The following is a 144,179-nucleotide window of genomic DNA, read 5'->3' on the forward strand; positions in this document are numbered from 1 at the left end:
TCCATACATCGAAATACAAAATAAGATATTATTTATTAGTAGACAAATACCAGAATATAGAAGGCCAAACCAAACCTCTAGGAAATAACTTTAAAATAAATTATTTATTCAAAAAACGTTTGGATTTTGGATCTATAAATTACAATAACAATCTCATCACATTTGTCAGTGAAATGAGTCAAAAAACATAGGTTACCGTCAATTTATATGTTTTCAATTTCAAATACTCGACGCCCATTGGTCGTGACGAAATCGTCTTCCTCGACAAAATACGGCACGTTTTTTTTGGGCCAGTCGAATATCCTTATTCTATATATCCTTGGCTGTGACAAAGCCTCTACACTCCATAGATCTATGATATTTTTTCTCTGGATCTATTCTCGATCTGTCACTCTATGAACTGTCAGTGTCAGGTTTAGGTGTCAGCTGTGTCATTTGTACGTCACTTTGGTCAAAAATGTCCGATTTTTTCATATTTCATGTTTTTACATACTAATGAATGCTGATTAATTTAAAATTTCGGGCGACTTGAAGCGAGTGTATGTCTTAAATTTAGTGTAAAACCTTATTTGACTACTTACAACTGTAAATTTTTGGTAAGTACATATTTTATTTATCAATTATTGCTGATTGCTGTGGTAGATGTTTTTCATATTTTTTATTAACACAATTTTTGTTTATGGTGTCTTTTTCTTCTGATAGTTTTTAATCACTGATATGTCTTACTCGTATAGTATATTTCTGTAAGTGCGTACTAAATAATATGTTAAAACAGAAGTATTTTCTTATGTGGTTTCTAAATATGTTTAGCAGCCTACTTTTATGCTTACAGGTAGGTGTTGCTTGCAATGTAATGAAGAGAATACTGTTAAGGAAATATCCTATGATATCTTGTCAAAGTGCATACATATACCTAGTTGTTTGTGGAAAACTGTAGATTTTGAAATAAGTTCACATAGAAGTTTATTTTGTAGTTTTTGAATGGGACAAATGCCAGACCACTTAGTTTTCCAATTAAATCATTGACCAGGCATTTTTAATAACTTAGGTTTAGCATACTACATTATAATACAGTTACTCATTCTTCTATAAATGATATCAGGTACATTATAATATAAATGAAGGACAAGGGTGAAAAGAGACGATGTCACAAAACTGACTTTTATGGAGAAAACTGATTTAATGTTGCCAAATATCATGTTAATGATACAAAAAGTTATTACTGTATGTTTTATTATTTGGACATCTTTTGTTATATTCAGTTACAATTTAGCATGTGTTTGGGACTTGGTATTCTCAACAGATTAAGTTGATTGCTTAAAAGTTCCTATAAAATGGACATCGTTGTTTTTTCCCCTTACCCTTCGAATAATATAAAATATCTTGAGATTTACTCAAGATATGCCCTATGCTCTACGGCGATGCCTACAATCTGTGCCTATCACTATCTATGTTAAATCCTGCAAACATACCTACAATATCTACTAATGGATTATATATAAAATGCTAATGTTTATCTGTGTCGTCTCTACTGAAGTAACGACTTGCTCTAGAAAGTTGCTTTTTTTTACTAAAAGATAGCTTAATTGGCTCTTCTAAAAACTGTCGTCGCCGGATTTTTTGTTTTTCATTTAATTAAAAAAATAAAAAGTATTTTTTTCTGATGTCGTGGCGGATGCGCCAGGCTTCAACTAGTTAACAGCGTTTTCAGATGGAGCGGACCGTCCGCGACGGTCCGTCCGCGACTTCGAGCAAGTACCATGAGTTTATATGAACGATTTCACATGGGTCGCGTATGCTCCGTCTGGATGAGCTATATTGAAAAAACATCCGCGCGGACGCTCCGCGCGTACGGTCCGCTCCATCTGAAAGCGCTGTAACTTATTTTGATTCCAAAAAAATATTACTTGCTTTATGTCCACGGAATATTGCAATTCCCTGTATATTTTGTAGGTCTGGTTTGGAAAAATAAATTCTCAAAAAAAAATTATCAAAAACTATGCAATCTGGCGTTTTTTTACAAGAGACAAAAAATGTAGTAAATACTTGAAGAACCATTTTACGAAAAAGAAATCGGTCGGGGATTGAGCTGGAAAATATTTATACTAAAATTTATGTAAGTGTGGGGGTAGTTTTCACCCTTCCCGTACTTTTTCTTAATTTTTGTGAAAGTTAAAAAATGTTAAAGCAACAACATTTAAAAATATATACAAAACTCCAAGGCCTTCAAGTGTGGTGTTTTCATAATAAATTTTGAATTGATGAAATAAATGACGAATTGATCAAAAATGTAACAGGTATGATTTTTCAATTCACAACATATATATGTAACTAAACAAACATAGTATATCTTCTACATATATAAAATGCTAATGTGTATTTGTGTCGTCTCTACTGAAGTAGCGACTTGCTCTAGAGAATTGCTTTTTTTACTAAAAGATAGCTACATAATTGGCTCTTCTAAAAACTGGCGCCGCCGGATTTTTTGTTTTTCATTAATTAAAAAAAATAAAAAGTATTTTTTTCCTGATGTTGTGGCGGATGCGCCAGGCTTCAACTAGTAAATATATAAAAATCTATCTACAGTATGTAGATTCCAATTCTCTTTACAAGAGGAAAAGCTTTTTTATTAGTGATATTTTGAGGAAAATGCAGTCTTTATAAAAATTTTGCTTGTTCTAAAATGGCTAATCCCGTTTATACTTTTCCAAATTTCCGTACCTTTTTAGAGAAAAAAAAAGTGAATATACGGTTGAATTTTTTGCTAAAAATTACTAAAGGCGTTTAAAATTAAAAAGTCCTAAAAATTAAAAGTCGTTTCTATAGTAATAGCATTTCAATTTCATTCTTTGATAAATGGATATTATTAATTTTGATTAACGTAATTTTTTTGCTATTGTTAGAGTATCACATTATCGAATAACTATTATCATCCTTTCCGTAACATTGATTTAAATAAATTTTGTGCTTCTTTAACATTTTAAAACAGCAAAAAAAAAGACGTTAATTAAAATTCTATCAATAACAATCTATCAAAGAATGAGAACGAAATTATATTACCATAGAAACGCGTTCTGATTTTTAGAAAAAAATCAAATATTATACAGGGTGTTTCAAAAAACATGTGCCATATCTCTGAGGGAGATTCCTCACGTAAAAATAAGATTTATTTTTCATATCAATATAGATCCGATTCTGATTCATATCAACATAGGTCCGATTCTTTGTTTCGTAGCTACAGGGTGTTAAAATCTTAATAATTTTTCGATTTACTATAATTTTCTTGCAAGTACTTTTAGTGATTCGAATTAAATTTTGAAGGTAAAAGTTACTATAAATGCGATATTATATATTTTAAAGCTAAAAAAGGGTCTACATATTCACCAGGGACGTGATGACGTGATGGTACATTTTTTTTAAATACCCTGTATATGTTATTTTCATGTTTTTTTTAATTTTCTCTAAAACGGTATGGAAATTAAAAAACTGGGATTGACCATTTTTGAAGAAACAAAAATTTTTACGAGGAATGCATTTTTCTCAAAACGTCAATAATTAAGAAGTTTTTCCTCTTGTAAAGATAGGGTTTCCATAAAGGCTTTTGGAAATTCCGGACAAATAAACTTTGAAATCCGGATGTTGCAAAAAAGAAACTATAAATTTATTTATGAACTTTTATAGGCACCCGATAATAGCCCCGAAATCAACAAAATATAAACCAAAAAAACATTCGCTTTCCAGGAGTGCACCAATAGCGAAAAATTTGAGCGCCAAGTATAGAAATGGGTCTTTCGAACATGCGTCGGTTAAATTAATAGAGCTATATTATCATCGTAGATAGTAAAATATTCAACAAAGTAACTGCGACACAGTGGCGGCTCGTGACCCGTGTGACTGGGTAGGCGACAAAATTTTAGATGCGTCTAATTAACCCCCCCCCCCCCTAATTTACATAATACCCTAGCCCAGTTTGTAAATATGTATATGTTATCTTTGGGTTAAAAATATAGCTCAAAAATATTTAGGACACAACTAAAGCAAAAATAACAGCATTCAACGTAGACATAATGTACAAGTATAGTTTTTATTGTTTTTATTAATCTATTTTATCTATTATTTTTTTTATCTATTACTATGGAGTACATCATAGAATTTTATTTATTTACGCAAACTTAAAAATTGGTAGTATTGAGAGAAAGAATAACTATGTTTTATATATTAAATTGATGAGTCGGTCTCTTAATAAAGAAAAGTTATTTATTAAGATCAGTAAAATCATCAGATTGTTGAAGAGCTGTGAAAAGATCTTTTTAGATGGAAAGTAAGGCAAGTGGCGATAAACGTTTATTTTTCATGAAATCTCTACTATAAATTTAATGCATTTCAAACATGAAAAATGTCTCTCAACCCAAGTACTTGTAAATGGTGTAGTAACAAACAAAACAAACAATTTGAAAGCCTCTGGAAATATATTTCCAGGATTATTTTTCTAAATTATTTTATGCTCGAAATTATCATATCTATTGTTGCGGACCCGTGTGGACTCGACCTAACCTAACTATATGTCCCGCCCTCAGATGACCTTAACATCGCATTAAAGAATAGACACCGTAATGATTCATTCGTTCGAGAAGAATCGAGTCCCACTGGAATGGACTAGTACATACAAGAACATTCGAAAACCTTCTCTACGCACCTAACGATCTATGGACTATTCTAGAGTTCTTTACCTGTCGGTATAAAAGCCGGCGGCTGTGGCCTACAGGGGGCAGTTATAAATATACCAGTGCAGTTGACGCGCTAAAATTCAAAATAAATTCTTAGTTATAAATCGTTTGTAAATAGTTCTATAAGTCTTTTATCGTTATTGTTTTTGTTAATTAGTGTTAAATAAATAGTGTTTAAATAAATTGTGACTTTCTATCCACACGGAACCGACGAAAAACATAACACTATTATTAATACCTGCAATTTATTCATTAATTTATGCTGGTCAATAACATTTTTTCTTTGTTAAATCACTATTAAATGCGTTGGAAAAGTATCAATATAACAAGTTTGTTAAATCAGATGTTAAATGCGTTGGAAATTTTTATAGGATTCTTTAAATTTTGGATCCGCAAGAGATAAATAAAAATAATTGAGATATACGAGTACCTATCTGCAAACCTTATTTCTAAATGTATAACAATGTTATCTAATATTTCATAAAATAAAATTAGCAAAGATATTTAGACTTAGCCGCTTTTATTAACATATCGAATTGAAATAGCAAAGAGACTTTTCTGTAATATCTGTTGTATCGTCTTCTTGCACCGAATAAAATAACGCGCTTTTTTATTTCGGATTCGTTTATTTCTGTGGTGTGTTCTGAAATACAACCGGTTATATCATTTTTAATATTCTCGGACAAGCCCGAAAAAATGCTTCCAATTTGCTTAAAAGTTTTTTGAATTTTCATATAAAAGTTTTAAATGCTACATATAATGAATCATAAAATATCCCCTTAACGAAATATGATATATCTCCTTATGAAATATCCGGAATATCCCCTTAACATCTAAGCCTACCGAGCCTTCACGACTTCATGCGAAGGCGATCGGAGATTTCGCCTAAGTTCCGCCTTAATATGATACAAATCCGACTTACGTCGCGTCGCTACCGCACGATGAGTTAGACAGAGACAGAAGACTGCTGTACGTCGTGCATTGGCTCTGATAGTAGGCGATGTAGAAATCGCCGAACAAAGGCACTCCAACGGTCAAAATTATTTTGTTTTCTAACGCAGCGGCACAGTCAGCGGTCAGCGTACGACAGCGGTAGTGAATATGTTAATATACAAGACCACAAATATTAAAATAATATTGATTATTAAAACACACTTCCGTGTATTAACAGTATTTTTATGTATTGATTATAGAGAGTAAATAATGTAATGTAATAAATCGCTTAAATTCTGCCAAAATCTTAGGGTAGGCGCCGCCTACCTTGCCTAGCCTGACGAGCCGCCACTGCTGCGACATTAATTCAACTGTAATTGTAAAATATTTTACTAAGTTAAATTGTTTTTGCGGTCAGGTTTCCCGGACGCATTTCCAAATCCTGGCCGGACCGCCTCGGACACTTTAAAAATCTAGACGTATGGAAACTCTATGTAAAGAGAATCTGGGGACATACTGTATAAATAATTAAATAAAAAAAGTCCTGCAAAAAATCACTGTATTTTCAATATGATTGAAATAAAATACCTACACTATTATCGAAAATAAATCGGCTTCAGCGATGGCTATGAAATGAAGATCGCTGTCATTTTATATATAAAATTATATAGGGATTATATTTTTTAATAAAATTATATAAGGATTCTTGCCACTTAACTGCTGATATAGAAATTTTATTCTACGCTGTATTTGTCATAATGTGGATCAACCTGCTCTCACTACCGGTTTCGGAGCCCTACTCCATCATCAGGTGAGCTTGGGCAGATCCATAAAATGACAACCACAGCGCAGAGATAGTTAATTCCGACTTGTCGGAAAGTGTCGGTTAGATATTAAGTCCCGAATATTGTATATATTTTTTAACTCTATGATATATGAATCTTTAAAGCTTATGTCTGGGCAAAACAAATATGGAGTTTATGAATGATTTGTTTTCTCTATGTTGTTTTTTAACTCTAAGCCAACTTGACGCCGTACTTTTCCGATCATACAGTACTATATACTTCGTTAATATAATCATGTTCTAAGAAGGTAAATGGCAGTTAGAACTCCCCGCTTGCCGAGCGTGTTGGCGAGTATTATCTCAGCCGCCCACTATGGATACAGACGCTGTTTGCAGCCGCTCACTTTGAGTCAGACGCTGCATGCTATGGACTTCCTTAGCTTCACCTTCATCACTTCGAGACCTTACCGGCATGGGTGGCCCTACCAGTAGCTATGCTACCGCCGGCATTGCTCCCTGGATATTGAAGGTTACTGAGCCCTCCCACCACGACAAGGTGAAAGTCCTGGGAAGCATTGGAAATATCTTTGGGTAGCATTTGGAAATATGAGCGATATTTTCAAGGATAAAAAGGTGCCCATGAACCTAAAGAAAAAGGCTTACGACAGCTGCATTCTACCTGTGCTTACGTATGGCTTAGAGACTATGGCAATTACTCGAAAAACAGCAGAACAACTACGAGTAGCACAAAGAGCCATGGAAAGAATCATGTTGGGAGTCACCATTAGGGGAAAAATACGGAATACCCACATACGTCAAAAAACAAAATTAATAGATGTCGTTAAAAGAGTGGCAAGTCTGAAGTGGCAATGGATAGGACATGTGGCAAGACAGGATCCAGACCGATGGCCCCAAAAAATAATCCTATGGAGACCTAGGGGAACAACAAGAAGTGTGGGCCGACCAAAAAAGAGATGGGTCGATGACGTCAGGGCAGTGGCGGGAAGACAATGGATAAGATTGGCTAGAGATCGCGAAGCATTGAAAAACCTAGAAGAGGCCTATATCCAACACTGGATGGAACCAGGCTGAGAAAGAAGAAGAAGAATATAATCATTATCATAATTTTCAGCTTATTCAACCATTTCCAATTATGGTGTAGCCTCCCTCACATATTTATATACTCTCTTTGCAGTTGGGTCCATGGTTCATTGATGGCTATACGGGCCCAAGTTATCCCTGCTAATTTCCTAATATCATAATCCCACCTCAGGTGGGATCTCTTCCTCTAGGTCTCTTAATTCCTCGTGGGTACTCTGTTGTCTGTTTTTTGCCAGGTTACCTGCCCATTACCATTTGAGGGATTTGACTCTGTGGATGACATCTATTACCTGGGTCTTTTGTCGTATCCACTCTATTCTTTTACGGTCTCTCCTGGTTATTCCCAGCATATTTCGTTCTATTGAGCGTTGTACTATCTGCAGTTTTCTTATGATGTCCGTTTTAAGTGTCCAGGTTTCGCATGCATAGGTTCTGACTGGTAGTACACATTGGTCGAATGTTTTCTTCTTTAGTTAGAGTTAATTCTCCTGTTGATTTCTGGTAGTAGAGATCCCGAACTGTGTATTAGTTGTCCCAAATATACTATTTCCAGTGTCGTGTTATTTATTAGAATGTCTTTTCTTTCCACTAGTTCGTTGTACACTATCTACTTTAGTTTTTGCTAAATTTATTTTGAGGCCCACTTTATTGCTGGCTGTATTTAGTTCATTCATTTGTGCTTGTAGTTCTTCAGAACTATTGGCAATTAGGACTACGTTATCAGTGAATCTGGACGGTCAAGAGATTCTCCATCTATTTTTAATCCTTTGTTAGTTCAGTCCAGTTGACGGAAGATTTCTTCTAGTGTTGCTGTAAACAGCTTTGGGGATATCGCGTCTTCCTGTCGTACGCCAGTTGGGAACTATTGAGTTGTTTTATATTGTTAATATACAACTTTTTTTAATAAATAAATTGAAACATTGCATTTTTCTGTTTATATCTGGATGGTATTCGTATAATATATTGGACATCTTCGTTTTGTACAGTAGGTTTTTTTTTATTTGTATTATTTGTTTGAGGACATAACATATTTCATTTAAATGAAACATTATCTTTGTCCACTTTCTTTTTTTTATCCACTTTCAAACAAGAAATCGCATTGAGTGAATATTTTTATTAATTTTCATGTTTCATTTAATAATAGTAATAGACCTAATTAATGTACTTTTTGATACTGCTAAGTAGGTGTCTATTTTAAAATATTCGAAGCATTTTATTTTGGCTTCGAATGCAGAAGGTTTAAGAAGGCGCGCTTTGCTTGTAGGGTAGCTAAAAATAAACGGGAATATCTATGGGAATTCCTGAAGTTTGCGCTCTCTAAAAGCCGTCTCATTCGAAATTCAACTGTGGTAAATCGCAACACGCGTTTTTTAGAGTTTGTTAATTTCGTTTTGATATCGAGTGTGATTAAAGTTGTGTCGAAAATGGGGAAAAAGAAGCGACTTAATAAACTAATCTCAAAGTGGATAAAAAGGTAGTAATAATTGATGCATATATTCTGCCTTATTGTGAGCAAGGGAGTAAGAAAGTATAAGCTTGTTAGGGAAAAGCCATACTTTGTAAATGTTTATAAGCAGTAATATATAATATGTAATTAGTAATGAAAAAAGGGAATCACACAGTATTTATAGCAACAAAATATGTCTCAGTCGTATTTATAGTTTATTTTTGGCGTAGAGTCTGATCTTTTGTATTACATATTTATAAGATTTTGTTAAAGTTCTGAAATAAGGGACATCACTTTAAAATTGAATGAATTCCTACTTGTTCATGTTTAATGAGAATTTTTTAATACCTGGGCGATTTTGAACGGACACTATTTATTAAATTACTACTTACAAAATTTCGAAATAATAATAAATAAAAACTATTTATCGGGCAAATTAAAGAACTGTTTCTATGATAGGTAGGAGTAGCCATTAAAGATGGTTTTTATTGTTTTTGATTTTGACTATGAAATTTTCGTTATATCAGTGTTTTATATTTGTCAACTAACAACATAAAAAAACAAAAATCATAGAATTTCATATTGTAAATGATAAAACAAGTTTTATCATAACTGCTTTACTCAGACTGAAAATAGATCTTAATAAAAATGTTTCATGGTGAAAATATTGTTTCAAAAGAAATTAGAAATTGGGTTAAGAATGTTTTTCGCTTACCGGTAGGCGGTGCATTACTTACTATGCCAACTTTAGACATTTTCGCTTAAAACAAAATTGTATTTTAAATTTCAATCTAGAGTGCCATGGCTGTGTTAAAAACACAAATTTTTAATCAAGGATCCTGGGAAAAATAAATTTGATCGTCTAATGTTTTTAGTGTCTTCTCTTGGCCGGTTAAAAGATTCCCAAATCGTATTTTTAATCATATCTCAATTTTCTTAAATGGAACGAGGGTGGCTCATTAGCATATTTGGAAAAGCATTTAACAACTACGAATAATTTGGTACCACATACCTACTTGGTATTTCGAGTCAAATTGTTGTCGTTATGAATTGCGTGTTGTAATTTCAAATAAACCATATTCCAAAAATGTCAAAAGTTGACATATGATATGCCATTCTCTTCAGAGTGTCATTTTCTATCGAATAATGTAACAAAATACCGAGGGTGCCATTTGAAAATCAGAAGTTATAGTCATTTCCGGTGAAACAGGAAGTGACCGAAAAGAATTGAATACGTCAATCAATCCAAATTTATGTCATATACTAACGTACCAAATCTCGATTTTTTATCCGCCACTTTTGAGACGCACCCGGTATAAGTAATAGTAGCAATACCACCGTACATAAAACTCAGAGTTTTATGTACGGTGGCAATACTTACTACGCTTTTATCCCTGTAGAAAAAAAAACTTTCGTTCCCCCAATATTCATCCGTATGGCTTAAAAATAACCTCTAATGCAAAGTGTGGACGTGGCTAGTGAGCAAAAGGTACATTTAAAGTCTCCGCTTAATTTAGAATTAAACCTAAACCACACTCTGATTAAACGGTTTGTTTAGTCTCGGATCTTGGATCTCTTATGCTATTGCTCTTTTAACAAACCTTTTTTCTTTATAATCTTTTTAAATAAATTATCAAAACCTAACATATATGATTTATTTTATATATTTTAATGTTTATAAATACCGTTCATCGTCTATTTATGTACAACTGTCATGACAAAATACCGTATGATCAAAAAAAAAAAAAACGGAAACGGCGTAAGCGATGGCTATGAAATGAAGATTGCTGTCATGTGTAAAATTATATGGGGAATCTCATCGATGTTCATTTCAACCCAAATGGAGGCCGCTTTTTTTGGACCACACCGTACAATATTACACCAAACCAAACCAAAAACGGCGTCAGCGATTACTATGAAATAAAGATCGCTATCATTTTATATGTAAAATTATATGGAGAATGTCATCGATCGTCATTTACAAGCCAACTGGACGCCATTTTTTTTTTCGATCATACAGTCACAGAATATCTAGCTACGCAACAGAAGCCTCGTTACATGTATAAAATTGTAGTTAGCAAAAGGAGACAGGCTTTTAAAGCCTGTCTCCAAATCAGATATTTTGATGTGGTAGTTTCGCTACTACATAATAGAGGGCAATAAATTTAAAAGAAAACAGTTTTCTACAAACAAAATTTAAAATAATTTTTGTGCAGTGTTGCCATTATTGTAATTCATATCGTAATACTTCCTGATAAAGCCTACCTTCAAATTTGCTACATCATTTAAACATATTAAAATAGATCAGAGCTGATTTTTTCAGTTTGCCATGTTAGTTGGAATTAAATCTTATGAGCTAAATTACAATCACTTCCTGACGTTTGATTGTATAATTGAATCCTGAATTTTCATGGTAATTCGGCGACAATATAATAAAGTATTGTTCTACTATTATGATACCACTTCCTGACGTTCGATTGTGTTCATACCAAGTTCATATCGTATAATTGGGAAAAACAGCGTTAGCGATGGCTATGAAAATAATATCGCTGTCATTTTATATGTAAATTTATATGGGAAATGTCATCGATCGTCCTTTTCCATCCAACTGGACGCCGTTTTTTTCGGTATCATACGGTATTTGATATATACTATTTTTCATGACATTACAATATTATGGTACCATGAAGCATATAAAGTGATACCATAATATAGTACCATATTACGATACATGACGTTCGATTGGGCTTAAACTTGGGATACTACGTATTTTCGGTGACATTGTAATATGATGGTACTATGATGCATATAAAGTGGTACCTTAATATAGTACCATATTACGATACCATTTCCTGGCTTTCGATTGGGCTCAAACTTGGTATACTACGTATCTAACTAATATATTATTAATTGTACCTGTGTCACTTTTTAAAATCTACCTAGGTCTATATAAATAACGTGGCAAACGGAAGAAATTTGTTATTATAGTATTTTTTTAGTCAGTTAACATTTTTTGTACTGCATTTTAATAAATTATTAACCATTACTAACGTTCCAGCATTAATAAATATCACTATTAATCGGCCTGTATATTATTAATTTTAAAGGTAATTAAAGGTATTTTCTTAGTTAACATTATAAGGTAGTGTATATTAAAAATGTATATGTTTTGTAATAATATACTTAAAACTATTTTAATAGCCAAAGGAATAATTAATATAAGTGTACCTGATAAGAAAAGAAGAATAGAAAGAAACACATACTGCATTATACACAATAAAAGAATGGGATGCCAATTCAAGTCTTTTTGAATCTGGCAACTGTGCATATTTAGCCGAGCTACAAGGCCGTCGACGAGCCGTCGATCCAAAACCGAAAGTTCAAAATTTCTAATTATATTCTGATTATGATATTGTCGCGCCATCTATTATTCTATTTGTGCAATTTTAGCTCTTTCATTTCGAGTATTTTTCTGTTGCGTAGCTAGATATTCTGTGATACAGTACAAGTTTAGTTACTGATATTAACATAGACTTAGAATAAAATATAGACTGAGCATCTCATTCATAAATAGCTGGAAGATGCGGACAGACAACGTCTTGTTATTGTTGTGTTATTGTTTTTGGCTCTAACGAGTGCGACACGAGCGATAGATAGGCTGTCTCCGTCGTAACGGTCGTTTCCTGACGGCTCTGCCGCCCAACGCAACACTGTCTTTTTGTTTCTTCAGTGCACCTGCACTCTCCGTATCATAGGCGGGTATTTTTTTTAATTTTAATGAAGCTATAATTCAATTAAAAATATATCGTATTTAAACTTTTTTATATTATTAAGATTTAGGATAAAGAAAATAGTTTAATATAAAGCAAAGTTTAGGACTTAGAAAAAAAATACGTCTTAGAGTCTAAAAACGATAAAAATAATAAAGTACGTGTTATAGAAGAAATTTTAATAATCGAAATTATTTAATTTTTGAAATTGATGATAAATTATTAATTTAATAAAATATTAATTTTAGTCAAACATTTACAACTCTAATATTAATCAAAACAGGATCTATTCTATAGATATAATAGAACAGAAAGAGAAAAAACTTTATAATTGTTTAATTTTTTTTTCCGGTAAAAGTGATGTCTTATTATGTAAATTAGAAAAAACAGGAATCTGTTCCATTAAAGCAAGCTTTTAGGAAGTGAATAAAATGAAAACTACATTTATTTAACTCGTTACTGTCTTTATTATAGAGTAAGTATAATAATGGTAATGGTGACTATACTTTATTCAATGGAAATATGCACCAAATTCAAACAAATATAAAAGGCATGAGTATAAACAGTATTACTACAGTAATATTGAACATTGGTTCAAAAATATTACATTAATATAATACAATATTACTGTAGGTATTACTGTCAACGTGCAAGCTTGTTTGAAGCTTGATGTATTTGTATGCGCTTGGTACATCTTGGCGTTGGAAAATGTATAGAAAATTATTAAGAAAAACTAGTACGTAATGGGGGATATCTTGATATACAGAGTGGTCGGAATTGTATTCAGGAAACTTTGGCAGCATAATCTGCAAATAAAATCAGTAAAAAAAATAGTATAAATTTATGTCCTAAAATGCTTCGTTTCAGAGATACAGAGTGTAGAAATTTCATTTTTATTTCGCTTTTTTCCAAATAATTTATGAAGAATGTATTGATTAATTCGTTTCCAAATATCTTGAGAACTATACTTGTGGCGAGTGTCAACAAGAGACCTTATTAAGTAAAAAACGTTGGAAATGTAAATTTTTCTCAGTAGTTTTATATAGATACAGACAAAAAGTATTACTCTTCAAATAACTTAAAAAATATGTAGGTGGCGCCCCCTATTAGTAAAAGTCAAATTGACATCTAAATCTAATTTTTCATGTCAAAAAACTCCCAAACGCCAATTTTCGTCCAAATATTGACGTCACTTCAGAAATTATTTGGAAAAAAATCGAAATAAAAATGAAACTTCTACACCCTGTATCTCCGAAACGAAGCATTTTAAAAACTTACAAGTTCATTTTTTTAGAAAGCCAATGCAACATTTCTGAGTTTCAAATAAAGATAAAAAACAGTAAAACATATAATAATAATATGTAAATTATTTTCTTGGATACATACATATATGGCAAATAATAACAGATTGTTTTATTAAAGATTTACGTTTTGGTTAATTCTAAAACTATCTTCAGATTATATGTGATATTACTTAAGTGATATTACATTATAAAAGAAAAAATGAAAATTATACCTTATAATCGAAAAAAAACGGCGTCAGCGATGGCTATGAAATGAAGATCGCTGTCATTTTATATGTAAAATTATATGGAGTATGTATCGATGGTTTTTTCCAAGCCAACTGGACGCCGTTTTTTTCGATCATACGGTATTACAAATTAATAATAGATTAACAGTCGAGAAAAAAAAAGAAAAAACTCTAGGTAAGTACTGGATAAATTTTAAAATGGCATATTTATTTTATCTTTGTTTAATATAAAAAAAACGAAATATCTACCTGGTTTACATAACCCTGTATAATTTGTGAAATAATAATGGACAAAAATGCAAGCGGTAAGAAAAATATTTACAAAAAATATGTACTTGTTTACATTTCTGGACCATTGTTCGTCATTTTTGTTATCATAATGGTGACCCTATCATAAAAACGTAGTTATTTCTATACCTGATGTGAAACTATAGGGAAAAAGTAATGTTTGTAAAATATTTTAGTCTTGAAAAAAAATAAGGAATGTTTGGTATTTTAAAATGTTTGGTAGCTTGTAATTTTTTCGACTTTCTCGATTGTTTATAGTTTATAATAAGCCTTAAAAATTGTTGTTTCATAATGGAATATCATTCTGGAATTCCTGTATGTTATTTTAGATTCTAAGGATGGTTTTAGAATAAAAAGAAACACATTTTTCATAAAAAAAAGCATTAAATTAACCAATGCCCAAGAAAATAATGTGTCTACTTCTTATGTACTTAATAATGTATCTACTCGTTATATTAATAACGAGGTTAGTAAGAACCTTTACGTAAATGATAAATATAAAAAATACAGATTTTCCAGGGTTTATAATTTACTAAATTATTATCTAAATAAGCGCCTTTCTACAACGCCACTGACGCCAAAATAGTAAATTTGACTTACCTGTGGAATGTTGTTCCAGGACTTAAATAGTCCAATTTCTTACAAATTTGGCACTGACGAACCATGTTTTATAGTTTTTAAATAAAAAGTAATCAAAATAAACACTAAACCGACACTACACACTAAGAAAATCGAATCCAAAAAAATACAAAATCAAAACATCCAATAAAAACAATAAAATAGCCATGGAGAAACTGTGACAACAAGGTTTTTACGACACGTGCTTTACTCTACTATGGCTCTACTACGAGAGAATAAAGAATGAACAGGCGACCCGGCGATTGATGGGTGTTGCCAAATTGTAAAGAATTTGTCATTTTTAAATAGTCTCCGACTTATAATTTAGTAGTATAGGGACTATTTAATACATCTTTCTACTATTAAACACTACTTTATTAAAATACAGTTTTAATATCTCAATATATGTGTATAACAACAAAAAAAATATTAATAATATTTTAGACGTGACAACATAGGCTGGAGGCGAAAGACTCAGACGGCCGAGGTCAGCTGCACCCAGGAGTAAACATGTTTACAAAAATTAATATTGGACCGCGCTTAAATGTAAATAGTGTAGTCTATATTTTATTCTAAGTCTATGGATATTAATAAGTAAACAAAAAATAACTTCTTTAAAATAGAATTTTTGAATTAAAATTAATATAGAGACTTGTTTTATTTTGTCAATTTGATTGTTATTATAAAGTTATTTTCTTTACTGATAGTGATATACTTTATTTTTCTTACAGTGATTTGCCAGAGGATCGTTCTTCAGTCCTTTTACTCAGCGTCAGAAAGGTACCATCATCTCCAAAAGTTTCAAAAAGGCCCTTTTCACTTCCACTAGCGTTAGGGGTAGTTTCAAGCTGTTCTAAGTCATCTCAGGTATTGTTACTATCTAAAGACATTGAGTTCGAGTAACAAAAAAATGCTTACCACGACCTATACCATCAATATGGTATAGGTCGTGGTATGGTCAATTGTATGGTATATGATTATCAATAGAATTATATACCATACAATTGAGAAAAAACGGCATCAGATATGGCTTGGATATGAAGATCACTGTCATTTTGTATGTAAAATTATATCGGGATGACATCGATCATCATTTAACTAGACGTCTTTTTTTCGAAAATACGAAATTATTCTTGATCCATCTATTCAAAAATGGGTATACATATAATTTAATTGTGAAACTCTCTAAGTTACAATAATTATCCTTGCGGCTGCATTGAATGATCTCCATATTTTTGATATCTATACCGAGTGCGTCCCGAAAGTGGCTCACCCCTATAACTTTTTTATTTTTTTTTTCAGAAAAAAAACGAGATTTGGTATATTAGTATATGATATAAGTTAGGATTGATTGACGTCAATATGTCAATCAGTCCTAATCCTTTGACATATCATATGTCATTCATTGACTGTATTCAGAGTGTTTTGACTGTAATTCATTGTATTCAGAGTGTCATTTTCTATAGAATAAAGTAAAACAATATCGAGGCTGCCATATAAAAATTATAAGTTGTAACAGGAAATGACCGAAAACAGTTGAATACGTCGATCAATCCTAATTTATTTTATATACTAACATACCGAATCTCGTTTTTTTTTATCTAAAAAAGTTATAATATATAATAAATAAGTTATAGGGGTGAGCCACTTTTGATAGTTTAAATACACATTGAACATTTTTTTAAGAAGTCTTGGCTGGGAAGCAAGACATTTCTAGTGACAAGACACTTTGTCACGAGAAATCGGTTACAATCAAATCACTATGTGCTAGGTAGTACTAGAGTTATTTTAAATATTTGGCAAGGCTTACTTTTATTTTTAAATGATATGTTGATGAATCAATGTAGGTCAATAAACCTGTCTGGCGATTAGGAAACCATCGACACCTTATTCCATATTCTTTTTAGCGCTCTTTACTTACTCCCACATCAACATATTTGCAAGCCTAGTGTAATGAAATTTGATGTTTTCACTTACAGAGGCGGGTTTAGAATTTACTTTTAATTAAAGTAAACTCTGGGATTGAATGAAATGCCGTGACAGTTGGTGTAGAAATCTTAATAGATGGTTATTTTCTTTTATCTATATCTATGGTGTAGAAGTGATATTAGGGTTCGCGCATACTTGTGTTTACTAGTTGACTTTTTACAGCATCGTTATACCGTATGATAGAAAAAAAAGCGGCGTCCAGTTGGCTTTGAAATGACTATCGATGACATTTCCCATATAAATTGACAGCGATCTTCATTTCTTTTTTTTTTTTCGATCATACGGCACTTCAAAGCAATATTATATGTTAAAACTATTTTACATTCTTAGTTTCTAAAAAATTTGTTTCTTTTAGATACTATTTATACCGGCTTATGAATCGTAATTTAAAATTAGATGCAGTTTTTGTTAAATTATTTAAAATCGACTTGTACAAAATTGTTCAAATTGCACCACCCGGTATGTTAAATATAAATGTAAATAAAGTATACAACATGCATTACGACAAATTCGTGTGGAATCATAATAAAAAATAATGAGGTAGTTAAAAATACTATTTTTATATACAGAGTAACTTCAGTAGTAGGGTTTCCGCATATTGAGCAACATTATAGGAACTTCAAAAGAACTTCAGAAGTAAGAATAATAAGAGATAACATTACTATTTATTTAGAAGAGTTTGATTTCGACCGCTAGAAGGTATCAATGAATTTTCGCATGTAACAAAAAATAATTTTTTAATTATATTTTATTAACGAGTAAAAAAAAATCGGTACCGAAAGTACCGAAAGATTTTTTTATTTCGAGTCCCGGTTCTTTGACGTCTCAAAAGAACCGAGAATTCCCGGTATTTTTGGTACCGAGATTTCCCGGTTCTGAACCCTATTCAGTAGTCCGGGCAGATAGCGTTCCGACATATCTATCGAGGCATCCGGATTACTGAAGCCACTTATATTTATTACTTTAGAAAATGTAAACAACTTAAAAAATTGTCAAAAACTCGAATTTGATGAGTTTCTTTTTCCCGAATCAAGATAATCTAATATTTTAAACTTTTCGGCGATTGTAGGAGTCTTATTTGCTGTTTTTCCCCAGTACTGGCCCTGGACTAAGATAGGATGCCGATGATCCTTGTTTTATTCTATAAATGGTTTTATGCAAGGTGTTTAAATCTGGATAGAAATTATGTGAGGACTAAATAAAACGTCAAATAGTTTGAATCCTACCGGTTAGTAATGCCACTATATCTTTTTAATTCATTTCGGCTCATATCTCTTAAGGTAATACAAATACCGGGTGCGTCTCAAAAGTGGCTTACCCCTATAACTGTTTTATTTTTTCAGGTAAAAAATCGAGATTTAGTATGTTAGTATATGACGTAAATTGGAATTGATTGATCCGTTTTACCGGATATGACTACAACTTTTGATTTTTAAATGGCACCCTCGGTATTTTGTTACTTTATTCGACAGAAAATGACACTCTGAATAGAATGACATATCATATGTCAACTTTTGACATTTTCGAATATGGTTTATTTTAAATTGCAACATACGATTCAACATGGCAATTTGATTCGAAATACCAAGTGTGTGGTACCAAATTATTCGTAAAAAAATGCCTTTTCCAAATATGCTAACGAGCCACCCTCGTCCCATTTAAAAAAATTAAGATATGATTAAAAATACGATTTGGGCATCTTCTAACCGGCCAGGACAAGACACTAAAAACTTTAGACGATCAAATCTATTTTTTCAAGGCTTCTTGATTAAAAATTAATGTTTTTAACACAGCCAGGGCACCTTAGATTGAAATTTAAAATGCAATTTTGTTTTAAGCGAAAATGGCAAAAGTTGACATATTATATGTCATTATATTCAGAGTGTCATTTTCTATCAAATAAAGTAAAAAAATACCGAGGGCGCATTTAAAAATCAAAAGTTATAGTCGTTTCCGGTGAAACAGAAAGTGGCCAAGAATTGAATACGTCAATCAATCCTAATTTATGTCATATACTAACATACCAAACCTCGTTTTTTTATCTGAAAAAATTAAAAAGTTTTAGGGGTAGCCACTTTTGAGACGCAACCCGTATAGTTATACAGGGTGAGTCTTAAATAAGTGCAAATATTTTCAGGGCTGGTAGATCTCGAAAAAAAATATATATTTTCTCTTTACCATTTTTCAGATAAGTCCAAAATAACCGAGTTATTTAAGTTAATAAATATATAAAAATATAGAAATAATAAATAATTAAAAATTATTTTTTTGAAAACATTTTGAGAGGCACCGGATTTTTTCTGTATTTGCATCCCTTTTATTGCCGTAACCATAGAGTAAAGCCGTAACTATTGGTAATATCAGAGATTAAGAAATTATGCCGTGGGAAAATTTGCGGTGAACAGGCAGTTCTAAAAATTTTTCGAAAAATATACAGGGAAATTTAAAAGAAAATGCACGATTTTCAACATCTTTTTTTAGCGAAAAAAAACTCATAGACGTGTTCCTGGGGTCGAAATATACCACACCTGAAAATATTTGCACTTATTTAATTTGACTTACCCTGTATATGTTTTAATTGAAAGTCTTTAGAAGCGCCTTTTGTGTAGTAATTAATAGAAATGTCATCCGGTCAACGATTTAAACGAAGTACCATTTAACTCAATTATGGAACTGCTTTTTCGCGTACCTCAATTTAAGAGCGATTATAAATTTAACCGCTATGAAGAAGTGAAAGAATTTTTCATCACAAATTATCCGCGAAGACGCAGTACTGCGGAAATGCAGATGAAATTCGAACAACGAATGTGGTTTAGTTTATTTTATTTAAAGGCAAGTGAGGCATTTGGTTTAAAGCAGTTCATTGTCGTCTGTGTGGTTTATTCGTGTCTCCATTTACGACTCTGCGACTCTAAAATAATGATTTTCTTTCGTCAAATGTAAGAACATTGAATGTAAGAAACATTCATGTTTCGTTAAAGTCAAGACGTTACACGATGTGTCGAATAGTTTCCAGTGATAGATATTTCAGATTCTGCGACATCTATTAGCGATTTATTGACAAAATACATGTGTCCAACGATCGAAAAGCGTCGGCATTCTTCATTCATTACCTGGCTACATACATACAGAAACTGTTTCAATCATAAAATTTTAGAATAATCTAAATACCCTGTTATATCATGTCTTCTGTTATAATAAATTTCATGTAAAACAGACCGCTTTTGCGTCTACACACGTTTTACTATTTTGTGCTGCAACTCGAAGTTTTCTAGTAATCGAAAAAACTTTTGCGTCTTTTGTTACCCAACCTACTTCTTCATTTTCAATGCCATCTTCATTAAGTAGTTGGAAACAAGTGTTTTAAAAGAGTTTTAAACATAATCCATACTTTGCCGTTAAAACCGTGTTTAAAACAATAAAACCTGTTTTAAACCATAAATAACACGTTTCGTTTTTAAAAATAAATAGAACATGTTTTTTTTCAACCCTCTTTTGAAGTATTTGAAATATTTTTTTTAATTTGCGTATTGAAACCCTATCTTTGTCCTCCGTAGTATTAATTGATATTTACATACTGTAACTGTATATACTGTACCAGGATACCATACTGTATATCCTATCAAATATACTATATATAATAAAAATATACTGTATAGGATACCATACTGTATATCCTATCAAAAACATAGAATGTAAAAAATGCCAAGTCTCGCACAATTCCTTCGCTATAAAAAGTTGTGAGATCTCATGTAAATCCAAGCCAGTTTATTTTATTTAGTCTCTCTTTAAGCACCTATTCAACAATTTAGTTATAAATTGGTAGCATCAATATTATAGTCATCTTTATTTCTATAATAATTATAATGACTTGGCAATTGCACGATATGATATTCTATAGTAATTAAAAAACTGTATTCTTAAGTGTACATTTTAGATTTATTTAGTAATCGAAATAGTAGATTATTCTTTTTTATAATTATGGTGCCGTGCATGCAATTGCCAAGTCATTATAATTATTATAGAAATAAAGATGACTAATATTGATGCTACCAATTTATAACTAAATTGTTGAATAGGTGCTTAAAGAGAGACTAAATAAATAAACTGACTTGGATTTACATGAGATCTCACAACTTTTTATAGCGGAGGAATTGTATTGCGAGACTTGGCATTTTTTACATTCTATGTTTTTGATCTTGATGAGCGATCTTATTTCTTTTTGTAGTCATTCAAAATAATATTAAAGAAGTTTGACTATAATTCATAAACATTGAATTATCGTATAATTAATTAAGTCAGATAATATCAATTGAATTAATTCTATTTTTCTAACGACTTGTGTTTCCGACTTTCGTTATAACTCAAATATCAACTTTAAAAATGTTCAATTCATGATTTTACTAATGCTTATTCAAAATTATGTTTTTGTCAATTTTACACATATTTTATTTTTTATCTCGAAAACTATAAGAGATATGAGAGTAGTTTCCAAAAATATAATAATATACTTCCATTTAAAATAACAAATATGCTACCACTTTTCAAATGATCTGGCAACACTGTAACGCTGATAATATTTTAGATAGATGGAGCAGGTGTTTTTGTATAAAAATCAAAATTTTTAAAACAATCCTATTACCGGTCCCCCTATTACCATCACCGGAAAGTCGGTTACCACTAGCGACTAGACAACTTTTGAGCCATAAGGATATTTCGAGATTTTTAATTTTTTCCTTCCATTATAAGCTAAGCTACCTAAAATTCAAAATTTTGTGACACATCTAGAAGTTTGTGACATATCTAGAAGTACTTTAGAATTTTGATGACTGCGAGTGAGTCACTGGCGAAATTAAAGAAGTTTGACTAGAAAAAATTCATAATCCTTGAATTATTGTTTAAGATATGTATTTAATATTTTACAATTAGAATATTAACGAAAATAAAATAAAAAAATATGCCCCGAGGCATCCTCGAACTCGGGCCACCCGGTGTACCAGCACTTTCGCGCCACGCTATCAACCCATGTTCGATATTTGTTCAAGCCTAGCATTTAACATATTAAACTAAAAAAAATAAATAGAGACTTCGTTACAAGTTAAAGTCTGACTAGAAAAAAATCATTATCCTTGAATTATTGTTGGTACATTGATATATAAATAAAATCAAAAGAGACCGCTCCGATTAATTCTAGTTTTCTACCTTTTTCTCGACTGGAAAGCCGGTACCGGTAGCGGCTAGACAGCTAACTTTTAATCCATAAGGATATTTCGAGATTTTTAATTTTTTCATTTGGTTATAAGCTTAAAGCTACCTAAAATTCTAAATTTGGAGTTTAAAACATCGAGAAGTACCTTAGATTTTGATGATCTGTCACTGAGTCAATGTCGAAATTAAAGAAATTTGACAAGCGATAATTCATAAACTATGAGGGATAATTACTAGATATTTTGGTAACCTAGCCAGCTATAGTATGTCTTCAAGTTTAGTGAAAATTAATATTCTTGCTTTATCCACAACGAAGTTACAGGGTGGTCAAAAGTGCCGCTAATACCTTCGAGAAAAGGATGGTACTGCTGTACTCGACTTGGCGCGGCCCCCAGATACATACCGTATAATCGAAAAAAACGGCGTCAGCGATAGTTATGAAATGAAAAAAAAATGAGGAGTGTCATCGTAGAATTATATGGGGAATGTCATCGATGTTCATTTCCAAGCCAACTGGACGGCGTTTTTTTAGAACATACGGTAGATATCTAATTGAACAGCATTTAAGCTACTGTTCTGTTTTTTTTCTGTCCTAATTGGTGAATTATATTTGATGTTAGGATATCGTTATTTTGTATGTTAATTTGAACATTATATTTCTCAATCCGGTAATGAAAATCTTCATCAATTAAACTTTTAGCGATATTATAAAATACATACAAAATATGCTAATATTGATGGTATTTTTTCTTATTTATTTCTAAGTTTCTACTGAATGTTAGGAAACCTTGCTTTTCTCCGAAACATCGTTCAATTATTACTCGTCCTTGGCTAAAAACGTTAAAATAATTTTGCTGCTTTTCGTTTGCAGGATTTCTCCAGGAATTCATTATCCAAGGAGATATACAGGGTGGTCAGAACTGTATTCCGGAAACTTCGGCAGCATATTCTGCAAATAAAAATAAGTAAAATAGTTCATATAAATGTATGTCCTAAAGTGCCTAGTTTCTATACAGGGTGTAGAAGTTAAAACATGTCTCTTGGTAAAAATCGCTACGAGCAACTGTTCTTAATTTACTTAGAATGGAAATCTATACTAATATATAAAATCCTTAAGTGACTGACATACTGATTAATCACGATCCTGCTGAAACCACTCAACGTAAGAAGCTCAATTTTGGCATACAGGTTAATTCTAGGATGTAGAGGTTCGATAAGAAGGGATTTTTCAAAATTCCAGTTCCAAGAGGGTGAAACCACCCCTCAAATATTACAATATTTTTTATTTAAAAAACGGTCAAGTTTCCGAAAAAACGCTTAAACACGTATAGTTTATTTTGTTTTTTTTACATATTTTATGATTTTTTAAAAATGTTCACAGGGTGTTTCGAAAAATCTGGTCATTGATTAATCACGATCCTGCTTAAAGCTCTTGACGTAAAAAGCTGATTTTTGGAAAACAGATTGACTTTAGGGTGTAGAAGTTCGATAAGAAGGGATTTTTTGAAACTCGAATTCTAAGGGGGTGAAACTATCCCTCAAATATTACAATATTTTTTATTTAAAAACCGGTGAGTTTTTCGGAAAAACTCTTAAACACGTATATTTTATTTTGTTGTTTTACATATTTTAAGATTTTTTACAAATTTATACAGGGTGTTTCATAAAATATGACCACTGAGTAATCACGATTCTGCTTAAACTGCTTGACGTTTAAAGCTGATTTTTGGCAAACGGATTGACTCTGGGGTGTAAGGTTCTCTAATTGACTCAGGTTCGATAAGGAGGGGTTTCTCGAATATCAAATTCCAAGAGGGTGAAAACGCCCCTCAAATATTACAATATTTGTTATTTAAAAAACGGTTAGTCTTTCGGGAAAACGCTTGGATAAGCATAATTTATTTGTTTTTTTTACATATTTTGAAATTTTTTAAAAAATCATACAGGGTGTTCCAAAAAGTTGGGTAATTTCTTAACCACGATTCTGCTTAAACTGATTGACGTAAAAAGCTTATTTTTGGCAAACGGATATTTCGAAAGTCAAATTCCAACGAGAAGAAACTACTCCTCAAATATTACCAAGTTATATAATAATATCGCCATATTGTTTTTCTCATGCTGACATAAATGTGAGAAAATTTTATCCAGTTTGTATGATAATGGAAATTCTTGCTTTGCTTTATCATCACCATTACAAATGATTAATTCGACGCGCACGAAGTCGCTGGTACACGCTAGTAGTCAATACATGTCATCATTGACAAAAAAAATAAACATGTTGAGTAGTAGATAGTTATTTGACTGAAATGATAAATTTGGGAACTTTTTATTTTTTTAAATTAATCCTAAATTTTTCTTCGAAAAAATGATGAACTTTTGACACAAAAACATTTCAAATTTGTGATTTCAGTCTAATAACTATTTAGTCAACATGTTTAATTTGTGTCAGTGATGTCAGGTATTTAATTATTAAGATTCCAAATATCTCGAGAACCATTACCCGTAGTGATTTTTACCAAGACACCTAAAAAAGGTGTCCTCGTAAAAAACGTCGTGAATGTATATTTTTTTACTCTGTAGTTTTATACAGGTACCGACGAAAAGTTATTACTCTTGAAGCCAGTTAAAAAATATGTAGGTGGCGCCCCCTACAATTAGGAGTCATATTGACATCAAAATCAAATTTCTCAGGTCAAAAAACTTCCAGACACAAATTTTCATCCAAATATTGACTTTACTTCAGAAATTATTTGAAAAAAATCGAAATAAAAATTAAATTTCTACGCTTACACCCTGTATCTCCGAAAGTAGGCATTGTAAGACACATCTATGCGATGCGAACTTTTTTACTTATTTTTTTCTGCAGAATATTCTGTTGAAGTTTCCGGAATACAGTTCGGACCACTCTGTAGAATAGCCATCCTAATAAAACACATTCTTCTGTGGTATTTTTAAGAAGATTCTTTATATTACAATTTTTGAAAGTTCTTCGATCGTGCACAGTGCTTTACCGTTAACAGTCTACACTTGTAAAAATTTCTTTTGCAATGCTAGTTGCCTGTACGTTAATGCTCTAATATTCTTTTCTGTTTATATGTTCATCATCAAATTCACCAAATTTTGGAATTCTGATATACGTACTATGTCGTAGTCCATGTCTTATGGCGCAAAAAGCAGTTAGAAACCGGTATTTCTCTGACCAAAACCGTTTGGTTTCCCGAAAATCCTCGACACTTCTAGTGAATCTAATCCAAATATTGACCTTCTTCAAAACTGCATACATTACAGAAGTAGATTCTTGCAGACACCGGTTCAGCAACAGATTTGAAAAGCTGAGATCAGACAATTGTCGCAGAATATATCTTGTTATGGATGATCTTTTGCCGTCCTGCATAAAAATGTAGTAAAATTTATTCATATTTTAACAGATCATTTTTGTGTTTGGTAGCATCGTAATAGGTATTGATTTTCTAAATTAAGTGCATTTTCATACTTAGCTCTAGTTTTATTATATCTTTCATTTCAGATCAGTCGGAATCCTTCCTGTGCATCCAACGGCCGTCGGCCCTCGATCACCCGTCGGGACTCCAGACGAGTCCTGGTCGCCAAAGGGGAGCGACCCCCCAGATTCAAACCGGAAGACTGCCCGGAAAAGCGGTTCGGGCGCCACCAAGCCGGAGAACAGACGCATTCCAGTAGCATCGATAACGGTAAGAGTTGCATGGGGATTATTTGTTTTATAGTAATATATTTAGGTTTACTATTGCACATTGCCAAATTAAATAAATATAATATATTAAGCTGTTAGAATAATTGAGTCGTTCTCAATAAATAAATTCAGAAAATCAAAGATATTTGTTTTTCGGAATTATGGTTAGGCACGTCGATTAGTATTTTAAATTTTAAACGTGTAGCACTTTTTTGATGCAAGGAACTTTAATGCAGCGTATACTATATTTGGGGTGTGATGCTATCGACAATATTTTTTATTTTATGGCAATCGTATTTTTAATCCGATTTTTGCTTGTACTTTTTTACTTTTTTTTGCTACCTTTAACTTTTTTAAAATCGAAAATGAATTTATTTTTTTTCTTATATCCTTCGTCACTTTTAATTGAAAATTTTGAATATGGTCAAAAAAATCGTAACAGCTGTAAAAATACAGTTCATACTAAATAAACTTTTAGTCGCGCTTGGCCGGCACAGCGTTGGTCACTTTTATATATTTTCTTTTAATCAAAATATTTTAGGAAACAAAAATAAATTAATTATAAATATATAAACAGTTATTCTTTACATCTACAAAACTCACCTTCTTAACAGCACTTAAGGGACATAAAGGGCCTTTACTACCGCTTTCCCAAAATATTCTAATAAAGTTGCGATAAGTTTTTGACGGCTATTAATCTATCTTGTACACTTAGCACTAAAAAAAAGAACAATGTTCGACTGTAAGGTCTGCTAGTAAACATTTTTAAGCTTAAATTAACACAACACTATTTGTTTAAACCAAAAACTCGTAATATAAAACTAAAGTGTCAAAACGAATGACAATATCAGGAAATAAATAAATAAATGTGGCAACTTGACATTTTTACAGCAGAGCTGCCACCTGAATCCTCAGCGGGAAATTTAAATTCCACTTGGTCAACACGGCGCCGAATATGTCCATAGTTGGTAACAATTAATTTAAAATCGCGCTCTTGATGACGTAATTAAAAGTTTGATATGCACCGTAGAACCCTTTATTAATTGTTTTATTTGCGTTTTTGTTAGTAACCATTTAATACGAGATATTCTCAATATGCTAAAAATGACATTTGCAGAGCACAAAACAGTTAACAGATCATATCATCATACCTAGCCATGATAGTCGGTATCAAAATATATACTGATTTTACTGGTTGCCATGGCAATAATAGGGCCATTAGCCCCCCATACATTAACATATAAGTTGGACCGATTAGGCTCGCCAGATACCAAAACTCTCGTCATTTTTGAGCTCGAATTTGGCTACCCGACTTTATAGTCCGATTAGATTTGCCTGATTAAATCGTGTTGTTAATGGGACAAAATTTGACGTTTTATAACAGATTTGATTTGGCTCGCGATCTTTTGGAAGTCCTGAAAGATTTAACCAGTTGTCTTAGATTTACTCGGCATATTTGTACTCAGTGAATAGTAAAAATGAATAACAATCATAGCTTGCGCCATGGCGTATGTATTTATCGCCAATAAACAAAAAGTAAAAAAAACGAAGCAAGCGGGTGAAAAAATGGATTTTTCGTAGAGATGAACTAGGTCATATGCTAAGTACAAAGTTCGAAGACTTGATACGCGTCGCAAAACAGAGCCAAATCCAAATATAATTTGACGGGTTTAAACCTGTGATTTCATCTGTGCACGGCCCGATTCGGCTCGGTTCGCCACATACACACAAAGTTTCATCCGCGTATTTGGCTCGTGCCATATCAAGTTGGTTAAGTTATCCGCTGGTGTATGGGGGGTTATTGGGATGTTAGTACGGCAAAAATATTTGGTGTTTTTTTCCTATTGTTAATCCACTTTTTGCTTGAAAACAGATGAGAACTGAATGTACATAAAAATAATAATTCAACCGTTTTCGGAAAACAAGAATAAATCATTCCTCTATTGATTTACGGAAGAGATATATTTTTAAACCAAATATTTAAATCCTTAATAGAAACACATTAATAATTATATCTTGTCAATTTTACGATATCATCGTGTTCAACAAGCGATTACTGAAAAATGAACACAACTTAAAATAGTTTACCCTACTTTATTGTAATAATAATTTAAGGTCATTATATAAATATGGGCGTTCAACGTTTTCTAATTGAAAATTTTACTGATTTGAATTAATAGCTGCGTATATCAATCAACAGACTGGATTTATTTCGACTTTCTGCTACATTAAACATTTCTGCCATAACAATTTATTAACTTTATTATAACTTTAGATCAATATAAGTTTAATCTTATTGGCAATTAAATATACACAGTTAATAACACAGTTTCTAAATATGGCATTCATTTTCTTTAGGATAATTCTTTTTTAAGCAGAGAAAGAAGTTTTAATTTAATAGGTTGCCTAATTTTATATTGAAACTCAATATAAACCAAAAATACAATAAAAGGAGAACTGTGATAGAACTATAAAATAAATATTATAAATATATTCTGAATGTATTCTATTTGTATTCTGTCTAAATTGTACTGTTCAATTTGCGAAGTTTGAAAATTTCGTCATCATTTTCGGCGCCATATTGGTTTTCACGTATTTCTTGCCTTGGTCCATGAGTTGTTTATACCTCTGGTTGTAAACTAACAATAACAAATTATTTATTGTAGCCTACCCGCAGTGTATACAATGAATAAATACGTCCTCTATTAATATGTTCATGGATCTTATTAGCAGGAATTCCAGGGGACAATCGAATATTGTGACTTGTTTTGCTGCTTTTTGTTCTTTATCTTTCACGATTCCTCGGGAACTTATTCTTTGCACAGTCGAGCATGAAATTCCTAAAGCCTCCGGTGCTCTCTATAAAACACGTTAATATTTTCGATTCAGTTACAAAATATTAACTCGGTAGTTGTCCAATTACACCGTAAACAGCCTACACAGGTAAAAGGGTTTTTTCCACCATCTTTTTCGAGTTTCAGATACTCGATAACTTTTAATATGAGCCGTTGTTCTTTTTCACTAAAACGGGACGGCATTTTAAACACAAATCAAATCACAAATAACTAAATAAACACAGAAAATGCCACAAACATTTACGGGAAACTATCGGAGTCGTTAACATTTAACGACAACGTTGACAGTCGGCGATATTCTTTTGTTCGATTTCGGCGGGTAATACAATAAATATGATGTTTGCCTTTTTCTATTCAAGCACATTAAACAAGGAAGTACGATTCTTTATACGTAATGAAGGTGATCCGTATGTAAAACGAAAAAAATAATCGTATGATGTAAGAAATATAAACTTACGTTTTTGACACAAAATTTCCATTTCATGTGGTAAACATGGATAAGAGAGAGAATGACAATATGTGACGAAATACTCAAACTTTGCAAATTGAACAGTATTTTCAATTTCATATCATTTGGCGTGTGACAAACTATTCACTGTTTATTTTAGTTATTACGAAAACTGATTTCGTTGAATATATTTCTAAAAATAAAATGAATTTCTATTTTTATATGTTCTATTTCTATTTTATTATTATTAATGGCTTTACATGCACTAAGAGATAAATATTATGATAGCAAAATAATAAAATACATTATTTACCAGTTACCAGCGTTGAATAGTATACATACAGTATGTCCCCGGATTGTCTTTACAAGAGGAAAAACTTTTTTATTATTCACATTTTGAGAAAAATGCATTCTTTATAAAAAAAAATTGCTTGTTCTAAAGTAGTTAATCCCGTTTATACTTTTCCAAATTTCCATGCCGTTTAAAATATAGTAGAATGTTTTTCTAAAAAAGTCCTAAAAATTAAAACGCGTTTCTATGGTAATATAATTTCATTTTCATTCTTTGATAGATTGTTATTGATAGAATTTTAATTAAAGTCATATGTTTTGCTGTTTTAAGATATAACAGCTATACTTCTATGCTACTGAAAGTGTGATAATAATTATTGGAAAATATACTTTAACACCAAAAAATATGACGTTAATCAATGTTAATAATTACCATCTATCAAACAATGAAATCAAAACTATATTACCATAGAAACACCTTTTGAAAAATTCAACTATATTTTCATGTTTTCTTTATAGTACGAGAGCTAGCAACGTCGCGGAAAAAAACAAGTATTTTATGACGTCTGGATTTTTGATATATCTTTTACTATACTCTCTAGAACAGCATGCGGCCCGTCTGGCTGTCGGTAAACGTTGGGTTTCCTACTGCGCATTGAAAGAAGATCCTATATTTTTATTAGTCCTTTAAATTCTAGTATTGAATATAAATCGAACATGTCTCCATAGCGCAGTGCGTAGAGTTTCCGGCCACGAACCGAGGATTCAGAGTTCGAATCCGGGTCAGGACAAAGACTTTTATTTTATTTTCGTTTATATTCTTATAGTAAAGAATTAAATATTTGTTTTTTTTTTGGAATCGCCAGAATTATTTAATACTTTACTATCAGAATATAAACGAAAATAAAATAAAAAAGTCTTTGCCCTGACAGGGATTCGAACTCTGAATCATCGGTTTGTAGTCGGAAACTCTACGCACTGCGCTATGGAGACATGTTCGATTTATATTCAATATTAGAATTTATAGGACTAAATTTAAAAAAAATATAGGATCTTCTTCCGATGCGCAGTAGTGAACGCAACGGGTATCGGCAACCAGACGGACCGCATGCTATTCCAGAGAGCATAGTAAAAGATATATCAAAGAGCCAGACGTCTTAAGATACTTTCTCGAAAACGATGCTAGCTCTTAGACTATTAGTTTTCTTTAAAACGGTATGGAAATTTGCGATAGTATAAACAGGATTAACCATTTGTGAACAAGGAAAATCTTTTATAAAGAATATATTTTTCTCAAAATGTCAATAATAAATAAGTTTTTCCTCTTGTTAAGGTAATTCGGGGACATACTCAACATACTGTATATGAACACAATAAATACTGATATATTATTATCTCTATTTTATTAATGTTTCTTAAGATGCCATTACACGGCGTGTGGAGCGCCGATCCACGCTCCAGGCGCGTGGAGCGCCGCGCCAAGGCGCGCCAAAACGCGCCTCACAGTGCGGCGGATGGTAATTCTAGCGGGACAAAACCTCAGGAGCGATGTTTGGGACTTAAAATCTAACGTAGCAAATGGTTTAATATATGTATAGCACCCATATGAGTAAAATTTATTTATTTATTAACAACTTAATTTATTAATAAATAAATAAATACAAGATAATAAAACTATTATATTATTCGTACGGGACACACAAAAACCGTACTGTAAACTTTTGCTAAATAAATAAAATTATGATATCAGGTAAATACTTAAAAAAATATATTTTAGCAGTTATTTTTTAATTACTTTGTGATCTTGTGAAACCCTGTATATTTTATTTTAAGAAATTCTCTTTTATTTAAAAATAAATAAAATAGTTATTTTAATTTTAATTTTAACACTCTGTAATTGTAAATTCATATATAGTAAGTATCTAAGACAATATTTAAAACTTTTATTAAAACTAGTAATAATCATTTAGTTTTTATTAGAAATTATGAGAAATTAAAACAGGCTTTTGCATATAGTCATGTTTTATTTAACTAGAACATCATTTGAATGTTTTTTTTGAACTGACTATCGGTGTCATTCATTGATTTTTTAACCTCAGTGTCTTTCGATGGAGTTTCAGTTAAGGTTTCAGCGATTACAACAGCATCCCTACTCCCACTAGCCCTAAAGCAGTACTTGCAAAACCTAATTCTTCTTTTCAATGCTCTTCAATTAACCCTTTAATGAGTCTTTGTTTCGTTATTATACTAGCCAATTGAAATAAAACTTTTGGGCGTCCACATGTTAAGCTTGAACTCTAAAAAAACAAGGTAAAATGATCGTCGATGGGTCTTAACACCCTTCTTTTCTTCGTTACTAAGAGAGTTGGGATCTAAAAATTGCATTACGATATCCCACAAAACGGTCAAGAGATGATGGTGGTTTTAAAACGCCTTTTTACATACCTTTGGCCATCTCCAACATAATTTGGTTTTGGAATAGAATGTATGTACTTGTAAATATTTTGTTTTCGTATGACCTCTACCTGGCTGAGCAGAAAACGATCAAATTTGGTTGATAAAAATGTATACGACCAAAAAATAATTCATGCATTTTTATATCAGTCGGAATGAACACTATTTATTCTTATTAGTACACATTTTTTGGCTTATTTTTACAAACAAAACAGTTTTGTCCCGCTAGACTTATCATCCACCGCACTGTGCGCCGGTGGGACGACCGGCCGGCAGGCAGATACAAAAAATGCATTATATAACTTTTTGACATAGATTATCTGTTTAAATTGGGTTTAAATTAATACCATCGAATAATTTATTCCCCAACTTTATTTTCAGTGCAATTTATTAAGATAACAGAGTGGAAAGCAAAATCATCTGGTTAAATTAAATTAAATAAGATAATAATACTTTTTTAAACCAGGTTTATTTATGTATCAAAAGTTAAATAATGATTTTTTTACCTTAATTATGAAAATAGTTAGAGTATGTCGTATTTTCAGAAAGCCATAACAAGGCAAATAAAATAAAAATAAGAATAATACAATGAGAGTTACAAGCGAAACTAGTTAACGTCACTGGATTCTATATAAAAACTCAACGAGACTAAGTTTTCACCTTTTCGATAAGTTAACCAATATACGATGGGATCGAAAAATGCAACACTTTAAAATTCTTCCTGTACTTTAGGAACTAAAAAGACTAGGACAACTCTTGTAGCATCTTTGGTTTCATAAAAAGTAGCATAGTGATGTGAAAACCGCATCTTTAGAAGTGCAATAAACATTATTAAAAAATACAGTAATTCGCCGCCCGACGCGACGATCCCCGCGCCGACCCATTCACACGGCGTGTGGAGCGGCAGTTCACGGTTCAGGCGCGTCCTGGCGCGGGATTCCACACTTCGTGTAACTGCTCGTATACCAGGCCCGTGGCCCGAAAATCGGCGCGTCGACCCAATCACACGGAGCGTGGAGCGGCAGTCGACGGTCTAGGCGCGGCACTCCACGCGCCGTGTACTGCGCTTTTAGATAGAGCGGACCGTCCGTCGTGTTTTTTTCAAGACAGCTGTCGGACGAAATCAGTCGGACGGAGCATACGTGACCCATGTGAAATTGTTCATATAAACTCATGGTACTTGCTCGAAATCGCGGACGGTCCGCTCCATCTGGAAGCGCTGTTAAAATGTATTCCATAGGAATATTTAAGAATTTGCTGATAAATATACTGTAGTCCGGGTACAGGGTGTCCCATTTTTGTGTGTTTTATGGGGTTTCTCGTTTATGAGTAGAGATACAAAGATGCGATTTTCACACCACTGTGGTACTTTTTTTTTATGAAACTAAAGATGCTACATATAGATTTGTCCTAGTCTCCTTGGTTTCTGAAAAACAGGGCGAATTTGAAAAAGCTGCATTTTCCGACTCCCTTCTATTTTAGTTATCTTATAACGTTAAAAGTGAAAACTGAGTCCCATAGAGCATTTTACGTAGAAACCAGTGGCGTAACTAGTGATGGGCAAAACTGTTATTTTTAGATAACAGTTGAAACTGTTATAGTTATTTATAAAAAACAGCTTAAAATAACAGCTTAAAAATAACAGGTTTCTTTATTTTATTGCTAAATATCTGAAAGAGTATGAAGCGGTCGCCGCCAGGCGTATTAACGCAGTTGCAAGTTGCTACAATGACATGCTCGGTGGTAGTATTTCCAGGGTGTCTAAAAATTTCTAAATATCGATTGTTATCTAAAATACCTCTCTAAAAACGGTCGTTGTTTACAAATAAGCGCTGTTTACAAATTGCGATATAAAAAAGCCAAAATTCCGCCACTCGTCTATACGTATACATTCCGATCTACCTACGCCTTGCCCCTCGATCGGCGTAGATCCTGAATTGCGTAGCAGTGTACAGGGTGCATCTCACTCGACGGGCAAGAAGCTCTTAGTTATAATTTTACCATTTGTGGTCAAAAAATAGCAATATAAGAAAATGTGTAGTATATTCTTCATAAGTAAACCAACTATACACTAGAGTTCGAATTAATTTTACACTTAAACTAGCGTGTACCCGCGACTTCGTTCGCGTCGAATTAATAATTTGTAATGGTGATGATAAAGCAAAGCAAGAATTTCTATTGACATACAAACTGGATAAAATTTTCTCACATTTGCCAAAAATAAGCTTTAAACGTCGAGCAGTTTAAGCAGAATCGTGGTTAATCAATTACTCAACTTTTTGGAACACCCTGTATTATTTTTTAAAAAATTTCAAAATATGTAAAAAAACAAAATAAATTATGCGTGTCCAAGCGTTTTCCCGAAAGACTAACCGTTTTTTAAATAACAAATATTGTAATATTTGAGGGGCGTTTTCACCCTCTTGGAATTTAAGATTCGAGAAACCCCTCCTTATCGAACCTCAACCCCACAGTCAATCCGTTTGCCAAAAATCAGCTTTAAACGTCAAGCAGTTTAAGCAGAATCGTGATTACTCAATGGTCACATTTTATGAAACACCCTGTATATATTTTTAAAAAATCTTAAAATATGTAAAACAACGAAATAAAATATACGTGTTTAAGAGTTTTTCCGGAAAACTCACCGGTTTTTAAATAAAAAATATTCTAATATTTGAGGGTGGTTTCACCCCCTTTGAATTCGAGTTTCGAAAAATCCCTTCTTATCGAACCTCTACACCCTAAAGTCAATCCGTTTTCCAAAAATCAGCTTTTTACGTCAAGGGCTTTAAGCAGGATCGTGATTAATCAATGACCAGATTTTTCAAAACACCCTGTATACATTTTTAAAAAATCTTAAAATATTATTCTGAAAATTTTTCAGAATAAATAAATACCTAAATATTGAAACTTAATAACGTACTGAAACATACAGCGCCATAATATCTCGACCTCCGCCCGTTATGCTCGTAACAGGTTGAAAAACAATATATCTAAAACAACTGATGCGTTATTCTCCAACCTGTTTCGAACTTCCATCGACAATCGACCGATGCAGCAGCCTTCCTTTCCCACTCCTGTTATCTCGACCGCCAGGCGTTATGCCCGCAACTGTTTCAAAAAACCTGCTTCTTTTATATCCTATTATTTTTAAGCTGTTATAAGCGCAATACGACCGTCGACGGGATCGACCGAAGCAGCTACGTTCGCCGTAGCGCATTCCCCACTCCGTTGTCCGTTGTCTCGCCGCCTGTATCGATGGTTGACGAAATAACAGGTTTTCCATCATACTAGTTGTTTTTGGAATTGCTTCGAGCAGCATAGAATTTCGGGGCGGTGCAGAGCGCCGACTTCGTTTTTCGTTTCACGAGCGGCCGATCTCTACGTGTCGTTATTTTATATCTGTTATTTTTTAGAAGTAGTAACGGTTGCGTTATGTTATTTCTAAATAATTGTTATAAAATAACAGATAGTTAAATAACAACCCATCACTAGGCGTAACTAGGAGCTGGGGCTGTCACATTCAAGTAGCACGGTGATGTGAAAAACCCGCATATTTATAACTCTACTCATAAAAGAGAAAAAAACACACGAAAATGGGACACCTTGTACTGTAAATTAATTAATGGCATATGTAAAAATAACCCGGTGCAAGACTAATATGTATAGATAACTAGGAGTGATCCATAGTAAATTAATCAACTACACTTTTACTACGGTAATTGTCTTTTGGGGTGCTTTAATGATCGTTGCTTTATTAAAAATTAAATAATAGTATAGTTCCCGATGTAGAAATATCGTCACATTTTAATATTTGCAGTTAATATAAAAATGTCAATAACCTTGTTTTTTTAATTTTAAAAATGATGAGTTTCAGGAACGGTATAGCTAATAAAAGATACCAAAACACTTTAAATTTTGGATGCACTTGTTATATTTTGTTAGATGTTTGATTAATTTTAAATTATACCGGGTGCATCTCAAAACTGGCTCACCCCTATATCTTATATTATATATTATTTTTTAAGATAAAAAACGAGATTCGGTATGTTACTTACTATATGACATAAATTAGGATTGATTGACGTATTCAGTTGTTTTCGGTCACTTCCTGTTTCACCGGAAATGACTACAATTTTTGATTTTTAAATGGTACCCCTGGTATTTTTTTACTTTATTCGATAGAAAATGACACTCTGAATAGAATGACGTATCACATGTCAACTTTCGACATTTTCGCATATAGTTTATTTGAAATTGTAACATGCGGTCCATAACAACATATTGACTCGAAATACCAAGTGTGTGGTATCAAATGATTGGTAAAAAATACCTTTTCTAAATATGCTAATGAGCTGCCCTCGTTCCATTTGAAAAAATTGAGAAATGATTAAAAATACGATTCGGGCATCTTTTAACCTGCCAGGACAAGACACGAAAAACATTAGACGATCATTTCTATTTTTGCAAGGCTCCTTGATTAAAATTAGTGTTTTTAACACAGCCATGGCACTCTAGATTGAAATTTAAAGTACGATGTTTTTTAAAGCGAATATTATATGTCAAAAGTTGACATATGATATGTCATTCTATTCAGAGTGTCATTTCCTGTTGAATAAAGTAGAAAATATACCGAGGGTGCTATTTAAAAAGCAAAAGTTGTAGTCCTTTTCGGTGAAACAGGAAGTAATAGGAGTGTTAGTAATAAGTTATAGGGGTGAGCCACTTTTGAGACGCATCCGGTATACGTCTATGCAATGGTTCCTTTTAAAATGTGTTGAGCAACGTAGGATTTACATTGCTCTATCATATTTTAATTGAGCCACTTGCTCTTCGAATTTGGATAACATTGATCTTCTTGGTTGTCTGTCATATTTCTGATCAAAATTTCTACGTTATTTTTTAAAATTCTCGATCTTGCCAATAGAGGTGTTTTATCTTCAGAGTTACTTGAAGTTGCTGCAATTTGGAACTAATGCTGTACACAAATTTAAAATTGGCACTCTTAATAAAATATTTAACAGTGTGATCAAAAAGTTATTTGAATAAGTGAAGACAACAACTCTTATATATTACATTAGAATTTTAATTTGAAAAAGTGAAGAGAAACAATTCCTATAATATATTACATTATAATTTTATAACAAATCAATGTCAAAGAAGTGCGAAAAAAGCCTATAAGGATAAGGTCATAAATTTTTTTGATCAAATAGTACTTAACGATAGTCTGATTCAAGAACGGTGACGATTGCGTCATGCATCATACTAAATATTCTATTGAATTAACAAATGCAGGTGTAGTCTTTGATGCAGGTATGACGGTGATAAATTCATTCGATAATCCTCTCCGTTTTGATATACGCGTCGTTCGTAAATGCTGCAATTTTATTTGCAAACTAGAAAAATTCTTTTGTCTTTGTTTGGTCCAGAGACTGCGCTGTCTCCGATCTTAAAGCCCCGTCTACACATAACGTTTTGTCTTTCAACTAAAAAGGAAAATCGTCTAAAAAATCGTAACTATTCTGTAGACTGTCTTCCGTTTTAAACCCGTCTAAACAGCGGCGGATACAGAGGGGGGCCCATGGGGCACCGGCTCCCTCTAAAAACTATAAATTGTTTTAAATATTAGGCTTTTGAGTTAAAAATGGCTCCTAAAAAGCAAATTCTATATTACTTTTTTGTTTTGGGCCCCCCTAAAATAAATTCCTGTATACGCCCTTGCGTCTAAACATAACGTTTTACTGTTGTTTGAATGAATTGGAAAGATACACAACCTAATGAGCGACTTCGTGACAAGGTTGATTTGATTTCACCTTACGTCACAAGTGCTGTACGGTTGAGACTAGTGATGTGTCGGTATTTGAGTAACGCGATTTTGGAGCGGTATTTTTTTTTTTAACGTCGTGTCGCGCTCCACAACGAATCAGGAACCTGTTACTGAAGAACGACGATCATAATGACGACAAAATTATAAATTATTTATAATCGCACTTGAAGTTAGCTCGAACCGTAATAACCGCATAGCGACGTGTCACAACCAGCCGTCGCGATTTCATCGGTCGCCAACAGTAGTATCTGGGACTGGTATGTTCGTAGCGCCGCGCGATCTCGATCGGGACGTTTTCGCTCCAGCCAGCCGTCGGTCGCGCTCCTAGAATTGTAGTTCCCTGTCGTGAACAGAAGTAACTGCTGTAACTGGGCATCGACCCTCGACCTCGGCGGTGACCTACTTCGCTCCAGCCGTCGCTTCGCGCTCCTAGAGTTTTAGTTCCCTGTAGCGAACAGGAGTAACTGCTGTAACTGATTATCAACGCTCGACCTCGGCGGCCACGTATTTCGTTCCAGCAGTCGCTGGAGCGCCTCTAGGGTTTCGGTTTTGCCTGTCGCGATTTGGTCGGTTACTATTGGCGTTAGTGCTCCCGTCGCCGTCGCTTCGTTACTTTCGAAATAGCGATTTTTGGTATGTAGGGTAAAGTAAGGTATGTTGGTGGTATAGGTAAATTGGTGATAGTTCTTTAATAATTTTTCAGCAACTCGCCTATTCAGTGGGAGGCCTTAAAACATGTCGGTTAAATCTATCTAATATCCCCTACATGCTGCATAGTCTGTGGCGAACTTCGGTTCATTTGTTTACGTTTAGGAAAACGTTTGCTTCGTGCCTGTAAATAAAGTCATTCGATTTGATAATTTTTGTGATATAAATTGATTTTATTTGTAGTTGGCGAATTATTGAAAGGTAAGAGTTTGTTCCTGTGTTATCCCATAGGGAATATGCTATTTTTAATGTGGTACAATAATAATGAACTTAAAATATTGTTTTTGCTCTTGTTAGGGCTTAAGTTATTCGGCCATTTACTTAGCAATTTTGCATGCAAAACGTGAATGTTAGGACACAGACTTTTAAATAAAATTATGATTGCACTTTTTAGAACACTTTTTAAGGATGTTAGTGTTTTAGTCAGTTACTAAAAATGATGACGTTGTTCTTTCTGATCCCCTTTTGGAGAAATCCAGCGTCGACAATTTGTTTTTACTGCCTTCTGCAAGTTTAGCCAGCAAAGCAACACGACGGACTAAAACCAGAGACTCCAGTGCAACTTGGCCGGAATTACCAACACAGCTACAAGCAGGACCTTCGGGAATAGTAAACTCTAGAGCGTCTAACATAAAATGTTCTTCGAAAGGAAAGTCCACAAAAAAGAACAGGAAAGAACAGGATGATGATGATTGGCACTGTGGTGTCTGCGGAATCAGCTATCGAGAAGATGTGAACGCTAAAAATGGTGCCTTATGAGTTCAGTGCTCTTTTTGCTGTGTTCCGTATCACACAAATTGTCAAACGAGACCTGACGATGAAGACACCTTTATGTGCGACGGTTGTGATGAGCAGTCTTCAAACGACTCAGAATAAAAAATATTATTATTTCTACTAGGTAAAATACTTGTTTTGTAATAAACTTAAAATTTTTCAGCCATTTTATTTTCAACTGCTCGTAATCTCATATATCACCAAAATACCTTTCCACTATCACCAAATTAACTTACCTATAACCAAATTACCTAACCAATTTGTATTTTTTTCAAATGCATTTTTTCTGTCAAAATTGACATCATCTTATCGTTTTGTATATATAAACGATTGTTTGAAACATAAACCTTCCGGATAGGTAAGTTCGGATGAATTCAAATTGTCCATGTTCAAACAAAAATATCACCAACTTACCTTACTTTACCCTACTGGCATGGTATAAAATAGTGTGGTTTGAAAGATGAAACGCAAAAGCAAATAAAATAAAATAAAAATATTTTATTTGCTTTTATACATTTATATAAGTTTTATTGTTTATATCTATTTTTAAGGTTAGGTTAGACCAATAAACAATTTTTTTGACAGTAGTTTGGACTTTGTTCTTGATTTTAAGATTAAATATATTATATTGCAATACATATAAATATGAGCCGTTCATTTTAATTAAAATTAAAAATTGACAAAGAAAAAAAATAACAAGGAATGTCATTGTTTTTCTAAAAATGAGATAGATTGACTATACACCATTATAAACTCGATATTTGGAAAATGAGTGGCGGATAAAAGTTACATTAATCTACAAATATAGATAAGTTAGATATATTTTTAGCGAGGACCGCAACACTTTGGAAGTCGGAAACTCGGTTACAAAATCGCGGTATTTTTCTGGAACGGTCGCTATTATAACGCGACTCACGTGGAACCGGTATTCCATCACTAGAGACACCAGTCGCTTTGCGGTCAACGCATAAAACACTTATTTTCTTTAATTCGGCCAACGAAGTCGAAGTCGGTGTGGATCTGAAAGCGACAGTGTTGCCATATTAAAATGTGTAATATCTTTAATATATTTGACGAAAATATCTTTGGATGAAAAATCTGCGTTTATGTATTGAAAATGTATTCGTGTTAAACATAGAATAAACAAAAATAAAAATTCCTTTATATGTATTGAACATGTTGTATGATTGAATAAGGTTTAGTTGGCTTGGAAATGACGATTATTGATATTTACCATAATATTTTACATATGAAATAATAGCGATCTGCATTTCCAAGCCAACTCGGATGCCACTCTTTGTTTAATCATATAATATTATATTAAATTGTTTAATGATAGAAACGTACTGTTCCCAAAATCCGTAAATCGATGGATTAATCAGTAGTTCTATAGTATTTATCTACGGCAACTACTCACTCTGTCGACTGAAAGCAGAACTGCGGTACAGTATTCTTTATCCGCTGCGTAAACGACGCGTAAATCTGCGCACAGCGGCGCAGAGCTAAACTAAATTTGGGAATTTTCGGCCAGGCTGACGGTAACGCCAGCTACGTCTGGACATGTTTTATGTGTAGACGGGACTTAAAAGAATATACAACTTTGCGCTTTATGATCCGGACGATAAAATACTGGATGGCTGTCATGGGAATTTCATACACTAATTTCTCATATAAAATTATCATTTCATATATGTGTATATTTCATTATTTCATTTGCATCTTTAGGGAAGTTGGTATGCAAAACTCAAAGTTCCGAGAAGAATAGTGCATGCATTAATGGTGTGAAGAGACTTTTTTCCAATAAAAACTCTCGTGAAGAACTTAAACAGAACTCTTCTGAATCGTCACCAAGCGTTGGACGTTTCAAAAATATTTTCTTTAAATCCACTGAAAGACGTCAAAATGATTTTGACCCGAAACAAAAAAACACGAAATTAATCAAGAATAACGCAACCGAAGATCATTCAGAATCTTTTACGTATAAAAAATTTAGTTCGGCATTAGACAGTTCACAATCAACTATTCCAACTATATCGCTTCCACCTTTATCAACATGCTCGTCATTTCGCTCTCTGTCCAACCTTGGTGACGATAACAGTTCTTCTATGGTCAACATGGAAACGTCGATTGATTCTATAGGAACCTGTTCTTTGGATATGGAAGCATCGACGGAATTACAGTCAGGTACAGTTGCTTTGTGTAAAGTTGTGTGCATGTTGTGATTAGTATATATATTTTTATTTTTGGATGAAATACTGCATGTTTTATATTGCAAGGCCACAAAAAATTATGAATTTTAACGGTTGTTCCAATAATATAGGACTTCGGCTGTAAATCGGGAACTGTGAATGATAGAGGTTAAGGAAGAACATATTTACAAGCAAATAAGCTACGTGCAGCCTACTACGTAAATCGGGCCTCACACGATCACTGTTATTGACAGTACTGGATATTTGTCAGTATCCCAAAATACTTTCTGGATTGTTAAAGTATATTAGTATACTGAAAGTTTTTGTAAATATGTACTGTCTTAAAACGGCCAATTGAAGGGGTGGCTGCAATAACCAGGCAGCTCCATTTTAAGAAATTTGTGGAAAATCGCAAAAGAGCTGCTCGGTCCTCGCTGCAAACCCAGACCAAGGCAGCTAAAACTAACGTCGTCATTTATGTACAGTTATATTCAGAGAACTGATTGTTGCAGGAAACGATCGGCCAACTTTTTTAAAGCGTTTGATCGCTAAAACAAAATCGAAATACCAATTTTCTCTTAAATTTTATGAATTGAGATATGTTAAAATTATAAGCGCTGTATTTTTTAATCAATTATTGAGAAGAGTATGCTACGTACCATTTTTGTCTGATGTCAAAAATAACGTGGTGAGGGAAGGTTAAGTATTTTTACATTTAAAAAAAATGATGACATCTCTGTTTTGGGTGAACCGACTTTTATTAACTTCGTGTCGAAAAAAAGAACTCCTTTTGCTCTACTGGTACAGTTATAAACTCTACTATAATTATTTTATCAGTGGTTACTAGGTTATTGTTTCGAGATACTCCAAATGATACTGATTTTCTCAAGAAATCTCTCAAATGTCAAATGGTATTGTATGACTTTTATATCTCATTTTATTTTGTAGTTAAAGGGCATTGAAAATTAAATAAAAATTCCAGGTTCATATTTATCAATAATTGTCTAAAACGTCGGATTGACATATTAACCTCGCTATTTTGGAAAGTTGGTATTACGTGGAGGTAAAACAGAAGAAACACAATGGCAAAGTGTTAAAACTTAGTCCTAAAACTTTAGAAAAACCTAAAAACACGGGTTTTCTAAATTTTCTTTTTTTCTTTTTCGAAATTTTTTTTTCAAAAGAATTCAAATTATAAGAAAAAAATCGCGAAAAAAACTCAAACTCGAAATACTATTTCTCCTAATAATATTTGCACTTATTTAAGATTCACTATTGTAATTTTTGACGTAGACTTCCAATAGTTTATGTATAGATCAAGTATAGATCTATAATTTATTCGATTTTGTTTACCTTTGCATGCAATGATTATATATTCTTGCTCTTGCCTGATTTCTGTCTGATATTCTTGCTCTTGCCTGATTTATTAACAAACATAATTTTGTATACTTTGATCATACACATGCACATACAGTATATGCACAATAAACTGTACTTATGTCTCTAATAGCATAGGAACAGTGGTTTACAAAAACTTAAGACACTTAAAACACTTTTTAGCTGATATTCTTTAATATTGTATGGTTTTTAATCATTAAAATTTGATTTTCTTTGTTTTTTATCGAAACATTTTTCCTGTATTTATTTTTTTTTGTTTTGGTCCAAGTTTTATAGGTGTATTTCGGTCAAGAAAATACACAATAAACAGTGACTAAGGTCAAAATACAAATGTCGTTTTAAGAAATTAAAAAAAAATATATACATATCTCCCAATATTCATAAATAAGTGATGTTAATCACAAAATTTATTACTAGAGGCAAGCAAAATTAATATTAAATATTACATTATTTTAGAAAATCTTGAATTATATTATTTTTGTGTGAAGTCATTCCTAAAAATGAATGAATTTGTATTAAGTTATGTTTAATAAACTTGAATTTGAGAAATAATATATTATCCTTCCAAATTGCAAGTATGGTATAAATGGTTTTATGTATATTGTTAAAGTCTGTCCAACGAGAAAATAATTGTCTGTTATTTTAACTCATAGAAAAATTGAATGTTCTGCCATTTTTTAGATGTTGTCTGTCGATATCTTCTCTGAGTCTTTTGGGAGTTTATCTACATGTTAAGGTGTTGGAGTTTTTGTTTCATTTACATTTTTAAGTTTCATCTTACGTTTTTTTTTTGTAAAAAAAAACCTGCGAATTGTTGACTGAATTGAACTACGAAGACGTTGAAAATTATGTGCGATGTAAAGTATAAATATTATGATTTGTGGAAATCACAAAGAAACTTAAAACAACCTTTCATGAAGTCAGTATTTAGGAGTAGTTAGTACATATTTGGGTAAAGTGGGTATTTTGGTCCGTTTTCGCAGGTACTTTGTGTCTGGATCATATAGCTAATATATTATATAGCATTTCACATTATATACGGAACAGATTCTATTTATTCTCTTATAGATATATACGATCGAAAAAAACGGTGTCAAAGACAGCTGGGGAAGACAATCGATGATAATTTTGGCGAAGTCAAGCCTTAGACGTTACCTTACTTGTATCATACTCTTCTTAATTTTTTAATGATGCTTACTGTCATTTGGTCTTAAGGTATATTGAGTATAAATTACTTTTAAATGGTGTAGTTTAAAATTCGATAAACTATTTTTTTAGAAATTAATTTGTGTGTCTGGAATCTTTCTGCCCTTTTTTATTTTTCTATAATTAGTTTTAAATTTTTGACAAGCTTTATGTCAATTTTTAGTAACTGACGCCTAGAGATTGACCTCGCTAAGATTATCATCGATTGCCGTTATTAAAGTTTGATGCTCTCTAACGAACAAACGAATCACTATTGTATAAAGGTAAATTGTGTCCAATGAACTTATTTTGATTCCAAATACGTAGTATATTGTTCTATGTCCACGGAATATTGGAACACCCTGTATAATACATTTTGATCTATTTCTTTATCATACCAATTATATTAATCTCTCACTCAACATTCTCCTTGAGAAAATTACAAAGCAGCTATAAACAATTTCATTCATGAAGTTTTATGAAAAGACAATGTTATACTTTTCTGTTGATACAACAACACACTTGTAGGCTATTACAAATTACGATTTATTTCCGCTGTTCAATAGACACGACTCCACGTTTCTCGGACATTCGTCGATCTCGTTTGATAAAAGAAACAATAGAAAGTATTAAAATTGCGGGTTGCTTTCATTTTACCACCAGCCTAAGCCAGCACAGTTTTATTTTCCGAAAGATAAACAGTTCGAAAGTCTCCGGTTGTCGCTAAAAACGATAAAAGCAGTACCAAGTACCATATTCAGTACGCCGCGCCGGGCCGGTGGTCTTTTAACGATAAACAGTGTGTATATGAGTGATTCTGTTCCAACTGTAACTTTTTTGATCATGTTTTTCGAGTCGATGCCCATTTCTAACACATACAGGGTTTTATAGTAATTTAGAAGTGCGAAGCAAATCGGAAAGTGACTGCTTTTTGAAAAATAAAGAGAATGTTTCATAGTTTCATGTCAGGTTTTGCGGTTTAGTGTTTCTCTTGTGAATAAACAAACGGCTTGTTTACATATTGCCTTTGCTTGTATATCGGGTGTTTCTCAAAAGTGGCTCATCCCTATGCCTTTTTTTATTTTGTTCGGATAATGAAACGAGATTTTATTTTGGTTACTTTATGACATAAATTAGGATTGATTGACGTATTCAGTTGTTTTCGGTCAATTCCTGTTTCATCGGAAATTACTACAACTTTTGATTTTTAAATAACACCATCATCGGTATTTTTTTACTTCATTTGAAAGAAAATGGCTGAATAGAATGACATATCATACGTTAACTTTTGACATCTTCGCTTTAAAAAAAATGGTACTTTAAATTTGAATCTAGAGCGCAATGGCTGTGTTAAAACTAGACATTTTTAATCAAGGAACCTTGGAAACATAAATTTGATCGTCTAATGTTTTTCGAGTCTTCTCCTGGCAGGTTAAAAGATGCCCAAATCGTATTTTTAATCATATCCCAATTTTCAATTTCAAATTTCAAATGGAACGAGGGCAGGTCATTAGCATATTTGGAAAAGGTATTTTTTTACCAATAATCTGATACCACACACTTGGTATTTCGAGTCAATATGTTGTTATGGACCGCATGTTACAATTTCAAATAAACCATATTCTGTTCAGAGTGTCATTTTTTATCGAATAAAGTTAAAAGATGCTCAAATCGTGTTTTTAATCATATCTCAATTTTTTCAAACGGAACAAGGGTGGCTCATTAGCATATTTGGAAAAAGCATTTTTTACGAATTATTTGCTACTTAGTATTAGTATTTCGAGTTAAATTATTGTCGTTATGAATTGGCATGTTGCAATTTTAAATAAACCATATTCGAAAATGTCAAAAGTTGACATATGATATGCCATTTTATTTAGAGTGTCATTTTCTATCGAATAAAGTAGAAATATACCGAGGATGCCATTTAGAAATCAAAAGTTGTAGTAATTTCCGGTGAAACAGAAAGTGGCCAAAACAATTGGTACGCTTTGTATACGTAACAAATTGTATACGTCAATCAATCCTAATTTATGTCACATACTAACATACCATATCTGTTTTTTTTATCTGAAAAAAAGATTGTGTGTGATTTATGCGCACATATTTGAAGTGAAACTTTCTTACTTTCGTCTGTCGGTCTATTCGTCTGCCTGTCTGAGAACTCCATTCGGGTACCTGTATCCACGTGCCGAGTTTCTTTCCAATCGACCTATAATTAAGAAAAATCCTGATGATTTCGTCCATTTCGAGGCACCGGTTCAAAACGTTCAGGAGTTCAAAACGTCATCCTGTAGCCCGCTCCTAATTATGCCGAAATCGACCCACATTTTTCTTCAATATCAAATAGTTAGTCCCACCCTGATGAAGATGTAAACAAAATGTCGTATCAAACTTTGCAGGGTGTGCACTGCACCGTCGCATAGCCTACCCACCAAATTTGGTTGCGATCGAACGACATCAACTTTTGACTTTCTTCCGTCAAAACTATCACAGTGACACGTGTCGTACACTGTCAAGTTGGCCTTGGTCCAATCTATCGACAATTTCTTCGAGCCCCATCTACATTCCGAGTTTCAGCTCCCTAGCTCACCTAGGGCCCGAGTTACGACGCTTCGTCTTAAGGTGCGTATTCATTATCCGCACGAACGAACGAACGAACGAACGAATGTACGCTAGTGGTATGGACGGGGACCGCACGAGAAGACCGGAGGCATTTGTTGGCGAACGCCTTTGATGTACCGACTCGAAACGGATGGTCGAGCGAACGAACGAACGAACGGCCGCATGCGTTCGGTTCCCGTCTAAATATACCGCACTTTCATTCGTTCGTTCGTTCGTTCGTTCGTTCGTTCGTTCGGATAATGAATACGCATCTTTAACCTCCGATCGTTACCACTTTTCCTGACGCGTCTCGTGTGTCACGGACTTGATTTTTTACTCCCATCGCGCGTAAAGAAGTTTCACTTCAAGTTCTCAAGTTCACAAGTTCACTTCAAAAATAAAAAGATGTAGGAGTAATTCACTTTTGAGACGCACCTGGTATGTACTGGGAAATCCCTGAACTTCCAAATTCGGCGAAAAAGGACGGGTCATAACTTTTCCAGTGTTATCACGTTGTCGCTTACTTAAATGTCTACATAGTAGGGTGTATTATAAATAATATTGATAAAATACTATTTTTATAAAAAGTTTATGCCTTATGCTGTTTAGATTCAAAAATAAAGAATTACTTAAAAAAATGTTTAAAGGGGAACGTTTTCAATTATGCTTATACATGTTCTTATAATACACCGTTCTCGCACAATAATCCACTACAGATAACATATAAAAGGTGACTGAACCACTGCCATTTTTTGGATTTATTATTATCACTGAATTAAGAGGACAGACTACAACTGTCACTTTCATGAAACCTCTTGTTGGACAGACTTTATATGGTTAGTCTCTGTCTTTTATACATGTCTATGGTTAGCAACTAAAATATAGTTTGCTATACCTTTCTGAAAACTGAATTTTAAAATGAACCAAATTGTTTCATAATTTTTTTTGCCTAATTTTTGTAAACATTACTGAGCTGACTTTCTTTCAATATGGTATTCTAGTTATTTCGCTAATCTCGAGGTAAATGAAGCACGAGTCCTGCAAACCAGGGTGCAGGTGCAAAGATTTAAATCAACATTTAAATCGTGATTTAGCTCAAACGATTTTTTAATTTTAATTGTGTGATTTAAAAAAAATCAACTAGTTTAAGAACTTATCGAAAAATAATGGTAAAAGTCCTAAAAATGTTTCCTATAAAGCTGTAAAATTATTCCTATAACAGATATATCCTATTATAGTGATGGGGAAAAACTATTCATTTCAATAGTCGAGTACTCGAGTTTCAAGCGATTTCAATAATCGAGCCATCGCTCGAGCAAAATTTCGCTCCTATTTAAAAATACGGATTTTCGCCTGTCGCTTGTTGTACGCCAAGCAGTAAGTTGCGTGCACAGAGCACATATTCTTTCGGTGATAAATGGCAAGTAGATGGGCAAGCGACGAGTAATTCGCTTGATTTATGATTTAGTTTATAAACGTTCTCCAACCTAGTGTGAGTACATAATATCAAAGTAAAACCTTTGAAGAGGGGTAAGGGGACAAATAACTCACAATCTTTAAGATGTTTACTTAAATTTAATTCCTTCAAAAAAAGCAGGGGGCGACATGTTTCGGGACTTTCTCAAAAGGAAAAACCTTTCATTGTAATTCTAAATAAAAGACCTATACCATAATAACCATACAATCTTATTTTAATTTTAAATTTTTTTGATTATCACAGAAACATTATACGACGAACGACGATACTCGTAGTACGATACCGCAGTAAGTACTTTGCACGTTGAACATTAGATGGTACTAATTTCATTCTCGACTCAAGACAGCCATATAAATGTAATAATTTGATTTAGGATTTATCAGTTAATTAGTTTAAATTATTTATTATGGCAAAAAATAACCGATTTGTAGACAAGTCCTAGAGACTAGAGAGGGGCATAACACTGATTATTAAGTGATATATTGCAAGATTTAAATGTAAATATATAATAGATAGATAAATCACAAACAGTGAGAGCAAAGAGACATATCATAAAAAATCACGGTTAGAATGGAATCACCCGTATAATATAAAAAAAAATAGTCAATATTTCACTTTTTTACGTTGCTTATTTGCTTGTAGTTCAAGGCTTCAGCTATATGATACTCGATTTTATTGTATTGAAATGATTGCGGTCAAACACCTACTTCGCCGCGACTAGTAAAAGTGCTTAAATTTCGACAATTTATTCGGCGTGCACGTTTACTTGTGGTGCAAAAGGATAGCTAATTTTTCATTGTCAATCTGGAATGAGGACAAAAATACTAAAGTAACGTGAAAAAATAGTTGGCAATAGTGGGACTCGGTTATTGTTGCTTTTACAGACTAAAAATACGACTGCGTTCTTTTACTTTTTGTTTTTTTCTCCTCCTGCGTTTGCCGAAGATAGTGACTCAAAAGTGTTCGTTTGCTAAAGAAGCATTATTTAACAGTACTTTTCGAGCCCTATATAAGCCAGGTATTTATTGATATTAATTTTATTAAAATATATCTAAGAATAAGTGTATTTATGGGTTTTTGTAATATGTATTTTAAAATATATACGTATGTACTAATTTTACCTGTAAATACATTTTATATGTCAAGGTGTATTAGTAACAAGAAATTTGATTATTACGTGCACTTTACGAACTAATTTTGTGTATTATATTAACAGGTGTGTAAATGATTGGTGTCAACAAATATGAATTTCAGATATTATTGTTAATTGAACAATCTACCGAAATCAAGAATATATGCTATTATAACATGTGATTTTATAGTATTAAAGAAAATTTTTATTCTTTACGGTCTAGATATTATAACAATTTTATGTTTGTAGTCTATTATACATAGATCTTTATGCACATTAATCGTCTAATAAAAAGTAGGTGACGATATTTTCAACACCAGCTGATTTTCAGTATTTGTGGCTACAAAATCAAACGTATTAAACGTTTTATTGCATTAGAAACTATAAGAGCAGATACAGATTTTTGTCTTATTTTTGTGTCATTTACTAATTAATTTTAATTAAATTGTACTATTTAGGTTACATAAAAATTGTTTTATTTATTGTTTTTAAATGTAAATTGTTTTCATTGATGTATTCTAGTGAATTTAATAACTTACTATAGGTAAGGATCATTATTATGGAAATATAAAGAAAAAATTATTAGAATATTGCAGGGTAAAAAAATCTGTAAGTAAATAGCATTTACAAACCGTGATATCCTGGCTTTTAAATATTGATTAAACATTTAGTATAGTATAGATTTTGCGTAAAGCAGATTTTTGCATCATTATTGTCATTCAAGCACAGAGTAATGACATCTGTTTTAAAAACGGAATGTATAGAATGATTCAATTTTCGATTAGTTTTAGAATTTTGTTACAACTACAGTTTTTTAGCATAATAGCGATCAGATCATGCTAAACAGGTTCGAAATAAGAGTTTTTCAAAATTTTAACTAAACCAAAAATATGAAACTTATTTTACAATATCGCAACAGTTTTTTGCATTCGGTGATTATTTTTTATTGACTAAAAAGAATCGAAGAGGGCGATAAACGTGCTAGGAAACGCCACTGAACTTAACTGCATACAAATTATTTATATTAACATTCCACTAGCTTTCTACCTTATTTCCACATAAAATGTATGCATATATAATGCAAAATTATCAATTGTTGCATTTTTGTGAAGCCTACGTATATACAAAATGCGCTAAACAGCTTCGCGCAGTTTCAAGTGATAATCTAGCTTAAGGGTTGACTCGACAGAAATTATTATCGGTTGTAACTTCAAAAGCTACTGTGGCGCAGTTTTTTTATCATAGGTACGTTAATTTGTACTATCTTATTGTGTAGATGTCGTATGATCAAAAAAAATGAACAAGCGAGAACATTGATTTTTACAGTCAAGCATTTAAATAATTAAAAAAATATCATTATTGTTAAAGAATTATCTATCGTCACATATCTTCATCATAAGGCTATTTATTGAAGTATATCAATAAATTTAATGTTATAGTAAATATATTTATTAAGTTCCTACTTTAATTGAGTTTAAAGTATTGGTATTATTTATTCATCACGTTACATTATTAAACATTTGGAAAGAAAAAGTAAAATATTGAACTAAAACTATAAAAAATGTGTTAGATATTACCATCTACATTTTGAAACGTAGAATGATCTAATGTTTCTAGACACGCATTAGCTATAAAATTTAATTAAATGAATGTTCTTTATGACAGTACATTTTTTAGTTATTATTACATTAAAAAAATAATAAACTAAAAGGATAAATATCTTGACAATGTTTATAATACTTCTAGCAAGTGTTTTACACTTTACAATAATTAATAAAAGTTAACTCTTAAGAAATTTGTATTTTTTAAAACTTTTTTATCAGGTTACCTTGTTTGTATCTATCTTTCCGGATATCATTATGTTGAGCTTATAGGTACAGTGCTACATATATTTTTGTATTAGTTCGCATCATATAGGATTTTTTTATTAATTTATTTAGGTTAAATTTGACTTTAGCATTAGTTTTTAAAAATGATAATAAATTCTTACCTATTGCCCTTGGGTATTTTCATTATATTATAATGACATTATTATATGACAATTATTACAAATGACTAAAAATGGATTTATTGGCCGAATTTTGAAAAACTTTATATCAAAAAGTTGCGTTTTTAATTTTACATTTTACGAGTATTTTTTCTTTTTTTAACCAACTTCAGACATTTTTCAGTCAATTTGTTTTCACTTTCGACTATTTTGAAACAAAAGTTGCAAACTAGTTTTCATCGTTATTATTATATAAAAACGAATCTGATCTGCCCCGAGTTTATGAACGACCCTGTATACTTAAATTTATTACTCGCTAATAGATATTTGAACCCTATAACTTTTGTATTTAACTTTTTGCGGTACCTCCTATATTTTACCTACTAATCGACCGTTTCCATTTGGTTTCCATACATAAAAGCGACCCTGTATAGTAAAAATATGTTAATTGTTGTTGTCATAGTTATCAATCGGTTATAGGCATAGGTTATAGGGTAGATATCGCAAATTTGTACCGACGAGTTTACCGTGCCCTTGTTAACCCCGCGGTAGATATATTCGTCGGTACAAATTTGCTATATGCCCATTATGCCCTATTGACAGCTAAAAATTTTGCCATTTTACTCTGTCATACCACGTAATATTTGACATTTTTACTCTGTCGTACGACACGACGGCGCAGTACCATGAGTGGCCCGCTTAAGCTAGTAGTACTGTGTTAGAAGTGTCAATAAATCAATCTGCATTGTTTTTTTTTAATTTGTCATGTATTCTTTGATACTTCTACTACCTCGATATCGCAGTTATGTACTTTATAACATCTACTTCTCTTTTTTGTTGCTTGAAGTTTGAAAAAAATAGTACATAAAAGATAAAATACCTACTTATATATACTTAAAATTGTAACTAGGTAGGGTTTTCATAAAAATATTATAAAAAATAGTTACGCCTCTTTTTACTATTTAACTAGGGAAACTAGACGGGACTTAGTATTTTACTCGTGATCTAAACCGCGATCCTCAGCTTTAATGGCCTCTTGACTTATACAGTGTCCGGCGATAGTGCGTCGGGCATCTGTAGCTCCTAGAATAACAAACTTAAGAATTTTGTTTAAGTGCAAATCTATGTGTGTATGTTCTAGGATGTATTCCAGGAAAATATTTTAACTTCTATAGGGTGGCTCAAAAAAGTGAGTGGATCGGGATGATTTTTTTTAAATGGAAAACCCTGTATATTATTGCATTTTTGGCTTCTTTTCAGATCACTTTACATAATCCTAAGATATTAATAAATAAATAAAAAATATATTTTTTTCAGCCTTTCTTAAAATAATTATTAAAAATACAAGAAATGTCCTGAAATCAGAACTATATTAAGATATTTACATTAGATGGTCTGTACTTACTGTGCTATAAATATGGTAATTGTATATCATACAGGATGTTCAAAATTTTCGCTAAACTTTCTAAAATATAAAATAATTTTTCTTGGTTTTTTAAATGGTATTTAAAAAAAAATCATCCCTATCCACTCACACTTTTTTGAGCCACCCTATAGAAGTTAAAATATTTTCCTGAAATGCATCCTTGTACATAGTTTAGGTTTACACTGAAACAAAATTCTCAAGTTTTTTATTCTAGAAGCTAAAGATGCCCGACGCACTATTGCCGGACCCTGTATATCTATATTGACTTAAAATATATTTATGTAAACATTTAAAATATTAAATACATAATGTGTAAATATTATTTTTTAACTATATTTTATATAATTATTATAATAACATTACTAAAATGTTATCAACATTGTAAGAATTGATAACTTTATTAATTTTCAGTGTCTTGTTTAACAACCAATGTTAAATGATCACGCATTTTAATACTTAAATTATCAACATTAACATTTGTGACCGCGCTTGTGTTAAAGGTTGGTATTTTAGGATATGAGACATTCATTTTGCATGAACGGGTCGATTCCGTCTAGTTTTATTGTAGGTAGTTTTAAATATCGGCAGTACTGTGTTTGGCTATTTTTTGTTTCTTCAATTTTACTTTTGTGCAACCTTTATTTGTTTTGACAGTATATTGATGTTTTAACTGGTAATTGTATTATATAAATATTATTATTAATAATAGTTAAAAATGGCTTTATTATTTTAAATGTATTTGTCAAGTTATTTCATTGAATATTGTGTAGCAATATTATTTTACTCCCAATCAAACTTTGGTTGATTTTTAGTCAATTTTTATTTATCCAAGAAGTACATGCATGTTATTCGTTTTTTTAAATATTATTTGTTGTTAATTCTTGACTTGAAATGAAAATTAGTTTATTAGAAATTAGGTAATACAAATAAGTATAGCATTGTTTGCAAATGGTATAAAATATAGGTATATATTTTTAATAAGTAGAAAATAATGCTACACAGATTGTAATTCATTATTATGTGAAGTTTTAAATTGGTATAATAAATGCAAAGGTTTTATAGTTAATGGCACTTTTTGTAGGCATTGTGTGAAGATTTTTTTTGAAATTTCCATAAATATTTGTACCCAGCGCCATACGAAATCTGATCTACAATTATAAATAGAAAAATTTCTCTTTCAAACTTTTCGATTAGCATATTAGTAGGCGTGGTAGTTTAGTCGAGTCAAGGTTGAATAACCTACAGCGAGATTACCTTAAATAAATGTCACATTATTTTATTTTCATATTATTGCGTTATTTCAGATTGGTCCGAGGTATCTTCCACCGGAACGTTGCGCAGTGCAAGTGTCTTGACGCCGGCTGACCTACAACAGCATCATCTGCCATCGTACTTGAGTTTGGCCTGCACCGTTAATGGTTACTCTACTACCACAAACTACGACCCCGTCCGGTTGGCTAGATCCAGAGATGCTTCGCCTCATCGCCTCGATACTGGAAGTCATTTGACACCCCCTCAGCCAACGTACAGTGTCACCAATAATCTTCTGTCACCGCTAAACCTAGTGCCTCTTCCTACACCGAAGACAAACATGACAGAGAACGCCCTCCAAACCCATCACACCCAAAAATTTTACAATTCCACACAGACCATGACGTTTATGAGTAGCAAAGAGTCTCATTTCTCATCTAATATTTTTACAAAAGACACAACAGACGGGTGCATAGGTAACTCTCATCACACGATCCAAAGACAGTGTATGACTTACGAAAGCAAAAAGGTAAGTGGATTATCGGAACAAAACAAATGCAACATCGAGAGTACCACCATAAGCAAAGAGTACACTAATGGAAAAGAAACTAAATCTTTTATACAACAGAGAGTGGAAAGACTGTACGGACCTGGAGCTTTGGCACAAGGTTTCTTTGTATCTAAAAGGAAGAAGAATCCCCTGTCCGAATCTGAAGATACTACGGATAAAGAAGATAGGGACGCGCATAATAAAACGTTGCCTGACAAATTTTTAGATGACGATGTGGAGCCATCGATGAAGCAGAGTTTGAGCAGTCCATCTTTACCGGTGTTGCGTCATTTAAGACCCGAATTTCGAGCTCAGTTGCCTATCGCTAACTCGAAAAAGACCAAAGATGTTTCGATACAAAAAAGTGTTACAGTTCCTAAATTAACGGATGAAGTGAAAGTGAATGGCCATCATAAACCAAGTGAGGAATTTTTAAGTGAACCATCTGTGAGTCTGCAAAATGGAAAAATCCTTGAAGTGCCTATTAATGATGAATGTTCATCTAGTGAGTATTTTTCTATTTTTTATTTACTAATTTGTCACGTTTATGCTATCGAATTATTACTGGTTGCAGTTTGCGACAAAATACAAGTACCTGTGGACTGTTAAAATTATAGATTCCTATTAAAAAAAAATTAGAAGAATTATTTTCCATTTTTTGCTCTTGTTTTTTGACCCATGCTCTACAAATGCAGAAATTTAATGCAAAACGTGGTCGCATAGTTTTTTATTCAAGTTTTTATTCGTAATGTGCTGTTAAATGAATTATACCGGGTGCGTCTCGAAAGTGGCCCACCCCTATAACTTTATTAATTTTTCAGATAAAACTACATTTGCTATGTTAGTTAAATGACATTTTGTTTGTTAATATACGAAGTAAATTAGGATTGATTGACGTATTCAATTATTTTCGGTCACTTCCAGTTTCATCGGAAATGACTACAACTTTGGATTTTTAAATGGCACCTTCACCTTCGGTATATTTCTACTTTATTCGATAGAAAATTATACTCTGACTAGAATGACATATATGTATATGTCAACTTTTGACATTTTTGCTTTAAAAAAATCGTATTTTAAATTTCACTCGAGTGCCATGGCTGCGTTAAAACACTAATTTTTAATCAAGGAGCCTTGAAAAAGTAGATTTGATTTTTCGTGTGATGTCCTGGTTAGTTAAAAGATGTCCAAATCGTATTTTTAATTATATATCAATTTTTTCCAGGAACAAGGGTGGCTCTTTTTTACTCAATTAGCATATTTGGTACAAGCATTTTTTACAAATTATTTGGTACACATTTGATATTTCGAGTCAAATTGTCGTTATAAATCGCATTTTCCATTTTTCAATTGCAAAAATCAAAATCATATGCGAAAATGTCAAAAGTTGACATTTGATATGTCATTCTATTCAGAGTGTCATTTTCTATCCAATAAAGTATTTTTGATTATTTAAAAATCAAAAGTTTAAGTCATTTTCGGTAAAACAGGAAGTGACCAAAAACAATTGAATACATTAATTACTCTTAATTTGTCATATACTAACATACCAAATCTCGTTTTTGTCTGAAAAAAATAAAAAAAAGTTCCAGGGGTGAGCCATTTTTGATATACACCCCGTATATTTTATAAAAATGTGCAAAAATAGTGTCTCTCACTATACATATAAATACTCCAATTACATGACTATATGTAACTAACAGATTTTCGTATGTAACTGTGTGTGACTTACTGCCATTTTTAGGCGATATATCGTTTTTTAGTACCGTCAACTTGCTTTTCTTAATGATTGGATACTCGAAGGCAATTTCACTATCTGGTTGTTTGAATAAAAAAATATCCCATATATGTATTATTACAAGATTTTTAATTCCTGATATTCTGATCATAATTATATAAAAGAAATCTATTCTGGTTAAATATTTTCAGTGGTTCCGATTTATATGTTCAATTTCTAATTTTTTTTCTTTTTATCTACATACTACATAATCAACTTTTTTGGAATAACAGAACACTTATCTTTAACGGCCTACACATGTAACGATTTATCGTACTGCATGCAGTACGATGTACGATATCCATCGAAACTGCCGCATTAACGATAAATCGTAGCGTGTGTAGGGAAATTGGATGGTTTGCAGTATGCAGTCGTCAAATCGTTTGCAGTACGGAGCTTCCGTAAAATATCGTATCAACGGGTCGTGTCTGGGGTGGGGTTTGAACGCGTGGAATGTATTCCCTGCCGCAGCGCGCAGTTACGATATAATTTTTATTTATTTTTGGTTTAATCAATATTATGGATTTAAAAAATTAGACGTTCTGGGAAGACTTTATTGATTTATATAGAGAAAATAGATGCCTATGGGACGTGAAATCAAAAGATTATGCAAATAAAATGAAAAAAAAAAATTGCAACCACTTTTTACACCATTTCGCTTTTTGATTTCTTTTTGTTCATCATCTTCATCTATCAGCAATATCGCAGCTACAAGCACGGCAGCTTTCTTCTTTGAAATTCTTGACATAACGGTAGCCCTTCACGACGAAAAGTGAATAATCTGAACTGCGGCAGTACAATGTGTTGCATCGTGTGTACAAAAAATGGCTGTACTGCAAGCCGTACGATTTTCTTTACCATCTGCAGTTCAACGCGCAGTACGATAAATCGTTACGCGTGTAGGCCGTTTTTCTCTCAGCTAATATGCCGGATGTTGCATCGTCGAGCGGGACATAGGAAATCCCAGGGAAATCCCATGTAAATTTTAAGGGGGTCAATTATTGGCTTCCCTAATTATTTTAGAGAATAATTCTATTTAGGTTTATTGAAGAGCACTAAAACCCACATTCAAAAGAATAACTTTAGATATTTTTGATTAGCCCGTTTACGACTTATCGCCGATTTCTTTTTAAATATTTCTCCTTTCTTATGGCCCTGTATTTACTTATGAGCACCAGTCAAGGTAAAAGATAACTGTCAAATGAAGTTGTAATTTCAGAAATTTATCTATTTAGTGCTTTATTATTATTATTATTAAAAACTCCTACATCGAAAATATTAGCCATGAATTACACTACCGAAGAAAAAGTATTGATGATTGAATGGTATTATCCTTGTATATGAATTTTTAAAGTAGCTCAACATAAGACGTTTATGGATGTAAAGCACCAGATGGCGGGGCGTATTTCACAGTCTTTTACTACAGAAAAATATTTTTTGTTACTCTGAATTTTGAAGCGACCAATAAAAACAGAGAAAATAAAAATCGATAATTTTCGGACCGTGCCAATTGGTTACTAATCGACCAGATACTTTTTGTCTATTAGATATGCTATAAAAGCTGGTAATTATACAATTCGACCATTGTAAATACCCGACAAATTCCGCAAGGCCGATGCTTTTCACTGATAAGAAAAAAAAATGTGTTTAGATAATTTTCGAGATAGTTTTTCTTTCTGAATGCACATTTTTAAAGTGTTTTATATTCTTTGTCCGCTTGATCTATTATATTGGTCGCACGTATCGAAGTTCTGTTTCTTCTAGTTTTAAAAAATGTTCTTATTTCTTTATAGTTGTAGTGGTTGTAGTGTAAAATTATATTAATTTTATTAAGTTTAATTATAATGTTTAGTGTAGAATACCAGAAATAGTTTAGTAGTGTTTTTATAGTTTATTTATTTTGTAGTTAAGTAGTAGGTGAAGGGATAATTTGGTTATTTTTTCTTTTTGTTTGATTAATTAGTAAGTTTATAATTTTTTCAGTGTAAAATACAAGAAGTAGTTGTGTAGTGTTTTTATAAGGGATTATATTCGTTTATTTTGTAGATGAGTAGTAGGTGAAGATATTTGGGTATTTTTTTCTTTTTGTTTTTCTTCTAATTGTAGTAATTCTATTAAGTATTGTGATAGATACGCTGATACGCTATATATTCCTTCAACTTCGTTGAAAAGTACGTTATCATATAATTTTGGTTTTCTGGTAGTAGAATATACGAAAAAAAAATCTGATCAAATTTATTTTAAATTAAATTAATCGAGTCTTATTAATCAAATTAATCTAGTCAAATAAAAATAATAGTTAGTTTCTAAATACTATACAGGATGAGTTTCCTACGATGTTCTCTGTGGGTATCTCGGAAACTACTGGAGATAGAGAGTCGGTTAAATGGGGAAAGAATTGCAGTTTTGTGGGGTCATAAATATGCGCCTTTCAGATTTTTGAAAAAGTTCTTGGCTTACTATATATTTCGAAAAACACAAATTTTGACTATTTTAAAACTTGTCTCTAATTCCATTATAATCTACCGTATGATCGAATAAAAACGGCGTCAACGATGGCTATGAAATGAAGATCGTTGTCATTTTATATGTAAAATTATATGGATATTATCATCGATCGTCATTTCATAGCCATCGCTGACGCCGTTTTTATTCGATCATATGGTATTTTAGACAAAAAGTTTTCAGATAAAAGTTGTAGATAATCACATACCTAATGAGTTTGTGTTTTCTGTTTTTTTTTCGAATGCCTGTAATTTTTGACATATGACACAAACATTATGTTTTTTTTTAAATGGAAATCCTAGTTGGCCATGACTTCATAAAAAGCGCCATTCTTTAAGCTTTTCAGCTATATAGGTATAATATGTTTTTTTTCGAAAAATTACAAGTTATAGCCAATTCTTTTCTTTCTTGGCTCATTCCCATACCAATAATACCATGCCAATTAGTTGGCATCAAAAATGTAAAAAGTTTTATGTTTTCAAAAAAAAAATATCGTCAAATTCGTAAAGCACTCAATTTAGAATAAAATAATCTAAGAATGAAATGATTCTTTTATAAACCTGCATTAAATCAAATTAAAATATGTATGTAACTTTTTTTTAAATATTAATTAACAGCAATTAGCATTATCATAAATTATAAATAATGTACCAACATATCGAAATTATGAAAGAAATCATTATTTCGATATGTTGTACGGTTGTATGTTAATACGGTTTAGAATTCTTAAAATAACAGGCAAAAATAATCCACAATTTACAATAAAATAAAAGTTTCGTTTAAATTTCTTAATCAGCTGATCATTATTAAAGTTTGCAGAAATCCGGGCTATATTATTACATTACTCTGAGGAAAATAACGAAAATAATCGATATTTTTGACTCCGCCCCGAAAGGTTCACGATTTGTCCTCCAGTTGACAGCACATTTTGTCTAGTCGGTTGAACAACTTTAAGAATATATAAACAAGCGTATTTCAAGGAAATACTTATCAAAAGGTGTCGGACATGTTTGCTGCTCTGTATCCAAATAGACCGCTACCTGAAAAATCTACAATCGCAAGGAATATCCAGAGATTTGAGACCGATCCAGAAATTTGAATAACTGCAGATGTGAAATGTGAAGCAAGGCAGGAACAAAGAGAGGATGTAAGAAATGATTGGAAGTCCGACTTGGAAGTTTTATTGTGCGTGGAAAAGAATGATGGAAAGATCAGCACAAGGAAACTTGAGGATGAAAATAATAGGAAACTTGAGGACTACAGCGCTTCGAATTTTGAAACGACATAAATACTATTCCTTAATAGTAGTAAATATGAAAAGCACCAAGAGCTACGAGATGGGGACGAAATACGGCGGCAGGCGTTTTGTTTTGATATGATGGAAAGAACAAACACGAATAGGGGATTTTTAAAAAACATATGTTTTACTGACGAATGGTCGTTTACCTTAAATAATGAACCCAATGTTCAAAATTATTGATATTGGAACAAAGAAAGCTAATACAGGTTTGTCGAAACAAGGACGCAATATCCACAGTGTTTGGGCAGGGATATTCGGACACAATATTATCGGACCATTATTTCTTACGCGAAATTTAAATGCAGAATATTACTACTCGAAAATCATATTTTACCTGCTTTACATTATGCCGCTAGGGAAAATCAGGAAGTTTGGTACCAAATGGATGGCTGCCCGGCACATAGTACCCTGGCTGTTCGGGAATATTTAGACAATAGTTTTAACGGAAACGTTATTGGCCTAAATCATACAGTAAATTGGCCAGCAAGGTCTCCTGATATTTCGCCAAATGATTTCTTTCTCTGGGACCATTTAAAAAACATGATATACAAGGATAAAAAATACCCAATTCTAGACGAGTTAAAAAATGCTATTTCTGCCGAATGCAATAGAATTTCAGTTTACCAACTAGCGAATGTAAGAAGAGAATTTTATGATCGCCTGGGTTATTGTCTAGCAGTCAATGGAGGAATATTTGAACATCTTAAATCCTAAAGTTCTAACAATTTAATAGTACCCAAATTAATAGGTTATTGAATATTGTAATAATACTATAATTAACCTTGTAACTGATTACTTTATTTTACTTTAATTCATATTAATTTGTATTTATAAATACATCTTTAAGATTTCCGATGTAGGAATGAGTTTTCAATAATAATAAAGCACTAAATAGGTAAATTTCTGAAATGACAACTTCATTTGACAGTTATCTTTTACCTTGACTGGTGCTGATAAGTAAATACAGGGCCATAAGAAAGGAGAACTATTTAAAAAGAAATCGGCGATGACTCGTAAACGAGCTAATCAAAAATATCTAAAGTTATTCTTTTGAATGTGGGTTTTAGTGCTCTTCAATAAACCTAAATAGAATTATTCTCTAAAATAATTGGGGAAGCCAATTGCTGACCCCATTAAAATTTACATGGGATTTCCTATGTCCCGTCCGACGATGCAACACCCGGTATGCTATATTCTACTCAATTTGTTTTTAGAAAAGAAATTTGTGGTAATTTTTGTTTATTTGTATATAAAATTATTACCTATATATTACCAAAAATTGAAGGTGTAATTGAATTGGCAACTGCAACCAAACTGTTTATTATTGTTGTATTGACAGTAGTGATAACCTTCAAATAAACAAGTTTTTTTCAATTTTGTTTATATACGGAAAATTTTCATATTTTTTTTTAGAAAAATAATGACAACATGTATTACATATCTAAAATTAATTTTAGCACAAAACTAGTCAGTGTAACATACTATGTAACCAATTATTTAAGATATTTTTTATGTAAAATGCAAATGAATCTGTCCGAAGTGATTTTAAGGTATTGTACGAGGTTTTTTGCTGTAGGTGAGAAGGATGGGCATTATTTTATTAGAATACTGGAAGAGCAAACCGCCAGATTATTGGAATTAGCCGATAAGGCTGAAAACGAACTGAATACACCAAACCTCTCAGAAGAAGTTATTGGGAAACTTAGATCTGCGTCTGGAAAAGCAAGACTGTTGGTGTCTCAAAAGATGCAACAATTCAAGGGGCTCTGTACAAATAATATAACTCAGGTATGGATTATGTCATACTTTTGTTTTTATTATTTAAATTGTAGAATATAGTACAGTCAATCTGCATCAAAAAAGGTCTAGACTCTCATTAAATTACCGCCGCTCTCATGCTTTGCCAGTCGTAAGTGGGCTAAATATAAAATTTTATGGAACAAAAAACGAAGAGAATTCAATTCTCTACAATTGAATTTTTCAGTAGCAAATCTGTAAAACCTACCGGGACAAAGTTTTACTCTGCAAACGAAAAAATTGCTTACTACATCAAAACCCTCGCATCTACATTGCCGAAAGACGTCAGCTGATAGAGTAGTTAGCCCTAGATAACTTTAGATTGCCCACTCACATGCTATTTTAGGAGCCGTATTTTAGCGGCATCTAGTAGGAGAAGGAATAGTTTTTTACACATTAAAGAAATCTATATTACAGACATCATTAACCGCCTTTATTTGAATCGCTGTTCTTTCCATTTTTATAATCTGATTTACAACTATTAAGCTACAAGTTCTAATAGCTAAACTTAAGACTAACTGGAGCTAGGAGCTTAAATTAATTTCTATTGAGAATAGTAAAACAACATAATATTTATATTAAAAAACATTTATTTAATAATGATTAGACTTAAATATACATTAAAATATAATGTTTGTGAAATCTTAAACAAAATAATACTGCATGTAAAAAATAGAAGTTTTAAAAAATAGAAGTTTTAGTTTTATCCAGATTAATGTCTAGTGAATAAAATTTTGTATATTTTAATACTAGGTCTAAAGCTTTATTTACCTTTTGCCAAGTTGAGTTCGAACCAAAAAAATCAAAAATGTGAAGTAATTAGTATCGTCAGCAAATTAGCATACATAACTATGTTAGAGTGGTAAATCAGCTGAATATCCAGGGGAAAAATGGAAATTTTACAGTTCATGTATTATTCGCAAAAAGATATATTGTATTCACCAAATTGGGTAAACAGCAACAAGAACCCCCCTCCCACCGAATATTGTCTCTCGACGACGATATAATTAATTTTGAGTAATTCTTGGGAATTTTTAGAAAAACGGGGGTAATTTTGACCGTCTTCGTGGGAAATTCTCTTTCAGATAGTTGCGAGGAGAGTTGGCAACACTGGTCTAGGGGTCTCTATTTATAAGTCATGTGGAACATGACTTATAAAAACTGTGTATGGCAATGCTTGTGATATCTGGCACACAAACAAAAAAATCTTGACAAATGAGCTATTATTAGTGAAAATACGAATAAGTTTGTAAAAATGGAATAGCTTTGTGGAACATGACTAATAAAAACTGTGTATGGCAATGCTTGTGATATCTGGAACACACAGAAAAAAATCTTGACAAATGAGCTATTATTACTGAAAATACGAATAAGTTTGTAAAAATGGAATAGGTTTTTAACCTGATACCTTTTAAATGAACTTTGAATCATCAAAAAATCTTAAATTTAAAATAGCCGAGTTATTAAACAATTTGTCCTATCAATCAGTGATACGCTTATGAAATGTATCTCCTAGGGTGTTTCAAAATGAAAAAAAAATTCTTATGGTTTTGAAAAGTTGAAAGTACGTTTAAAAACAAAAATTTTGACGCCTAGTAGAACCCTTAATATTAATATTAAGGTTTGCCTCAATTTATTTGTTGTTTTTCTATTTAAATAACGGATTTTTTTTTATTTTTGAATTTTAATAATTTCGGAATGGTTTGTTTCCGCAACATCCTCGAGAGAAGATCTATAGGAAATTTCACGCTCTACAAAAGACGTCTGAAGGTCAAAGTTTCTCGGATCAACCGTCTCAATGATATCAGCGATCAAAAATAACACCAATCGAAAATTTCAAATATTTTCCAATAAAACTACAAAAAAATATCAGACTCGATATTTATATAATTTTTCCTGTAAAATCACTTCAATTCTGTTAACCTATGACTGTAATCATTTTCTTTTTGTTAATTTACTCAACGCGTACCTCACAAAACTCACAAATATATAAATATTATTTATATACCGGGTGCGTCTCAAAAGGGGCTCACCCCCTATAACTTTTTTATTTTTTCATATAAAAAAACGAGATTTGGTATGTTAGTATTGTTGCGGACCCGTGTGGACTCGACCTAACCTAACTATATGTTCCGCCTTCAGATGACCTTAACATCGCATTAAAGAATAGACACCGTAATGATTCATTCGTTCGAGAAGAATCGAGTCCCACTGGAATGGACTAGTACATACGAGAACATTCGAAAACCTTCTCTATGCACCTAACGATCTATGGACTATTCTAGATTTCTTTTGCTGTAGATATAAAAGCCGGCGGCTGTGGCCTAGAGAGAGCAGTTATAAATATACAGTTGACGCGCTAAAATTCAAAATAAATTCTTAGTTATAAATCGTTTGTAAATAGTTCTATAAGTCTTTTATCGTTATTGTTTTTGTTAATTAGTGTTAAATAAATAGTGTTTAAATAAATTGTAACTTTCTATCCACACGGAACCGACGAAAAACGTAACAATTGGTGTCAAGTGTGGCGTGTGTGATAGACTAGGAAAATAAAAAGACAGACAATGGCAACGAAAAAATTGTTGAAAGACTTGAAAGTGTCGGAATTAAAATGCGTACTGGAAGAGAGGGAATGCGAAACAGATGGAAAGAAAAGCATTTTACAAGCCAGACTGAGAGACGTTGTGATTGAGGAATATGAGGATCCTGACACATTTTGCTTTGAGCTGGAAGGTGACCTTGACTCGTCCTTACAAAACTTAAACGACAATTTGAATTGTTTAAATAATAAAATCAGTGAGAATTCCCAAAAATTAGAAGATAAAATCACAGAAAATTCCCAAAGATTAGAAGATATGATCATATTCTAAAGATATACAGGCCAGCTTTAATAATAAAATAATTAATTTAGAAGAAAGTTTAAACAATAAGATTATAGAGAATTCTACGGAACTACAAGACAAAATAACACAAATTGAGGACGATGTAAACAGAAAAATCGAAATTTTACGGGACGAAATAACGAAGTCAAATTCACCAAAATGTCAAGAAACATCGGAGGGACCGAAACTAGTCGAAAATAGGTATACCTCAAAATCAGTTATGAAACCTCCACGGTTTGACGGAAAAACCGCTTGGGCCAATTATTTTTGCCAGTTTGAGGCCGCTGCGAGAGCGAACGGATGGACAATCGCTGAAAAGGCTACCGCTTTGACTGTCGCACTGCGAGGAGATGCGACGGATATCCTGCAGACACTGTCACCATCGGAACAGGGATTTCAGCAATTGGTGCGACATTTAGAAATGAGGTACGGCCAAGTTCATTTGAAACAAAAATCGCATTCAAAATGAGTCTCTGCAGGAGTTTGAAGCCGACGTAGCCCGCCTCGTGCGCCTTGCGTACCCTGCTATGCCCGAAAATGTTATGGAGCGCTTAAAAGTACAGGCTTTTATTGATGGTTTACGTGACAACGAGACAAGGCAAACACTTCTTTTAGCTCATCCAACGTGTTTGGGAGATGCCCTAGCACGTGCCCTGGAATTTGAGGCCGCGAAAGAATGCTCTAGGTCTCTAGGATTTGTACGAGCTGTTGAGGAGTGTTTTCCAAACCGACGATTCCAAAGTGGAAAGGATTGTGCGGAAAGTACTGGATCAGTATATGAGCAAGAAGGGGGACCGATTCGCTGTTGGAATTGCGGAGAGATGGGAAATCGTTGCAAAGAAGAGAAAGAAGTGAAAGTCTTAAGGACGACCGTGGTTGGGGATAGTTGGCAAACCGAAGATCTTGCAAATGACCAAATCAGCGATCCAGAGTTGGGCTTGGTGATTAACTGGAAAAACGCGGACCAGAGACCAACGTGGGAGGAAGTTTGCAGATATTCGCCGAACGTGAAGTCGTACTGGTCCCAGTGGAATTCGTTGGTAATAGATAACGGATTACTTCGCCGTGTGATTGAGAGACCAGAGGGACAAGAAGAGAGAAGGCAGACCGTCATTCCAAAGGAGAGGGTCCCGGAAGTCTTGGCGGAAGTTCACAATGGAACCAGCGGTGAACATCTTGGTGTTAGCAAGACCATTGGCAAGCTGCGTGAACGGTTCTATTAGGTGAACTGCACAGAAGACGTGAGGGCCTGGTGTAAGAAATGCTACGTTTGCGCTGCTATCAATGGACCACAAAAGCGTGGTAAAGCTCCAATGCGCCAGTACAATGTAGGCTGTCCTTTCGAACGAATAGCGATCGACGTGGCTGGTCCTTTCCCGGAGACGAACGATGGCAACAAATAAATTGTGATCGTAATGGATTACTTCAGCAAATGGGTCGAGGCCAACTCAAGAAGCGTCCACTGTCCACATTGCTGATGCCCTTGTTAAAGAATGGATCTGCAGGTTTGGTGTTCCCATGGAGCTTCATTCAGATCAGGGAAGAAACTTTGAGTCCAATCTGTTCCAAGGCGTATGTGAGGTCCTTAACATCCGCAAGACCAGGACGACTGCTCTGCATCCACAATCCGATGGGATGGTTGAACGCATGAACAGAACCATCAACCGTTATTTGGCCAAAGTAGTCTCTGACCACCAAAGAGACTGGGACAAATTTCTTCACCTGTTCCTGTTGGCCTATCGTTCATCCGTCCAAGAATCCACAGGGCAAACTCCAGCCAGCATCGTTATGGGACGGGAAGTGCGCCTACCTTGTGATCTGAAGTTTGGTTGCCGACCGGGAGAAGATATCGCCGGAGAAGATTATGTACATAGACTACGGCAAAGGATGGACGACATCCATCAGCGAGTCCGCCTAAATATTCAAAACGCTAGTGACCGAATGAAGGAGCACTACGACATTCAAGCTGAGCATGGAGGATACCAACCAGGGAAGTTGGTGTGGCTATACAACCCGCAGGGACGTCGTGGGTTATCTCCGAAGCTACAATCCTCGTGGGAAGGGCCATACGAAGTCATGGATATGATTAATGACGTCGTATACCGTATCAGAAAATTGCCAAAAGGAAAACCGAGGGTAGTCCATTTCAACCGTTTGAGCCCCTACCAAGGCGAAATAGAAGATCGTGCTGGGATCGTGAGAACCTGCAGCTTTGATCCCCCTGATTCGGAGATGTCCTTTGACGATTTCATGGCCCGATACAACAGCAGTGAAAAGGCTCGCTATGGTGTAACCAAAGAAGATCAACGAGACCTCTTTTCCGTGCCTCCTGATTATTCGCTCGCTCATTGTGTGGCCCGAGATTTGCGGATGTCCAGAGGAATCGCTGCGACGTTCAATGAGAAGTTTGGGCGTGTCGGAGAACTACGCCGACTTGAGGCTAACCGACAATGAACATGGTCAAGCAAGGCACATTTTCTACCTAGTCACCAAGGAATGGTCCTCAAGTAAGCCGACTTATCTCAATCTATGGAAGACCCTGATTGAACTGAGAGAAGCCCTGCTAAACAACAACATTACACGATTAGCCATTCCGAAGCTGGCGTGTAGACTCGATGGTTTGAGTTGGCGTACAATCCGGAACATGATTGAAGTCTTGTTCAGATTTACGGGAATCGAGATCCTCGTTTACTGCTACAACCCAAAGCTGAGATCGGGAGAGAAAACTGTAGACTGCTATTTCTACCAGACTTCTCAATGTACCAGGGGCCAGCTTTGCAAATACCTTCACTCACCGTGTACATCTTGGGACGAGCATGTACCTAAGAAGGGGGCAGTATTGCGGACCCGTGTGGACTCGACCTAACCTAACTATATGTTCCGCCCTCAGATGACCTTAACATCGCATTAAAGAATAGACACCGTAATGATTCATTCGTTCGAGAAGAATCGAGTCCCACTGGAATGGACTAGTACATACGAGAACATTCGAAAACTTTCTCTATGCACCTAACGATCTATGGACTATTCTAGATTTCTTTTGCTGTAGATATAAAAGCCGGCGGCTGTGGTCTAGAGAGGGCAGTTATAAATATACAGTTGACGCGCTAAAATTCAAAATAAATTCTTAGTTATAAATCGTTTGTAAATAGTTCTATAAGTCTTTTATCGTTATTGTTTTTGTTAATTAGTGTTAAATAAATAGTGTTTAAATAAATTGTGACTTTCTATCCACACGGAACCGACGAAAAACGTAACAGTATATAACATAAATTAGGATTGATTGACGTATTCAAATGTTTTTGGTCACTTCCTTTTTCACGGGAAATGGCTACAACTTTTGATTTTTAAATGACACCCCCGGTATATTTTTACATTATTCGATAGAAAACGACACTCTGAATAGAACGACATATCATATGTCAATTTTTGACATTTTCGCATAGGGTTTAGTTGAAATTGTAACATACCTACGCTTCATAATGACAATTGACTCGAAATACCAAGTGTGTGGCACCAAATTATTCGTAGAAACATGCTCTTTCCAAATATACTAATGAGCCACCCTTGTTCTATTTGAAAAAATTGAGATATAATTAAAAATACGATTTGGGCATCTTATAACGGGCCCGGACAAGACACGAAAAGCATTAGGCGATCAAATCTATTTTCCCAAGGCTCCTTGATTAAAAAGTAGTGTTTTTAACACATCCATTGCACTCTAGATTGAAATTTAAAATACATACGATTTTTTTTAACGAAAATGTCAAAAGTTGACATATGATTATTCAGAGTGTCATTTTCTATCGAATAAAGTAAAAATATATTGGGGGTGCCATTTAAAAATCAAAAGTTGTAGAAGAATACGTCAATCATTCTAATTTATGCCATATACTAACATACCAAATCTTGGTTTTTTATTAAAAAAAAATAATAAAAAGTTATAGCGGCGAGTCGCTTTTGAGATACACCCGATATTTGTGCATTTTGTGAGGTACGTCTTGAGTAAATTAACAAAAAAAAAATGGTTACAGTCATAGGTTAACAGAATTGAGGTGATTTTACAGGAAAAATTATAAATATCGAGTATGATTTTTTTTGTAGTTTTATTGGAAAATATTTGAAATTTTCGATCGGTGTTATTTTTGATCGCAGATATCTTTGAGACGGCTGATCTGAGGAACTTTGACCTTCAGACGTTTTTTGTAGAGCGTGAAATTTCCTATAGATCTTCTCGCGAGGATGTTGCGGAAACAAACCATTCCGAAATTATTAAAATTCAAAAATAAAAAAAAAATCCGTGTTATTTAAATGGAAGAACAACAAATAAATTGAGGCAAACCTTAATATTAATATTAAGGGTTCTACTAGGCGCCAAAATTTTTGTTTTTAAATGTACTCTCAACTTTTTAACACAATAAGAAATTTTTAGTTTGAAACACCCTAGATCTCCGGAGCGTTAAGACTTGGAGAAAAAATTCAGGGATCTTCAAGGCGTAATATCTCGAAAACTACTAATTCTATGTAAAAAAGGATAAGAACCGTTTTTGTAGGTAATTACCAAGCTTTTTTTATACCAAATTGGCTAAATCTGGTCGAGCACGGTGTTACAATTTTTTCCCCTAAAACTACTCCTCAAAAAGTGCACAATTCGCCTGAAAAGTCTCGGTCGGCGAATTAAGCCGTGGTTTCAACCTTCAGTTACTGGACTATTTGATTAACATACACCATATACAATTCATTTTTACGCTTACACAAGTCGTCAAGGGGTGGGGATCCCGAATAACATAAAATCCACATACTCTGATATAACATACTATTAGCTTGATTTTCATGCATCCGTTATCTGACAATATTAATTTTATTGGTTGATTTTACAGACTTCGATTGGTTAGAAAATTATATACCGGGTGCGTCTCAAAAGTGGCTCACCCCCTATAACTTTTTTATTTTTTCAGATAAAAAACGAGATTTGGTATGTTAGTATATGACATAAATTAGGATTGATTGACATATTCATTTTTTTTCTGTCACTTCCTGTTTCGCCGGAAATGACTACAGCTTTTGATTTTTAAATGGCACCCCCGGTATTTTTTTCTTCATTCGATAGAAAATGACAATCTGAATAGAATGACATTATCATATGTCAACTTTTGACATTTTTGTTTAAAACAAAATTGAATTTTAAATTTCAATCTAGAGTGTCATGGCTGTGTTAAAAACACTAATTTTTATTCAAGGAGCTTTGGAAAAATAGATTTAATCGTCTAATGTTATTCGTGTCTTGTCCTGGCTGGTTAAAAGATGCACAAATCGTATTTTTAATCACATCTCAGTTTTTTCAAATGGAACGAGGGTGGCTCATTAGCATATTTGGAAAAAGCATTTTTTTACGAGTAATTTGATACCACACATTTGGTATTTCGAGTCAAATTATCGTTATGAACCGCATGTTATAATTTCCAATAAACCATATGCGAAAATGTCAAAGTTGACTTATGATATGTCATTCTATTCAGAGTATCATTTTCTATCGAATAAAGCAACAAAAAATCGAGGGTATCATTTAAAAATCAAAAGTTGTAGTCATTTCCGGCGAAACAGGAAGTGACAGAAAACAATTGAATACGTCAATCATTCCTAATTTATGTCATATACAACATACCAAATCTCAATTTTTTATCTGAAAAAATAAAAAAGTTATAGGGGGTGAGCCACTTTTGAGACGCACCCCGTATTTTCATGCCTCCGTTTATCGGATATACGAATTACTTGTGATTGGTGCTATTTTACATTTTCATTTCCATAACGATTTCTCTGTTTTACTTATATTTTGATTTATATACCAATATTATAATTTTACCTTTGGGTTACATTAAATTTGTCAAATAAGTGTCAAAACGTCCGTTATTGTAAGAAAAATGATGAAAAGTTAAATTTATTTTAACTTTCTCTGTTGACGGGCTGAAGTAAAAAAATTACGGATGAAAAGTGGAATCAGAGCCCCGTCGGACCATCGTATCAATGGATAACGGATGCATGAAAATCAAGCTATACACATACCCAGTAACATGTAGATATGTGGCGAAAAATCTGGGTTGTATCATATTTTTATCATTTATTTTATTTTATTTTTTATACTTATTTTTGTGGTTTTTCAGAGTGAAGGAGAAGCATTCCCAACAACAAATGAAGATTTACAAGGATTTTGGGATATGGTTAATTTACAAGTAGATCAAGTCGATAAACTTTTTGAAGAAATTAATAAATTGAAAGAAAACAACTGGAAGGAGGTAAATCATTTTAGCTTTAACTATGGTTTTGCTATTTTATATAAAGGTGCCATTTAAGAATCAAAAGTTGTAGTCATTTCCGGTGAAACAGGAAGTGACCATAAACAATTGAATACGTCAATCAATCCTAATTTATGTCATATTATACTAACAAACCAAATTTGTTTTTTTATCTGAAAAAAATAAAAAAGTTAATAGGGATGAGCCACTTTTTCGTAGTGATGGGAAAAAAACGATTAATTTTAATAATCGAGTACTCGAGTTTTAAGCGATTTCAATAATCGAGCAATCGCTCGAGCGAAATTTCGCTCGTGTTTAAACATACGGTTTATTCGCCCGTCGCTTGTCACTTGTTGTACTGGCAACTCGTTAACGCCAAGAGTAAGTTGCGCAGAGCACATATTCTTTCGGTGATGAATGGCAAGTAGCAAGCGACTAGTAATTCGCTTGATTTGGTTTATTTTAAAGCATTGTCGATGTAGGTCGTAACATTTTGTGACTCGGATACGCAACGGATAACGTCGTATAAATTTGCTACCTGCAATGCATATAGAAAATTTGCAGGGCTTTGTATCGAGTATGTCACATTAAAATCGGATTTCAATTTATTTCATTCTAAGATCGCATGTGTTCGTCGCTCGTAACTCGTCACTTGCATCGCTCGTTCGTAATCGAGCGATGTCGATTGCTGATATTCGAGTACTGCTGATATTCGAGTACTAAACTCGATTTCAATAATCGAGTACTCGAGCGAATTTTCGCTCGAGTTATCCCATCACTACTTTTGAGTCGCACCCGGTATAGCTTTTTCGGCACATTGGGCCACCCTGTGTATATTTTTTTCTGGTAAGTAATTGATTATTATTATTTATTTAATAGGATACAATTACAAAGGTTGAGAACAAAGTTAATGGAGCAGCAAAACCCCGAAAAGCTATTCCAAAACCAAAAGCTTCTGCAGCCAATGAGGAAGCTCGAAAACAGAGGGAAGAACAGAGAAAAAAAATGATTGAAGAGAGGCGGAAAGCTATGAAAGCTGCTCAACAATCAAGCCAACCTAGTATTGAAATATATGTACCAGAATCTAGCTGAAATTTGTCAAATGTTTAGGCAAAATTTTAAATTGCAACACTGTGTTATAATGATATAGCTTGGAACTACTATTTAAAAAAGTCCTTTATAAATAATATGCTCACCAAATAAAATCTATGCAAATTAAATAAAATTTAAGTTTTCAAAATATACCACTCAACTTATTTTTTAAATATATATTTTTGTTATTAAAATATATTGTAACTTATAACCTCAATATTTAATAACGTTAAATTATAAAATATGTAGCAGATAATATAGTTTATGTTTTTATACACACATGCAAATAATACAGTAGCTTGATTAATTAAAATTTCTAAAAAGTCACTGATCTTTGTGAAGCAATTATAACGTTAATATTAGTTATGAAAGTAACAGTCATTTTTATGCGTTAGAAATCTCAGTCTATTGAAATAAATTTTTCCATGTTATCTTTTTTTTAGGGAAAATATAATATACATTTGTTACTGAAAGTATAAAGCTTGCCATGCATTTACGCGAAGCGCGGCGTGGCGAAAAACCGTGCATTGGATTGATTGTATGTAATATAATGCAGGTCCGCGGACTAGTGCGAAGCAACGTTCCTTGGTTTTGCATGGTTCTGATTTTTCGACGCGCCGCGCTTAGCACAAGTGCGCAACATGTTTAACATTTTTATAGTTTTTATAAAGGGCGAAAGATATTAGTTATAGAAAATGTGTGATTAGCAATAATTAAGCAAATATTATTTTATCATTTATGTACGTAAAAAGACTGAGTTTTAAAATTAAAGTGCTACCTTTATACTGTTCTATCTAGACAAATCATACATTCCCAGTGCTTTTTAACAATTTGGATTTAATTTGTACCGCAATTTTGATGTAGTCATGGTTGTTGAGATTATGGGCTTGGATTTCTTTTAATATTAATGTATTGTTTTCTAAGATTTTTATATATTTATTTATTATGGCTCTATTTTAGTTTAAATTTTTCTTACTATATTAACACTATTAAAGATTTTTTTACATAGGTATTTGTTTAATTTTACATTCCTATCAAATAATACAATATGGTCGAAAAAAAAACGGAGTAAGCAATGGCTATGAAATAAAGATCGCTGTCATTTCATATTAGTACGAGAGCTAGCAACGTCGGGAAAACAAGTATTTTAAGACGTCTGGCTCTTTGATATATCTTTTATTATGCTCTCCATGCTCTCTGGAACAGCGTGCACGCCGTCTGGCTGCTGATACACGTTGCGTTCACTACTGCGCATCCAAAGAAGATCCTCTATTTTTTTACTTAGCTGTTTAAATTCTAGTATTGAATATAAACCGAGCAAGTCTCCATTAGCTCGACGCGTAGAGCTTTCGCCAATGAACCGAAGGTCAGTGGTTCGATACTGGCTGGGGGTGCAACATTTTTATTTTTTTTTTTGTTTATATTCTGATAGTAAAGTAGTAAATATTTGCTAACACTAATATTAAATAAAAATATTTAATTCAATCATAATAATTAGATTGTAATGATTTAAACATAATGTCAAAAAATAAAACTAAAAATGTTGGCCGTAATTTTTTCTTGCCTCATTCATAAAAATATTTAAATCTTTTATAATTTCATTTTAAAGATTTAAACATAATATATAAAAATTAACATTTTAATGCTTTATTAACGTAATTTCTGCCTGTCTTTCTTCAAAATATTTTTTTCAGCTGTTGTTTATTATTTTAATAATCATTTTAATAATACTTTTTTTAACAGATTGTTATCTAAAAGCTACAAAAGTTTATTTTCAGTTCAGTTTGTTGAGATAACGATGGAAAACAAAATGATCTGGTTAAATTAAATAAGAAAAAATAACAATACTTTTTAATCAAGATTGATTAATGTTAATGTGTAGAAAATGCCCAAATCTATGGGTAGAATATTTAATTACACAAAAAACTAGCAAAGTAACGTGAAAAAAACGCATCATTGTATCTCCACTCATAAACGAGAAATCCCAAAAAACGCACGAAAATAAGACACCCTGTACCCATGTGATGCGCAGTAGTGAACGCAACCTACCGGTGCGGCAGCCAGACCATCCTAAACCTATCTAATAATTAATTACCACAATAATCCTTCAAAACAAATGAAAGTATCAAATTCTACTTAATATACACTATGGATCATAAACCTATAAACGCCATCCGTTCTGGTGATAAAAAAACAAATATTTAATACTTTACTATCAGAATATAAACGAAAAAAAAAAAATAAAAAAAGTTGCACACCCCCAGCCGGTATCGAACCACTGACCTTCGCTTCATAGGCGAAAGCTCTACGCCCCGAGCTAATGGAGACTTACTCGGTTTTTATTCAATACTAGAATTTAAAGCGCTAAATAAAAAATATAGGATCTTCTTTGGATGCGCAGTAGTGAACGCAACGTGTATCGGCAGCCAGACGGCCTGCACGCTGTTCCAGAGAGAATAAAAGATATATCAAAGAGCCAGACGTCTTAAAATACTTTCTCGAATATGTTGCTAGCTCTTAGACTATATGTGAAGAGTAAGTTTCGGAAAAACTTTTTTCTCAAAAAGTATGTATCGTTTTTTTACAAGAGACAAAAAATTTATTGAATATTAAAAGGACCATTATACAAAAAAAAATCAGTCTTTAGTGGAGTTGGAAACATTTCTACTAAAATTTATGTAAGGGTGGAGGTAATCTTCACCTTACCCGTACTTTTTCTTGATTTTTGGAAAAGTCCAATATTAAAACTCTATAGCCAAACATACTCACCCCAAATCTAAGTCAAATCGGAATAACCGTTCTTAAAATATCTTAAAAAATGTGTTTATATTTTTAAAGTTTGATGCCCACTAACGGATAAACGAAACAGTTTTGTATAGGTCGAATGGGATTATTTTGATTGAAAAAATATATAGTAGTTGTTTGTTCACGGAATATTGCGACACTTTGTATTTTGCATAAAACAAAGTAATTCTAGCAAGAATAATTTATAACGCCATTTTTTTCTTTAATGCCCCCTAAATCGTGAAAAATAAAAATATTAATTTTTAAAATATCAAACTTGTAATGGCTGCGTTAAGAGGACACAGCGGCTAACTTCCAGCGAATTTTTGCGCTGACTGCTTTATGACATTTCCCGGTATTTCCTAAACGGCGAAAAGATTAAAATTTTCACAGGTTTTAAATATTATTGCTTTATGACATTTCCCGGTTTCCCTAAACGGCGAAAAGGTTAAAATTTTCATAGGTTTTAAATATTATTTAAAATATACTACAATGGCCGATTATATTTCCGAAGGAAAATTATAATTTATTCTACGTACACTTGCACTACGTTACTATTCACATACTAAGTGAATCACCCTATATTTATAGAACTTGGTATATAGACCTAAAATTAAAATTGGAACAACTTTTTTCTTTGACTTTTTTCGATTATACAACTCTATGTATATTTTTCCTATATAGAAGGATGTGATTAATAAGTGATATCATATAAGTGATAATTATTTAAGTGATTATCGCTTGGTGGCCATATTGTAATTTTCATTTTTTGAAATATTAATTCAGAAGTCAGTTCTGTCAGCTCCACAAAATATCCCGACAATTCTTGTTACAAAATGGCAAAAGAAAGATTTGGTAAAATTTAAGATAAGGATATATATATATATATATATATATATATATATATATATATATATATATATATATATATATATATATATATATATATATATATATGTATTTTATTTCGTTGTATAATCTTTTGAATACAACTCGATGTTTTGGGATTATCTAATACTTTTGCCTGACAATCAATGCAATACCGGCAACACTACTTCTCCTTCAGAGTCGTACCGGAGTCGAATGTTGCCGAGTAACGCATTTCGTGTCAGGTAAAAGTATTATTTGGTAATCCCGAATCATCTTATGGTATTACATTCGATAATTAACTTGCTACACAGTTATTTTTTGCACTCCCGGTACATTTATATACAACTAAAATAGAGAACTTATTTATCATACTTTTATTAAATTAAGAAATACAAAACATATGATCATAAGTAAATATATACTGGCATTTCAGAAACATTCGGGATTAATATATAATTTCAAAAAACAAAATTGAATCCAAAAATTATAAATCATTCATACATTAACATTTTTTAAAGGTGCGCCCAGTCAATGCGCGTTTTGGAGCAGTTAGTTTGGATAGTTCAAAACAACCAAACTACAGGTAGTACAACCAAACTACCAACACTAGCAAACGTGCAAATGTCTACTGCAGCCTATTTGGATGTATCTCGCGCAATGACAAATAAAACTATGTTCGCAGACTGGACGCACCTTTAAGAGCTGAATATTTTTGACCCATCCCCATATTTCAGCATCAGACGAAGCGTTTTATGACGAGTCAGCCACCGATTTAGCGAAAAGGCGTTTCAAAACATACAGTTCGTTAGTGCAACTGCGTTGCTAACAGAGCTTCCTAGCTGGCCATACGTTCGGCGACCGGCACGATTGTCCCCATCAACAAGACAACGCCTATTTTGTACAATAGAAGTGTCATTAAGGAGACGCCGATTCGGTGCTTGACTCTACACAAACCGTCTCTTTTTTTTGAGCTCTTATTCTGTGTATTACTTTCTCAAGGAATGATAACAAATAAAACGTTAAACAATTAGTTAATATATATGAATCAAAAGTATCCTGATTTATTATATTATTATATGATCAGATCCAACTTAAATATAACAAATTCACTTCGCTTCAATTTGCATCTCCATCAGTAGATTTAAAATGTTCGGAATCGATAGTTGAATACGCATGTCCTTCATTCACCAAAAATTCCAAAGCTTCACTGCAAATTTATAAAAATAAATAAAAAAATAATTGGAACGTTCTAACACTTACTTAGCGGCTCTTTTTTCATTTGCAGAGAACTTCGATAATACTGAAACTCGATTAGTACCAGTATCTGTAGTATTAGCTTTTAGAATTTTGTATACCTTATTTTGCATGTCTGTAAATTTAACTTCTGCAGCACCTGCTACATTTTCGTCGTAACATTTCATAGAGTTTATTAGCTGGGCGCCTGGATTGTTCTTTAGGATCTTCTTAGTCTAAAATTTAAGTATCTCAATCTGCATTCTGAATTTTCAATATGGAAACTAGTGTTGTAAAATGCTTGAGAATTTATTCCCAGAGAATGAACGAGTAAATGTCGAGAATAAAGCACAATGTCGAAAAATTAGCGTAAACAAAATAGGTTGGAAAAAATAGAATAAATCAAACAGCAGTACAATTGCCACATAGCTATGCAACTGGAGAATGATTATATACGATAACAAATACTTAGGCGTTACTTTCGACAAATTCAGAAAAGACAACAAAGAAATCACCTCGAGAATAGTCCAGAGATGCAATAAAATGTCTGAATAACATGTTCTGGAGCAACGAAATAGGTAAAGACAGAAAACTAACAATTTCTGATGCGATAATGAAGAGCAATTTGTTAATTGGGGCGGAACCATGGAGTTTAACAGAGAACAACGAAAGAAAATTACTGGCGGTAAAAATGTACGCTATAAGATCAGCATGAACATCAAGACTAGACAGAGTATGAAACGAGACAATCAGAGAAAACATGGACAGACAGAAAACTATAGTGGAGGAAATAACGTTCCTTGAACTAGGTCTTTAGTTCACAATAGTTCCCAACTAACACTGACATCCCCGTTGCTTGCTAATGGGTTTCGTTGTCAGTCAGAACTATTCATAGTATGATCTGTATAATTTTTATAATGTACGAAATATAACGAGACGTGTAATTGTGTTATACACATATAGTTAACAGGTAACATATAGGTAAGTTTTATTGAGTAAATATTATGAAAGAAGAAATCCTTTACAGGATAGGCATCGTAGAAGCTATATCAAAAGTCTAAGTCTAAGAATCCATATCGAAAGAGTTATAAGGTGTTTAAGAGAGTTTGAAGTGTTAAAACATTATGCTTACATCCACATTAATTTGATTTGTCAATTAGACTATACTACATATATTGCCTGTGGTTTAGTGAATACACAACGACCCTTAATAAGCTCACAAAAAACAAGCTTTTTTAATTATATTAATAATAAATGTTTATATTTTGTCAAGATATTTACATAATAGATATTTACATAGTGTATAGTGTTATCATTTTATTTTGTCCCACTTTTTACTGCTTATAACTTTTTTAAAAAAATAATATGGTTTTACTCAAGTTTTATTATGTATTAATCAAATTTTATATATGTAAATCGAACAATATGACCAACTACAATGGCTAACTTGAAAGCAATAAGCATATTAAAATTTGTGTATTATTACTAATAGTACCTATGAACAACGTAAAATAGTATACAGGGTGAGTTTCCTACGATGTTACGTGTCTATGGGTATCTCGGAAACTACTGGAGATACAGAGTCGGTTAAATGGGGAAAGAATTGCAGTTTTGTGGGGTCATAAATATGCGCCTTTCAGATTTTTGAAAAAGTTCATGGCTTACTAGATATTTCGAAAAAAACAAATTTCGACTATTTTAAAAATTGTCCCTAATTCCATTATAAGCTATTTTAGACAAAAAGTTTTCAGACGACCCCCCCCATTGTAACCCCCCCCTCATATTGAAAGAAATGTTAAAAATTATTTATATCATAATTATGCAAACTCAGGGATAGGAAGAGATGGACTAATTGCATGGGCTTGCTCGATCACCTCACCTATCCATTTTAGATTTTCTTATGGGGTATGGTTAACAATAAGGTGTACAAAAGAACTTATGTATTAAGAGAGGCACTCGAAGTGGCGGTACGAGAGAAGTTTAATTAAGTCGACCGGTCCTTCCGTGAGAATAAGTAGTAATTCAGTTTTAAAAAGATGCAACTCAAAGCAATGGCAGATTTTTTGAACATTTCCTAAAATAACTTAAAGTGTATGCAGTGATATTATTTTTTTAAGTTTTAGTTAGTGTAATGTAAATTCTAAAGAACCGTTTAGTAATATATTCCGATTTTTTATAAGTTATAAATCATAACAGAATAAGGATACCATGCAATCTAAGTGAAATTAGTCAAAAAAGGTAATAACTGGCTATAATTAAATTTAACTTTTCTAACAAGTCTTGAAAACTTTCTCTAAAAAACGTAACATCGTCAACATCAAAAAACGTCAACGTATCCTCGAAAATGTATGGTCAAGAAAAGTTGAACCAATAATCTTACACGCTTTTCATCATTTGAAAAAATCATATTTACAATTTTTGTTTATTTTAATTTACAAACTTTGGATGTGACAGCTTCACATTTATGAGAGCAAAGACGATTAACTTGTTTCCATGGCTAACTAAGTGAAATTGTTTAAAAATGATAAGAATTGGCTATAACTCGATAATTTTTCGAAGAAAACATATTATAGCTTATATCGCCGAAAAGCTTAAAAAATGGCGCTTTTTATGAAGTCATACCCAACTATAGTTTCCATTTAAAAAAACATATGTTTGTGTCATATGTCAAAAATGACAGGCTTTAGAAAAAAACGGAGGACACAATCTCATTAAGGATGTGATTATCTACAACTTTTATCTGAAAACTTTTTGTCTAAAATAGCTTATAATGGAATTAGGGACAATTTTTAAAATAGCCGAAATTTGTTTTTTTCGAAATATCTAATAAGCCATGAACTTTTTGAAAACTCTGAAAAGCGCATATTTATGACCCCACAAAACTGCAATTCTTTCCCCATTTAACCGACTCTCTATCTCCAGTAGTTTCCGAGATACCCATAGAGAACATCGTAGGAAACTCACCCTGTATAGACTTTGGTAAAACGGCAGTAAAATGATTTAGCGAATAAAGTCTGCTGTCTACTCAGGTGCTCGGACTAAACTGGGCTGTTAAGGTTATTTTTATTATTTGAACCTTTTTTAGTGATTTTGAGTTTTACTTAGTTGCACGCGTGAGTTTTGATAAGTGGTTCTTTGCTTTTTTGTTGCTGTTTCCGAATATTTTAGTAGAACGGCAGACTTTATCCGCTTGTGTAAACTGCCTTACCAAAATCGTACCTCGTGACGTCACAAACAGTGGTGTAACGTTTTCGTGTGACGTCAAATTTAAAGGTCCCGGGTGAAGTTTATAATCGAAATTAAGTTTAACTATACTACCAGTTAAAATACTTGCACTTATTTCTAGGACACTCTGTATAATATAATATAATATATTGGAATAATTATTATTAATAGTATATTTTTAGAAAATATACTATATAAAAAATTATTTAATTTTTTTAATCATTGGAAAAAACATAAGTTTGAATCATATTTTAAAAATGACGTTCCAACCAAAAAACTAGTAACGCCATTGGATTCTACGTGAAAAACTCTATGGGCCTGAGTTATCACCTTTCGACTCGAAATATGCAAAATTTGCAAATTCGCCCGGTATTTCAGGGACAAAAAGGACTAGGACAAAGCTGTGTTTAAATCTTTAGCTTCATAAAAAATAGCACAGTGATGTAAAAACCGCATCTTTGGATCTCTACTCATAAACGAGAAACCCTGTAAAACATACAAAAATGGAACTCCCTGTACAGATTTGACTTTTTTATGTTAATGGAGCTATTTTTTTAGGAATTTTAGTTACCCTTTCTTAGATAGTAATTAAATATTCTACAAAAAAATTTAAACATTCTAGAAATTGATTATGTCAGAATGCACTATCATGATGCACTATGTATGAACAAATATCAACTTATTATTAACTGTCAAACATGTTTATCGTATTAATGGAGTCAGAAATAATGTTCCTTTGAAAATTCTGGAAAAGCCTTTGCCATTTTTTCGTTATCTACTACTGACGGCTGAAGCCTATGATCCCTGACATATGGCTATAGTCTGTTAAATGGCGTATTAAAATTAAAGAGATTTCAAGCATAACTCAGCTGGTTTAACTGAATATGCGTTTGATCTAATTTTACCGAGAAAATTCATGAACAGGTACAACGGATGATAATATACCTACAGGGTGAGTCTTAAATGAGTGCAAATATTTTTAAGGTTCGACCCAGGAAAATGTCTATAAGGTTTGTTTCGTAAAAACACAAAAATGTTGAAAATTTTTCAATATTTTTGGGGGAGATTTGCTAGTTGAGTTCTCTTTGAAATAGAGATTTTTAAAAGTTCGCCCACTTGGAATAAGTAGGCTTTGGACGGCGCAGCGCTACAATATAATGCAAAAATCAAATGTTTACCGGTAGCTGTAATCAGTAATTAAAAAAAACAAATACATACAATAAAATGTGGTCAATTTTATAACAAATTAAACTATATTTAACAACAAAAACACATTTAAACTAAAGTGATATTTAAAATAAAATAAAAATAACAAACCAGAATAATAATAAGTAATTTTTCTACAAGAGGTGTTCGAAATGTCGACCGTCTTCTCTGATGCACAGACGGCACCGTTTCTGGACATTTCTGGCGGAATTCATTAACTCAATAGGGGTGAGAGATGCAAACCCTCGCATAACCGCTTGTTCTAATTCTTGTCGGGAGTATGGTGCTATGTGTGTATATCGTGGTGGTGCTATGTGTTGTATTTATGAAGGTATTTAAGTAGTTTTCAGGTAAAAATTGAAGTATGTGCAAGTGACTTATTGAAATTATCAATACCTATCATCATTGACATAAATTAAACATGTTGACTAAATAGTTATTATACTGAAATTATAAATTTGAAATGTTTTTGTGCCAAAAGATCAACAGAAACTGTTTTGCAATTTTGATCCATATAAAGGAAAAACTTTTCCAGAAGATGCGTTTAAATCTCTTCTTCAATATGGCCAGTTCTTTGACTGAGAGTTACTGCGATCTGAACTAAAACTGATTGAAACTGATGACATTAGTGCAAAAATAACGCTAGAGAACTAATGCAATTTTAAAAGACAAGGAGCTAGAAGATGCCTACACCGAAGTGTCGAAATTGTGTGAATTAGAATTTAACGCAATTTTTCGACACTTAAACATATAACAAATTTCGTGAGAAATTCATCGGGTTAGGAGCAACTTTCGCAAATATCGCTGATGTCCATCGAAAATTAACTCCTTCAAAACATGTCGGAACATCCATGTTTTTATGATGACGTTATTGACGAATTTGCAAAAAGTGATTGAAGAATCGAATTACATTACAAACAGAGCTGCAAGCTTAAGCCTTTTTTTGATTTAAATCATTTTAATGACTTAAGTCGTTTGATTTTAAGTCATTTTTCAAAAGCTGACTTAAGACTAAAGTTTAAGTCTTTTTTATAATGACTTGTGAGTCAAATCTTTATTCCGAAATAGAAAAAGATTTAAGTCTTTATAGAAAAGACTTAAATCATGAAAAAGACTTAAGTCAGATCAGAACAGACTTAAATCATTAAAAAGACTTAAGTCTTTTTATAAAAGGCTTAAGTCAGATTTTTATATATTTGTATGATACATTTTTAACAGCACCATTCCTATTTAAACTGTTAGGCAGCAGCCAAGCAGCAGAATAAAAAAACAATGCTCAATACCATTAACAAATAAATCGTTAGTTCTTCGGAACCGGTTTTGATTATGCGGCAGAATGGCATCATTAAATGAAACTAAAACTTTGATGTGCTACGACTTTATGACCGACCTTATGTATATATAAATTAATTACTCGCCCATAGACATTTAAAAACCCTATAATTTTTGTATTTAATTTCGGCATCAATCAACCGTTTCCATACATAACAGCGACCCTGTATAAAGGACCCTGATGTGCATGCCCATTAATTAAAATACATTACTATAGTATCATAGTAGAGGGAAAATATATCAATCTTTTGGTGGTTTTGATAAGCCTGGGTTGGATAGAGAATAGACAGAATCGTAGAATTCTCTTATTGAAAAGAAACGAACGAATGATATGTGAAACACAATAGATCTATAAGGTCGCGGTGATTAACTCCCCTCCTAAACATTCTACATGTGAAACACTGTACGCTCCTAGTGTGTTTGATCATATATTATTAGGGTACGAACATAGTGGAGGCAGGTTTCTGCTTTCCGGCAACCGGCGCCGTCTCTGGGGACCTATTCTTGACCACTCGCATCACCAAATATCGCTCGCATCTCGCATCTCTTAAAAAGCCATATAACAATACACAGATGCGTAACTTTGCGTATATGCATCACGTGTATTGTATATGGCTATTTCGGAGATGCGAGAAGGATACGGGAAGTAGATAATTAAGAGGAAATTTACCTGATTAACTAACCTAACCTAACCAAACCATATTCAAACGCCGCGCCCGCCTCGCCGGGGCCGCACATAGATGTATTTGGTTTATAAACCTGGCCAAAAGTGATATTTTTTTATTTTCATTTTTTATCTTAACTGAATACAAATCTATAAATACTAAATGTAAGCACGTTTATTAGCTTTTTTTAAGTCGTAAGTTGACTATCAAATAAATAATATATTTCAGTTAAAAGTATGAATTATCTTGAGTGTATTCTGAATATTTCTAAGATTATAAAAATAGTGGAATTGTTTGTAGTGCTTTTTTTGCAAATTGTTCATAATAACTGTCATGATGGATACAGAGCCAGCTTTGTTTGTTGGCTCTGTTCTGTTTTATGCCATATTTTTATTTTGAAACGTTTCCTTCTATTCTATTTTTTTATAATGTTTTATATTTAAAAAATCAGTGGCATTTTTATAAGGTGTAAGACTATTCGGCAATATTCCGCATGGAAATTAGTATCCGTTCAATGCTTAAAGTCTCCAGCATTGGAATATGCACAAAAATCTTGCCAATATTTGCCACTGCCAAAAAAAACATTGATTTAAATAGATTCTTAAAGGAAATAGTCTTTACCCTATTAACACCCATCCTCGCTCAAATATCGTCTATAATATACAAATTACTTTCTTGTTCTAGCATCCTCATCCAATTGCTTGGTTTTGCACAGAATGGCCCTATTTGATCGGTGGAAAGGGTTTCAGAGTAGAGGAAAAAATATTGTGTAGGAAAAACAAAATGGGGTTCCATATTAGCAACCTCTCCTCTAATTAATAATTAATATTACTAGCAAAAAAGCAAAAAAATCATAAAACATAATTTTGGCCAACTTTTAGTTCTTAATACCCCCTGTGCGCCGTCGGCGCGTGCAAAAGCAGAAATAAATAAATTTTCGTTCCGGTAAAAGCGAGAACGCCGATGAACGCTGGTTGACGGTGCCTGCCTGCTTTCACTGTGAACTAGCCGATTTGATAACACGCTTTAATTTTTCAAGGTTATAAGCGCGAGGCGGCGCGGCGCGGCGCTACTATGTAACCATATACAGGGTGTCCCAGAAATAAGTGCAAGTATTTTAACTTAACTGGTAGTATAGTTCAACCCCAGAAACACGCCTATGAGGTTTTTTTCTAAATAATTTTTTTTGAAAATTCGGAATTTTTGAAAATATTTTTGTTTTTTGCAATTTTTTTTTAGTTTTTATTTAAAAAAATAATTTCTTGATAATATGGCAACATAGGTAGTAGATTAAATTTACAAGAAAGAAAATCCAGAAAAGATCCAGTGGTTCTCAAACAAATCTCGAAGTATTGGAAAGAATGTGTAAGGACCAAGAACTATTGACTACAATAAAACGACGGAAAGCAGCATATTTTGGTCATATTTTCCGAAATAACAATTATAGTTTCCTACAGCTGATCGTTGAGGGAAAGATTGAAGGACGACGAGGCATCGGGCGTAAACGGTTTTCCTGGTTGCGGAATTTGCGCCAGTGGTTTAATATAGGAGAGGCCAGTGCAATTATCCGTTTGGCTCAAGACAGGGAGGAATTCCAATTGATGGTCGCCAACCTCCGATGAGGAGAAGGCACATGAAGAAGAAGGTTCTCAAAATTTTAGCAAAAAATATTTTTTTTTGGAAATTTTCAAAGTAAAATAACTCCATTATTTTGGACTTATTTGAAAAACGATAAAGAGAAAATATGTTTCTTTTATCGAGATCAACCACCCTTTAAAATACTTGCACTTATTTCTGGGATACCCTGTTTATAACAATACACGTGATGCGTATACGCAAAGTTGCGAACGATGTCAAGAATAGGTGCCCAGATTGGCGCTGACTACCAGTAAGCGGCAAACCTGCTTGCACTGTGTTCGCACACTTACTGTGCACGCAATAACTGGTTGTGACAGAACTTCCGCATTGTTTAACCAAGGTAAACAAGAATTTTTAAAAATTTGTAGAAAAATGTTGACTTGAAACTAGACACTAATGTTTAAAGAACCCCAAGCACTCTAGAATGAGATTGCCGAAGTTGGAAACCTATTTCTCATAGTACCTTAAATAACACACAACCACACTGAACAATTTGATGTGGAGAGTCAGTACCTATATATCAGTAACCAGTTGAAGCCTGGCGCATCCGCCACTACATCGCATCAGGAAGAAAACATATATTTTTTTTATTAAATGAAAAACAAAAAATCCGGCGACGACAGTTTTTAGAAGAGCCCATTAGCTATCTTTTAGTAAAAAAAAGCAACTAGAGCAAGTCGTTACTTCAGTACAGATGACACAGATAAACATTAGCATTTATCTACAGCAAGCTATTTAGTCTCAAAAATAATGAATCACTTTAAAAAATGTAAAAATTACTCGTTTTTGCTCATAATACATGCTCTCAAGAGGACGTTCATGCATATTGATCCTGAATGATCAAGAACATTCTCCTTCATAATTGCGAACATTCTCTCTACTATAACCCTGATCCTTCTAAGAAACCCATTCTTTCAAAAAAAAAATATTAGAAAAAACATGTTAATCTTTAATTTTTTTTAAAATATTATGTGTACATCGGTGTACATATACCGGGTGCGTCTCAAAAATGGCTCACCCCTATAACTTTTTTATTTTTTCAGTTAAAAAAACGAGTATTGGTATGTTAGTATATGGCATAAATTAGGATTGATTGATGTATTCAATTGTTTTCGGTCACTTCCTGTTTCACCGGAAATCACTACAACTTTTGATTTTTAAATGGCACCCTCGGTATTTTTTTACTTTATTCAATACAAAATAACATTCTGAATAGAATAACATATCACATGTCAACTTTTGACATTTTCGCATATGGTTTATTTGAAATTATAACTTGCAGTTCGTAACGAAACTTTGACTCGAAATACCAAGTGTGTGGTATCAAATTATTCGTAAAAAAAAGCTTTTTCCAAATATGCTAGTGAGCCACCCTCGTTCCATTTGAAAAAATTGAGATATGATTAAAAATGCGATTTGAGCAATTTTTAACTGATCAGAACAAGACACTAAAAACATTAGAAGATCCAATCTATTTTTCCAAGGCTCCTTGATTAAGAATTAGTGTTTTTAACATAGCCATGGCACTCTAGATTGAAATTAAAAATACAATTTTTTATTTTAATTAAGCGAGAATGTCAAAAGTTGATATATGATATGTCATTCTATTCAGAATGACATTTTCTATTGAATAAAGTAAAAAAATACCGAGGGTGCCATTTAAAAATCAAGAGTTGTAGTCATTTCCAGTGAAACAGGAAGTTAGCAAAAACAATTGAATCCGTCAATCAATCCTGATTGAAGTCATATACTAACGTACCAAGTCTCGTTATTTTATTTGAAAAAATAAAAAAGTTATCGGGGCAAGTCACTTTCGAGACGCACCTGGTATGTTAAGGATAAAGTCCGAAATAGAGTTAATATCATATTAATGTTTGGGTTAGGTTTTCTTTTTGGTTGTTTTGTTTTATGATATTCTCAAGATTAACAGATTAATATTGAGATTAACTTTATTTCGGACCTTAACCATAACATAGATATCTAATATGTAATAATCTATATAGTAATTAATCTTACTGTGTTTAGTTGCTTAGATTCTGCTTGTAGTCTTGTGTGTACAACTTCCAATAAATGTGTATTAATAATATTACAATTTTCAACTGGAAACATTTTTAATACCATTATACTTTTATCATTATTTTGACTTCGAATAGTTCCAAAAACTTTGACATAAGATCCTTCTTTCACTGAAGGCAATTTGGGAGAACCATCTCTCGAATCATTTTCCAGCCACCATACCATTTTTATACTTCCAGTATAATCTTCTATTTTGTATGTTGCTTTTGTAGACTGCACTTCCACTTCTTTAATAATTCCAACAAGTATAACCTTATGAAATAATAATGAAATAACTTAAAAAACATAATCAATCCCTTACTATTTGTGCTTGTCTTCCAAAAAGCTTAAACTCATCATGGTTGCAATCTCGTATTTGTCTAATTACAAGTGGAAGTAGACTCTGTATTCTTCTACCCTGTAATAGGAAAATTGATTACCAAAAGTTGTGAAATAAATATTTTAAAACATACTCTTTTTGGTTTGGTAGCAGGAGAATTAACATTTATTGTGTTATGTAAAAAGCCTCCGGCGCCAGTCGTGTCCCTCATGCCTTAAAAGAAATATTAATTTATGCTAAACATAACTTAAGACTCTTAAGACGTGTTTACCAGGATTCCATGTATTCATGTTTGCAAAAGAAAATAAATTGTCTACACTAAACTAAATACAATCACAAAGAAATTAGATTTTGTTGATAGACTTCAGCTGATTATTTAGAAGAAAACTTAAAGATATATCAATTATATTTTCAAATAAATTTCCGCAAAAAATGATACACTTTTGATTAGACCAGATCAGACCCAGATCATACGTCAACTTATGATATTTTGGCGGGTATTTCGCCCATCCCATAGATTAAACAAGGATTAAACCAGTTTTTAACTCCCAATCAGGGTTCGGAAAACTACATGTTAAGCCCCGTTCTCAAGCCCCGTTCTCAGAACTGCGACTGTCGCCAGCGACACGACAAAAGAACCAATCAGATTTGTACAAAATTCAAACAGCTGTCAATTTTAAATTTAGTACAGCTCCCATTGGTCGTTTGAAGTGTCAATCAGTGTCGCTGTCGACACGACGCAGTTCTGAGAACGGGGCTTCAGAACTGCGACTGTCGCCAGCGACACGACAAAAGAACCAATCAGATTTGTACAAAATTCAAACAGCTGTCAATTTTAAATTTAGTACAGCTGCCATTGGTTGTTTGAAATGTCAAACTGTGTCGCCAGCGACACGACGCAGTTCTGAGAACGGGGCTTATTGGGCTACTTTAAGCCCCGTTCTCAGAACAGCGACTGTCGCCAGCGACACGTCAAGAGGACCAATGAGATTTGTACAAAACAAAATTCAAACAGCTGAACGGGCTTAAAGCCCCGTTCTCAGAACTGCGTCGTGTCGACAGCGACACTGATTGACACTTCAAACGACCAATGGGAGCTGTACTAAATTTAAAATTGACAGCTGTTTGAATTTTGTACAAATCTGATTGGTTCTTTTGTCGTGTCGCTGGCGACAGTCGCAGTTCAGAGAACGGGGCTTTAGGCTACTTATTAGCACGTCTCACGCATGTTTTACGAAAATAGCTTTATCCTTGTTTGTTTCAACTGTGACAAGAAAAAAGGAAAAAAGTCATATTCGTTTCTAAATTCGGCAGTTTTGTTTATCTTTCTCGACTTCTGATTTCGTTTCGTTTAGGTTATGTCTTAAAAAATAATTATTGTCGCTGTCGACACGACGCAGTTCTGAGAACGGGGCTTAAGGCTGGCTTTAAGCCCCGTTCTCAGAACTGCGACTGTCGCCAGCGACACGACAAAAGAACCAATCAGATTTGTACAAAATTCAAACAGCTGTCAATTTTAAATTTAGTACAGCTCCCATTGGTCGTTTGAAGTGTCAATCAGTGTCGCTGTCGACACTACTATATGTAGTTCTGAGGGTGCAGCCACACTGTCCTAAAAACGGCGTATCGGCAAAGAGTAGATAGTCTTATCTACTCTTTGGTATCGGCGTAACGGCGTAACGACCTTGAATAGATTTCCAGTAATTCTATTGGCTGAAATTTTTGAGATGAATTTGACAGATAAAATTCCTGACAGATGAATGTTTCAGCCAATAGAATTACTGGAAATCTATTCAAGGTCATTACGCCGTTACGCCGATACGTCGTTTTTAGGATAGTGTGGCTGCACCCTGAGAACGGGGCTTTACTTTTAAAAACTACATAAACTACATTACATGTAGTTAATGTATTTTATGTAGAGGGTGTAGTTTATGTAACCTATGTATGTAACTTTCAAATGTCAAAGGTTTGAGGTGAGGTTATAATAAGTTGAAGCTTTAAAAACACATAATGTATTTAAGAAAACAGAAGAAATATGGCTTTAAATATAATATTTACATCATATTTATTACACCTCATACAAAGGAAAATTATTCATAATATCATTAATATCAATACATAGTTTGGTAAAGGTGTGGATCCGGTGGCTGACCTTGAAGCCCATATTTGCTGCATTTGATCATCAATACTACGCAAGCGCACATCGTCGATGTTGCCAAATTGTAGTTTATTTTCGAATTATTTGCAGTTGAATTTTTTTTTGAGTGTTAATCAATAATAATACAAATTCTATAAATAATTTTATAATTTCAGATTTATCTTGATATCCAAAATTAAGGTAAGAAAGATAATGAAGATTGTGAAATGAAAGTATTATGAATATATAAAATTGTAATAATAATAACATTTATTTATATATTTACATTAGAATTACAAATTATCATTTACGGATTTTTTCTTAATGGTTTTATTAGTTTATAATCATCTGCTGATGATGCTAACATGGTTAGCGAAACGCGCGTCCAGTGTAAAAGTAAAAGTGTTTTGGTGTATTGTGGTGATTTAGTGTTTTTATTTTGATTTTAAACTTATTAGAATTATTTTATTTCTTTTAAGTTATTTAATTTCTAGTTATTTACAGGCAACAATAGTTTTGCTTATATGTATTGATGTATTGAAGTACTACCATGACGAGTCTTATAGAACAATCCACGTCAATGGGAGATAGAGGTAACATTTTACCTATAATGTTACTAAAATAATATACTTTGATTATAATGTTTGTATCATAATTTCTTAAAAATATCAAGTTAGTGGATTAATAGCAATTTTAGACATATATTTTATCGAAAAGTGTGTTGATAAGACTAAAATAAGCTTTATGTTTTATCTTTTTCTCTTTAGAAGGGAGATGGTTTGTGTCGTAGAATACATTACAGTTATTTGGTAATTACCCAGTATTTGATATCGTGTACTTTGATATTCTTTTCTTAATTTACTGCAATTTCTTGTTTCCTAAAATGCCAAATTTTGACAATATGGTGAAGGTTGAGTTTTGATCTTATTAGTTTTATACCTGTGTTTATACAAGACCAAATTAAGACTTAGTTAGTTTGTGATTTATATTAAGATCTTTCTTATAATATTTGTTATGTCTTAATCTTAATACTATATTATACTTTGTCTGGAAAATAAATGTTAAAGTATCTTAATTTTGCATATCCTATTCCATCCTTCCATTAGGAAAAATATGGTTTATAAATCATATATGCTAAGAAATTCACATAAATTAGGTGTAAGAATAGAGAAATCTTAAGGTAGCAGAAAAATTAATGCAATATATGTATAAGCAGAATTAAACAAGGTAACTGTTAATGTTGCTGAAGCTGATTCTACAATTTTAATAACGGAGGCTAAAAGACCTCCGTAGTTTTGATGGAATGTTAAAAAAAACTGTTATGAACATGACATGGAGCTACAGCATTTAAAAATTAAAAAAAAAAAGAAAAAACTTGGACACATCCCATTTAATTTCCCGAATCCTTTTTACACGTAGCATCATAATCTAGAGCAATTAGATTAATTATAGGAATCTAGAGTTTTATTTCTATTTAATTTTATTGATTATGAAAATACATAATAAGCGTTCACGTGTTATGCGAAATATTAAAATAATAATATAAATAATATACGGCGTACTATTATTGAAAAAAAAATAGCGTCAGCGATGACTATGAAATGAAGATCGCTGTCATTTTATATGGGAAATGTCCTCAATCGTCATTTCCCAGCCAACTGGACGCCGTTTTTTCGATCATACGGTATATATTGACAAAAAAACACTGAAAAGCACATATTTGTTTTTTACTGAAAATAATTCCAAAATAACTTACAAACTGGCAACATCGAAGATGTGCGCATGCGTAGTGTCTGTGACTATATGCAGCAAAAACTCGTTTCAAGGTCAGCCACCGGATCCACACCATTACCTTAACGTAGTTTTCATGTAGTTAATAGAGAACAACGGCATACGGTCGAGTCGGCCTACAAACACGTAAACGTTTACGTACGCATGCGCATTTCTTATATTTTTTATTTTTTATACACGTAAAAGATTCTTTACGTCTACGTATACGTGCCAGCAGCGGCCGACTCGACCGTATGCCGTTGTTATCTATGAACGGGAAAAGACGTAGTTTTTGAAGAAAAACTACACGTAGTTAATCAGGTAAATATTACGTCTTAGTTAACTACTTCCGAACCCTGCTCCCAATGCTCCCAAGGCTTAACTCCGTAATTTTATGTAGCATAGTTCATGCACTTGCGAATTGCGATTTACGAATTGCGAAATACGTTCTGTTCTCGTTCTAATTGGTTGCCTTCAAGGGAGACCTTGAAAGCAGGGTTCGGAAAACTACATGTTACTTTTAAAAACTACATAAACTACATTACATGTAGTTAATGTAGTTTATGTAGAGGGTGTAGTTTATGTAACCTATGTATGTTACTTTCAAATATCAAAGGTTTGAGGTGAGGTTATAATAAGTTGAAGCTTTAAAAACACATAATATATTTAAGAAAACAGAAGAAATATGGCTTTAAATATAATATTTACATCATATTATCTCTATTACACCTCATATAAAGGAAAATTATTCATAATATCAATACATAGTTTATTAACGTAGTTTCATGTAGTTAATGAACGGGAAAAGACGTAGTTTTTGAAGAAAAACTACACGTAGTTAATCAGGTAAATTACGTCTTAATTAACTACTTCCGAAACCTGCTTGAAAGGGACCAATTACAAGGCAAACAGAACGCATTTCGCAAATCGTAAATCGCAATTCGTAAGTGCATGAACTAGGCTCAGAGTCATTCTCCCACTTCCATATCTCTGGCTTAACCATACGTCCAACATAGGTCATACAGCTTTCATGTAGAATAACCAACCCTCAGGGTCTTGTACGAATACTACAAAGAATACTACGAATGATCAATGATACTTACAAATTAAACTACCACAGATGCATATTTTGAACTGAATAAGTTGTGATTGTGTTGATTGTGGTCATCAGCAGAGTTGTTAAACTACACGTAGTAATTAATAAACTACATTTACTACATGTCACTAGTCGAGAATGTGTAGTTTATGTAACTAATGTAGTTTTTTAAAATACACAAATGAAAACATACAAAAAATCTAAAAACGGTAATAGAGTGATAGGATCTCGGTTGGCTGACTTGCAAAGAAGAGTTTTTCCGCTGCATAATAGTCCAAAAGCCACCTAAACAAATGGCCTCTTCAATGTTTGCGTCAATTGCAATTCGTTTTTTTGGAATTTATTTTCACGTCAGAAAAACAAATAATAATGAAACTTTAAGTCAGGTTGTTTTATATTGAGTCACAATGATGAAATACACAGTATGATCAAACAAACGAAAAGAGCGTTCAGGTAGCTGGCTGGGAAATGACGACTGAGGACATTTCCCATAATAAAATGACACAGCGATCTTAATTTCAAAAGTTCATAGTGACGCTATTTTATTTTCAATCATAGTATCCGCATAACACACGGCCATTAACTAACTTATTTAATTATTTTAAATATCCATTCGCACTAAACGAAACCACGAACGTTGAAACGCTTACTATATGTAATCCATCTTATTCATAGTCAAGTAAATTAAAATAAGTAAAACTAAAAAGCGACTAGATTACTCCTGATATAAACCATTAAATAGAGCAACAAACATAACATTCGCCTTCATTAAGATTAATTCAACGTCCTACCCTTTAACACAAGGGCTCTATCTCAAACCCAATTCCGGCGAAATTAAAAGGGATGTGTCCAAATTTTTTATTTTTTTATTACATCTTTTTTTATTTTAAAACTTTTTACTTTTTTTTTTTTTTTTTTTTTTTTTTTAATGTTTTTTTTAAAACCATTCCAACATAACCAATAATACACTACCAAAACCAAACCAACACCACCAAATAAGTCATACGACACAACTATCAAGAGACGCGCCTTAAAAAGGCTCAAAAACTTCCAATGCCTACCGTAAATTACAAAAATTGTCCGATAAGTAATCAGCATTCAGCCAAATTAACAGTCAAATAATAACCAATACCTCAGAAAAATTTTGTATAAAAATATTTTTTTAATTTCAAATAATATTGACAATAATATAATAAGGTAACACTACCTACTTTTGGTTACTTAGGCTAACCCAAACTAACATAACATATAGGTAACGAACCTACAAATCCCAGAAAACGCCACCAAGACACTTTCACCACAAGCCAATATTTCTACCAAAAAAATTTCTTTCACCCTATTCTTCACAAATAAAAATTTAAAAACATTTTTTTTTTGTATTTTTTTGTGAGTTTAAAAATTAAAATGATTTACAATAAAAAAACCCATTATTTTTTACTCCTAATGGTAAATAAAAAAAGCGAATGGATAAAAAAGAGAAGTAATGCAAAACCATTTAAGAATTTAACACTCTATCATTTTCACAAAGAGACAAGCCATAACTACTCACAGATATTTACACAAGTAATTAAAGAACATAAAACATAAATATAAATTAATAAAATAGAAAAGAATACTTACATATATTAACAATCAAACAAACTTAAGTCTTAAAAATTGGTCAATCTTGTACTAAAAAATCACCAACGTCGTATATAAAAAAACTAAATTAATAATGTCCAAATGAAAATAAACATAATCAACTCAAAAACCCTTTCACACAAATATATAGAAAAATTAAATTTATTAGAGCATTAAAATAAAGAACTAAATTAATATACCAGAGTAAAATTAAGTAAAAGTGAATGATCCAAAAACCCTACAGCAACTGAATAATTAAATAACTAAACAAATAGTATGAATTCTAGCAAACATCAAACCATACACTCCCTCTAAAGCAAGAAAAGATAAAACATAAAGCACCAAATATTCTTGATATATCACAACCACACAACCCCTCATTAACCCATAAAGACATAAATACTAATATTGTCTTAAAAATTTTTTTTTTTTTTTTTTTTTTTTTTATTTTTATTAAGAAATTTAAATTGATAACAACATTACTATTAAGACAGTAATATTATTTAATACACTTAATACATTATAGGTAAATGTTAGACGGAACACAACACAATCCATAATTCAATCCCATCCAAATGACCCAATGTAAATTGAGTTATTTATTACTAGACTCGTGCATTGTACGGTATTCAAACATCAAATACGACATATAATCAATTTAACTATTGTTGCCTGTAAAATAACTAGAAATTAAATTAACTTGAAAGGGAATATAAATTAAATGAATTTAATATACAAAGTTTACAAAAAACCATACATAAATGAAAACAAAAAAAATCGTAAAATCAGCATGAATTATTATAAATTCTAAAGTGTAGAAAATAAGGTAGATAAGATTAAAAGGGTGTTAAATATAAGTATTAATCTTTAAACAAAAGTCAACTCAAACTATCTTATCTAATTTAGATATCATATATTAGAGTTGGTCCGGAGATTCAAACCGATAGAATCGGTGCAAAATTAGTAAATGAATGTAGCGATTGTATTATTATTGATTACACACAAAAAAAATTTTCATTGGCTGCAAATGAATCGAAATAAGAGTGCAATTTGGCAACATCGCGGATGTGCGCTTGCGTAGCCATTAATAGCACGAAGATCAAGAACAAGAATAGCAGAAAATAAAAATTGGACACTTTAAGCAACGAGAGTCAGACAAACACTAAAACACAGCCCGGCAATAACAAGGAACCCCACGCTTACCTCTAAAAAACTTTTTTGATTGTTCCATATTTAAGAAATAAAAAAATCTATATTATGTTGGATAGACAATAATATAGTACTATTCTCCCCTTAATTAAGATATGCTTCTGAATAATTTTATAATGACTACTTATAGACATAAAACTAACGCTACTCAAAAAAATTAGAAAATGTATAAAAAATAAATTTTTTTTTTTTTTTTTTTTTCTTTTTTACGTTGAAAATATCGTAAATTTTGTATTTCCATAAAAAAACAGAAAGAAACCACTTTTATTGCACAAAAAAAAAAATATAATATGATAAAATTAATTTGGTAATGGTGTGGATATCCTAGGTGACAGCAAATGAGTAAACTTCGAACCACCGAACTCATTATAGTCGAAAGAAAAGCAATAATAGTACCAACAATGACAACCACAACAAGCAAACAAAACCCACAAGCTGCGCAAATAAGAAAAGAAATCTATACAACAGAGAATGGTATGCGCACCAAACAGATTGTGAAGTTATTTTTTGAATTACAAAAATGTTACATCAGTTGAAACAAATATGTGCTATCATATAGTCCAGATGTCTCTTTAATCATATGAATCTAATATACCCTACACCACCAAAAAAAAAAAAAAAAAGTCCAAATGATCGAGCACCAAAAACGGCGTCCAAGCACCAAAAAGATCACTCGTCCTGGCAGAAATAATTAGACGAAATTTCCAGAAAAAGGACTTTCCCAAATAAACACACTGAAATTATCAGCCCGAATTCCTCAACACAATTTCAAATAAGTCATTCTATTAGAGTGTCATATTATTCACATTATTACATATTTTCAAATTTAAAAAAATATAAAATATGTAATATTTAATATTTCGACCACTAAAACACCACACGGATAAAGAAGCTGTATTAATGTTTCATCATTTCGTCACAATTATATAGAAAACATAAAACTTCTAACTGATTCCTACTACATAGTGATTAAATATATTGCCAGTTTTAAAAGTGCTTTATTAAAAATTCGGGAACAATTAAAGACGGGAAATTAATTAATTTTTTAAATGCTGTAGCTCCATTGTCATGTTTTCATAATGAGATTTTGTTTTAATATTATGCCATCAAAACTACGGAGGCCTTAAAAGGTCTTTTAGCCTCCGTAATTGAAATTGTAGAATCAGCCTCAGCAACATTAACAGTTACTTGTTTTAATTCTGTTATACATATAATTGCATTAAATTTTTTTCTGCTACATTAAGAATTCTCTATTCTTAAACACCTGGTATTTTATTTGATTTTCTTAGCATATATGATTTTTAAACCATATTTTTCCTAATGGAAAGGATTGAATTAAGGATAATGCAATTTATTTTAGACATTTTATTTTCTCAGACCAAGCATAATATGTAATTAGAGATGAGACATAAAATATATAAGAAAGATCTTAATATAGATCACAAAACTAAGTCTTAATTTAGTCTTGTATTTTTAATTATTATATTATCTTATAAATGATAAGATCAAACCTCAACCTTCACCATATGTCAAGATTTGGCATTATAACAAGAAATTACAGTAATTAAAAGAAAGAATGACAGTACACGATATTAATACTGTAATTTATTCTACGACACAAACCTTCTCCCTTCTAAAGAGAAAGAGATAAAACATAAAGCTTATTTTAGTCTCAACAACACACTCTTCGATAAAAAAAATCCAAAAAAAAAAAAAAAAAAAAAAATATTTTTAAGAAATAATAATCTTCTTTTATGATACAACATTAATTTTCAAAGTATATTATATTAGTAACATTATATAATAGGTAAAATGTTAACGAACATAGACTTAAGATAAAATATAGACTACACTATTTACATTTAAGCGCGGTCCAATATTAATTTTTGTAAACATGTTTACTCCTGGGTGCAGCTGACCTCGGCCGTCTGAGTCTTTCGCCTCAAGCCTATGTTGTCACGTCTAAAATATTATTAATATTTTTTGTTGTTATACACATATATTGAGATATTAAAACTGTATTTTAATAAAGTAGTGTTTAATAGTAAAAAGATGTATTAAATAGTCCCTATACTACTAAATTATAAGTAGGAGACTATTTAAAAATGACAAATTCTTTACAATTTGGCAACACCCATCAATCGCAGGGTCGCCTGTTCATTCTTTATTCTCTCGTAGTAGAGCCATAGTAGAGTAAAGCACGTGTCGTAAAACCTTGTTGTCACAGTTTCTCCATGGCTATTTTATTGTTGTTTTATTGGATGTTTTTGATTTTGTATTTTTGGATTCGATTTTCTTAGTGTGTAGTGTCGGTTTAGTGTTTATTTTGATTCTTTTTTATTTAAAAACTATAAAACATGGTTCGTCAGTGTCAAATTTGTAAGAAATTGGACTATTTAATTCCTGGAACAACATTCCACAGGTAAGTCAAATTTACTATTTTGGCGTCAGTGGCGTTGTAGAAAGGCGCTTATTTAGATAATAATTTAGTAAATTATAAACCCTGGAAAATCTGTATTTTTTAACAGCCTCATTTACGTAAAGAGGTTCAAGCCACTAACCTCGTTATTGAAAAATATAACGAGTAGATACATTATTAAGTACATAAGTAGACACATTATTTTCTTGGGCATTGTTTAAATTTTAATGCTTTTTTTTGCTATGAAAAATGTGTTTCATTTTATTCTAAAACCATCCTTAGAATCTAAAATAACATACAGGAATTCCAGAATGATATTCCATTATGAAACAACAAAAAATATTTAAAGTTTTTGGAAGAAAATTATAAAAAGTCGAAAAAAATTACCAAAGCTACCAAACATTTTGAAATACCAAACATTCTTATATTTTCAAGACTTAAATATTTACAACGTACTTTTTCCCTATAGTTTCACATCAGGTATAGAAATAACTACGTTTTTATGATAGGGTCACCATTATGATAACAAAAATGACGAACAATGGTCAAGAAATGTAAACAAGTACATATTTTTTGTAAATATTTTCTTTTCACTTGCATTTTTGTCCATTATTATTTCACAAATTATACAGGGTTATGTAAACAAGGTAGATATTTCGTTTTTATATTAAACAAAGATAAAAAAAATAAATATGCAATTTTAAAATTTATCCAATTTTTAAAAAAAAAAGTTTTTCTTTTTTTTTCTCGACTGTTAATCTATTGTGTTGTATATACCCGTATGATCGAAAAAAACGGCGTCCAGTTGGCTTGGAAAAAACCATCGATACATACTCCATATAATTTTACATATAAAATGACAGCGATCTTCATTTCATAGCCATCGCTGACGCCCGTTTTTTCGATTATAAGGTATAATTTTCATTTTTTTCTTTTATAATGTAATATCACTTAAGTAATATCACATATAATCTGAAGATAGTTTTAGAATTAACCAAAACGTAAATGCTTTAATAAAACAATCTGTTATTATTTGCCATATATGTATGTATCAAGAAAATAATTTACATATTATTATTATATGTTTTTACTGTTTTTATCTTTATTTAAAACTCAAGAAATGTTGCATTGGCTTTCTAAAAAATGAACTTGTAAGTTTTTAAAATGCTTCGTTTCGGAGATACAGGGTGTAGAAGTTTCATTTTTATTTCGATTTTTTCAAATAATTTCTGAAGTGACGTCAATATTTGGACGAGAATTGGCGTTTGGGAGTTTTTGACATGAAAAATTAAATTTAGATGTCGATTTGACTTTTACTAATAGGGGCGCCACCTACATATTTTTTAAGTTATTTGAAGAGTAATACTTTTTGTGTATCATAAAACTACTGAGAAAAATTTACATTTCCAACGTTTTTTACTTAATAAGGTCTCTTGTTGACACTCGCCACAAGTATAGATTCTCAAGATATTTGGAAACGAATTAATCAATACATTCTTCATAAATTATTTGGAAAAAAGCGAAATAAAAATGAAATTTCTACACTCTGTATCTCTGAAACGAAGCATTTTAGGACATAAATTTATACTATTTTTTTTTTTTACTGATTTTATTTGCGAATTATGCTGCCGAAGTTTCCCTGAATACAATTCCGACCACTCTGTATATAAAGATATCCCCCATTACGTACTAGTTTTCATAATAATTTTCTATACACGTTTTCAACGCCAAGATGTACCAAGCGCATACAAATACATCAAGCTTCAAACAAGCTTGCATGTTGACAGTAATACCTACAGTAATATTGTATTATATTAATGTAATATTTTTTGAACAATAATTTCCAATGATTACTTGTAATACTGTTTTATACTCATGCCTTTTATATTTGTTTTGAATTTGGTGCATATTTCCGTGAATAAAGTATAGTCTACTACATTAACCATAAATTATTATACTTACTCTATAATAAAGACAGTAACGAAGGTTAAATAAATGTAGTTTCATTTTATTCACTTCCTAAAAGCTAGCTTTAATGGAACAGATTCCTGTTTTTTCTAATTTACATAACATCCCTTTTACCGGAAAAAAAATTCAAGCAATTATAAAAGTTTTTTCTCTTTCTGTTATATTATATCTATAGAATAGATCCTGTTTTGATTAATATTAGAGTTGTAGAAATGTTTGACTAAAATTAATATTTTATTAAATTAATAATTTATCATCAATTTCAAAAAATATTAAAATAATTTCGTTTTTTTTTTTTTTTTTTTTTTTTTTTTAAATTTATATTTTTATCGTTTTTTTAGACTCTAAGACATGTTTTTTCTAAGTCTAAACTTTGCTTTATATTAAACTATTTTCTTTAATCCTGAATAATATAATAATATAAAAAAAGTTTAAGCGGAAATATATTTTTAATTGAATTATAGCTTCATTAAAATTAAAAAAATACCCTATGACTCTGGCGGAGAGTGCAGGTGCACTGAAGAAACAAAGGACAGTGTTGCGTTGGGCGACTGAGGCCGTCAGGGAACGACCCTTACGACGGAGACAATCTATCTATCGCTCGTGTCACTCGTTATAACCTAAAGCAATAACACAACAATAACAAGACGTTGTCTGTCCGCATCTTCCAGCTATTTATGAATGAGATAACTTAGATATATTTTATTCTAAGTCTATGGTGTACAGTTATTTAGGAATGTCATCGTGTTCATTTTTCCAAGACAACTAGACGCGCCGATTTTTTTTTCGATGATACCATATAATTTTGCGAAGTAAATCATAATATTAGACCAATTAAAACAAAGAAATGAATTTTCTTAGTATTTTTTAAAAAAAAAAAAACTTAATTTTGTATTATGCAAATATACCAATTTTATTGATGTTACATTCATATTGTATTCAGCCATCACTTAGGTAAATATTTGATATTAATTTGGTATTATAAATAATCAATACTATTCATTAAAAAGTACTGAACAAATATATGTTATGCTTAACATACATTATATATTACATCAAAACAAAAACTTACATTTTCTGCTTTTAAACTGTATGAGTCTTGTCTTTACAAAAATCTTTTTTAAAATGAACGAAACAAATAATCTTTTTCATGATCTCTAATACACATATTCTTTATTTTCCCTAGATCATAATACCTACTTGCGTGTTTGAATCTATCGAAGCTGAACCAGCAACACTTGGAGTGGAGATTCACAATATGGAGCAAAATACACATTGTCCAGTTTTCATTAATACCATCATGGGAGAATATTGTTTTAAATTTAGTAAAGATATTTTCAATAAAATTCTCTTGATTTATAACTCGTACCGAGACTCGTACCCACTTTTCTCGCTCTTCCGGACACTTTAGGCTGCCTAGTATAACTATCCTTAGTAACCATCCTTTCCACCAGGAACACAATAAAGATGAGGCATAGCACCAAAAACACACCCACTTAAGCTTTATTGATGAATTGTTAGAGTCTTAAAAACACACACAAAATCATGATAAGTAAAAAATGTACTTGGGCACTTTTGGGTTAAATCACTTGCACAACGTGTAATTTTAAAATTTCTATTTTTTATGCGAAACCGAGTGACCATATATCTGGTAGTAGTTTATGTCACTTCAACACCAAAATAGTAGAGTTTTTGCTACAAATAATACCAAAAATCAAAGAGTTAAAACCAAAAATCAACCGACAAAATATGAAACGGAATCTAACCCAATATCTAAGTATGTACAGCTGATGAAGTAAACAAAAGTCCGCCCGTAGGCTGATCTTTTAATAGAAGGCACTGTTCCATCACGGCATATAAATCACACGGCAGGCCGACTCGCTTTGGCGGGAACGCTACGCGCATATCCTCGCGCACGCCGCCATTATGGGTGCCAGCTTTGTACAAGCTAATTTCTGATGCTACGCCATTGGAGAATTTCGTGTGGTGACAACGTGCCTCACTTTCAGCTGCCGGGTTACCTGTCCCCTCTCTTTCCTTGTCTAAGGTGTTTCTACTGTCAACAATCAACATGCTGTCACACTGCTGTCAACTAATGTCACTACTGTGTTTTCACGTTTATTTATAATATAAAGGTTTTTTTAAATTTTCATTACAAAAGATTTTTATTGTGATTTTTATACAGTGAACTACGCACTGAGCTTTTAATTACTATAGAATCACAAAATTAATTGAGAAATAGAGCAGCGTTTATCATAGGTAACAGAGCTAATTGAGTTAATTTTTTAATGGATGTAAGGAAAGAGTATATCGTTTGTTTTCTTGATACATTATAGACTATTGTAATAATGATAAATTATAACATTAATATAAACGATTACAAGGTTGTATCTCCATTGTCCCAGTGTTTTGAAGGGAAAGCAGCTGTATATTTAGCTCAACATGTTCCATCTGGATCTATGATAGCTCTAAAAAAATTTAATATGGATGCAATAAGAGAAGATTCATATTTAGTCGATGTAAGGGCACTTCCATTTTAAACAAAAATAATACAGTAAAATATTTAAAAGTTGAATCTTTTTTAAGGTTGAAATCATTTTAACAAGACAGTTACACCATCCAAATATTTTGCAGTATTTTATTTCATTTGTCCAAGGACCTGAAGTATGGGTAATAAGCCCTTTAATGGCCTATGGATCCTGCAAAGATTTGCTCAGTCAGCATTTTAATGATGGTATAAATGATATTTACATATCTCCAATTGACAAAATCTATAATCATTTTAGGATTACCAGAACAAGCTATTATTATAATATTAAGAGATTTGTTAGAAGCATTAAATTACGTTCACAAGAAAGGATTTATTCATAGGTATTTAAAATTATTTTGGATAAAATTAATTTCAAATAGCTTATTGTAGGGCAATTCGAGCTAGTCATATTTTGATCTCACCATTAGGAAAGGCATGTTTATCAGGGTTTAGGTATTCTTGTCCTATAATTGTAAATGGAAAGTGGCAAAAAACAATTCATTCCTTTCCTTCCAGTACTAAACCAAATTTAAATTGGTTAAGTCCAGAATTGTTAGAACAGAATTTAGTTGGTAAGACTCTTTCTTTAAAAAAACTATTGAAAAATAATTCTAATACAAAAAAACCCAAAGTAATCATCTCAATCTAATATTGTCTAGAAAAAAAATTGTTCATCTGATTATATTAAAAAATAGTACCTAACTCTGATCTTACAGTGCCATACTCTCTGTAGAGCTTTGGCTACCTCTCGTATGTACTTGTGATGTGTGTCATCAGTGTTTCACAAGTACACGGGACCTACAGTTTTTTTTTACTATTTGAGAGGCTGTACAAGGCAAATATACTAAAGGTGGTTTGTCATTACCTTCCTTCAGGTGGCAGCTCGTTGGTCGCTCTATTTAGATAAATAAATATTTTTATTTAAATAAATAAAGCGACTGTACTGGCTGGGGATCGAACCCAGTACCTTCTGCTCTGCAGATCGACACACACTCGCATCGACACGTTAAGTGCTACAACAAGGAGTATCCTTCAGTTCTCTAAAAATCAAACTGATGGCGAATACCATTTGTTAATCAGTGCAGCACTGGTGCGCCACTAGTGCGGTTTTTAAAAACCATTGGTAAATTTAGGGTAGTTTTTTAAATAAATACCATTGAAGAATGAGTTCGGCACTTTTAGCACTGAGTGCAGCTAGTGCTGCACGGTAGATTAATGCGCGTGTTGCCCTAGTTGTTGCGCACCATTGACAATGAACTAGTGCAGTTTTTTTCTTGCATGAGGTCTAGTTCTAGTTTCGCTCGGGGGAAAAACCTAATTTACTAATCTATTCACTATTAGATTCATCACTTCATTATTACCCAATCTACTTCTTAATTTTCAATGTCATTTACACTATGTAGTTTAAAACAAGTTTTAAACATAATCCCAACTTTGAAGTTAAAATCGAGTTTAATACAATAAAAACTGTTTTAAACCAAAAAACAGGTCTTGTTTAAAAATTAAAAAAAACATGTTTTTTTTTCAAACGATTCAAAAGTATTCATTTTTGCGACGTGATTGACAATATAAACAGATAAAAAAGTTATTTTATCTTTTAACATGGCGAGACGCATTGTCTGTGCCGCCGGCGCGGCGCGGCGTAGGCATCTTAATTGCTGTCCTCCATTCGCGAATTTCAAGTTCACCATTGTAGTACCTCATTGGTTCTTTTGACGTGTCGCTGGCGACAGTCGCTGTTCTGAGAACGGGGCTTTACGCCCTGCGCAACTCAGAACGGTTCTGAAAGGAGCTGTGCGCGATAGCCTGGTGCCTCCATATGGCGCGGAACAGTTCTGAACTTTATGACTCAATTGAATGTAGTGAGAGTATCGCGTTCTTGAACAGTTCAAAGCTGCACAACTGCGTGAATGGAGGCCAGTAATGGTTGATTCTCACTATAACCAGAGTACCTAAACCGACGAGTAGCGACAGTCCCGTTTTCAATTTTCTTTGCGGCTGCGCGAAATAAGTAGGTTATCTGTCATACGAAGAAGCGAAGTTGCCACTGTTGCCATTTATCAAATATCTCTATATACTTTATTTCAAGTATACCTCAGGCAACGAATCGTTTTTTTAATTAATTTATTAGCAGTAAGATATTTTATACATTCAAATTTAGAAATAAGGATAAAACAAAACAAAAAAGATATGTATAAAACTTTATAATTAATTCCACTTCAAATTGTGAGCAGTGTATACCATGTTTATAGGACCACTTCATAAGTTGAGCAGTTAAATACGTAGTCTATCTGCCAAACACGTCAAAAGAGAGAGAAAGAAAATTTGGTCCCACCACATCAAAAGAGCCGACGGTTTCTGTCGCTACTCGGCGATCTACGTACTCTGCTATAACCTTCCATATCAGCTCCCTTCCGTTTACATAAAATATTATATTATGTAAATGAATAGGACTACGCACACTATCCGTTCCGTTTCCCTTTCGTTCCATGTCCTTTCCTTCCATACATTTTTTTGGCGGACGGACTGAAACGTATCGGAAACAGCGTTGTCATGTGCTTACATTTGTACCAGCTCTGTTAAAATTTTACTGATATTTATTTATTCTTCCACCTTTTAATTAAATCTATTACCTTTTTCAAAAAATACAAATTTTTAAAATAAAACTTTCGTAATGATATAAATTGTACAATAAAAAGTATGGAACTGATACGGACCGGAAGCTTACGTATAGCGTCAATACAATAAAAAATACGGAACGGATATGGAATGGAAACGGAAGGTATAGTGAGAATCAACAATGGGACTTCAATGTTACAAAACACACGGTATGTCGTCGACGGCGGCCGCCGAACGTATACAAGCGGTGAAGATCAAAGTCGCGCCTATAAACCGCCTATCAAGCCTATAAACCGCCGAAAAGCAGCCGCGTGTTTTCGTTCTAAAAGTAAAGTACTTTTACAGTACATCTGCTGGATCTGTGTCTATGAAAGGAATGCGGACAAAAAACATTTAAATAAACAGCAATATATTTTTTCGTCGATTTGACGAGTGCGTCACCGCAAATCGCTCCGCCCACTCATTTTATTGGCTACTGGCAAATTTGTTGAATTTTTATTGATGGGACGCGTCGTCTGTTTTTTTACGAAAAACATCCAGAGAATATCGTTTCCCCTCTCACGGATACTCCGTAGCTACAGAACGAACAGACGTACTGTACGCCTAAAGTTACATTCAGGCTGAGAGCGTCGAGCATTGCACAGTGATTGAAAATGCAAATCTACGATTCCAAAAATATTTGTTATGTAAGTGTTTTTTTCAGTTTTATAAATCAAGGTATAAGCTAATAAACTCTTACAAATGATGTTGCAAAAGTTTTTTTTTAATAATAACCATAGATACGAGCGCCTTTATTGTTTATTTATTTTCACATTGATTTCAGATTGAATTTTTTTAAATTCTCACTAAAAAAAATCAATGTTATTTTTTTTCAAAAAAACGCTCGGACGCTTCGATTATAGATTCCATTTTTTCCAAGCCATTTTTTAGATGATATTTTAATGTATACAGGGTGTCCCAAAATTGAGTTATGCCAGATAACTTCTTTGTTTTAATGGAAACACCTATTATTTGTGGATTTTATGTCAAATTCTAGACATATTTTATGTTTTATACCTATTTTCAACTGTTTTTACGCTGTAAATAACTGAAAATGACAATTTCGCCCTCTTTGTCTACCTATACAGTGTCTACCATAATGTTGGCTACATATGGTATTTTTTTTCATTTATAAGCTATGCGAAAATTTTGTATGGGAGATCGCTCCTGCATATTTAGTTACTTTAAAAGTTATTATGACTTCAGTTACGTGATCACTGTCATGGCGGCAAATTAAAAAAACGCATTTCGTTTGTAGAATTTAATTACAAAGGTACTATTGATGTCGTTAATTAGTTGAATCATCTCCCTCAAATTTCTGCTTATAACTACTGTGACTACAACTTCCGTCAGAGACTTGGTGATTATAACTTTTGGGGTGTGAGATGTCGTGTGATCTAATAATGATTGCAACGGAACTTCAACAGATATGTGTTCGTTACCAGAATATTTTTAGGATAACACTGCTTTTTTTCCTCTAGTATTTTACCGTATGTAGGAAACAACTTTTTGAAACCTTTTTCAATAAGTAGGGATCTTAAGCCTATGTACCTATGTAACGAGTAAATTTAAAAGCTACAAAAACGGCAAGTACCTCTTCTGCAGAAAACGATATCTTATCTAAATTTCCGTTGCGACCTTCTTCCAGCTTCTTTAAACGCGTTGCTCTTTTAGGTGAAAATCTTATTTTTTGAAGGAGTTCTGCAGCATCACGCTTACCTGCCACACGCGGTGGCAAAGCAAAGCTCCTCTTCCGATTTTGGTGACAAATCTGCCTGAACCGTCTGTCGACTTCCTTCAGCAAATGGTACCTTGGGACGACCCACATTTGATGACACAAGTTTTTGTCTTCCACTGAGAGATTCTCACTTCCAACAATATGTAAAACATAATCCAAGAGTATTTGTTGGCTGTTAAGTGTTCTAGGGTGTAAAGGGCCCTTCGATATTAAAACTTCAAATAAGTCGATACGCCTGATCGTCGCGAAATTGTCTATAAAAATACAAATTAAATGAGAAGGGGCGCCTGGTGGCAAAAGTTTTCTGTTTTTTTAGAAGGAAAAAAAGTAGAGAAAAAAATGATGTTAGTATTTGAAAGTCGTAACAAGAGCTTGTCGTTACTCGAGAGTTTTCGAAATTCGAAATGATGAAATTCATAATAATGATTATTATCAAATCAATATTATCAAAAAAAAAAATAATAATAATCATTATTATCAAATACGTTTAAATAAAACGTATTTGATTATTATGAAACATGCATGAATACGTAGTTGCCTAGTATATGGCTCCAAATTTGCAAAACAAAAACATTGCAAAAATACTCGTTATAGAAAATGTAGTAGTGTTACCTTTAAAATAATAAAAAAAAGTGTTTCACTTTTTTATTCATTTTTACCTTGCCGCCCCCCCAAATTTCATTCTTCCGGCGCCCATGCATGCAGATATTGTTTTCTGTTTATAGGGTGAATTCCTACTTTTTTGTCCATTCTTTTGAATGTAAAATATTGTATTTCTAATAGTAACATTAGACAAACTGCTCTCCTTGAAGCCATTTTAGAAACTGAAAACCTAAAGTACAAGCTCATATGACGCTGCGCTGACGCTCCCAGCCTGAACGACCGGACGCGACGCTAACGCGAAGCGACGACGCTCTCAGCCTGAATGTACCTTAAGCATAAAAATACGAAAATATATTACTAAACTGACATAAAGTGTTAAATTCAACGAGCGTAAGCATAGTTTCTCGATATATAAATATTTACAAGGTATTAAGCTTGATTTTCATGCATCGGTTGTCCGACGATACGATATTAATTTTATTGGTTGAATTTAAAACTTCGATTGGTTAGAAAATTACGCAGTTTTTAAATTTATTGCATTTTCATGCCTCCGTTTATCGATTTGCTTGTTATTGGTGTCATTTTAGACCGCGCTGGCAACTGTTACTTTTGGGTTGGTATTTACATGTGTGGAAGTAAATCGCATAGGGATCTTATTAAGTCGGAGTGAGAGAAATGCGACGGTGTTTGAGTTTAAATATCTTTGGACGGTGTGCTGTTGCGGCGTTTCCGGTACGCCTCTCCCTATCAGGTAAAGCAAAATCACGATCGCAAACCGCTTATTTTTAAGATTTTTTTTTTCGAAAAGTTAACTAGATAAAATAATTAGATATGTTTCTGAGCATCTGAAATAGAATTATAAGGATATCGTTAGGCGTTAGGGTGTCCATCAAAGCGGTGAAGATCAAAGTTGCGCCGCCTACAAAACCGCCGCGTGTTTTCCTTTCAAAAGTGAAGCACTTTTACGCCTAAGCACAAAAGTACGAAACTATATTATCAAACTGACAAAGTGTCCAATTCAACGAGCGTAACCATAGTTTGTCGATATATAATTACATACAAGGCATTACTTTTAAAAAATTTTATATTTGGAACGGTTGAAATTGTTTAAAAAATTATTAGTGGCGTTTGAAAAAAAATAGGAGAGTAAAAATGACTTTTTGCGCCTCGCCTGTATATCAAACGTACAGCCTCGCCGTAAAATTCATTTTTACTCCTAATAAAACAATATACTATTTTTTCAATCCTGGTTTGATTGATTTAATACTAAAAATAAATATTTTTATTGTTTCTACAGGATATAATGAGAAATCTGATATCTATAGTGTAGGTATGGTTATTTGTGAACTGGCAAATGGGTCTGAACCTTTTGCTGGTATGTCCAAAACCCTAATGTTGACAGAGAAAGTTAGAGGCTGCATACCTCAATTATTAGACTGTACTACCATACCTAGAGAGGAAGGCGATGATTTCAGTGGAGGTGAATATTGATTCACAGTTGATACAAGCTTGAAACAACATAGCCTACTTTTAGGAGATTGTGATATAAGTCCAAAGATAGTAAATAGACGTTTCAGTGATGATTTACACAAAATAGCTGAAATATGTTTAAATCAAGAATCTTATTATAGACCAACAGCAGAACAGTTACTTGCAGATTCAATTTTTAAAACAATTAAAAAATCAATGCCGTTACCAGATTTGCTTAAGCCTGCATTACCTCTCAGCGATAAAGTAGCATATAATACAGGTACTGATATGTTATTAAATTATTATTTTTTTACTTTATATAGTATATTTCAGATGATTTGGAAGAGCTGAAGAGTTTAAATAATTTCTCTAGTTTAGAAATTTACTCCTGTGAATGGGATTTTTAAAACAGTGATAGTATTATTTGTAGTTTATTATCTAAAAAGGTGCTGAATGTAAATTATATTATGTAATTTTTAATGAAATTATTGTAATTAGTGGTGGGAATAATCAGATATCAATAATCGAATGATTTGATGAGCAATCCCGAGCGTTACAATGGTAACACTGTTAACGAATAGCAAACAAAAAGCACCGAGCGGTATTTCTGTAACGATCATGATATTATACAGGCCTTCGAGTAACTGGAGTTTTATAATATGTAAACAAAGAATTGAACAAGAAAAAAAAAACAAAAGAATATGACCGAGGATTGCTCAAATGATCATTCTATTATTGGAATCAGTTGGAATCCTCCATGGTAACACTCAACAAACAGTAGCACTTTAACTTACCATGGTAACTTACCATATAACTGAATTTATAGTTATATTGTAATAACAATAAATAATTATTTTAAACAATTTTTAATAACGTTTCATATTTAATGTGGGAAGTAAAATTTTCATAGGTTACGATTAAAAACGTGCTTATTTTGTTTCTTTAACTTTGATTGTGACATTTCTTTAGCAACTTTTCAGGCCAAATGAAAACAAGGAATTACACGAGCAGAAAGTTATCAAAGCTCCATTATTCCAAATTTTAGGTATTATTATTTTTATCATCTTACTTTACATCTTACTTATTTTACTTTTTCGAAAGCAGTGAAAAATTAATTTCGTACCTTCAAATTCATATAAACAAAATATCATAGATAAAGGAAATAAACACAAAACACATACACAAGGAATACATTTAGATTGGAATGCGCGTCAAAATATATAATTGGTTTGGGTCGCGACCGTTGTACGAGATCTGGCGCTATAAGAACACATATAATTTTCTCTTGTCAAAGTCAGAATTATTAAAAATTATAAAATCTTTCAAAATTTAAACTGCCCTCATTGAAAAAATACTGAAAACTGTTTAAAGCGTCCATTTTCAAAGTAATTATTGCTATCTTGTGAGTTTAATTTAAATTTTATTTATTCAAACCCGTGATAATTGTGAAAAAGTGGCATTAAAAACTTAAAAAGGTGTGTTGTGAACTGTGAACTGCAAAAACCACCGTGGATCGTGGCATAACGTCGGTTTCCGAAAAGAAGCATATACTTAAAATCTAAGGATTTTGACATATTATGTATTTCACATTTTGTGAAAATGAAGAGTAAATTTTAAATTTCGATAACAGCTACATAAGTTTTCGTTGACCTTGTATAGCCTGATATTTAATAATTATAGTAACCATTGTATGTTAAACCAAATTGAAATTTGACCCGAAAAGTTATACAGGGTGAGACAAAATGAATATGGAACATTAGTCACTTTTAAAAGCAAGTTACTCCTTTATTTTAAATGGAACACCTAGTATATTTTTCCAGTGTTCAATGGGGAATTTATATATCTTCAAAATATTATTAAGCTTGCCTACCCCTCAGACAAAGATTTTCCGAGGTATTTTAATTTTTATGATTTTGCGTCAGTAAATCTTTATTATTTGAAAAAATCTAGGTGGCTGTGTGATATATCTTTTGTTAATTTAACAAAAGATTGTAGAGTAAAATACCCAAGGGTAATAAAAAGATACACATTTAAAACATATTTTAATTATTACAGAATTAAAACTAGAACTAGATATAAACCTATAATTATGCGACAAAAATTAGCTAGATGAAATCAAATGCTCAAAATGCTTCCTTTCCTGTTAACTGCATAAAATGATTGTCTTTTCAATAGGATCTTTTCAGTTTAAAAGGCATATGTGTAGTTCTACCTCGAAAAGCAGCTACAATAATGTTGTTGGTCGAGTTTTGTAAGCATTGTCTTTAACATATCCCCGTAAAAAAACCAGACTAGATAAAATCAGGAGCATTTAAGTATTCTGTTAATTGGTGAATGCAAACTGCATTCACCAACTAACTTAATCATAGAATATAATTCTCTCGGATGTAGGATAAGTTTGCATTTTCGACAAATTTCTGAGAATTTTTTTTATTTTAACTGACACAAAATGATAACTAGTTGTTAAAGTTGGACTAATTAGACAACTATGTTGAAGTAACGTCAGACATATCACAGCCACCTAGATTTTATCAAATAATAAAGATCTACTCAGATCAAGTCATGTAAATGAAAATATCTAAGAAAATCTTTGTTTGAGGGGTAGGCAACCTCAAAGGGGAAACAACCTTGAAGAGACATGAATTCCCCGTTCTTTTTTGAAGAAAAAATGATAATAGAACAGTTTTTGTTGAACTTTTGGCACAAAAACATCTCAAATTTATGATTTCAGTCTAATAACTATTTAGTCAACATGTTTAGTTTATGTAAATGATGACAGATATTGATAATTTAGATTCCAAATATCTTGAGAACCATTACTCGTACCGATTTTTACTTTTTTACTTATTTTTATCTGCAGAATATGCTGCCGAAGTTTCCGGAATACAGTTCGCCCCACCCTGTATAACAGTTTTTTAAACTTTGAAGTCACCCTTTGGATTCGCGGAAATCTCTATTTTACAAATAGTTTTTGAAATGCCTTCGCTTTTTAAGTTGCAACGTTACATCACGGAATATGTAATAATAAGGTGTAAGTATATATTCTGTTGTAACATGTTTCCGTTTAACATTTTGTGCGTTCAGGGAACACAGCCGCTGACCATGCGCTGGCCGACCTTGAAAATTTTGCTTAGCGGCTGAGCAAAATTGTTGTGTGTGAAAATAGGCCGTTCAGGGAAGTCGCTACCTCTGCAACTCAGCCGCTGACCATTCCTGAACGCGTGCAGTTGCGGATCCAGGATTCGGGAAAGAGGGGGGCTACACACAAAACTACTTAAAGTACATACGAGTCGTTTTGACATAATCGTTTCTGACATAATAAATTAGTAATATCGTATTACATGACTGAATCCAAGGGGGAAATTGATCCCCCTTAGCCCGCGGTTACATTGGACGCGGGTCCGTGCGTTTTTTTAAACGTGCGAGCTCTGACGGAATTTACTCGCACGACTATTTTATTTTAGTGGTTACATTAGATGCGCATTCATGGTGTCCTGTGTGTCGAGTTTGTCAAAACGGACGCCACTACTTTGATGCTGTCTGAGGATTTATTGTTAAAATAACTATTTATAAACAGAAGAAAATGTTAGGTAAATGATTTATATACAAGAAAAGGGGAAGAAAATGAATATGTTAAATATTTGGTGATTTAAAACAGCAATCGGTCAAATTTTTTGAATATTTTAGAATGTTTCCAGCAACATTAATATATCTAAAATAAAAGTAAACCTGGTATTCAAAAATATTCAAATTTTTCGGGAATGTATTGGGCCCAGATATATAAAAATTTGAACGCTCGGACGTGCACGTATTAAAAAACAAACCCGTTTGTTTTCATCCGACCAACGGAAATCGACGTACGTGCACGGACGCGCAAACTCCGCAATGTAACCGCCTGCGTAGATACCATTTGTTTGTTTTTGCTGCGTGCACGTCCGAGCACGTACGACCAAAAAAACGCACGGACACGCATCCAATATAACCACGGGCTTAGCCAAAATTAAAATCAACTAAAATGCACCAATCCTATACCGATTAAAGAGGTTGTACTGTACTATATAGTTTATCTCAATTTATGAACATCAATATCAATATTTTAAAAAATGTTTCTGCGTTCTACAAAATAAAGCGCAGTATATAATTGTTATATCCGTTTATTTCCTAAAATTTTAAATAAATTTTAAAAAATTGCGTTGTCAATAAGAATATTTTTATAAGAAATAAAAAGAAAAAATATTTTTCCCAGAAAAATATACTTGGAATTATTTTTTGTTTAAAATACCTTGAATATTGTGGAAACTAGTTTTTAAGAAGTAATGCTATTGCTTAACATTGAGATCTACTATACCCTGTAAAATGAGTGTGTTTAAATAAATAAAGCATGAAAACAATATCTTACAATATTTGGCACTTGCAAGGTTCAAAAGTGACAAATCTTTGGTTGAAGATTTCAAATGTTCCAAGTGAGTTGAAAAAAGGTGATTCTACATCAACATTCCCTTATTTGACATTGTTTACATGAACGAACTTCTTCTGTATTATAATTTTCAACTTGAACTGTACAACTATAAATAGGTATTTGACTTTTTATTAGAGATGTGGCGCTTTGAACAATAAAATCTTTATCACAGTAGTCATCTAAAAAATAATCATATAAGTTTTTCAAGTTTCAAATTATCGTAATTTTAAATTATAAAAAATGGAAAACACATTTTTATTTGCATCTTACCAACAGCTAAATGTGCAGTGACAATGTTACGTCCAGGTGATAATGACCAAATGTTAACATCGTGGATATGTTTAATTCCAGGAATTTTTCTTAATTCTAAAATAACTTTATCTCTTGAAATTGGACCTCCTTGCATTAAGAGCCACATAGTGTCTCTTGCTACTTTGGCTGTAGTAAATATTATGATCACAGAAAAAATTAAAGTACAAATAGGGTCCGCTGCTTGTGCCTCAGGGAAAATCTATAAATATAATATAAACAAACTCTTTCCTCCCTAGTTCTTTTATTAAAGAAGGTTGCTAGAAAAACTCATACATACCTTAATTATAGTAGCGGCTAACAAAACGCCAACACTTTGCAACAAATCACCTAAAACATGTGCAGCAGCTGCTCTGACATTAATATTATCAGAACTTTGAGTAGGACCATGACTATGTGCATGGCAAACACCATGAAGTATTGCTCCCATTCTATAAAATCAAAACTTAAGCTGAGTTAATAAAAATATACTTCTGTCTTACATAATATTGACTATTAAACCCAAAGATGCTACCATAATCATTGTGTTTGCATTAATACTGTATTCCTCTTTATACAGCCTCCTTAAAGCCAATACCAGAAAAACTGCCGCCAGAAACCATATGGTTAAAACACTACAAAAATATTAAGTTAAAATAGAAAAACATTTACGTCAGAAAATATTAAGCTTGTGCACTGCAACCAACTGAACACCGTGCATTGTACCGTATGATCGAAAAAAAAACGTCCTATTGGCTTGGAAATGAACATCAGTGACATTCCCCATTTAATTTTACATACAAAAGACAGCGATCTTCATTTCATAGCCATCGCTGACGCCGTTTTTATTCGATCATACGGTATAATTGTATGTATTATAATGCATATCCGCGGAGTAAACCGAAGTAATGTTAGTCGGATCCTCATAATACATGCAATTAATTATTCTGATTTCACAGTTTTTCGCCACAAGTGAGTGACAAGTTTTAATAATAAGATAAAAGATCAATATAACTGCGTAGTAGTAATAGGGACAATGTACAGTGTGCTATAAAATATTACATATGTATTAAATGAACAACAAATATCTAGGATGGGAAATTAATTATCTTGATAATATGCTTTGATAATACTGCAATATATTTTATCTACAATATCTGCTATTGGTTTTAATATGTTCAGGGGCGACTCGTAGCACTAGAAGGCACCTTAAGATTGTTTCCCATATATTTTATAGTTGAAAGAGCCATAAACATGTAACATAATACCCCAAATATCTGCGAAACTGTTAATAAATACCAAAAAATCTATTTTTTAATTTTGCATCTAAAAGAAATATAATACACAAGGTTTATGTTTTATTCTGTTATCCTTGGCGTTTAAGAAAATATATATAGTTAAAGAATTAATAAACTTAAATTCACTCCAGTTTTTAACTTTTCGGATATACTGTTTTTAACTAAAGTTTCACTAAATAATAACAGCATGGCACCACCGCATAGTGTTTCAAGGACAAATAGTGTACTATACGCAAAACTTTATGCTGAATCCAATTGTATACATAAAATGGGGTTGCAGTTTAAAAAAAAAACTACAACTTTATCATTACTTTTTTTTGGGATACCCTGTATCGAGGGGTCTCTTACTTGGGTAAAAAATGTACATGTGTTGCCAAGTGACTGTCAATGACTGCGAAGAATGCCTATGCCTGCCATATAATTACACAGGGTGCTACAAATTCGAGGTACGAGCATTGCTATCTCGGAAACCGTAATACATACGAAGATGGTTAAATTGGGACAAAGTTGCTCCTTGGGATGTTCACCAAAAACATGCTATCAAAGAAGTTTCAAAAATTTCACTGATTACTGAAATTTTTCAGAAAAACGGATTTTTTGAAAATCAATTTTATTTTTTCCTGTCGTTACTTTTTAGAAAATTAAAAAATTAATTGCACATCCTCATAGCCACTTTATTAGGACTATCTGATAGTATTTTTAGATTTTCAAATTAGCTGATAATTTGTGAGATACAGAGCTCAACTTGATTTTTTTAAATACGGACCTGCATTTTTTATTTGAGGTTTTGAAATAACTCGGTCTCCTGAGTACAATGATATGCCACACTTAATATTTTTTATGTTTCGGACATTTGAACACAATTTATTTAAACTAATTTCAAGTCCGGCTTTGTTTTTTTCTAATATTAAATCTATTCATCGTTACAATACTGATAATCTTTCAAACTTAACAATGACGTGGGGTAAAACATTAAAGACGGAAAATCAAATGCAATAAAATAATAAAAAATGATATGAAATAAATAATATAAACAATCAAATCATTTCGCCGGAAGATGGATTGGAAATGGTAGAACAGTATAATATGCCAGGAGTCCTGCATAAAAAGAAGATATGTTCAAAGAGCTTTAAATAAGATTGAACGAAAAATAAATTTGTGCATTAGGGAGGGTTGTAACCCTTTCGAACATGTAGAGCATTAGAAACTAGTTTGATGATCGAAAAAAAAACGGCGTCCAGTTGGCTTGGAAATGAACATCGATGACATTCCCCATATAATTTTACATATAAAATGACAGCGATCTTCATTTCACAGCCATCGCTGACGCCGGTTTTTTCCGATCATATTGTATTTATAATAACTAACGATTAATATTATGCATATTATTACATCGTACACTGAGATTTCAAATTCATCGAAAAATTGAGAAAAGTTAAAAATAATATCTTTAAATTGCTGACCTGGATATTATTTATTTGATCTTTCAATTTTTCTCGATTTTCCTTATTCAATTTTAATTGGCGCAGATCAATATTATTGCGATGAATATACTCAGATTAAATAATTTAAAAAACCAGAGTCGGACTTAAAATTATTTTAAATAATAATTAAATAGTTTTGTTGTTGTCAAGGTACCCAAAACAAAAGAAAAGTATCAAGTGTGGCATATCATTTTACTCAGGAGACCGAGTTCTTTCAAAACTTGAAATAAAAAATGCAGGTCTGTATTTAAAAAAATTAAGTTGGCCTCTGTATCTCACAAATTATCAGCTAATGAAAATCTAAAAATACTATCAGATAGCCGTAATAAAGTGGCTATGAGAATGTGCAATTAGTTTTTTAATTTTCTAAAAAGTAACGACAGGAAAAAATAAAATGGATTTTCAAAAATATCCGTTTTTTCCAGAAAACTCAGCAATCCTTGAAATTTTTAAAACTTTTTTAATGGCATCTTGATGAACATCCCAAAGCGCAACTTTGTCCCAATTGTACACTATCATATGCTTTTTTTAGAGAATTATTCCAGTGATAACCCATATGCACGTCCCTGGTGAATATATCGACACATTTTTAGCTTTAAAATATGTCGCATTTATATCTTTTACTCTTAAAATTTGATTCGAAACGCTAAAAGTATTTGGAAGAAAATTATAATAAATCCAAAAATATTAAGTTTTTAACACTCTGTAGCTGTAGCTACGAATCAAAGCAGAATCGGACCTATGTTTATATGAAAAAATAAATCATATTTCTACGTGAGGAATCTCCCCACGAGATATGGCACATGTTTTTTATGTATAATATTGTCAAGGTGTATGTGGCGCTAAACTGTATTGCTGGTTGCCTACATTGCCGCAACGTGTCAAGAAATATGGCGAATTCACCAAAAAGTAAAATACATTTTTAGGCGCCATCTCTTAATCAAGTCAACAAGTAAGTGAATCAGATAATATAATTTACTGGCAGATGGCGGAAAAGTATCGAAAATTACAGAAGGTTCGAGAAACAGTCAGTAGGGGTATATAAAGGCTCGCGCTTGGCAGTTGGACAGTTTGAAGTTTGATAATACCGAGTTTTAAATTGTGAATTAATTGGCGAAGGTGCCAGAACCGTTAGAGTAATAGTAGTTGCATAAATTGTGTTGTAAATAGTATAAGTTGTGTGTACAGAGTGAGAAAAATAAATTCGTTAAGCATTTTATCGTGAGTTTAAATTAGTGGACACACGGAATCTGTAACAATATGTACATGGAATTATTATAGATATGGTGATATTATCTAATCAAATTATTAAATCAGATTATATTATATAATACTTGGAATATTATTTGCTTTTTTCCTAATTAGATTAGATTTAGAGGGAATTATGTTATCAATTAATTTAACTACATATATGTTTATGAACATAGATAGAATAGACTGTGTAATTTTATTTCAAAATTAAAAATAAAAAGTAGGTAAAGTTTTAACTTAAAACTTGTGATTTGCTTTTTGCTTGCGATACTTCAACTTTGAAGTATCAAGTGTTAGAAAAAATAGTTTAAACATGCCTTAAAAAAGCTCCAAGAACTTCTGCTCTATAATATCCATATGTCATGTATTTTGTAGCAGATTTTCTAGATAACCATATCGCCAAAATTGATATAAGAAAACCTATTAAATCAGAAAATAAATGGGCAGCATCTGTCATCACAGCCAGACTGCCTGCCAAGTATCCTCCAATCAATTCGGCTATCTAAAATAAAATATTTATACTGTGTGTCACCATTACAATATCAATGAATTTACCATGAAAAGAAAACAAAACAATGCCGCAAATATCAACTTCGTGAAAGCCTTAGTATCTTCAATTGAAACCAAAGAATCATGGCAGTGAATATGTGTATCTCCAAGAGTTTCTCTAAAACAATCCTAAAATATACTTAATTAAAAATATGTTATACTTACAATAAGACTTCATAGTCAACCATTATCACATTTTTTACATTCTATAGATTTTAAGACAAATAATGATTTTTAGCAATTTCACCAATCAATATTTACAATAAGATAATTAATAGATAAATAAGTGATAAATTTAAGATAAGTAGGGTTCCTTTTAATCTAAGTAACATACTTTGTAGGTCTATATTTACTATAAAAATATTTGTGCTACAATTATAAAAATAAATATTTATTCATAATTCAAATTCCATATAATAGAATATACAGTATGATCCAATAACTAAAGAATCCAAGGACAAATAACACCCGAGAGCAAATTGTGACGATGTCACCAAACAGTGCCGTGGCACATATTTTTCTTAACCTAGCTGTTTGAAGCAATATTTATATTTTTTGATAATTGTTTTGACTACGCCTATGGTGTATCATCCTAATTAATTACGAAAAAAATGTATTAAAATAGAGAACAAGAGAACAAGTCGGCCTACAAACACGTAAACGTTTACGTACGCATGCGCATTTCTTATATTTTTTATTTTTTATACACGTAAAAGATTCTTTACGTCTACGTATACGTGCCAGCAGCGGCCGACTCGACCGTATGCCGTTGTTCTCTATTGTTAACAAAAGGTACAAAACTAGTATCGACGTATAGCACATATCAAGTACATATAGATGTTAGTTGAAATTGAAGAATAATTATCGAATTCAATAAGAAAACGCTAAAAAGTTGGAGTGGACTGTTTATTTACCTATGAAACGTAACTCCTGGCTCTTTCTTATTGCTGCTGCTTTTACACTTGAAAGCTGAACAACTAATCACCATTGAAATAAAACTTATACAAAGTTTACTACACACAAACTATTAAAAATCGCTAAAAGTGTTGCTGGTGACCAAATGATGACTCATTGTTTGCCACCAAAACAACAAAAAAAAAGGTCACAAATTCTGCTGCAGCCCGTATAGGGGCGTTACATGTCCTTATATTCTTTAGTCATTGGTATGATCAAATAAAAACGGGGTCAGCGACGGCTATGAAATGAGGATCAATGACATTTCCCATATAATTTTACATATAAAATGACAGCGATCTTCATTTCATAGCCATCACTGACGCCGTTTTTATTTGATCGTACAGTATAATAAAACATCTTGAACATATAAATAAATTTAAAAATAGTATAATTCATTGGTAAAATAGAAACAAATTTGGAAAAGTATGTTTCTGTCTAAAATATATCTTCTTGTATAATGTAACTAAATAAAACTTACATTATGATTTATTAATAATGGTGAATCTTCAGAATTGTGATCATCACAGCCATTGTCTCCCAATATTAACTTAGTGGTTAAAAAATCACTATGGATTTGTTCATTGATATTATTATGTCTCCTGCATTTAAGACACGACTTGTTAGTGTTTTCATCATCAAGTAAAGAATGTTCATTATCGCTTTCACTCTGATGATGGCAATGAAAATCCATATCCCAACTTTTTAAAATTTATTACGTAGAAGTCATTCTATTAATACTCTAAACAGGAATAAAAATAAACTAACATTAATGATTTATAATAACTACCGGAAGAACCTTTATCAACGAAGATAAGTTTGTTAATAGATTTTAAATACTCACGAAAAAAATAGATTATTGTATATCATAATACTGTCCAACCAACCACAATTTTTGTACATTGAATATTTTGTTTAACGATACTGATATCTGACACAAAAATACACTACATATACACCACACAACTTATTTTATTGTTGTATTCTTAAATTCTTAAAATATTTTTGCATAATTTTTATTTATTTACCATGCAATGTATTAATGTCATATGTCATAATCAGCTGATGTATGTCATGTATGTGCCATGTGCCATAGATCTTAACTTTGTGGTTCAATGCAGAGATATGAAGGGCTAGTGACATCTATGTGGCTATGTCAGAGATATCTGGGCTATGTGCCTAGTGCCCTTCTAGTGCCTAGGTGCCTAGGACATAGACTGGATAAAACCATAAGATACATAAGACCATAAGATAGAGTTTTATCTACTCTTTGCAAAACACGGATATCATTATACTTTATACTCCTCCCTTAATCATTTTATTCAGACTCTTTGCCTAGGATAAGCTCGCCATTTCTATATTTCATACTTATTGTGGAAAAAACTAATAAAAACACGAAAATTTAAATTTTATGGTACCTATGGTTTTAGCACAGAATATCAACCTAGATATTTTGTATTTTTAGGTAATGACAAACTAATCATTACATTAACTGATTTCCATTTCGGACTTTACCCGTGAAGGTGGTTCCTTACGTGAGCGGAAAAGCGAAATCTCGTTTAAATTTCTTACTTTACACTTTGCGTCAATTTGTGGTTTGTCCCAAGTTTGTCCCATACTGATAATTGCGAATATTCGCTTTCTATGATCTTGCAGTATCGCTAAAAAGTTAAAAATATTTTTTAAAAAGCTCAAAAGTTAAAAATATTTTTAACTTTTTAGCGATTTATTTTCGCGGGAATGAATAGGCAATGTATGCTAAAAAGAGAACTCGGAATTGGGCGGGAATTGTTTTCTTTTGAATTGAGTAGAAGATTTTTTAAGGTAATTAATATACTTAGTAGGGTCGTTTAAACGCCTTTTAGTTATTAAAATAAAAATAGTTTGGGTACCTAGGTCGACTCAGCCTTAAATGAGTACTTGGGATTCACAATCCTGAGGTAACGCGAAATTTCGAGAAATAATAGGCGGTTGAAGCGTAATGCTAGCCACATTAAGCCACAATAGGGCATATCAAGGCGTATAAACGCTATATACGGGAGCTATTATTATTATAATGTAATATAATTTGTTTTAGTAGTTTTATTTTTGTTGTTCAATAAAAGTTTCTTTCTGTTTCCTAGAGATCCTATTAGGTATGTATATATGTGATTAATTATTTTAACATATTTTAGTTGTGAAAAAAAAAAACAGTAGTATACATATTAGGACACTCAGCTAAATAGGAAGATCTAATTAAAAATCTTAACAAACTTTAATATTAGTAAGATTTAATGTTAAATATTTAGTAAAATTTAATGTTGTATCTAGACATTAAAAATTAAATTTAAAAATCATTATACTATTAATTTAAATATAATTATAAAAGTAAATAAAATGAGTATATCTAAAATAAGTTAACAATACATTTTGAAGATATAAATAAGGCCCACAAAAGGTACAAGTTGCGTTCTGTTCATTTTGAATTTAAAATGTTTACCAATTCACTTTGTAACCGTATAAAATACAATGCGGTGCCTACTTTGTTTCCTGCCATGAAAAAAATAGAAGTTTCTCAAAAAAATTGTGGATTTATTAATTTGTGAAATTTGAATATTAATAAAATTTGCTACGCCCATTGATGGGCATAATTTGTATGTAGCCTCTTTATATTGTTCAATAAATATTTTATTGGTATTTCTTTAATTCTTTTTTGTAACTCCCGGCATGTTTTTGTTAGTTGCATGTTTTTTAATTTTAGTTGTCTATTCTCTACAGTGAAATATTTAATTGATTTTTTCATTTTTACTTGTCGAGAAGTATGCGCGGTTGAGGATTCATTTGTTTGGACAAAAGTATTGTGTAAATAAAATTCAGTTTCAGTCAATTACAGTATTTTTTTAATACGTCCCTGTCGTATTTTCTGAGAAATTTTTTGATACGTTTTAATCCGGCCCTGACTAGGAAACGATAATGGCTCCGTCAAGGTCAAATTTTATAGAAATTTTAAATAAAGGAATCTGAGCAGAGTTGGCGTGCCGATTATTTTATGTGCCGTGGTTATACCTCCAAAAAATTTTTTGACACATTTTCATATCGTTTTTACTCCACTAAAAGCCGTAACATAGGTAGGTATAACACAGAGAAATAGGTATAACAGCGCTTTCAGGGTGCAGCCACACTATCCTAAAAACGACGTATCGGCGTAACGGCGTAATGACCTTGAATAGATTTCCAGTAATTCTATTGGCTGAAACATTCATCTGTCAGAAATTTTATCTGTCAAATTCATCTGTCAAAAATTTCAGCCAATAGAATTACTGGAAATCGATTCAAGGTCGTTACGCCGTTACGCCGATACGCCGTTTCTAGGATAGTGTGGCTGCACCCTCAGATGGAGCGGAGCGTCCGCGACTTCTAGCAAGTACCATGAATTTATATGCACAATTTCGGTTCGTCCAACGGCTATCTTGAAAAAACACGATGGACGGTCCGCTCCATCTGAGAGTGCTGTAAATCTCTAATACACTCAAATTTCTACTCTCACCATATTGTCAAGATTTTATTTTGACATTAACTTACAAGAAATAATGAATTTCAGTAAATCAAGAAAAAATATTGTTATTATACCGGGTGCGTCTCAAAAGTGGCTCACCCCTATAACTTTTCAATTTTTTCAGATAAAAAAACGAGATTTGGTATGTTAGTATATGAAGGGTATATTACATAAAATATGATTGATTAACGTATTCAATTGTTTTTGGTCACTTCCTGTTTCACCGGAAATGACTGCAAATTTTGATTTTTGAATGGCACCCTCGGTAATTTTTTACTTTATTTGATAGAAAATGACATTCTCAATAGAATGACATATCATATGTCAATATCAAATTTTGACATTCAAACTTAATAACAAATTGATTTTTAAATTTCAATCTAGCAGAGTGCCATGGCTGTATTAAAAACACTAATTCTTAATCAAGGAGCCTTGAAAAAATAGATTTGATCGTCTAATGTTTTTAGTGTCTTGTCCTGGCCGGTTAGAAAATGGCCAAATCGTATTTTTATGATGGTGGCTCATTAACATATTTGGAAAAAGTATTTTTTACAAATAATTTGATACCATACACTTGGTATTTCGAGTCAAATTTTCGTTACGAACCGCAAGTTATAATTTCAAATAAAACATATGCGAAAATGTCAAAAGTTGACATATGATATGTCACATTCTATTCAGAGTGTCATTTTCTATCGAATATAGTAAAAAAATATCGATGGTGCTATTTAAAAATCAAAAGTTGTAGTCATTTGCGGTGAAACCGGAAGTGGCCGAAAACAATTTTGAATATGTCAATCAATCCTAATTTATGTCATGCATATATACATACCAATGATCATTGAATTGGCGGAGTTGGGAGATTGGCGTCTTAATTGGGAAATGAAAAAGTGCTTCAAAGTTACTTTAGCTTATAGGTATGCGAAAGAAACTCAAAAAATATTTATTTCACAATAAATCCTTAATGGTTTTAACTATTTTACATCTATGCTTTATTCGTTCTATGTTTTGCGCACCCAGTATTTTAATAAATCCCCAGCGATCGCCGTTTATTTATTTCAAATTTTATAGGTTCGAGGAATTGCGGCAAATCGCTTTGTAGCCGCGTCGCTTAAGTGTATCTGCAAAAAGATAATCAAACTGTGGAGTTGTATTAAGTAAAAATGATTAGAAGGCATTCTGTAGCCTTCTTTTTAAATATCTCAAAAACCATAGATTTTAAACATAACTAACCCTTATAATAAATGCCTTTTTTTGGGCCCAAGAATACAAAAATGAAATAAAATACCGGGTGTTCCATAAGAAAACATATAACTGTTTCAGAATCTTAGTTCTGAAACACCCTGTATATTTCAAAATCATTTTAAATTGTGCACATTGCCCCCCCCCCCCCACATATATATACCCATAAAATGTTTTGCTTCTATATCTTTCCGTTTTTGTATAATCAACCGAGGCGAATGGGATGCGCCACTCTGTATATAAAAGTTTAGGATGTTAAATAATGTAATATATTCTACGACATAAACAATGCATCTACTCCTAAAAAGTAAAAAATATCAATTGTCTTATGAAACACCCTGTATTTTATTTCATATTTGGATTCTTGGACACAAAATAAGACACTTATTATAAGGGTTAAATATGTTTATAAGCTTTGGTTTCTGAGATATTTAAAAATAGAAAGAAATTGAGAAATAAACTTTACTGAAAAATTTGATTGCTTCGTTTAATGTATACAGGGGCATCAAAAATTGTTGGTCTATTTTAAACATTTATTTTACATAAAAACTTTGTTATTTCAAATACAATACCCTGTATTTTTTTAAACATATTGAAGCAGATCAAAATGATCTTTCAAACTATATTAGGGTTTTCTATTTTATATACCTATATCTACCTCATACCGTATGATCGAATAAAAACGGCGTCAGCGATGGCTATGAAATGACGATCGAAGACATTTCCCATATAACTTTACATATAAAATGACAGCGATCTTCATTTCATAGCCATCGCTGACGCCGTTTTTATTCGATCATACGGTATTTTGAATAAAATGACAATAAAGAGGGCTAGTGTCGTCATGGCTAAGTTTCTAGTGACAGTTAGTAGCTATTTTCAAAATTGAAGTTAGTTTATGGACTTTATTTAAATTGTACCAATTTACTTTTATTTAATAGTGTAATAAATAATATTTATTTTTCTATCAATAAAAATTAAGAAGTAGTTGTTTGTTTAGTATTTATTTAACAAATACAGGGTGTTGTATTTTACGATGACCTGTAGATATATAGATTTTCTATAAAAGAGCTAATTACGGAAATTCATTTTTTTCACTTCCAACACATGTTTCTGCCTAATATGTTTTTTTGAACTACACAACCAGCTCTGCGAAATAGGACAAGTAGTTTTTCAAAGGAACGCTTTTCAGGAAGATTTCTATTTGGATATCTTTAAGCATAAGCCCTTGAGGTCAAGAAGCAATTTATCTCACAAAATAAAATCACTAGTAACATATCTATTCGTTCCGCCAATAGATACTGCTTTATTTTTCTTGATAAAATTGTGAATACTTTTTAAATATTGTAGGTTAATTTAAGTAAACTGTTATAAATCTAAATAATAATGTCCATAAACTATGGCCATAAACTAATATCGATGTTCAAAATAGTTACTAACTGTCAGTAATGGTCAGGGGTAGATGGGGAAGTGGAAACCGGCCCGGGAATAACAGGCAACCGGCCCAAATCCACAAAAACAAAATGGCCATAACGAAGAAACATATTAGATTAACATATATAATTATTAATATATAAGTAAGGGTGTTTTTCACTCATAAAAAAAGCTCTTTTGCCTCCGGTTTTTTAAAAAAATTGAAATTGTCTTGATCAAATTTTCACAAAGATCAATTTTACAGGGTTCTACTACTTTATTTCCATTATCGATAAAGGTAATTTGATCTTGAATAGGCTACGATTTTGAGTCACGATTTTGAAAAACTTTAAGACTTACTGATTCATTCAGTTCAGCTGGCCCAATCCTCTGTGAAATACATTGTTTTTAGCTTTTCAGGTATATCACTTTTCCTTTATACTTTTCTGTATTTGGCATCTTGTATGATAATGCCATGACAACGAAAAAAACCTAGACCTAGGCAGTGGACAAAAATGTGTTCTGAGCTATGTTACAGTCCATAATAAGAATATTTGGATTTTCCAGACATATTAATATTTTATTTTCTGATCTAGTTTAAACGTTATTTAACTCTTCTCTGCTGCCTCAGTAATTTTTAGTAAATTAATTTTAGCAACATTTTCAACAACAATTTAGACTGCTCAAGCATAGAGATAGCCATCACATGTTTTCTCTGCCAACCGCAGAGTTGGCGTCAAATTCGTCAATCTTTTACAAAGAGGAGCTCGAAAAATATTGCACCGAGGTCCCCAGTTGCCAATCTACGTTACAGTATTCTTAGTATACACTTAGATCGAGACTATTTAAATTTACCTAATGCTATTCATTCTTTTTTTTGCTGTCAGTCAGTCATATTTATTAGTTATTAGGTAATAAAAGAATAGTGGTAAAACTATACAGGGTGAGTCTTAAATAAATGCAAATATTTTCAGGGGTGGTATATTTCGACCCCAAGAACACGTTTATGAGGTTATAAATTAAATTTTCCTGTATATTTTAGAAAACATTTTAGAACTTCCTGTTCACCGCAAATTTTCCCACGGTATACACGGTTTCTTAATCTCTAATATTACGGCACGAAAAGGGATGCAAATACCGAAAAATTGAGGTGGCTAGATTTTTTTAAAAAATAAATCTTTTTTTTTTAATTTTCAAACTTTAATAACTCGGTTGGACTTATTTGAAACACTGTAAAGAGAATATATATTATGTTCTTTTCATTGAGATCTACCAGCCCTGAAAATATTTGCACTTATAAAGTCACCTTGTATAACAAAAATTTTCAAACCGAACAAACAACAGATGTTTATTAAAATTATAAGTGTCTCAGAGACATCTTACAATAGTTATCTTACAAATTATTGGTGTTTATGTTTAAAAGCAACTGACGATTATACTGATGCAAATTGATTAGTTAGTTATGGAGGCTCTAAGAATCTTACGTCACTTTAGTTAGAAGATTAACCATTTAAATTTTACTAATCCAATCTATTTTTGAGCTCTGATCGGGACCGGCGGCCGGCCCACCGGCCCATCTTTCCATCAGCCCACCGGGAATTTTCCCGTTTTCCCATATGGCCCATCCACCCCTGGTAATGGTCATGGTGATACCAGCCATCTTGATTGCCATTTTATTGAAAAATCGCTTTTTATTCAAAATCTGAGCTAAATAGGTATAGGAGTCCCTAATATAGTTTGAAAGAGCATTTGAATCCGCTTCGACTTATTTAAAAAATATGGGGTATTTTAAATAGCGAAGTTTTTATATAAAATAAAAATCTTTAAAATATATCACCAATTTTTGGTACCCATGTATTAATATCTTTAAATATCTCAAAAACCAAAGATTTTAAACATATTTAACCCACATAATAAATGCCTTTTTTTGGGCCCAAGAATCCAAAAATATAATAAAAACCGGGTGTTCCATAAGAAAAAATATAACTTTGATATGGCTCCTGAATTCTGAAACATGTATATTTCAAAATAATTTTAAATTGTGCACATTGCCTCCCCACGTATACCCATAAAATATTTACTTTCTACATCTTTCCGTTTTCGTATAATTAACCGAGGCGAATGAGGTGCGCCACCCTGTATATAGGATTAGTGATAAGAAAAAAATACCGAAGTAAGCTATGATACAAACATTAAATTTAAACCAAACCAGGTAAAATGTTATTACAGTGTGGTCCGAATTGTATTTCGGAAACTTCGGCAGCATATTCATCAGATTTAAATAAGTAAAAAAGTTCTTATAAATGTATGTCCTAAAATGCTTAGTTTCGGAAATAGAGGGTGTAGAAGTTTCATTTTTATTTCGATTTTTCCAAATAATTTATGAACTAACGTCAATATTTGGATGAAAATTGGTGTCTGGGAATTTTGGGGCATGAGAAATTTGATTTTTATGTCAATATGACTCCTACTTGTAGAGGGCGAAACCTACATATTTTATAACTGGTTTGAAAAGTAATAACTTTTCGGACGAAAAGTTATTATATGTACATACCTGGTATAAAACTACTGAGGTAAAAAAATATACATTTACGACTTTTTTTACATAAAAAAGGTCTCTTGGTAAAAATCGCTACGAGTAATCGTTCTCGAGATATTTGGAATCAAAATTATCAATACCTGTCATCATTGACATAAATTAATATGTTGACTAAATAGTTATTAGACTGAAATCATAAATTTGAAACTTTTTGTGCCAAAAGTTCAACAGAAACTGTTTAATCAGAAAAAATTATGATTAATTTAAAAAAATAAAAATTTATTATTTCAGTCAAATAACTATACTCAACACGTGTGTATTTTTTTGTCAATAATGACATGTATTGACTATTTGCATTTTAAATATCTTGAGAACGGTTGATCGTAGCGATTTTTACCAAGAGACATTTTTTACGTAGAAAGTCATGTAAATGTATATTTTTTCAGTTAGTAGTTTTATACAGGTACGGACGAAAAGTTATTACTCTTCAAAACATTTAAAACACATGTAGGTGACGCCCTCTGCAAATAGGAGTCATTTTGACATCAAAATTAAATTTCTCGTGTCATAAAACCCCCAGACACCAATTTTCATCCAAATATTGAGGTTATTTCATAAATTATTTGGAAAAAATCGAAATAAAAATTAAACTTCTACACCCTTTATCTCCGAAACTAAGCATTTTAGGATATACATTTAGACGAACTTTTTTACTTATTTTTATCTGCAGAATATGTTGCCGAAGTTTCCGGAATACAGTTCGGTCCACCCTGTATACCTTTATCTTCGGTAGCATTGAACTAAATAAATTTTCTCCTTCTTTATCATTTTAAAACAGCCAAAAATATAACGTTAATTAAAATAAACAAAATATGTTATCGTGGGGAATGTAATAAAAATGAAGAATGAAATTATTGGGCAAACCCACAGTAAGAAAAGCCATGAAACATGAGTAAAATATGACTACCCGTAGACACTTATGTTTCTGCCTTCCGACTTCATCAATATATACGGGAGGAATTAGCAACGATGAACTAGCGATCCTGAAAAAAGAAGAAAGAAAACGGGAAGCAAACGAGGCACGAGGCACCATTTGCAACTTGGTTTAGCAGTAGCTCACAATTCGCGAGCGTTACCACCGAAAAACCGCTGCAGACAGGGGCGGATACAGAAATTTATTTTAGGGGGGGCCCAGATACAAAGTAATGAAGAATATGCTATTTAGGGCGCCATTTTTAACCCAAAAGCCTAATATTTAACGCAGTTTATAGATTTTAGGGGGGGGCCCGGGCCCCATGGGCCCCCCTCTGTATCCGACACTGGCTGCGGAGGTACTCCAACATACCTCGCCGCTATCACATTGGCTCAGAGAAAACAATAAACAAAATCCTTTGACTGACTACGGGTAGGCATATTTTAGTCATGTTTCATGGCTAAAACATCAAAACATTCAACCATGTTTTCAATGTTTTCATGCCTTTGTTAATTTTCTCTAAAACGTTATGTGGAAATTAGAAAAAGTATATAGTATTGTTACGTTTTTCGTCGGTTCCGTGTGGATAGAAAGTCACAATTTATTTAAACACAATTTATTTAACACTAATTAACAAAAACAATAACGATTAAAAGACTTAAAGAACTATTTATAACTTATTTACAATTTATCTAATTATTTATCTGACAGAAATTTATTTTGAATTAGCGCGGCGATTGTAACTGTACGCGTCGATCGGTTATTTATCTCTCTATCCTCTTCAGGTTTCGGGCATCGCTTATATATACATATATATGAGAGAAATAGACAATCCAGACTTATTGCCGAGTTCACACGGTACGGGTCCGCAACAGTATATTGGAATTTACCCGGTATAGCCTAATATGTAGTTAAATTAACTATTGCACTTTTTAAATCAAATTAAAACTTGATCCAAAAATTTATACAGGGTGAGACAAAATTAATATTGAACATTGGTCAACTTTAAAAGCAAGTTACTCTTTTATTTTAAATGGAACAGCCAGTATATTATTTCGATATTCAAACCTTTATTATTAGATAAAATCTAGGGTGGCTGACGTTACCTTCACACACAACATAGCTGTCTAATTGGTCCAACTTTAACAACTAGCTATCATTTTGTATTAGTTAAAACAAAAAAAAAAATCCTACATCGATATAAAACTAGCGATGAAAAAAATATACATCTCTGTGACTTTTCACGCAAAAAATATCTCTTTGTAAAAATCGCTACGAGCAACCGTTCTCAAGATATTTAGAATGGAAATAGTCAATACATGTTATTATTGTCGAAAAATAAACACGTTGAGTATCTACTCAACGTTATATAGTTATTTCACTGAAATAATAAATTTGAGACATTTTTATTTTTTTTAATTAATGATAAAATTTTCTGCAAAAAATGATGATAAAACAGTCTCTATTGAACTTTTGGCACAAAACATTTCAAATTTATGATTTTAGTCAAATAACTATTTAGTCAACATATTATGTTTAATTTATGTCAATGATGACAGGTATTGATAATTTCGATTCCAAATATTTTGAAAACTCTTACTCGTAGCGATTTTTACCAAGAGACCTTTTTTTATTTCCCAAATTTATTATTTCAGTGAAATATAACTATCTACTCAATGTGTTTATTTTTCGGCAATAATAACATGTATTGACTATTTCCATTCTAAATATCTTTTGCGTGAAAAGTCACAGAGATGTATATTTTTTTCATTGCTAGTTTTAAACAGGTACGAATGAAAAGTTATTACTCTTTAAACCAGTCCTATTACTCTTTAAACTAACCCTCTACTAGTAGGAATCATATTGACATCAAAATCAAATTTTTCATGTCAAAAAAATACCAGACACCAATTTTCATCCAAATATTGATGTTATTTCAGAAATTATTTGGCAAATATCAAAATAAAAATGACAACTTCTACACCCTGTATCTCCGAAACCAAGCATTTTAGGACATACATTTGTACGAACTTTTTTACTTATTTTTATCTGCAGAATATGCTGCCGAAGTTTCCGGAATACAGTTCGGACCACCCTGTATATTGGTTTACATTTTACACCAAAGTTAGAATCGTTTTTATTCAACGACCGGTTATCGTGTTGTTACTTAAAACAATAATGGACAGTTTATTTTTCGGCACATCTCCAGAGAATTATATATCTGCGGCGTATAGCAAAGAGGTAATGCGAAACGAGAGTCCGTCGGTCTCCCGGGCTTTGAGAAATTTTCAGCCGTCGCATTTACATAATTCGACACTGAAATTTACTCCCTCACTAATTTATCGTACTCGGGGGTGAGTTTGTATAAACGGCGGCGACGCTCGCGGCTTGACGTTAAACGCGCCCTAATATGCCTTTTGACTTAACAAATTTCAAGTCCCGTCGATATTTAAGTGTCGCTTACTTTTAATTTTCTCGGCCATTTTATATCGGTTAAATATTAAAATTTATCCTTTTTTTTTCTTTTTATTTTGGATAGGCATCCAAATTGTCATAACAATGCATTGTTTAATTTTTATTTTCTAGTGACTATAATGTCAGAGTATCCATAGACGAACAATCTAGATTTTTTCTCTACTGAAACAGAAATTTCTTACAAAAAAATCTTTAAAAGATCAAAATTTCCAAAAAAAAAAAATATTCAAATTCTTGTAAAATTCCACTGAATTTAAACGGTGACCAGCTTGGGTTCTTACTGGTGGTCTCTATCTTACTCGTGATCAAAACTGCCATTACGGATTGCGATTTTAATATTTACCAAACCAAATTAAGGTTGATTCTCACTATACCTTCCATATCAGCTCCCTTCCGTTTCCCTTCCGTTTACATAAAATATTATATCATGTAAATGAATAGGACAATGCACACTATACGTTCCGTTTCCCTTCCGTTACATATCCTTTCCTTCCATACTTTTTTGGCGGACGGACTGAAGCGTATCGGAAAGAGCGTTGTCAAGTTCTTACATTTTTACCAGCTCTGTTAAAATTTTGCTGATATTTATTCATCCTTTCACCTCTTAATTAAATCTATTACCTTTTTCAAAAGATACAAATTTTTAAAATAAAACTTTCGTAATGATGTAAATTGTACAATAAAAAGTATGGAACTGATACGGAACGGAAGCTTACGTAGCGTCAATACAATAAAAATACGGAATGGATATGGAATGGATATGGAATGGATATGGAATGGATATGGAATGGATATGGAATGGATATGGAATGGATATGGAATGGATATGGAATGGATATGGAATGGATATGGAATGGATATGGAATGGATATGGAATGGATATGGAATGGATATGGAATGGATATGGAATGGATATGGAATGGATATGGAATGGATATGGAATGGATATGGAATGGATATGGAATGGATATGGAATGGATATGGAATGGATATGGAATGGATATGGAATGGATATGGAATGGATATGGAATGGATATGGAATGGATATGGAATGGATATGGAATGGATATGGAATGGATATGGAATGGATATGGAATGGATATGGAATGGATATGGAATGGATATGGAATGGATATGGAATGGATATGGAATGGATATGGAATGGATATGGAATGGATATGGAATGGATATGGAATGGATATGGAATGGATATGGAATGGATATGGAATGGATATGGAATGGATATGGAATGGATATGGAATGGATATGGAATGGATATGGAATGGATATGGAATGGATATGGAATGGATATGGAATGGATATGGAAATGGATATGGAATGGATATGGAATGGATATGGAATGGATATGGAATGGATATGGAATGGATATGGAATGGATATGGAATGGATATGGAATGGATATGGAATGGATATGGAATGGATATGGAATGGATATGGAATGGATATGGAATGGATATGGAATGGATATGGAATGGATATGGAATGGATATAATGGATATGGAATGGATATGGAATGGATATGGAATGGATATGGAATGGATATGGAATGGATATGGAATGGATATGGAATGGATATGGAATGGATATGGAATGGATATGGAATGGATATGGAATGGATATGGAATGGATATGGAATGGATATGGAATGGATATGGAATGGATATGGAATGGATATGGAATGGATATGGAATGGATATGGAATGGATATGGAATGGATATGGAATGAATATGGAATGGATATGGAATGGATATGGAATGAATATGGAATGGATATGGAATGGATATGGAATGGATATGGAATGGATATGGAATGGATATGGAATGGATATGGAATGGATATGGAATGGATATGGAATGGATATGGAATGGATATGGAATGGATATGGAATGGATATGGAATGGATATGGAATGGATATGGAATGGATATGGAATGGATATGGAATGGATATGGAATGGATATGGAATGGATATGGAATGGATATGGAATGGATATGGAATGGATATGGAATGGATATGGAATGGATATGGAATGGATATGGAATGGATATGGAATGGATATGGAATGGACATGGAATGGATATGGAATGGATATGGAATGGATTCCTAAATCGGTATACCGGTTGGACCGGAAGACCGGTTGGTACTGGAATACTGGTTGGGACCGGAATAGGGTATGCAATCCCGCAAATGCTGGATCCCGCAAATGCGGGATCCCTCTGAGATTCCGCCGGATCAAACCCAAGTACCACAAATTACTTTATAAGGGTTCTAAGAACTGCTATATAACCAATATGGTTATATACCTGTCTTTAGAACTCCTAAAAAACAATTTGTGTTACTTGGAAAGTTGTGGGATTTACCGTGCGGGGGATCTGCGGGATCGACACTTTACTACTGGGTAACCGAATCGATCTCAATCAAGATAAAACCGCTTCGTTCCGGGCCGATGCGTCGACGCTCGGAACCCGGGGGATTCCCCTTACGGCTTGGCCATTAAAAATAAGTGAAACAAACAGGTTAGTTGTTAGATTTCTTTCTGGCGTATGTGAAGTGAAGAAAAGCGTTTAACTAGTACTTGTGGACAATTTTGTCAAATAAACCGCCGTACATAATTATCGGGACAAGCAAAATTTTAGGGTAAATTTAAAGTTGAATATCTCTTGAACTAAAAAAGATTTTTGGATGCGGTTTGCACCAGGTTTTAGATGCATCTATTGTGATTAAGATGCTATGTGGTTTTCGAAAATATATTTAGTGAATTCTCGTATACAGGGTGTTTTATAAGAGTGTGAAAATTTGGTCAAGGATCTTTTTTACCGCAAATTTACAATTTTTACAAAATCGACATTTTTACCAAGTACGACTACTCTGTATTGAAATTAGAAAAAACTCGGTTTTTTAAAAAAAGAGCGGTTATTTAGAAAAAGATCGGTTTTTTATTTTTTTTTGTTTTAAGGAAAATACGACGTTTTTTCGAAAAATATGCATTTTTAGTCATACGTATGGTCCTAAATGGTACAAAAAGCTTTGTACATTCTGCATATGCCAAAAAATTATTCATATAGAGTGTATCTAAAAGCAGCTAACTAACACCAGTTAAAAAAACTTCAACATCAGAATAATATTTTTATTTATAAAATAAGTAGACAAATTATAATAAAATTTAAGTTTATTTAATATTAAATATATTTTTAGAACACTCTGTATACATCGGTCCAAATTTCTGTACAGCTAGTTTAAGATACACGCTATATCAATATATTATTGGCCTATGCAAAATGTACAGGGTGGGTCAAATTCGACGCTTTTAAATGGAAACACCCTTTTCTATAGGAGATAGACAAAAACTAATATCAGTGTCTGGAGCTCAATTTTTGTCAAAAACATGATTTGAAATATTTCAAAAAATGAAACCGCATATCGATATCTGTTACCGTTTCGGAGTTACGGGGTGTTTTTCAAAAATATGTATTTTTAACAAATCGCTGTAACTTTTTTGCTATGGAAAAAAGTAAAAAGTATCTTTTTACGTCGAATTTAATGGTTTAAGTATAATTTTTTTAAAATTAATAATTTAAGAATTATCAACAGAAAATTTGATTTTTTATATGAGATACCTGTATATCTTTAATTTATTGAAACGAATTTAAAATTACCTTTCCAAAAATATAACACACTTGATATTTTGCTCGATTCCTCTTCGAGATATAGAGTATACAAAAATTCGCCCGCTTTAAATAAGTAGGCTTTGAATGGCACCGGCTGTAATGCAAAAAAATTCTAGCTGTGAGCATCAATTAAAACGAAAATAATATTTGCTATGAGAGATGCAGAATTTTATAACAATTTAAAATATATTTAACCAAAATCAACACATTTAAACAATATCTGATAACAATAAAAATAAATAGCAAACCAAGACATGAGATTTTGCTACAGGTGTTCGACATATCGACCGTCTTCTGTTATGGACAGACGGGGCAGTTTTTGAACATTTCTCGCGGAATTCATTAACTCGGTGGGGGTGAAAGATATCCTCTCATAACTGCTAAGTATTTCTAATTCTTGTCTAATTATACGGAAGAATAAGGAACCTTTATTCTTCCGCAAATATATCCATAGGATTAGATCCATGGGCACTAAATCAGGTAGCCTCGACGGCCAACGGCTGGGATCTTGGTTAGCTATTCAATTATTCTTGAAATTGGCTGCAAACATTTGCTGATAACTTCAGCGTTCTGAGGCGGTGCCTCTTCTTGCTGGAAAAGTATGTTTTCGAGTTCCATTAAGGGCATATCATCAATAAGGGGTCCAAAGCCTACTAGTTAAAAGTGCCGAACTTTTAAAAATTCTGTATTTCGAAGGGGAATATAACAAAATATCAAGTGTGCTATATTTTTGGAAAAGTAATTTTAAATTCTTTTCGGTTAATTAAAAATATAGAGGGTGTCCCAAATAAAAAATCAATTTTTCTGTTGATAACTCTTAAATTATTAATTTTAAAAAAATTATACTTATACCATTAAATTCTACGTAAAAAGGTGCTTTGGAAATGTTTTCATAGAAATACAAAATTTTCCATAGCAAAAAAGTTACAGCGATTTGTTAAAAATGCATATTTTTGAAAAACGGGGTAACTCCTAAACGGTAACAGATATTGATGTGCGGTTTTCACCATCAGGTTTTTGATGAAAATTGAGCTCCAGACACCGATATTAGTTTTCGTCTATCTGCTATAGAAAAGGGTGTTTCCATTTAGAAGCGTCGAATTTGACCCACCCTGTACAATGCCTTTTGTACCCTTTAGGACCAAATGTATTTTGTAGACTATCTCTACTGTAGACTATCGTTTACAGTCCCGCAATTTTGCGGATCCGCGGGATTGATTGCTTTAACCCCGCGGGTTTGCGGGATTGAGATTTTGGTGCGGGATTGCATTCCCTAGACCGGAATATCGGATGAACAGGTAAGTACAGGAGTCGTGAGAATGCGCCATAACTTAAGATTTTCATTGTTTATGTTCACATTTCAGACATATTCTTGATTCTTGGAAAAGCTACTGGAAGTTGCTGTTCTTGTAGATATAAATGGAGCAGAAATAAGATGCTGTTTTACACATTTTAAGTATAGAGTAGACGCCATTGAAAATCGGCTAGAGTTTAAGATTTACTTGAGTTAAAGCTTTACTTGAATTTTAGATGTAATAAAAAAAGAAAACTAGATTACTAGACCAAACTAGACTAGCACATGCCTTAAACATACATCAAAATAAATTACATTGTATGTTCCTGACCGTATTATAGATACCGGAATGATTGAAAAAAAGCTCCAGTTATCTTGGAATTGAAACCGGTCTTCCGGTACCGGTATAAAAACTGGTCTTCCGGTACCGGTATCAAAACTGGTCTTCCGGTACCGGTACCAAATTCGGTCTTCCGGTACCGGTACCTAAACCGGTATACCGGTAACCGGTGTCTTGAAAAAATCGATACCGGTACTGGAATATTTCAAAAGTACCGGTTCTGGTACCGGTATACCGAAAGACCGAACATGCCTATTAGGACGTATTTGAGGAAAATAATTTAACTTCTACAGGGTGTTGCCCTACAGGTTGTGCAAACGCCCTGTATATTGTTGCGTTTTTGGCTTCCTTTCTGATCACTTTACATACTTCTAAGATAATTAAGATATGTTTTGATAGTTTCAGAACTGTCCTGAAATCAAAACTATATTAGATGTATATTTTACATGGTCAGTACTTACTTTGCTATAAATATCAAAATCTTAAATCATACAGGGTGTTCAAAATTCTACGCCAAACTTTATAAATATAAAATATTTTTTTTAAATGTAACACTCTGTATATTATTTTTTTAATAGATGATAAATTAAAAAATGAACATTTCTGCATTTAGACTATTTCAAAATTTTTAACGGCTTCGCAGATATTCGCGGTATTATTTCATATGGCCGATATGGCTCTTACAATTTTTAACGGTTTTGAAAAATATGATATATGATTTTGATATAAATATTTGCGTTTTTATTACATACTTTCAACGATAAAATACCAGATTTATATTGACACAAGATACAAATTTTGAAATAAAATATAAAAAATGTTCATTTTCTAATTCTCCATAAAAGGAATAACAGGCCAAACTTCCTAAAATATAAAATCATTTGTCTTCGTTTTTTTTTTAAATGGAACATATGAACATTTTTTTAAATGGGACACAGATGGTATATTATTTTTTTATTAGATTAAGGATTAAAGAATGAACACTTTTTGCATTTAGAGTATACAGGGTGGTTTGCATCAATAATATACAGGGTGTTTCATTTAAAACCTGAAGAAAAATTATTTTATATTTAAGTAAGTTTGGCGTAGAATTTTGAACATCCTATATGATTTAAGATTACGATATTTATAGCACACAAAATAAGTACAGACCATCTAAAGAAACTACCTAATATCGTTTTGATTTCAGGATTGTTCTTGTATTTTTAAGATTTTTTTAAAAAAGGCTGAAACAGGTCCGACAAATTGTTGATTATGAGATTATCTATAAAAGTGTCTTTACGCTTTTCAACATTTATACTTCACATTTATTTATTCATTCCAATAGCTGAAGGTCAAAGTTTGAAAAATTCTATTTCTGCACGACCTTTATGGTATTGGGGTTGAAAGTTGGATAGAGTGTATCCATAAATAATCTTAATGTCCCAAGCGAAAATACTCGGCGTATATCAATGATAAGAATAAGATGTAGTAATTCATACGGACAGCAAGCACGATGATAAATAGTCGATCCACCCCGAAATGATTTACTATCTATTATGTGACAAAAACACATGTAATTTCTTGACTTGATGGTGGAGGCCTTTTGTATGCTACGGGTCGTTCTCGCTGCAGCTTTACTGTATTATTTTTTCTGATTTTGAGGATTACTTGTAGTTTATTATGTTATTACCAATTTTTATTTTATTTATTTTTATTACACAAAACATTATCTTATAAACCTCCTACTAATCTGCCATTAAAACGGTTTCATGGGAGATTCTTGATAACGGCCAGTGATACTTCTGACCGAAACGTTGTGTAAGTAAAAATAAATAAAGACTTCTTTTATGTTTCTTAAAGAAATTCTTTTAGTTTTAATACTGAATTATTGTCACATAAACATATCACATTCATATGTTATCTGCCAGTAGTAGTGCCAGAAGTAAATCATGCTTGACATTATCGAATGCTGTTTAGTAATCATTAAAACAAATAAAAACATCCTGTCCTTGGTCGTAACATTTCTGCACCAAAAGCTTTAGCGAAAACAAGGCCTCTCTAGTTCCTAGTTCCTTAATAAATCCAAACTGCATCTCTCCGGTCATTTCTTCACATTTATTATAGATACTCCGGTGAATTATTCTGAGGAACGCTCTTTAAGTGCATGACTCATAAGGCTAATAAGTCTGAAGTCTTCACATTTCTTGTGGTTATTTTTCTTGGGAATGACAGCAAAGGTCAATTTAAGCCAATCTTCCGGTAATTTGTTGGTCATATACCGTATGATCGAATAAAAACGGCGTCAGCGACGGCTATGAAAATCGCTGTCACTTTATATGTAAAATTATATGGTAAATGTCATGGATTCGTCATTTCCAAGCCAACTGGACGGCATTTTTTTTCGATCATACGGTATTTTGTTAAACAGATACGTTAAATGGTGTATATGAATATGTTTTACGACAATATAATTATTTTTTGAACCGGTTCTGGTAAAAAGTAGTGATGGGAAAACCGATTAATTTCAATAATCAAGTACTCGTGTTCCAAGCGATTTCAATAATCGAGGCTTCCCCTTTCCTGGCCCCTCTCCCCCCCTCATAAACCCATCTATAATCTATCAAAAGCAGATTGGTTGTTATATAGCTCTATCATAGAGAGACCCGAATTTGAGTCAGGTGATCCAGACAATAATATCAAATTCTTAATACAAAATATCCATGCCAAAAAGCCTAATAAATACTTCCTCCAGTTCCCTGGTGGAATCCTAATTGCAAAAAAGCCATTAGAGATAGAAAAACTTCCTTAAACAGATTTAGGCATAATCCAACCTTAATTAACTATAAAAGATACCGAGCCAAAGCTAAAAAAGTACTTGCAGCTTTATTAAAATACTTGAAGCCAAACGCATCTCCTGGTCTTGTTTTACAAAATCCCTTAGCGAGATCTCGGATACAGAAACGTTTTGGAACAAAATTAGAAGGACCAAGGGAAAACCAACTAGAACTATCCACGGCTTACTCGACCAAGGAGTCTTTAAATCTACAGACAAAGAAATTGCAAACATTCTAGCGTATCATTTTGCCTCTATCTCTAGTGACACTAATCTCCATCCCGATTGTATTAAATTTAAACAATCTCATGAACATCCTTTCAATTTCCACGATAAAACTCCCTCCCCCATTAATTCCCCTTTCTCTCTCAAAGAACTTCAGTCTGCAATTAAAAAATGTCGTTCTTCGGCACCTGGTCCTGACGGTATACTAATACCTCTAATTAAGAACCTCCCCCTCAGCTACTTGACTTTCTTCTCAGAGTATACCGGTATATTTGGTCTAGCGGCAAATTTCCACAATCATGGCAAAGTTCTATATTAATTCCATTACTGAAACCTAATAAGCCAAATATTCAAGCCACGAGTTACCGTCCCATATCCCTAACTAACCAACTTTGCAAGATCATGGAAAGGATTGTCCACGCTAGAATTTCCTGGCTAATCGAAAGCAAATCTTTAATTAGTAAACACCAGTATGGTTTCCGTCATCATAGATCTACAACCGATCACTTAGTAGGACTCAGGGGAGGATATCTGGGATTCTTTTTCTAGAGGAAACCATCTAGTATAGCAGTTTTTTTGGATTTAAAAAATGCCTTCGATACCTTATAGAAACATAACATAACTAAAACTTTGCATGACATGCCCCAGTCAACTTTGCATGACATGCCCATAAAGGTCATACACTAAATTTTATATCTAATTTCCTTCAAAATAGATCTTTAGAGTAAAAATAAATAATTCTTTCTCGGATGAACTTATCTTAGAGAACGGAGTTCCTCAGGGTTCTGTGTTGAGTCCACTCCTTTTTAACATAGCCATTAATAATGTGACTCAACTCTTTCAAGCAGGAATAAAACATCGACTATATGCAGACGACATAGTAGTATATTATTCTTCTCATTCCCCTCACGTCTCTGAAAGGAAATTGCAGCTATGCCTCAATAACTTGTCTAAATGGTGTCTCACTTCCGGCTTCTCCCTCTCCCCTTCCAAATCCTCATCTGTACACTTTTGTAGAAAACGCAAATGCCTGAAGTTACATCAACTCTCTCTCTCTCTCTCTCAAACCTGCCCATTGCATCAAAATCTTCTGTCAAATTTTTAGGACTTCATTTTGACTACAGACTTTCATGGAACGAACACATAATTAATATAAAAACAGATTGCAGTAAAACCATCAACATCATTAAATGGTTATCCCACTCAAAATTTAGCTGCTCTCAGTCCGTACTTTTTCACCTTTACATTACTTTGATAAGATCTAAATTGGACTACGGATCCATAGTCTATTTATCTAGTCCAAAATCATATCTTGCTAAACTTGATGTGATTCAAAATAACTGTCTTAGACTCATTTCTGGAGCATTCCGTACTAGTCATGTTACTAGTTTACACAGCTTATTGGGTATAATGCCTCTTAAACACCATCGGCTCAATTTGCTATTTCAATACGCTATGTCACTTAAATTCAAACCATTTATCCCAACGTATAGTTCCTTTTTTCGACCACTTGTTTCTCCAAACATTATACTTGATTCTAGATCCGATAGTCCAGGGCAAATTTTTTTCAATTTTTGCATAGATCACAACATCACTATTCCTGAATACATGCCACTTCGAAATGTCACCACTCCTCCTTGGGAATTAATTGCCCCATCAATGGATAATACACTCACCAAACTAGACAAGAAAAACACCCCTCCAACTTTAATAAGAACCGTCATTTTACGGTATTATTCAAGATCTATCTCCAGATAATATAATATACTCGGACGGTTCCAAATTCTCCCAGGCAGCAGGATGCGCCGTATTACATAACAATATGTCTTATAAATATCGCTTGCTTCCTACCACCAGCATCCTTTCTGCCGAACTTTTTGCTATTAAGGAATCACTAAGAATAATCTCCAACCTACCTCCTTCCAAATGGGAGATATGTTCAGATTCACTGAATGCATTACAATGCCTAAACGAATTATCACCAAAACATCCTCTAGGCGTTAAATCGCTCGAGTTGCATCACTCTTCAATATCTAAAGGTTCAACTGTGGATCTAGTATGGACTCCTAGCCATGTAGGTATAAGAGGTAATGAAGATGCTGATAAGATTGCTAAGACTGCGGCAAATGATGGAGATTTTATACCATTTGCATTTTCTATCTCTGAACTTAAATTTCTACATATGTCCACAATAAAAAGTGGTATCCAGGCAGAGTGGGAAGTGACCGGAGATTCAAATAGGCTATATGAATATAAACCTCAATTCTTTCAAGATTCTGTAGCTCGGTCAATGACCAGAAGTGAGGAAGTCATTTGGAATCGGAATCACTGCTATTTCACCCATTCTTTCCTTTTAAAAGGCGACCCCCCGCCTAACTGCTCTCATTGTGGCAACCCATTAACAGTGTACCACCTCTTAATAGAATGTCTCTCCTTCAATAACTTAAGACAATCCTTTGGTCTGAATCTGGCTTCCGTTCTTGATGCTAATAACCTACATTGTTTGTTCCAATTTATTAGGGCATCGGGTTTGGGTTCATTATAGTTTAATTTAACTTTAATTTGATCAATGCCGCTAAATGGCCCAGCAGCTGATGCGGCTTATATAAAATCCTTCTTCTTCTTCTTCAATAATCGAGGGATCGCTCGAGCGAAATATCGCTCGTAATTAAAAACACGGTTCTTCGCCCGTCGCTTGTTGTACTCGTAACGCCAAGCAGCGTGCGCAGAGCACATATACTTTCGGTGACGAATGGCAAGTATCAAGCGATGAGCGATGAGTAATTCGCTTGATTTAAGTTTATTTCAAAGCATTGTAGATGTAGGTCGTAAACTTTTGTCACTCAGATACGCAACCGATAACGTCGTATAAATTTGCTACCTGCAATGTATGTAGAAAATTCTCTCGGCTTTTTATCGAGTACGCGTATGTCACATTAAAATCGGATTTCAATTTATTTCATTCTAGGATCGCTTGCGTTCGTCGCTCGTAACTCGTCACTTGCTTCGCTCGTTCATAATCGAGCGATGTCGTTTATTTCAATAATTGAGTACTCGAGCGAATTTTCGCTCGAGTTATCCCATCACTAATAAAAAGGGTAAACTAGTTAAAAATTAAATTACTGAACATTAATGGTAGAAAACAAAGATATTTTTATCTTTGTTGCGTTCTTGTATTTTTCACATGTCATGAAAATCTTAAAAAATGATGTCGGTAAAAACAATCACCCGACACGCTTACGTAACGAGGAGGCGAACCGCGGGCACGTAGCCTCATTGTCAGCGGGCGCATAAATCCCCGCGAAAGGCCCAATAAAACAATCAAATCGTCCTCCTCCTCCCGCCAAAGAGTTATGTCGTCGCCTCAACGTCGGAAGCGGTCCTTTGGGCGGATTTTCGGGTCTCGTTAGCATTCCGACGCGGTACCTTGCCTACTCGCACATCGACGCGATAATAATACAAGACGACAACGACGTCACATGTCACATACGCATATTGGCCCTGTTTTTCAAACGAACCGCATCTTTATAAAAAAAAACTTATTTGCCGCGTTTGTACTCTAAGCGGATCTCCACCAATCGGACAAAGCCGTGACGAAAATCTGTCGTTGTTATGTCAAAAGTTCGCAAATATGTTTTTTGAGTTTTTCACCTAAACGTTTTATTATACAAGGTCCGGCAATAGTTTCTTGGGCATCTGTAGATCCTAGAATAAAAACTTGAGAATTTTGTTTAAGTGCAAACCTAAAGTATGTACTAGGATGTATTTTAGGAAAATATTTTAACTTCTACAGGATGGTTCAAAAAAGCGTGAGTGGATCGGGCTGATTTTTTTTAAATAGAACAAATTCAACATTGGCATCTAGTCAACTGGAAGAAATTTTCACTTTTTACAAGGTTTCCACAAATGTCAATGGCCATTTTAATAAAATTATGAAAAAATTACCTTAGTTCTTCATCTATTTTTGCAGGTGTCAACATTAGCGTAACTAGCAATTCATCCTGGGGGGGACCTGGGGTTGAGGCCAGGGGGGCATAGGCCTTTTTTTTTTTAAAAATGAAGAATAATTTAAAAAAAAAACACGTTTTTTGAATAAAACGTCTACATGAATATCTCTATCAATAAATTTCATAGACTTGGTTATCAAACCGTGTTCCCGTAGATTATTTAAATACCTACAAATTTTCTAAAAAAAAATAAAAATTAACACATTTTTTAAACACAACAAAATAATATTAAGTAAACAAAACTAGAAAACGTCATTTTTACTACATCACAAGCAAATAAAAATTAATACATGGCCAAGAGTCAAAATTCAATATTTCTCTGGGGGGTGCCCAGCAGTACCTAGGGGGGGGGGCGGCATCCCCGGGCACCCCTGTAGTTACGCCAATGGGTGTCAAGCCGGATATAATTTTACCAGTTCCATAATCTAATCGTCATTTTAAAAATTAATTCCAATACGTTGGTATCTTCCGCGTT

General features: G+C 32.6%; 4 protein-coding genes and 1 long non-coding RNA gene across 10 annotated transcripts; 2 read left to right on the forward strand and 3 right to left on the reverse strand.

The window, feature by feature from the left end:
* The first annotated feature begins 8,881 nt into the window (after positions 1-8,881).
* LOC115888460 lies at positions 8,882-73,290 on the forward strand. Of its 2 annotated transcripts, XM_030908209.1 has the most exons (8): positions 8,882-9,019; positions 15,931-16,066; positions 25,923-26,106; positions 41,188-41,646; positions 54,165-55,166; positions 61,820-62,031; positions 71,084-71,215; positions 72,095-73,290. In XM_030908209.1, the coding sequence occupies exons 1-8, from the start codon at positions 8,970-8,972 to the stop codon at positions 72,305-72,307; spliced, it is 2,388 nt and encodes a 795-aa protein (XP_030764069.1). In that variant the 5' UTR covers positions 8,882-8,969; the 3' UTR covers positions 72,308-73,290. The 2 variants fall into 2 exon arrangements, with proteins under 2 accessions (XP_030764069.1, XP_030764070.1); XM_030908210.1 differs by lacking the exon at positions 41,188-41,646 and having other exon boundaries at positions 8,883-9,019.
* Positions 13,210-15,387, reverse strand: LOC115888461. Its single transcript, XR_004051268.1, has 2 exons — positions 15,182-15,387; positions 13,210-13,568 (listed from the first exon to the last, which is right to left on the reverse strand). It is a non-coding gene; the product is annotated as an uncharacterized LOC115888461 (long non-coding RNA).
* Positions 73,291-76,988: 3,698 nt separating the features above from the next.
* Positions 76,989-88,166, reverse strand: LOC115888426 (replication protein A 32 kDa subunit-B). The gene is made up of 6 exons (XM_030908167.1): positions 87,927-88,166; positions 87,789-87,868; positions 87,638-87,733; positions 87,277-87,588; positions 77,222-77,430; positions 76,989-77,168 (listed from the first exon to the last, which is right to left on the reverse strand). Exons 1-6 carry the CDS (start codon positions 87,943-87,945, stop codon positions 77,078-77,080), a joined length of 807 nt encoding a protein of 268 aa, XP_030764027.1. The 5' UTR covers positions 87,946-88,166; the 3' UTR covers positions 76,989-77,077.
* A 13,789-nt stretch (positions 88,167-101,955) lies between these two features.
* LOC115888423 (STE20-related kinase adapter protein alpha) lies at positions 101,956-109,736 on the forward strand. Of its 3 annotated transcripts, none has more exons than XM_030908164.1 (8): positions 101,956-102,133; positions 102,211-102,393; positions 102,461-102,608; positions 102,661-102,745; positions 102,795-102,976; positions 108,701-108,883; positions 108,938-109,153; positions 109,207-109,736. In XM_030908164.1, exons 2-8 carry the CDS (start codon positions 102,223-102,225, stop codon positions 109,278-109,280), a joined length of 1,059 nt encoding a protein of 352 aa, XP_030764024.1. In that variant the 5' UTR covers positions 101,956-102,133; positions 102,211-102,222; the 3' UTR covers positions 109,281-109,736. The 3 variants fall into 3 exon arrangements, with proteins under 3 accessions (XP_030764024.1, XP_030764025.1, XP_030764023.1); XM_030908165.1 differs by having other exon boundaries at positions 102,259-102,393; XM_030908163.1 differs by having other exon boundaries at positions 101,956-102,393.
* A 3,261-nt stretch (positions 109,737-112,997) lies between these two features.
* Positions 112,998-120,213, reverse strand: LOC115888427 (zinc transporter 2). Of its 3 annotated transcripts, XR_004051253.1 has the most exons (9): positions 120,001-120,213; positions 119,638-119,898; positions 118,209-118,331; positions 117,971-118,155; positions 114,124-114,255; positions 113,922-114,072; positions 113,603-113,843; positions 113,273-113,511; positions 112,998-113,222 (listed from the first exon to the last, which is right to left on the reverse strand). XR_004051253.1 is itself a non-coding variant. In XM_030908169.1 (8 exons), exons 2-8 carry the CDS (start codon positions 119,848-119,850, stop codon positions 113,363-113,365), a joined length of 1,194 nt encoding a protein of 397 aa, XP_030764029.1. In that variant the 5' UTR covers positions 119,851-119,898; positions 120,001-120,213; the 3' UTR covers positions 113,239-113,362. The 3 variants fall into 3 exon arrangements, 2 of the variants coding, with proteins under 2 accessions (XP_030764029.1, XP_030764030.1); XM_030908169.1 differs by lacking the exon at positions 112,998-113,222 and having other exon boundaries at positions 113,239-113,511; XM_030908170.1 differs by lacking the exons at positions 112,998-113,222; positions 119,638-119,898; positions 120,001-120,213 and adding an exon at positions 118,368-118,503 and having other exon boundaries at positions 113,239-113,511; positions 118,209-118,320.
* Positions 120,214-144,179: the final 23,966 nt, after the last annotated feature.

The sequence above is a fragment of the Sitophilus oryzae genome, unplaced genomic scaffold, assembly GCF_002938485.1.
Source record: "Sitophilus oryzae breed Bouriz unplaced genomic scaffold, Soryzae_2.0 scaffold_738_pilon_pilon, whole genome shotgun sequence".
Classification (NCBI taxonomy): Eukaryota; Metazoa; Arthropoda; class Insecta; order Coleoptera; family Curculionidae; genus Sitophilus; species Sitophilus oryzae.

Excerpts from the sequence above, each read along its gene's own strand:
- LOC115888460 (XM_030908209.1), top strand. The coding sequence starts at position 8,970 with ATGGGGAAAAAGAAGCGACTTAATAAACTAATCTCAAAGTGGATAAAA. Across the intron at positions 41,647-54,164 it reads ATCGACGGAATTACAGTCAG|ATTGGTCCGAGGTATCTTCC; the intron begins GTACAGTTGCTT and ends GCGTTATTTCAG. Across the intron at positions 55,167-61,819 it reads TAATGATGAATGTTCATCTA|GTGAGAAGGATGGGCATTAT; the intron begins GTGAGTATTTTT and ends TTTTTGCTGTAG.
- LOC115888426 (XM_030908167.1), bottom strand. Across the intron at positions 87,734-87,788 it reads CTGCTACCAAACCAAAAAGA|GGTAGAAGAATACAGAGTCT; the intron begins GTATGTTTTAAA and ends TTCCTATTACAG. Across the intron at positions 77,431-87,276 it reads AATCTAAGCAACTAAACACA|ACTAAGAAGATCCTAAAGAA; the intron begins GTAAGATTAATT and ends CTTAAATTTTAG.
- LOC115888423 (XM_030908163.1), top strand. The coding sequence starts at position 102,223 with ATGATAAATTATAACATTAATATAAACGATTACAAGGTTGTATCTCCA. Across the intron at positions 102,746-102,794 it reads AAGAAAGGATTTATTCATAG|GGCAATTCGAGCTAGTCATA; the intron begins GTATTTAAAATT and ends AGCTTATTGTAG. Across the intron at positions 109,154-109,206 it reads TAAAGTAGCATATAATACAG|ATGATTTGGAAGAGCTGAAG; the intron begins GTACTGATATGT and ends AGTATATTTCAG.
- LOC115888427 (XM_030908169.1), bottom strand. The coding sequence starts at position 119,850 with ATGGATTTTCATTGCCATCATCAGAGTGAAAGCGATAATGAACATTCT. Across the intron at positions 114,073-114,123 it reads GGTTTAATAGTCAATATTAT|AATGGGAGCAATACTTCATG; the intron begins GTAAGACAGAAG and ends TTGATTTTATAG. Across the intron at positions 113,844-113,921 it reads TAGCCGCTACTATAATTAAG|ATTTTCCCTGAGGCACAAGC; the intron begins GTATGTATGAGT and ends TTATATTTATAG.